At 37.7% G+C, this 128,827-nt stretch overlaps 18 protein-coding genes, 1 non-coding gene and 1 pseudogene across 35 annotated transcripts; 11 read left to right on the top strand and 9 right to left on the bottom strand.

Annotated features, from left to right (window-relative positions):
• Window positions 1-5,950: 5,950 nt before the first annotated feature.
• Window positions 5,951-7,431, bottom strand: FBS2 (F-box family protein). Its single transcript, XM_068469205.2, has 4 exons — window positions 7,293-7,431; window positions 6,844-7,150; window positions 6,662-6,736; window positions 5,951-6,563 (listed from the first exon to the last, which is right to left on the bottom strand). The coding sequence occupies exons 2-4, from the start codon at window positions 7,117-7,119 to the stop codon at window positions 6,294-6,296; spliced, it is 621 nt and encodes a 206-aa protein (XP_068325306.2). The 5' UTR covers window positions 7,120-7,150; window positions 7,293-7,431; the 3' UTR covers window positions 5,951-6,293.
• A 2,544-nt stretch (window positions 7,432-9,975) lies between these two features.
• On the bottom strand, window positions 9,976-12,854 carry LOC137727347 (putative FBD-associated F-box protein At1g61330). Of its 2 annotated transcripts, XR_015952645.1 has the most exons (4): window positions 11,411-12,854; window positions 10,824-10,988; window positions 10,239-10,718; window positions 9,976-10,167 (listed from the first exon to the last, which is right to left on the bottom strand). XR_015952645.1 is itself a non-coding variant. In XM_068466213.2 (3 exons), the coding sequence occupies exons 1-3, from the start codon at window positions 12,440-12,442 to the stop codon at window positions 10,344-10,346; spliced, it is 1,572 nt and encodes a 523-aa protein (XP_068322314.2). In that variant the 5' UTR covers window positions 12,443-12,854; the 3' UTR covers window positions 10,206-10,343. The 2 variants fall into 2 exon arrangements, 1 of the variants encoding a protein (XP_068322314.2); XM_068466213.2 differs by lacking the exon at window positions 9,976-10,167 and having other exon boundaries at window positions 10,206-10,718.
• Window positions 12,855-13,776: 922 nt separating this feature from the next.
• On the bottom strand, window positions 13,777-18,126 carry LOC137729290 (Transducin/WD40 repeat-like superfamily protein). Of its 2 annotated transcripts, none has more exons than XM_068468173.2 (14): window positions 17,776-18,126; window positions 17,621-17,683; window positions 17,372-17,424; window positions 17,085-17,165; window positions 16,853-16,926; window positions 16,133-16,215; window positions 15,931-16,037; window positions 15,698-15,840; window positions 15,575-15,622; window positions 15,306-15,358; window positions 15,117-15,201; window positions 14,931-14,997; window positions 14,720-14,830; window positions 13,777-14,095 (listed from the first exon to the last, which is right to left on the bottom strand). In XM_068468173.2, the coding sequence occupies exons 1-14, from the start codon at window positions 17,988-17,990 to the stop codon at window positions 13,983-13,985; spliced, it is 1,296 nt and encodes a 431-aa protein (XP_068324274.2). In that variant the 5' UTR covers window positions 17,991-18,126; the 3' UTR covers window positions 13,777-13,982. The 2 variants fall into 2 exon arrangements, with proteins under 2 accessions (XP_068324274.2, XP_068324273.2); XM_068468172.2 differs by having other exon boundaries at window positions 17,085-17,171; window positions 17,776-18,114.
• Window positions 18,127-18,425: 299 nt separating this feature from the next.
• On the top strand, window positions 18,426-24,311 carry APC4 (Transducin/WD40 repeat-like superfamily protein). Of its 2 annotated transcripts, none has more exons than XM_068469079.2 (19): window positions 18,426-18,828; window positions 18,940-19,051; window positions 19,128-19,219; window positions 19,444-19,527; window positions 19,849-20,088; window positions 20,208-20,288; window positions 20,434-20,585; window positions 20,883-21,043; window positions 21,137-21,237; window positions 21,348-21,422; window positions 21,731-21,910; window positions 21,997-22,082; window positions 22,159-22,257; window positions 22,556-22,660; window positions 22,925-23,063; window positions 23,175-23,399; window positions 23,480-23,632; window positions 23,769-23,850; window positions 24,018-24,311. In XM_068469079.2, the coding sequence occupies exons 1-19, from the start codon at window positions 18,760-18,762 to the stop codon at window positions 24,110-24,112; spliced, it is 2,331 nt and encodes a 776-aa protein (XP_068325180.2). In that variant the 5' UTR covers window positions 18,426-18,759; the 3' UTR covers window positions 24,113-24,311. The 2 variants fall into 2 exon arrangements, with proteins under 2 accessions (XP_068325180.2, XP_088534667.1); XM_088678541.1 differs by having other exon boundaries at window positions 18,468-18,828; window positions 18,953-19,051.
• TRNAD-GUC (transfer RNA aspartic acid (anticodon GUC)) lies at window positions 18,428-18,499 on the top strand. The gene has a single exon. It is a non-coding gene; the product is annotated as a tRNA-Asp (tRNA).
• Window positions 24,312-25,118: 807 nt separating the features above from the next.
• LOC137730017 (calmodulin-binding protein 60 B) lies at window positions 25,119-29,691 on the bottom strand. Of its 8 annotated transcripts, none has more exons than XM_068469084.2 (10): window positions 29,445-29,563; window positions 29,236-29,316; window positions 28,951-29,094; window positions 28,635-28,710; window positions 28,146-28,204; window positions 27,525-28,021; window positions 27,277-27,437; window positions 26,994-27,197; window positions 26,419-26,656; window positions 25,119-26,234 (listed from the first exon to the last, which is right to left on the bottom strand). In XM_068469084.2, exons 3-10 carry the CDS (start codon window positions 29,061-29,063, stop codon window positions 25,660-25,662), a joined length of 1,923 nt encoding a protein of 640 aa, XP_068325185.2. In that variant the 5' UTR covers window positions 29,064-29,094; window positions 29,236-29,316; window positions 29,445-29,563; the 3' UTR covers window positions 25,119-25,659. The 8 variants fall into 8 exon arrangements, with proteins under 8 accessions (XP_068325185.2, XP_088534670.1, XP_088534671.1 ...); XM_088678544.1 differs by having other exon boundaries at window positions 27,525-28,018; XM_088678545.1 differs by lacking the exon at window positions 29,236-29,316 and having other exon boundaries at window positions 27,525-28,018; window positions 29,445-29,691.
• Window positions 29,692-30,335: 644 nt separating this feature from the next.
• On the bottom strand, window positions 30,336-32,945 carry LOC137730018 (ribosomal RNA-processing protein). The gene is made up of 4 exons (XM_068469086.2): window positions 32,760-32,945; window positions 32,518-32,623; window positions 31,334-31,466; window positions 30,336-31,002 (listed from the first exon to the last, which is right to left on the bottom strand). The coding sequence occupies exons 1-4, from the start codon at window positions 32,876-32,878 to the stop codon at window positions 30,749-30,751; spliced, it is 612 nt and encodes a 203-aa protein (XP_068325187.2). The 5' UTR covers window positions 32,879-32,945; the 3' UTR covers window positions 30,336-30,748.
• Window positions 32,946-33,850: 905 nt separating this feature from the next.
• Window positions 33,851-42,344, top strand: LOC137728574 (sphingosine kinase 1-like). Its single transcript, XM_088678547.1, has 11 exons — window positions 33,851-34,338; window positions 39,717-39,839; window positions 39,970-40,070; window positions 40,293-40,365; window positions 40,476-40,562; window positions 40,689-40,742; window positions 40,890-40,960; window positions 41,082-41,384; window positions 41,502-41,629; window positions 41,731-41,881; window positions 41,972-42,344. The coding sequence occupies exons 1-9, from the start codon at window positions 33,996-33,998 to the stop codon at window positions 41,523-41,525; spliced, it is 1,179 nt and encodes a 392-aa protein (XP_088534673.1). The 5' UTR covers window positions 33,851-33,995; the 3' UTR covers window positions 41,526-41,629; window positions 41,731-41,881; window positions 41,972-42,344.
• Window positions 42,345-48,471: 6,127 nt separating this feature from the next.
• Window positions 48,472-55,708, top strand: LOC137727736 (B3 domain-containing protein Os07g0563300). Of its 2 annotated transcripts, none has more exons than XM_068466551.2 (14): window positions 48,472-48,828; window positions 49,979-50,060; window positions 50,194-50,292; window positions 50,421-50,766; window positions 50,898-51,225; window positions 51,388-51,484; window positions 51,627-51,801; window positions 52,118-52,197; window positions 52,521-52,568; window positions 52,658-52,921; window positions 53,703-53,752; window positions 53,986-54,099; window positions 54,204-54,274; window positions 54,499-55,708. In XM_068466551.2, the coding sequence occupies exons 1-14, from the start codon at window positions 48,704-48,706 to the stop codon at window positions 55,281-55,283; spliced, it is 2,664 nt and encodes an 887-aa protein (XP_068322652.2). In that variant the 5' UTR covers window positions 48,472-48,703; the 3' UTR covers window positions 55,284-55,708. The 2 variants fall into 2 exon arrangements, with proteins under 2 accessions (XP_068322652.2, XP_088533581.1); XM_088677455.1 differs by having other exon boundaries at window positions 48,603-48,828; window positions 49,495-50,060.
• Window positions 55,709-56,308: 600 nt separating this feature from the next.
• LOC137727737 (syntaxin-124 pseudogene) lies at window positions 56,309-57,979 on the top strand (annotated as a pseudogene). Its single transcript, XR_015952106.1, has one exon. The product of XR_015952106.1 is annotated as a syntaxin-124 pseudogene (transcript).
• A 581-nt stretch (window positions 57,980-58,560) lies between these two features.
• On the bottom strand, window positions 58,561-60,606 carry LOC137729196 (vacuolar protein sorting-associated protein 28 homolog 2). Of its 3 annotated transcripts, none has more exons than XM_088678817.1 (2): window positions 60,264-60,606; window positions 58,561-59,526 (listed from the first exon to the last, which is right to left on the bottom strand). In XM_088678817.1, the coding sequence occupies exon 2, from the start codon at window positions 59,422-59,424 to the stop codon at window positions 58,795-58,797; it is 630 nt and encodes a 209-aa protein (XP_088534943.1). In that variant the 5' UTR covers window positions 59,425-59,526; window positions 60,264-60,606; the 3' UTR covers window positions 58,561-58,794. The 3 variants fall into 3 exon arrangements, with proteins under 3 accessions (XP_088534943.1, XP_068324154.2, XP_088534944.1); XM_068468053.2 differs by having other exon boundaries at window positions 60,055-60,451; XM_088678818.1 differs by having other exon boundaries at window positions 60,078-60,309.
• A 144-nt stretch (window positions 60,607-60,750) lies between these two features.
• LOC137727991 (uncharacterized) lies at window positions 60,751-65,990 on the top strand. Its single transcript, XM_068466858.2, has 5 exons — window positions 60,751-62,838; window positions 63,472-63,656; window positions 63,734-63,904; window positions 64,599-65,051; window positions 65,204-65,990. The coding sequence occupies exons 1-5, from the start codon at window positions 61,335-61,337 to the stop codon at window positions 65,651-65,653; spliced, it is 2,763 nt and encodes a 920-aa protein (XP_068322959.2). The 5' UTR covers window positions 60,751-61,334; the 3' UTR covers window positions 65,654-65,990.
• A 1,652-nt stretch (window positions 65,991-67,642) lies between these two features.
• LOC137727364 (uncharacterized) lies at window positions 67,643-69,609 on the bottom strand. Its single transcript, XM_068466237.2, has 2 exons — window positions 68,819-69,609; window positions 67,643-68,437 (listed from the first exon to the last, which is right to left on the bottom strand). Exons 1-2 carry the CDS (start codon window positions 69,429-69,431, stop codon window positions 68,034-68,036), a joined length of 1,017 nt encoding a protein of 338 aa, XP_068322338.2. The 5' UTR covers window positions 69,432-69,609; the 3' UTR covers window positions 67,643-68,033.
• Window positions 69,610-79,038: 9,429 nt separating this feature from the next.
• On the bottom strand, window positions 79,039-81,578 carry LOC137728972 (uncharacterized). Its single transcript, XM_068467789.2, has 5 exons — window positions 81,295-81,578; window positions 80,520-80,817; window positions 80,305-80,427; window positions 79,896-80,186; window positions 79,039-79,410 (listed from the first exon to the last, which is right to left on the bottom strand). Exons 2-5 carry the CDS (start codon window positions 80,781-80,783, stop codon window positions 79,204-79,206), a joined length of 885 nt encoding a protein of 294 aa, XP_068323890.2. The 5' UTR covers window positions 80,784-80,817; window positions 81,295-81,578; the 3' UTR covers window positions 79,039-79,203.
• Window positions 81,579-83,003: 1,425 nt separating this feature from the next.
• On the top strand, window positions 83,004-88,627 carry LOC137727717 (beta-galactosidase 8). Of its 2 annotated transcripts, XM_088677815.1 has the most exons (19): window positions 83,004-83,244; window positions 83,532-83,604; window positions 83,732-83,827; window positions 83,952-84,064; window positions 84,178-84,244; window positions 84,434-84,526; window positions 84,769-84,912; window positions 85,144-85,232; window positions 85,341-85,446; window positions 85,578-85,665; window positions 85,740-85,858; window positions 86,005-86,169; window positions 86,312-86,511; window positions 86,648-86,754; window positions 86,872-86,981; window positions 87,110-87,328; window positions 87,408-87,625; window positions 87,745-88,072; window positions 88,314-88,627. In XM_088677815.1, the coding sequence occupies exons 6-19, from the start codon at window positions 84,440-84,442 to the stop codon at window positions 88,422-88,424; spliced, it is 2,091 nt and encodes a 696-aa protein (XP_088533941.1). In that variant the 5' UTR covers window positions 83,004-83,244; window positions 83,532-83,604; window positions 83,732-83,827; window positions 83,952-84,064; window positions 84,178-84,244; window positions 84,434-84,439; the 3' UTR covers window positions 88,425-88,627. The 2 variants fall into 2 exon arrangements, with proteins under 2 accessions (XP_088533941.1, XP_068322637.2); XM_068466536.2 differs by lacking the exon at window positions 83,004-83,244 and having other exon boundaries at window positions 83,247-83,604.
• Window positions 88,628-93,662: 5,035 nt separating this feature from the next.
• LOC137730264 (endonuclease 1) lies at window positions 93,663-95,998 on the top strand. The gene is made up of 9 exons (XM_068469321.2): window positions 93,663-93,820; window positions 94,185-94,365; window positions 94,456-94,563; window positions 94,689-94,744; window positions 94,873-94,956; window positions 95,059-95,154; window positions 95,281-95,345; window positions 95,488-95,561; window positions 95,667-95,998. The coding sequence occupies exons 1-9, from the start codon at window positions 93,686-93,688 to the stop codon at window positions 95,807-95,809; spliced, it is 942 nt and encodes a 313-aa protein (XP_068325422.2). The 5' UTR covers window positions 93,663-93,685; the 3' UTR covers window positions 95,810-95,998.
• Window positions 95,999-98,094: 2,096 nt separating this feature from the next.
• On the top strand, window positions 98,095-102,283 carry LOC137729225 (internal alternative NAD(P)H-ubiquinone oxidoreductase A1, mitochondrial). Its single transcript, XM_068468087.2, has 9 exons — window positions 98,095-98,656; window positions 99,395-100,077; window positions 100,236-100,449; window positions 100,581-100,741; window positions 100,843-100,908; window positions 100,994-101,157; window positions 101,262-101,376; window positions 101,683-101,862; window positions 101,951-102,283. The coding sequence occupies exons 2-9, from the start codon at window positions 99,481-99,483 to the stop codon at window positions 102,104-102,106; spliced, it is 1,653 nt and encodes a 550-aa protein (XP_068324188.2). The 5' UTR covers window positions 98,095-98,656; window positions 99,395-99,480; the 3' UTR covers window positions 102,107-102,283.
• A 13,787-nt stretch (window positions 102,284-116,070) lies between these two features.
• On the top strand, window positions 116,071-119,683 carry LOC137729677 (3',5'-bisphosphate nucleotidase AHL). The gene is made up of 3 exons (XM_068468681.2): window positions 116,071-116,496; window positions 118,261-118,948; window positions 119,040-119,683. Exons 1-3 carry the CDS (start codon window positions 116,163-116,165, stop codon window positions 119,341-119,343), a joined length of 1,326 nt encoding a protein of 441 aa, XP_068324782.2. The 5' UTR covers window positions 116,071-116,162; the 3' UTR covers window positions 119,344-119,683.
• Window positions 119,684-122,560: 2,877 nt separating this feature from the next.
• Window positions 122,561-123,283, top strand: LOC137727662 (uncharacterized). The gene has a single exon (XM_068466483.2). It carries the CDS (start codon window positions 122,669-122,671, stop codon window positions 123,131-123,133), a length of 465 nt encoding a protein of 154 aa, XP_068322584.2. The 5' UTR covers window positions 122,561-122,668; the 3' UTR covers window positions 123,134-123,283.
• Window positions 123,284-124,217: 934 nt separating this feature from the next.
• LOC137727661 (secretory carrier-associated membrane protein 3) lies at window positions 124,218-128,369 on the bottom strand. 2 transcript variants are annotated; one of them, XM_068466481.2, is made up of 12 exons: window positions 128,028-128,369; window positions 127,037-127,156; window positions 126,883-126,945; window positions 126,704-126,737; window positions 126,435-126,557; window positions 125,867-125,929; window positions 125,667-125,760; window positions 125,315-125,360; window positions 125,148-125,215; window positions 124,948-124,996; window positions 124,693-124,758; window positions 124,218-124,581 (listed from the first exon to the last, which is right to left on the bottom strand). In XM_068466481.2, the coding sequence occupies exons 1-12, from the start codon at window positions 128,085-128,087 to the stop codon at window positions 124,495-124,497; spliced, it is 873 nt and encodes a 290-aa protein (XP_068322582.1). In that variant the 5' UTR covers window positions 128,088-128,369; the 3' UTR covers window positions 124,218-124,494. The 2 variants fall into 2 exon arrangements, with proteins under 2 accessions (XP_068322582.1, XP_068322583.1); XM_068466482.2 differs by having other exon boundaries at window positions 127,037-127,153; window positions 128,028-128,367.
• Between the last annotated feature and the right edge of the window lie 458 nt (window positions 128,370-128,827).

Below are 128,827 nucleotides of genomic sequence, written 5' to 3'. Positions count from 1 at the left end.
ACTATAAGATGTCAAAGAGTTCATAGAGAATCTCACTTTAAGAAAATCTCATTAGCATTTCCCTACAAAGTATCACAGGTGGGAGATTGAAGTTTTGCATTAGGTTGTCTTAATTTATCGGAATGTTTGGATTAAAATGTGACAGAGTACGTAGTAAGAAGTTAACAATGATTACAAACGTAACTTCTGAAGAACAAAGGTTTCTGAAATCCACTGGAGATTGGGATAAAACCGAAAGGTTGTTTGATTATTTCAATTGATGATTACATTGGGAGCCAAATGGCTTAAATCAAATTAAACACTGCCTTGAAAAGGCTCAAGGATCTTTGGAAATATAAACGACATATCGAACATAAATTGAAAAGCTTGAAATTTACTACAAACTTTAAAATGCTCTTTTGGGAGTCTAAACAACCTGGGATGACTTTGAACGCAACAAGCTCATGGTATAACCATGAACATTATTCTGCTCGCGACCATCTTCAACAAAAGACATATTAGACATCCAATTCTGACACTAGAATATTTTTTGTTGCCGTTTCTATGCCTTATCAATTGAATCCAATATCTGCAAACTTTATTTCTTCTTCTTCAGAATTTCAAACAATTTATTTTCTTTATCTTTCTTCGTTGAATTGAGCCATATCTTATCCTACATCTAAATGTTAGATTGAAGTAAGTATAACGTGATTACATTAAAAAAAGCTAAAACATAATTTCAATCTAAGGTGGAGCTCACACCAATAAAAATTTACATTTGCGTTTTATATCCAACCATCTCCAATGCACATTCTCAATTTTTCAAAACATATCTAATGTGTATGCTCAACATTACCATCATTTTTGGATCCAAATGGGAGAATATGAATTTTGCATTAGAGATTAGAGGCTTACCAATATTTAGAGTTTTATATTATTATTAGTTAATTTTAGTGTTCAAATGTTTACATTCTAACATGTTATCGGAACAAATTATCTATGTGCAAAGCTTAACATTCCTACATTCTAACACATTAGCCAATTAATATTTTTCATATGTTAGGCAAGAGATTAAAATTTGTAACGAAGAAGATGACCCGTTATAATACTCTTATACCACAAAGAAGAGGATATGAAGTGCTAGTTGTGATATGCATTTACCTAGGTGATCTTTGTCACATAAAATATAGAGTTAGAGATCAACCTTAAAAGGTGTATATAATTATGTGCATTCATGAATATAATCTGCCACATTCACTTAATGAGCTCAGAAGGTCACCACCAATCATCCGATGCATCAAACTAGTCCTCATTCCACGTTCTTTTCCATTTTGAATTGAGATCTTGATGTCTATGTTCGGAGTCGATGCATTTGAAATTCAGACCACTCAATTTAAATCATACTATCCTTATTTGCCAATTTCACACAAAACAAAGCCCTTGAACAGCCCAGATCTCTCTCTTGAACTTTTCAGATTTTTGAGTTTGTTGACTTCGGACACAAAGATCCAGTGAGTATCTCAACTCTTCCCTTTTAACTATAATTGCTATTGTTATGTACTTTATAGTGTTGTCGTATCACTCTTACATTACAAAATGGTACTATAAATCTATTTATGTTCTAACAAGTATAACTACTTATTGAACACAATATTCAACGTCCATAAAATATCAATCATCTCGTCTAAATATTCATAACCAAGTAATGGGAGATGTGCCTTAAATCGAAGGACAGTGCGCTCAAAGATAGGAAACGATTTCAATGCCATCTTCAAGTTATGGCCAAATGACACTGCATGTCGCTGTCTTGGCCTTGAAGTTAAACCAAAGGCAGAAGCAACTTATGTTGCATTGCTTACCATCCAAATTATATGGAAATAGAAGTAAGAGAAATAAAAATCCCTAAGGAAATTATCACTGGTTCCTTAAATAAAAAATGCAGATAACTTTTCTGAAATGATCGGGAGTTACTTATCAGCCTACCGCTCTACCAAAGAGCGAAAGAGGAAAATATGGACCTAAAACTGCCGACTCTAATTCACAGAAATATGTGAGGGTTATCACATAGCCAAGTGGTGGACCGAAAGGCATCAAAGTGGTATGGCAATGGGATTCCACTTTGGTTGGCATGCATGTGCGAGTGCTGGTAAAGTTACGGTGTAAAAGCTAAATGGAAAAACAGAAAAGAGAAGGGAGACTTCTTTTTTTGCTTTCTATAACATCCAGGTTTTGATTTGATGTTTTCAACTGAAACTCAAAGGGAACTATCTTTTTCTTGCTCTCTATAATCTATCTATCTATATATATATATATATATATATATATATATATATAAACAGTCAATTATAAGTATATAATGGCTAGGTGGCTAGGGCTCTCTGGATTTCTGTGGTGGGTCAACCGTCTACCACTAAATTCTAACTTGACTTTGAAGAAAATAATGCGGGAGTTATGATATGATTGGATGTGAAACAACATTAAATATCAAGGGTGCTCTGCTCTGAGCTTTTATACATGTATGGGGGATTAATGCAGATACATGATATAAATAAAACAGCGATCTCAAGTTAATAAGGTTCCTCGCTTTGTGAAAGTCGGGAAGAATGTATGTCGTACATAATCTTACTCTTACTTTGCAAAGATGTTGTTTCCATGATATAAATGAATGAAACAATATAGAGAGAGATGTTTCCATAGTTCACACTTGAAAACTCAAAAGTATTACTATTTTGTCATTTTCTTATGAAAAACGGTATTTTACACTAATTTACATGAAAAGAAAGATGAAGGGTTTAAACCGAGAGGCAATCCACAATTTGCCAATGTATTGCTATGTTCTTAATTTCTTTAACTCAAAGCAATAATTTTGTATATTAGTCGTTTCATGTACTTCAAGCTTGGAAACCTGGTGTATTTCGAAATTTTGGAACTTCTAAATATCAATATAGATACCAATTTTCTTATATTTTTTTGAATTTTGGGATTCACAAATTCAGGTGTTCTAAATTTGAAAATTTTCGAATCAAAACAAGTTGAAATCAAAATTTCCAATCCAATTTGTACACCTATCTAAATTCTAAACTCTAAACCGGACTTTTATATGCTTGAGTTTTCTTTGCAATATCGATTTCCATTTAATTCCAATTTTCAATGAAGAGGAGTTTTAGACAGGAAGCCATTTGGCTATAAAGGCTAAATTGATGGGCGTTGTTAGTTGTGGCAGACAACGAATATAACCCACCAATTCATATGTTCAAGGCCATATGAAATGGGTCACATACCAACTTTCCCATGCCCTCATCACATGGATTGGGACCCTTCAATTTCAAGACCAAGATTTGGTGATTCTCATTAACCACATAACTCAAAACACTTTTAGTTGTCAAAAAACGCTTTTAACACTTCTGCCGGCAATGCGGAAATTTTATTTAACCATCACTAACACTGTAACACGATTTTACTTTAATTGTCGATAAAAGAACCAAAATGCAGTCAATCATAGACAACCCAGAGTTGAAAATATACAACTGGTTCAAGAACCTATCTCCCTCCCTCCCTTGCTTCTATTATCCTATGCAGCAAATGGAAGACGTCATGCTTTACAAGAAGCATGATATGTCTTCTACTTCTTCCCGTTTCATCCGTCTGGGGGAGTAGCCTACGGCGTCAAAATGATGACCGTCGAATCTGTATAGCAGTCAGTAGTAGTACCCCGCCCAGGACGTTAATAGGCTCCATGATATTGAGTGTTAACGGGAAGAAGATGTCAATACTGAGGACCAGGAGCTGGAGTTCGATATGGTAAGCCTGAATCATAGCCAATTACACAACGAGCATAGCATAAATCGTACAAGATACACGTAACGATAATTTACAATGAAGCTACCTCCATGTGCAGGTGGGGACGGATTGGGAAGAAATGTGGGTGCTATTGGAGCTCGGGAAGCAGCACCTCTGGGATCTCCAGCACTGCCAAGATGTCTGTGAGCATTGCCTATGAATGAAGTCACCGCACTACCTACCGGATAAGCTCCACTCACAGTACTACCGTAGGGGTTAGTGGGAGCACCGGGTCGTCCATAACTCTGGCAATGATCTGTACCTCCCCTAGGAACAGCACTGTAACTGCCCGAGTAACCAGAATAAGTTGCGGAAGGCATAACAACCCTAGGTACAGGCGACGGAATAGGATATGGCTGCACCAGAGATATCCTAGGTGCAGGACAGAGCTTCCAACAGAATACGTATTGCGAATGACCGCTTCATCGCATCCAAATATCTCTGTGACTCTTCTCTGTTGAGTTCTACAAACATAACCTTATGGAACTACCTGCTTGGCTTAGGCTTCATCACCACGCACTCAATCACTTTAATGTCCTACTTACTCGCTACGCAACGCTACTAGGCTTGGCATAGCGTGTGACTAATTCGTTAGCATATCGTGTGATAGACCAAGTCAGTGTGTGAATCTTACTTCTGAGACTTCAGGCAGTTGTGATCACTCTAAACTCTTATCCATGAAGAGTTAGCTTAGGTTACAACTCTTTCAAATGTTTGTTGTTTCTGGGATATATATCTTTTCTACAGTTTGTTGTAATTTTTGAATTTTGAAAAGCCTTGTAAATAGGGATTGCTTTCCCTGATGTAATCCGAAATGCAATATAAATACATGCAGCCTCTCTTTAAAAAGGTATGCAATCAAAGTGAACTCTTGAGCATTCTTAAGTTTTACAATCGTGTACATGTTGAAGCTTCCATTCTTCTTTTTCCCGTACAAGGATGGTTAACTTATGAACTGTAAAAGGGAATTGTAGGTCATATTAAGACAGGATATTTAACGGAAAGCGTTATGAAATTAAGCATGTGAACCAGCATGGCCTTACTTTCATTTGAAGAAGGATTTAATTTGAACAGCTAAAATTTAGGCAATGTCGACGACTTCCACCAAGTGCCGCCGATACAGTAAATTCTTGTGAATATTGAAATCTTACTTAGCTTGCAACTAAGAAAACATAAACCCACGAATTGCGCTACATAAGATCCACCACTGATTCTGTCCTACTGATCAGACTGTCATAAAAAGTTTTAAGTAATTTGTCCCTCAAGTCATAACTTTTATTTATTTATTTTGAATACATACGATATTATCTATACTAAGGATTGGTAGAGTGAGTTAAGTCTTACAATGAACTATCTACATAATTTGGTTCGAATTCGTCTTTAGCAAATAATAAGATGTATTTTGAAATCAGAGTGTAGTAAAACATGTGTTGGCCTTAATTTATTATGAAGGTCTTAGCGGGAAGAGAAAATAAGACTACAAAGGTTTTAGAATGCATTACGAACATTGTTGGAACTAATTTTCGCACCACTGTGAATGAAGTAGCTATGCGAAAATGCCACCTACAAGCAAGAACAAACAACCATGAGTAACCTAGGGTAATGGTGTTGTAATGGCCAAACGCTCTCTGACAATCAAGTCAGTATAAATCTTAGAACTTAAGAAAGGGAAAGAGAGCAAAGTATGCGTATGAAAATATTTTCATTGACGAGTCCTAGGTAAGGTATGTATACTAGTCGGGAAAAAGTCATTTTAAGATGAATTCGTATTAAACTGAGAGGGTTCTAGAGGATATCTAGCATAAAATATTGTTTCCTTTTAAGATTATGATACTACGGCATACGTCATTCATAGATTATAAGAATCTTCAAGAATATAAGAAACCAATATAATCCCCAATCATATTAGGTTTCCGTCTCTTAGAGAAGCAAATATGGTCAATATCAAAGTGGCCTACGAACCTCGCCTAACATTCCAAAGCCCAACAGGGTATGGTGACATTGTTGGTCAATCTCAGTAAGGTCTGCGATCCTCGCCTATATTGCTAATTACATTTAAGAAGCCAATCCAATCAAAAATCCAAGAAAAAACTAAAATCCACAAAAAAAGAAAAGAAACAAAGAAAAAACGAAGAACAATTACATGGAAATTTCATTGAAACACAACTTCTATATACATTCTTCATTTTATTATCAAAGGGGAAGGGCACAAGATTAGCCCTTAACAAACAACTTGTGAATAGTGGAATCTCTCTCTCTCCTCTTCAAAACATGTACAAAAAAGAGATGAACAAGCAAGTTTATGATCTTCAATGATGGCTTTGAAGAAACTGCTTGCAACCATATATTTCTCTGTTATGCACACTCCGCAGCACCGTCTTTTGCTCTTTCGATCTTTACCCGAATCGACGAAAACTATGAAATTCACAAGTATGAGTTTGTATTTACACTAGCGACATTGCATATATGCAGACTCATTCATCTTCCTCCATGAACAGCCCTTTTCGAGTCCCCTGATCCTCCTCCGCTTCGTCGTCCCATGAGGCAAACAAGTTCACAGACAACTCAGCAAGCTTCTTCTGGTTAGGCAACTTCCTGTGCATCTGCCTCCACTGTTTTGGAGCATTCGGGGCTTCAATCTCGTCCAGAGAGCTATTCGAATCTGATAAATCAATGGCGGTTCGGAAAGCAGGGGTTTTCGAAGGTGTGCTGTAAGCAAAATGCCACTGCTTCGCAACCAGAGTCTGCAATTAAACAATATGAAACCCATCAAAATCAATGCCAATTGATAAAAACAAATTAAAAATTAATTATTGAAGTTAATTGAACAAATTAAACTTACCGCTTCTCTAATCGCCTTCGATACACGGAAAAGCCGCTTCAAATCATCGTGATCGACTCCACACACAACCTTAATCTGCAATGCACAGAAATAGAAATGTGATTAGATACGAATTAAATCGAAATCAATTTTATATTTGATTTTTCATCCGAAAAAAAAAAATTGAGAATTTTGGGGCTAACCAGAATCTCCTGAGGCAGAGCTTCTATGGCGGAGGAGGCGGCAGTTTCCGATTCCCAAATCATGTTCCCACTCCGCTGCTTCTTCAATGGAGTCTTGGGATACAAATCAGCCGGCGAAGCCTCCCCGCCATTGTTAGAAATCCCAATCCTCTTCCTCCCCAAAGCTCGCGTGTACTTCACAAACCCTAACTCCACTATCCCCTCCGCCTCCGCCGCAACAGTGCCACCGCCACGCTTCGTTTTCAAGCAACTCTTGCACTTCCTTCCCAACGCCATCTTCTCCAATCAATAAACAATCTCAAAATCGCTAAACCCAAAAACAAAAATCGAATCAGATTACAAGCAACAGTGAAAAAACACAATCTACCGAACCCAGATTCTGAAAACAGTTTCTGAAAATTTCTAAAATCTAGAGAACCGAGAATCCAAAAGCAAAGAGAGTAAGAAACCTTGTGTTAGATTAAACCCTAGATTCCTGCCTTGTTCAGAGTATCTCTCTTTCTCTCACTAAACTTTCTCTCTCCTCTGTGTGTTTTTGGCTGTAGAAATGGAAGAAGAGAAACAGTTTATATACGGAGCGAAAAGATTAGATTTTTATATTATTTATTTAATTATTTTTTGAAAAAAGCGAAAAATGGTGAAAAGTTAAATAAAGGAGGGTTAGCAAACTAGCCGTTGGAGTGAAAACGTGCCGGAGGGAGATGGCCGGTAGGAAGCTGCACGTGTGCTGCTGTGGGCGATGACGTGGCGATATGGACGGTCCGAGTCGGCGGCTATGTCGTCAGCTTTCCTGGCACGTTGCGTTACGTGTTAGAGAGTCCCGGCGACGTTGGCTTCGGGTTAGACTACAGTGACGGTCATCTAGTGGTGTAGCTTTATTGACTCGTTGTGTTCATGACACGTGTACGGATGATATGGATGGACTGTGAGTATTTTATGATTTTCTGCTTTATGACTGGTGATGGGCGTCGTTTGACAGAAGATTCAAGATTGGTTGGCTGACGGCTGTTACATTAGCAGACGTCAATGTCAACATACGTCAAAACCAAAAGCATTTTTGTGTAGTGAACAATTTTTATTTTTTTATTAAGTATTTCAATTAAGTGACTTAATTTTTCTTATTAGTTGCAACTTGCAAGCAGAAGAAGTAAAGAGGTGTGCGGGAATATCGTGCTAACTAATATATTAAATATCATAATATAAGTAGTTAGATGTTTAAAAGAAAAAAATTTGAACAACTAATATTATGACATTTTTTTGTAACGACCGCATTCAGCTGAAGAATTTCTCTTGAATGGCTAGGTTGTCTCGTTAACAATTTTCATCTTCCTTTACAAAATTAATTAAGTCCTTATTGGTTTGTATAATTTAATTTCTTTTTTCCTTTTCCTTATAGTTACTCATATTTGGTAAAATTTGTATTTGAAAAATCAATCCAATTTATCCAAAATAATAAAATCAAACCTTCAATCATCAATTTGTTTATTTATTTATTTTTAATATGGATATTTTATTGATTGGTCCGATGACGATTGATGAACACTTTTAGATAGAGAATGCATACGAATTTAAAAATCTTGGATTTTAAATCGCAATCATTGTGCAATGAGGAGTGTTTGAGTTAGAAGTAACTAGCAAGATTTGAGGATGCCAAAAAGGTCGTCGGGAGCTAGCAATACATTTCATTTTCCGTCGAAGAAAAAAAAAAGGAAAAAAAAAAAAAAAAAACTAATGAAAAATGTTTGAAAATTTTGAGTTTTAACCATAAGGACAAAATAAAAGGTAAAGTGAATAGTACCATGATTGATTTTTTAGTGTAAAAATGTGGTTTTTTGTTAAAGTAAACAATACCACGGACTTTTCGTTAAGACTCTCAAAAAAAAAAAAAAAAAGGAGAATAACAATTAATTTGGTCACATTTGGTGAATTTAAGAAATCAAAAACTAGATTAGGCCCTGATGTTTCATTGAGTTGTCACATATACATAAGAATGGACCAGTTGGTGGTTTTGTTAAAGCTGTCCACCTTTTTGCAGGATGAGAAGGCTCAAGAGGCATTCCCAACATTGTGTGATTCACTAATACTAGGAATTGAACTTAAAACATGTATGTGGAATACATGCCTGAAATTTATTCCAAACCATTGAGCCACCCGTAATGGTTATTGAGTTGTCACATAATTGAATTGTATCAAATTTAAGCCATGCTAAGAAGGTTGATGTCCCCCCCCCCCCCCCCCCCACAAAACATCTAAGGCACCAATGCTAGCCTATTGTGAGACTTAGCATGCTCCCTCCCTATAGGTAATATCGTTTGTTAAAAAAAAGACACCAAACGAGCACGAATGGGTTGCGGATCGTGACAAACCTAGATTTTAGCCATTTCTTCATGAATTTAAACTCATGTCAATCCAACCTTAATTTACTTCATACCAATTAGACAGCAAAGAGTCAGCTACTGCTACTGCCCTGGGTTGTCTTTTACAAATGGGCATTTGGGTATTCTGATCTTCCACGGTTGCACCAGCCCTTAGCCTTCTTGTATTTCATATAAAGCACCCTAAATTGATGCTTGTAATTGGTGAAAAACACCACATATGGATTTAATCAACGTTATGAATTTATTAATTGTTGTAACATTTTATATCTCCTAAGTGAACTAGGATACGTTTTGGAAACCAACCTAAAATCAAGAAAACCAACCTAAAATCAAGAATCCAGCATCAAGACACGTGTGATATGCGTATCTGATCTTGCTCTAGAACGATTAGTTAATAACCGAATCTCGTGAGAATCATAAACAATTAGCTATTTGCATACAAGTTTGAAGTCGTGATTAACACGCGCTGATGCATTAACTAAACTTAGAAAGTTTCAAAAATAAAACCGCCATGTAAATGAGCGGCGAACCTCTATATTACAACGCCGTACGTACGTGCATGTGATATACGTTCTTTCTCTATATATGTAGCATGCAGAAGTGACGACTGTTGAATACCTATAATGTTATAAAGATTTTTTCTTCAATAAGTACAATGTTATGAGTTATAGCAAACTATAAATATATAGGATGCTTATAGATGAACTTGTTCAACTTGAAATTAGCAACAGGAAATGATAGAGCAAGATCAAAATTCAAAACAAAAGTTCAACGGAATTCCAGAGACATTAATCCAGTTGCAATGCAAATTGCTACAGAAATCACAGTAACATACATAAAATTGATACTAAATGTTTTTTTTCTCAGAAATGACTCAGCCATATCTGAAAAAAACCAAACGGTTAAGGATGATGGTGCTGCAATATCTATGAAACTAACCACCAATCTAAACAGCAATTGTTTATAATAAGACTTAATATTAGAACCTAGTGGTTCTCCCCTCTGTGGATGCTTAACTAAAAATGCTTTAAATTATGGTGCAAACTAAACAACCAATCGGTTCGAAAACTGGCAATCTGGAGCTTCCAAATCTCTCAGAAAAACAGTTCATCTTGATCGCCATCAGCGTCCTTTCCAAATCCTTGAATGCTGTGGATGAACACCGCTCCTGTCATTCGCAGAAAAGTATACAGATAGTCTTGCTTTGCTAGATATTCTCCAAGCGAAAAAACATTCCTGCAAATGGTTATAATTCTGCCAATAACCAGGAGAGGTTTTGCTGTAATTTCTTACAAAAATCAGAATCAGGGATTCCAAACATATAGCCCTCTGCACAATAAAATTCACCAACAACATGTGATGAGGTTCGAAGGCGAAACCATGGATTTTGATGATAGTAAGAAACTTAAACCAGCCAACATTGCTGGTCTCCAATAGCGGCTGAAGATGTAACTCCCAGAAAGGCCCATGGTTAAACTCAAACCTACAGGCACGCATCTGCAAGATAATTGTGTTTATATGTATAAATATGTTAACCAATTACTAATGTTAAGTAGCCTCTATATAAAACCGTAGATAATTACTGAATTGGTTTGTACTCACGTCAATGAACAGTCTTTCCAAGGATGGAGTTTTCTTTAGAAAACAAGCAATGTCTGCGACATTGCAGAAACAATGTTTCTGCAGGATGAGGTGCAGTTCTTTAAGATTCCAAAGGCTGAAATCCTTCTCCTTGAGACGCCCATTAACACATCTCGGGGACAAGCCCTAATTCACAAAAGAAAATATAGATTAATTAACAAAGAACATTAAATAAATAAATTGATTAATCAAAGAAATAAGAACAAATAATTTATGAATTAATCGATGATATCAATAGGCAAAAGGCCTCAATTGTAATTAGAACTAAAACATTTCATTATTCATTATATTTTATTTCATCGATTTTTAAATAATGTGAGACTTTATTTTGTCAAAAAATGTGAGACATTTTACACTGTTCATAAGTGCAGATGTCTGCATTTCATTGCAAAAATAACACAAAATCGTGAATGTGATAATATGTAAATTATTTTTTTAATGATTTTAATGTGTAGAAATGAAGTCTTCTTTTGCAAAATTAGCTACATATTTAAGTAATCACTATAGTACTTTACAGATAGTTTGAAAGAAAGAAAATAGGGATTAACCTCAAGGAATGTGCCGGTAATTGTGAGGACCCCAACCATGCAGACTGCAGAAACAAGGTTTTCGATTTGCCAATAGCTTGTGAAAACTGTGATCGGGTTAAACTTTATCATGGCCTGCTTCAAGTGCACCATAGGCTGCGAAATAATTTGGAAACCAGGAAACTGTCCAGTGTAGAAAAAATATTGAAGACTTGGGGCATATACCGTCACAGTTTCAACGCTTGAGCCGCTGTTGGCAATCTTCAACACCCGGAATCTCTTTAGGTAGGGTGTGCACACCACCAGATCTCGAAACCCTTCACACCATGTCATTTCCAGGGTTTCGAGGAGGAGGCAGTGACTGAATATAGTTTGGAGGTATTGTTCAATGATGTTAACTCTGGTGAGAATAAGAGTTGTGAGGAGGGACAGACCTTTGCCAAGAGGTGGGAGTGTGAAGACGCAGAAAGTGAGCTTCAACACTTTGAGGGTCTCCACATCCAATACCCTCGAAGGGACGAAGTAATCAGGAAAACGTTCGATTGCGAAAACCTCCAAATCGAGCTCTTCGACGCCTTTCTCTTTGCACTTGGAAAGCCATTTCTTCAAGGCGATCCGCGCGACATAGTCATGGTCGGGATCGATGTAGATGTGGAAGCTCTTGATTTCGGGTCCCCTGTGGAACCTAAAAACACGGTCCACTGTGTCGGCGAACTCCATTGGTTCAAGTCTAAACTCCTTGACGAACTCCCTCCCGAAGTGGAGTCTCCGAGCAAAGCGCCACGAGTCTTTGAATCTCGTCGCCAAGCCGCGGGCCTTGATACACTTATCGACGGGGAGGAGAGTAAGAATGTGATGAACAACGTCGTGGTTCAGTTCAACCGAACCAACGCGCGCGACGGCGTTTTTGTTGCTGCTGGAGCCAGAGCCAGAGCTGGCTCCGGCCACAGGATTCGAATCGGAGTTGTTGCTTCTCCTAAGTCTTTTGAGAGGTGGGAGAGGGGGGCCATAGACAACTTTTTGCCTTTTGATGATGTTTGCTTGGTTGGACATTTTTTTTGGAACGCGATGAGTGAGAGAGCAATTAGCAGCTTCAGGAAGGAAGGTGAAATCAAAATCCAATGACTGTGAAAATATATAGGGAGAGAGAGAGTGAGGAGAGAGAGAGAGAGAGGTTCACTGTGTTTGGGCAGGTAATGTTAGGGTGGCGAGTGAAGATTCAGCTTTCGCTGGTTTTCCTTTCCTGCCATTTCTCTCCTCACTTGGACCGTAACGGAAGAAAATACCGGCAGAAAAAGTAAAGTGGTAATTTGCTGACGTGGTCAAACGTGCAGGGTTTGGAGACCAGGTTGTTTTGTGGACCCCACATTTTTTAGATGTTTTGTGTTCCCCGTAGCCGGTGAGGCTGTGTCTCTGTGTACTGAACCAGAAACACCCCAGTTAAGGTTGGCCTGGCAATGGAAGGTAAAAAGTCCAATTTGCCCTTGGATTTAAACACTGTGCTTTTAATGACTCTTATCCGAACTAATCTGGGTGCTTAATGAACATGTGACAAGTGGAAATCATGCCTTATTTTCGTATTTGTCCGTATTTTCCGGTGGGCCCCATTGTTATTACTTTGAAATTTCTCCAAAAATGGTTTCTAATTAACTCGATGTGGATATTATTTTCGAAAATTTAATCCCTAATTAAAAATTAACTCCCCTTTGAAAACATAACTGGCCCTTCCATACTGGCATTTCAATTGAAAATAATTTTCTAGTCACGTGCTTGTTTATGAGACAATGTGCATCGAATACAAGTTGTCATACGTCGAATCATGTCCTAGAAGTTGTTAGTAAGAAAGTGATGTTCGATATGCATTGGACCGGTAAGTCATTAATCACATTACCAACTAGGTCATTTAGATATGTATTACAGGTCATTAGTAACAAGGTCTCTCTTTTGTGAGGTACATAAGTTTTCAACGGCTAGTAAATATCGAGTTGAAAATTAGCATAAAAAAATCAGCACGCAACATTTGAATATCGGCTATTTGTTATTGTGTTCTTAAAAGAATAATTTAAAAGAATGGTGTTTTTCATTTTTGTAGAAAGTTAAGACTCCCTATTAAGGGTTCAATTGAAGTGTTTTGAAAATGACTAAAATGTTTTTTTAAGAAAATGTTTTTAAATTCTAAAAGCACCTGAAATGTTTTCTACAAGACTTGTATGTATTAAGAATTAGTTTTAAAAATATTTTTACCAAAAACGCTTTAAAGCACTTTCAGATAAGCCCAAAGTGGCACTTAATGTCTAACAAATTCTCATTGAATTGAATTGCATCTTAAAAGCTTGTTTGGCTCTTGTGAAACTACTCTACCACCACTGCAAAGAAAGAAAAAGAGCTTTTGTAACCGACTCGTCGTTTCCCATATAGCCATCAAAACTGTGCTCAAATATTTGGGTTTTACATGTCATTAGGCATGAAGACATTTGCTATTAGAGTGATACTGTTTATGACCTTGTAGTTCAATTAATGTACAACAATTAGACAAATGATGTGCGTCTCAATCCATCTTTAGATGTAACGGAAGCTCGCAGGGTTGTTTTGACTAGGGATGCTGGTCGAGGTTGTGGCTGTTATAATCATCGGTGTCCATTGCAGCATCATTCTCCACCATTGAAGCAACAGAGAAACTCCACACAGAAGCGCAGTTTTCGTCACCTGCATATCCCAGGACAATTAACCTTCAATTAGTACAATGAGTCAATGACATGTTCTCATGTTATCCAGTGAAATTATGCAGGTAGCTCGGATTAGAACGCAGATAAACCGGCTTAGTTGCTATCATGTAGCTTCCCGTCATCTAAAGGGACTGAGACGACTGGGGCATTCTCTAACACCTGGGTGAGTACAACGGAAAAAGGACAAGTAGCAATTCAGATATCGCAGCACCCCACATTCATCTAAAAGTCTGTGTTACTAAAACCAGCAGGCCTGTAAATAATGAAGAACCCGACTTGTCCAATACGAAAACAAAGGTGCCCATTTACCCAGCCGTAATGGAGATAATGACATCAGTTCATATTTAAGCTTTAAGAAATGACCTAGGTGGCACTTTTTACCTTTTGAATCAGAATAACACCAAACTAACTCCTAAGTGATGATTAATCACTCGGTCGTTTTCACAATGCAGATTGGGAAAAAAAAGAGTGGAGAAAATGACAAACGAACAGAACAAACATGATTAGCATAGGAGACTAAAATTGAAAGGATATACAATGAAATTTGTCAAAAGTGTCTCTAAAAAAGGAAATTTGTTTTCAGCATTAGGGTTATAGGAGGTACCACTCAGATGCAATTCCTCATTGCCATCATCAGGACCAACAAATCTTCGATGCCCTGAAGAAGTGGTAGCCAATGGCAGAAAGGGATGAAAGGAGAATCCGTTAACGGTATCTGCGTGGTGTACGGAACAGAATAATGAGTCAGCAAAAGAAGAGATTAAGTTATATTGCAGTAGCACTTTAAAATCTTTATAGGATATGAAATGAATTACCCAATGCCGCTTGGAAGCCTGTTACCCATTGTCCAGTTTGCAGATCATAGATATGCACAACACCATCCTGAAACGGATATGCATTATTAAACAAGTGATTTATCAGATCCAGCATGGGGTTTGGAATTTTGAGTTGGTTTGTGGCATCATCTTTGGACATTTAAACATAATTTAAAGCTATGCTACCTGACCGCCTGTACAAAGATGGCGTCCAAGTGGCTCAATATCAAACAAAATCCGTTGGTTGGTATCTTCCGATGACCTATATAACCTGATTCCACGTTGCAAGTAAAACAACGTGAGCAAAACAGGCATCCAACGTACAAAAGACTAGATAGCTTTCTAAATTAGAAAGGGAAAGAAAAAATATCTTACTTATACACAACATCAACCGCTTTGCGTATATCCCAGCATAATATATAAGGATCCTTCAAGCAATTATGTAAGCTAAAGTCAATCACAATAATATATTAATACATATGTTAATAAATTTCCAAGTAAAAGATAAAGCATGTAAGTCACATTATAAACTGACAGTTGTTACATAGAACTGGTTTACTGTATATCCAACAAAATAACCGCACTCCCGAAAAATTAAAAGTAAAAGACAAACTAAAAACGATGGAGCATGTAAAGCATTTTACCTTTCGGCCTCCAGTATATAAATAATTTCCATCTTTCGAAAACTGGACCTGAAAGCAAAAGCTCTGGTTCATCTTTTGAAGTTATGATCAAAGTGAAATGAACAATAAGAAACGATGACTTACATGTGTAATCCCACCTTCATGACCATGCAATACATACAAGGGTTCCATATTATCTTCTCTATATATTGCAGCAGTCTTGCTATAAGAACCTATAGCTAGCATTCCACTATGGGTTGGACAAAATGCCATTGCAGACATTATACCTGTCCACAACACAAATGCTGAGAAATGTGCACTTGCACAGATTCTTAATTTATCATCAGAATTTAGAGATAAAAACTGATAACATGTACCAGTTTGGCCTTCTTTGTTTCCTTGAAGTGTAGAATATTGATCAAAATCCCTACCAGGGCGATGTAAATCAAACACCCGAACAGATTTGTTGTATCCGGCAAAAATCCTGCGAAACAATTGAAGAGTACATAACAATGACGTAGAAAACATGCAACTGAATTGTATAACCTTTGAAAAGGAAAGGAAAAAAATATTGCTTACTTTGTTCCAGTAGGATTAAAGGCAATTGAAAAAGCAGCTGTGATTTCATCCACGGCATCATAAGCACGATAAGTGCAACGTAGCTGCAATTTCAGCCCAAAATAATGGTGGTAATGCGATATACAAACATTAACCCAAAAAATACACATCAGAACTGTGTATACATGGGAAAAGAGTGAACTAAACACGGAATGCCAAATTGGGTATGTTACAATGCCATATTAAGCAGTTAGCTATACAAAAAGATTTTTCTTTTTACACACCAGACACCTTTACATTAATATGGAAAATATTGTACAAGAATTTATTATTACAGTTTCCTTATTGCGTTTTGAGATTATTTGATGATTTATGGACTTAGAACTTTGGTATATGGATTAGAGTAGAGTTATTGATGGTTTTGATTTCAAAGAGGCTGGTCTTTGGTGGAGGCTACGCTTTGGCAGAGAAAAAGATGACGGAAGTTTCCACGCTGCCAGTTGTGGGAAGATGGTGGAGCGGTGGTGGGTGTGGGTGTGGGTGTGGGTGTGGTAATATCTGTTTAGTGGCAATGTGGGAAGATAGGTGGGGTGTCCTTAGAAACTGTGAGGTTTTTAATTTAAAGTGTGGTGCAGATAGAAGTGCGGTGGACATAGATAACATGTGGCGTTTAAATAGAAAAACTCGTACAAAAATACTAATTTCATTAGCATAATGAAGATTGCAATAATGAGCCAGCACCTGTCCAGAAGAAGCATCCCAAAGATGAATTGGATGGTCACGAGATGTAGTTGCAAAAACACAGGTAACCGGGTCTGCAACGTCATAAAAAATTCCAAATCAAGCTTTTACTTACAGTATCATATCAGCCACTCTAAAGTAAATATCTTGGATATCAAGTTGAGATTCTCATCGTCACAATAACGAATAACCTTAACAAATTGGCCCCCCATTAGAAGAGTTACAGAAGTACCTGAAGCAGACATGTACGGGTACCAACAGAAGTCGTATACAGACTCTCCCTCATTCACAACAAGGTTTGCAGCATACGAATCTGCAGCTCAAGAGTACAAAAACAAAAGGACTAAAAAGATGACTACACTTCCATGCAAATACAAAACCAATCAAACATAGCTCGCCCGAAAATTTTCGTTCTCAAACAATACCAAACAAAAAATTTCAGGTACAAATCTTCTTTTGGCAAATTAACATACAATAAATAAACTCCAAAGCAAATACATTTCCGGGCGAAGAACTTACCTTCATCAGCAGCTACAGAACACCCATTAGCATTCTCACTCCCATAATCTGGCCTGATAAAACCCAAACAAGAGTAGAGTTAGCAAACACCACGGGTATCGATTTCTGAAAAGGTTGGTTGTTGAAATGCATTTTGAGTACTGAAGGCAAGTAACAAATCCCCAAATTGTAACCCAAATTAAATGGCAATGCTTTACTCAAAATCCACACCAACAAGAATAAAAAGGCCATCAAATAATCGAAACTTACAATGCAAAAACCCGAAGCGTGTTGTCCTCGGAACTGGTAAGAAAGCACGACCCATCCGGCGACCTACGCCAAAAAAATCAAACCCCATATATAAAAAGCCACAATTTTTATGAAAAAAATGATGGGATAGTAAGGCGGAAGCAAAAGGAAAGTACCATTTGACGCCCTTGAGAAAGTTGTTGGGGATTGGGGAAGTTCGGAACTGGCGGCGGAAGTGGAAGGCCCTCTGCGGATGGACATCGAACCGAATCGCCGGCCAAGAGTATTCTTGCTGTTGCTGGGTTGGGTTTTCTGTAATTTCTGCGTCTGGGGAAGGCGAATTGGGTTGGTGCTGCTGCTGCTGCTGCTGGGGCTCTTCTTCTTCTCCCATTGAGGCTTGCTGATCAGCTATGAGTTATCTCAGAGCGTGCTGGGTATTACCGCCAAAAATAGGGCATGCTGCTTCAGTTTTAAGGAACGGCTACAGTTAGCGTATTCCTCTTGATTGTAAGGTTGATTTGATTCTCGTTAAAAATAAATTTAAGCTATATTATTACTTATTTATTTTGATGTTGAACTCACTTTTATCTTCTTAATATAGATAATATTATTTATTTTGAAAAGAAAAAAAAGAAAAAAGAAAAAAAAAGAAGACTTTACCTTGAATTCTTTCTGAAATTTTATGGGCCAAAGTGTAAATATGTATCTTTCGCGGGTATATTACAAGGACCGAAATGATAAATGCGGCATAGGATTTGGGCATCAACAAGATATAGAAAGTATTAAGTAACAAAAATAATTAATACTTCATCAATGATAAACAACTGAGTCGTTGTAGTATAGTGGTAAGTATTCCCGCCTGTCACGCGGGTGACCCGGGTTCGATCCCCGGCAACGGCGTCTCTTTTTGCTTGCACTCATATTTTTGCTTTTGATCACTGTCAGCCAGTCATCTGCCGCCGTCAGTCACTGCACTTTGAAAGCCGAAAACAAAAAAGCCCGCCTCTCTCTCTCTCTCTCATCGCTGCTTCAGTTCAGTCACCATCTCCCGCTTTCATACGCCCCCGTTTTTGCTCCCAGTCATTCCGGTACCGGCAGCAGGCGGTAGCAGGGTTTTAACTTTTAGGGTTTTGCAAAGCTCTGCGCTTGCAGATTTCGCCATGGAAACGGACGAAGCCCAGCGAGTTCTTCCCTTTCAGCTCCAGTTCGACAAGCCACTCGCGTCTCAGGTTTCTTCTCACATCACAGTTTCCGCAATGAAATCCCAAAACATTAACTTTTTTTTATTAATTAAAAAAAAAAAAAGATCTTTGAAACTTTGAATTCTCAACACTTTGCAGATTAAAATTGCAGAATGGAACCCTGAGAAGGATTTGCTGGCGATGGTCACCGAAGACTCCAAGATTTTGCTGCACCGTTTCAATTGGCAGAGGCTCTGGACAATCTCTCCCGGTATATCTTTCGTTCTCTCTCTCTTGGTGGTTTAGTGTGTTGTTGTGAGTAAAAGTTTTGAATTTTTTTGGTTTAGGAAGGAGCATAACGTCGTTGTGTTGGCGTCCCGATGGAAAAGCAATCGCTGTTGGGCTTGAAGATGGAACAGTTTCATTGCATGATGTTGAAGTGAGTAAAGTGTTGATTTTTCAGTTAAAAACGTACTGTTGGTACTAATTAGTCAGTAAAGTTGCAAACTTGTCATTGTGAAGTGATGACTTGCGTAAATTTGTGATATTGTTATGCAAACGACATATACGAATACAAGGTTAAAGCTTATCATATGAATGTGGACTTATGGTTTTCTACATTTATGCTTTCTAAATCTTTTTTATTTCTTTGATGCGAGGCAGAATGGAAAGTTGTTGAGAAGCTTAAAATCACATTCTGTTGCTGTTGTTTCACTTAACTGGGAGGAGGATGGACACACGACTAGAGTATGTTTTCATCGATCCAATTGTAGGCCATGCACCAATTTGATTCTAATGGTTGAAATCAGTTGGTTTATCTTTACTTGAGCTTTTTCTGGGGTTAAATCTCTGCCAGATATATATATCTGCTTCTTACAAAACTTTTGCTTGATGTTTTAGTACGTTCCTATTCATGTGCCAGTTGTTTTGAACTTCTGAAATTTCATTATGCTTTGGTACATTGAGTTTTGAGTTCAATTACAAACAAGAAAACCTTATTTATGTATTAGAGATAACATGGCTAAGCTATTATGTTACTAATTTCCCTTTTTCAAATATTGATTATAGGATGAGCACGGCAGTATATCAACATATGAAGACCGTACTTCTCGTTTCTTCCCACCTCCTCCAAGAGTTCCGCGGATGCCTGGACTGGTATCTGGAGATACTGGTTTCATAGATGATAGTGAAGATTCATTTCAAGAGCTGTCAAATTCTTCACAGCAACGTTTTAACATCCTGTGTAGTGGAGACAAAGATGGAGTCATTTGCTTTAGTATATTTGGGATTTTTCCAATAGGGAAAATTGTAAGTAGTAACTTCTGAACCATTGTCATAAAGTGTTGGGGTTGATGATGCTTAGTTATGTGAAACTTACTTCAATTTATGTTTGATGTGTCATGTGACTGCCTCTGGATATGTGCCAGAACATACACAATTTTTGTGTTCCTACTCCACTTACGGATTCAAAAGCTGAGTGCAGACTTCTTAATGCTTCTGTTTGCAAGGTAAATTCATCTTTAGTATGGACGATCTCAAAGTTATAGGATTATATTCGACAATATTATTTTCATGATTACTGGATTTTCCATTTATTTACAGCTTATATTAAATTTATTAGATCAAGCTGATATTCTTACATGTTGTTATTAGGTTGCTTTGTCGAAAGATCTTTGTCATTTGATAGTCACATGTTCAGGAGAATTGATTGATGATAGGGAAGAATCAGAAAGCAGACGAGTGACTCAACATGGTATTCATGGCTTACACTGCATGGTGCTTGATACATCTATATTCTGGAAGAGGTGACTTTCCTTGTAGAACCCAGTATACGACAGGTTGTTTAATATGTATTGGAAATTGTGCTGCCATATTGGTTATAGTATATTAGTCTTCACCATCTTTTTCTCTTGATTTCTTGTTCAATGTTTCAATCTTATCGATATGCTCTAGATGTAAAATTTTGGGCTCTGACATCAGTTTAGATGTGGTTGATACGGTCACGTTATGTACTGCTTCCTTGTTTAAATATCTTTTCTACTCGTATATTGATATCCCCTTGTCAATTTAAAATATGCTTATGACTGTAATTCTCATTGTAGGAAAAATGAGCTTCACCAAGTGGCTCAACAAGCATCTAACATTGAGGAATTGGTGGAGGTTATTCGGGCGTCACTTTCAGTTATGCACAAGCAGTGGTCTGATGCTATGCACACTTTCCATGAAAAGTTTGATTCTCTATCTAATCTGATTGTTGACCATGGTAATTTCTGGATACTGCGATGTCCCACTTTCTTGATGTAATTCTTGGTTATATGATTCTTCCATTCATACAGTTTGTACCATTTGTATACAGGACTTGACTCTTGTCCCCAGGAGGAGTTTTTGAGTCTTTTAGGTGGTGCAAGGACTAGTCCACCAGTTCATCAATTTCTTGTTAACTCTTTTGGTGAAGTGGTATGCTTAGTGCTATGTAACATCCTATTTTAACATTGAGATTTAGTATCACACTGAGCAATGTGTATATGATGACATTGTGAATTCAACAAAGCTTTTTTTACTCATAGGGCGTGAAGCGCGTGTCAAAGGCTGTTTGTGGTGCCGGAAAAGAACTCCAGCTTGTTGTCCTAAATCATCTCCAGGTGCTAGTTAGCCCTTGCAGTGGATGCAATATTTTCTTGTTAGGAGCAACTGTTTTTTGTTGTACTTTCTCTGGGTATCATTTTTTACAAAAAGTTACATGATCTGTGGTCGGGAACTATATCAGAATACAATGTTTCTAGTATATGGATATGGAACTGACAGGCAGATAAAGGAAGTTGATTACCATTGTGATTTCTCAATTATATTTTTGTTGGTTACAAACGCCAAATATGTATGATCCTATTTTCTAATGTTCATTCCATCAGAGGACTTGGGCAGAAACTAAACATAGTTTATGCTTTTTCAGCCTGCAGCAGAAATTATTGCATTCAGGATGGGAGAATTAAGAGGCCTTTCAAGATGGCAAGCACGATATCAGGGAATTGGTTTGGATGAGACACTCATCAATAATGCGACAGAAAAAGCTGGGATGATACTTTTACAAGTTGAACGATTTATCAGGGTGCTGTCAACTGTTGTGCAGCAGGTTTGCTTGAGGTTTATACTGTAATAAAAATGAAAGGGAGGACAGTTTCTTTCTTCATTACTAAATTATAATGTATCTTCTTTCAGTTTTCAAATTTCTTCAACTGGCTCTTGAAATGTATAAAGTTACTTATGTCAGAACCAAGCGATCATCATCTTCTACTGTACAATAGGTATGTGTCACACTTTCCTCTGTGTTTTGTTTGCTACCAGCATATATCCTTTTACTCATACGTTAGGTTTTGGCAGTGAACTTGTCATTATATTCTTGAAGTTTTTATACGACCAAGATCCTGTCAAGCAGTTGCTGGAAGCATCAGAAGCCGATCACCATATTGATATTGGTTTGTAAGTTATTTCTAAATCTTGTCTGCAGTGCAAACATTTTCGCAACTATTCTAATCTATCATGTATATCTTTTATGCATAATGGCTTCTCTGTAGCCGTCTATGTTTTATAGCTGCAGATGGCTTGATATCTAATATTCTTATTGCCTGCGGACCACATCCAAATTAATAACACCATATGTTATGTACATGTCTTATGCATATAAGTGCATGTGAAAACAACAGACGTGTGCTACTTATACAAGTATTTCGAGTCTCATTTTGTATCTCTAAACAAGATGAAGTTGTATTGTTTTCAGGGAAACAATGCAAAGAGTTAAAGAGTTGGTTCAGTTTGGGGGATTTTCAGATTTTGGATATCTGCAAAGGACATTAGCAAAGGAATCCCAGCAGATGGAGTCTAGGTATGTAGATTTCCATGGCCCTCATCTATGAACATTGGAGCAAATATAGTATATCCTCGTAAATGCCAACACTTGGGTTCCTCAAAATGCTAATTTATGATGACAGAAATAATAAGAAGGAAAGTGAAATCCTGCTTGTTTAACTTAGCATTGAGTCACTAACAAAAACAGGCAAGGGTGCACTGCACACACACGGTTATGAGCATGCATACATATGGTACTGCCCTTTCAATTTCAACTTACAGGTGCCCCTTGGTCTTTTAGTTTCAAGGAGGCTTTTCTGATGCCCTTTACAACAATATCAAGAAAGATACTGTGCAAGGATTTATTGCCGCTTTGCCCTCTTCCACCTTTGTCATCATCTTTGTCAACCACCATTCCTGTTTCAGTATCGTATTACGAGGTACTTATTGGTTTTGCAGTTCGGGATGTTTTTAACTTGAATCTTGTGATTCAGTAAAATCAATTTGAATTCATTATCGATAACACCGGTTCTTTTATTCCTATTCTATAGGATGCCTCCCAATCGGTCTCTTCTTGTCAGAGTGAACACTTGTTTCTCTATTACATATCTTTCCAAATACCAGATGAGTCTCTCTCCGGAATTGCAAATTGTATAGGAATAGTGAGAGGGTTTATGCATGACTCAAGCAGTGTAAACAAGGGCTATACTTCATTAGAAGCTGTATTGTTGGGGGTCCCTGCTGGTTATTACTGTGTGGATCTTTCCTTATATAAGGTAGAGACCTAAACTGATCATATCCGTCATTTTATTTTCCTTTTCTGGAATGTTTCATAAACTGCTTTTACTTATAACAGGAAAGTCAGATTGTTTTGTTATTAAATGAAACAACCGCCGCTTCTGAAAGTTCTGGGGACGCCTCTATGATGATTGTGCAAACAGATGACCTTCCATTTGTATCGATCTCAAGATCCACAGGTCTAAACTATTGGAGGTTGCATCAACTAAAGGTAATTCTGATCTTTGCTCCCTTGTGCATTCGTTGTGTTATATTACTTAAAACGAAAAGATGCCATAACTCTAGATTTCTGTTCCCACGTTGCTCTGCAGCATATATGATATGACTGCTCAAATGTGTATATTCAGGACTCTGTTGTTCACCTGGAAATGGAGAATGAGAAGGTGCGCAGAATACCTCACTCCGTCGTTGCACCCCTCGCAGTCAGCTGTAAGTTCTAAAAGCTGTTTCTCACTTCAAATCAAACAAGTTCTGTCGCCCGTGTCTCAAATTATTCTCACTTCATCCTTGTAGTTTCAAATTGAACATGAGAGTTCTGCGTTTTTTTTTTTTTTTTTTTTTTTTTCTGAAATTTCGGATGAATTCTACTGTAACAGCATCAAGAGGCGTGGCCTGTGTTTTCGCTGCGAGAAAACGCGCCTTGGTCTACATTCTGGATGAAGACGAAGATGAAGTCTCAGATGCAGAGTGACTGCATTTAATTTTACTCCTGGAACAAATATGTTTTGCATACTCCGCCTCGGCGTGTATCATACTTATGTTTAGCCAAAAATATGTTCTGCATTTCGTTTCTCAGCATGTATCGTAATTTTGATCCTCTGTTGCAAAGTTGGACATTTTGTAAGTATGAGAGAGAGAAGTGAAAAAGGACTATCGTGCGTATTCTAAAATTAACAAAGTGTCGTAAAAGACTTGTAACTCAATCGGTTATGATTGTTCATGCCTGTAACTGAGGTCCCGTATTTGTCGCTCCAACCTAAACCATAAAAATAAGATGATGTGCGCAACAAAAAAATAATATTAACAAAGTGCATTCGCCTCTTTTTTTTCTCACCGAAAATATGAAAAACCTAGTTCCCTCTGCTGCCGACTTCTATTTTTAGGTGGGAATCGGTGGCAACCCCACTTCCAATCTTCCTTGCCAACCCCAACTTCTCCCTCTCTATTGTCCTTTTAGCTTATGTGTTTTCTCACTTTGGCCTTGGATTTTTATTTCCTTGAGTTTTGTCTCAATTTTCCGGTTCTTGTCTCAGATTTGGACTTTCATGCCGCACTCTTGCTTAAATGTTGGTTTCCGTTGCAAATCTTCAACCACCATCCTTTGCTACTCGGCCTAGGTGCCTCTCCTTGGCGGCGCGCTTTTGTGTAGGATAGTTGTTAAAGTGTTATTAGCACTATCTGGTAGAACTATGGGAGCGCTTTTTGCGCGGGTGGCTTGCTCACCCTCATTTTCGTTCATTCAGTCATTTCATAAGTTCTTGGTGGTGATGACGGCCTTTTTATGGAAGCGCAGCTGTTTGGCGGAGGCAAACAGTACTCCAGATCTAGGGTTTTCCTTGTTGTAAGCCGGCTACTTTTGGGCCTTTTCATCGTGTTTTCTTTGTTGTGCTTTACCTGTACTTGGTTACTTTGGACTGCCTTTCGCATCTTGTTGTAGCCTTTTTATTAGTGGAGTTTATTTAGTTTGACAACAAAAATACGTCGGAAGCTCTGATGGTACATTGAATATAAATCAACATAAAACTTCTTGATGCTGGTGTCGGAAGTTGACGCCACAATTTTAACTAACATAACCGCCATAACTACGTGGAAATGTAAACATGAAAAAACCCTTGGCTCTCTCTAGCCGCAGGAACAATTCCCAGCCAAAATCTCGCTAGTCTCGTAGGAGCAAAGGCCTTCAGTTGAAACAGCTCAACCTGTGTTGGTTTCGGAACTTGCAAGCAAGAATGTTGTTAAACACCCCTTGCAGTAAAACACAACGGTAAAGCAAGGTGTCGATGGAAGACATAAGCTGACTGCACATGAACTGTACACGCACGGAGATGTCCCAAGATCGGTGGCTTATATTCAAGAAACATCACGAGAGCTCGAGCTTGAGGTTGTACCCGCCAATTAATGTCCACAACCGTAGTACTCTCAGTCAGAAACTGCAGCGTGACAGGAATAAGGCAGGCAGGGAGAAATGAAGCATAGAGACACCAACGTCGGATCAACTTTGCCTCGTCCATGTGATATTTACAAATCATCCAACTCAACAAGCTGAGCCCGTCTCTCAGCAGCCTTCTTTCTGACGAATATGCCCCATCTAAGGGCTGCCTTGAGCTTGAGCCAGCCAACAACAGCTTTCCCAGATGAACGGCTCCGATCATCATCGATACTGTAGTCCGCTTGTGGAGTGGGGATGTATGGTGACGAATAAGGATAATTGTCTTCAGTGACATTCATGGAGGAATGACCATAACTGTGGCCTTGACCCTGACCGTCCATGTTAAAGACACGAAGAAGATGCTGCATATCTTCATTTTCGAGAATCTCATGGCTCCTCATACGAATTTCTTCCTCTGGGAAGAGGTCCTCGACTCCCCTATAAGAAGATAGATTGGATGTGCCGATATTCTGGAACCCTGATGTGGACGACTGTAGTGGACCAAGGGAAAGCATGTTTTCATTTCTTTGAAAATGCGTATGGTGTGAAATGCTAGGCAGCTGATTCTGTAGAGGAAATGACAAGTCATCGAGCTGAACTGGAGCATTCAGATTTCCATTCTGTGACTGTATTGGGAATCTGGCAGCCATGCCAGCATCATAACCTAGTGAGAGGAGAGAATTCACACACATCAGAAACGGAAGTTAATCCAAAACACACAAGCAACGAAAATTCTTATATGTGTATAATGACCCCCGGGCTTCGGTCTGAAAGGCTCAGGATTAAATTTTAGTAATTTGGATATAATTATTTTGTGGCAATAAAATAAAGAAGATGTAGGTATATACCTCCCACGTTTAGGCCGGAATCCATAGGAGGCGGTTGTGAAGAAACTGAAGCTAGCAGGCTAGGTAGGGTGAACTGCTGATCACATGAGTTTGGATAATCTTGCGAGGCCATTGGGACCTCAGGTAGAGAAACATCTGGACTTTTCTGCTGCTTAACGCTTAGAAGAGATTTTCCATCATACTCCATAACATGCATCCAGTTGTCGTATGCCTTTTTTACCAAACCGTCCACATAGACCTGTAAGAAACACAACACTTCACAATTCAACCACTTTGAGGGGTCATGGCTCATCTCTACTTTGTATCATTTTAGATACATTAACCAGGAAGGTCAACCTGCTCGGGAGAAAAGAGTGTTGTTTACGAATAAAGAGTAAATGCATATGGACTGAATTTCTTCAGTGTGAAAAAATAGCCTCTATGGAGAAAATGGATTCTGTCTCATTAAGTTTACATGCTTTGCGACATTTAACTAGTAGCGCCACTGCACCATAAGATGGAACAGGATACCAAATCAAGGCACTATAAAAGAGAAATAAAAAATGGAAAGACAGAGAAACCAGACGGTCACATACCTTCTGAGTTTCCGAGAGAGAATCGGCAGAGTAAAATTGTTCATCGGTAATTAGGCCACTCAACTCGTAGATATTGTTAAAAACAACACCAACATTCCTTGCATCCTCAGGATAATAGACATAGAGTTTCCCACCAAGAAGACAAGTTTTTGCATGCTGTATGAGTCCATCCCACATCTTATTTGACATGCCACTTCCAAGAATCTATGACAAATGGGCATAAAAATAATTAGGAATTGCATTTTCAAAATATGAACTTGACAAACAAATTCCAAAATCTTACATTCCGCAGTCTCTGCGAGTCTCTAACCACAAGTCGTAGGAAGTCTTCAACTGTAACAATTCCAGCTTTATTCAGCCTCTTGTGGAATGATCCATCTTTTCCAATTTTCTCTAATCTCCAGACCTCATCATGTAACGCAGGCGGGTAGTGTTTCTTGTACACTGTAAAGAAACCAAAAGAAAACTTAGCATGTTGATTTTTATTCGACTAAAAAAGGAAATGTTAAATAACACTAATTATTAACTCACATTCCCCACGGTGATCCTTAACAGTGATGGCTTCTGTTTTTGCTTCCCGTATACGAATGTTGTCGCAATTGCCTGAAGCAACTTTCAGTCCTAGCCTAAACTTCCTGCTCCTAATCCAGCTAGAGTTATCGGTAAATGTCAATTCCCCTAGTGTTCCTACACCTTCGTTCAGTGTAATTTGCAGATCCCCAGTAAGAAGTGGCCTCTTTCCTTCACGCTCTTTCACCACATGGCTCTCAAATTCTTCTTGCGTCCAGTTCTCATCATCCTCGTTGTTAAAATCACCTTCAAGCACAACAATGTCTAATTTCACCGCAGACTCCGGACCTGATGTCACGATGTGTTTTGTATTTGCATCAATCAAGACAATAGGGATTGCAGAACCCCACTCCCCTTCTACTTTTCCACCAGTAAAAAGAGGAAGGGACAACCTGGACCTAAAATGCAGCTGCAAGTTTCTTCCATCGGGCCCTTCAATTTGCTTAGGAGAAGACCTGCTATTTTTAAACCCATTATAAGAACAAACTATTGACATGGAGGCATCAGCACTGATTAAATGAAAAAAGGAAACAACCACAGATCATAACCCGTTAACACATAAGCAGTGAAAAGGGTTGATACCTTCCAGTAAGTTTGGCAGGGCCTAATTTTGCTAAAGCACGCTCCACCTCTTCGCTAACCTGTTCACCAAAATGAGTAAGAAACATCAACCAATGCTTCAAACACCGTATGGCGTATGCACATATCAAAGGATCAAATCATGTTCATTAGGCATGCATTAAACTTTTTCAAGTAGTCATGAAGTCATACACACCAATACATTATCAAGAGTCCTTATGACTTATAGTACGCATTCAGCTTGCCTTTAGCACATACACTTGTTGACAGTCGACGCAAAAAAAATGCCTCTTTTATCTGTCCTATGTTTAGGTCAGATAAATTTCCTACTAAACATCGTTTCACCATTTTTGTACATGTGTGTGACGTAACGAAAAAAATATATACAGCGGCCAAATAGAAAACAATTTAAAGTCATTTAAACCTCTTCTATCTACCATCTAGTGACAGATTAGAAAACAAAAGGTCCACAAGAAAATTAGAAAGTCTTACAACTCTACGTAGAATCGGCTCCAAAGACGAGCAAAGCTTTTGCAGACTATCCACCTTGAGAGCTTCAACAATTACACTGCATTAAGGTGAGCCTTCTCAATAATCGACATTTTCACCACATTCATCATTCATAAGACATTCAATTCATAACGGGATTATAAATTCGTGGGTTCAAGTCTTCAAGCTACAGCGTTTCGCAAATTTAACACAATATCTTGAACAATTTCATATCCAGATATACGTTTCAGCTGAATTTACAAATCAGTTATAATTACGTCAAAAGTTAAGTTTTCTTTTAACAGAAAGAAAAAGTCACCTAGCGAGAGCAGGACGTTTCCTATCCGGCTGGCCTTCTTCAGCTGAAGAAGAATCCAAACTTCGCTTCTCCCTCGCCATACTATTGGATCTCTCCATGTACCTCGTCTGCATCTTCTTTCACCGTTCTCGAAAACTCAACCTCCTGTTTGGTTGTTGAGAAAGTGAAAGGAAAAAAAAAACAATCACACAAAAACTTCCAAATCACTCAGAGCTAACTTTCGCTTTAATGTGAAGATTCAGAATTCAAAATTTAAAATTCCATTTCCCATACGCAGACACACACCAACAAACAAACAAACAAACGTCAAAAATACGACTCGGATTCCAGTTGTCTTCCGTTTTCCGAGCAGCCAAACAGCAAAATCTGATCCAAAAACAAAAGTGGCCCTCCGCTTTATTCCATGCGCGGTACGTGTGGAATCGAATTTCGGATAAGGAAAAAAGGAAAAGTAGGAAAAAGCGAGCGGGAAAAAGTGAGAATAAAAAATGTACCTGAGAAATCTTTGAGAGAGGAATCCGAGAAGTTTCCGCGAAGCGTCGGCGAACTTTCTCGCTCGGTAGCGTCTCTGAAACAACTAAAGAGTGAAAGAGAGGGTTTTTTGTCGCAGTGCTGCGGATACAGCCACTTGCTCGCGATTTTGTATTTTCTTTCTCTTTCTTTTTTAATTTTCTCGCATTTTCTCTCGATCCAAACAGTGGCGAATCTCTTGCTGCCGCTGGTCGGTGGCTGAGATCTTCTGAGGGAGCCGATAGGAGGATCGGGACCGTTGGAACAGTTGAACTTTGGGAATCTTTTGATTTTTTTATGGATTTGACCACGTGACCGGAGGATCTGTATGTTTCACAAACACACTGGTTAATGTCAGTTACTCACACACTGGTTACAAATATTTAATCACATATACAATTCGACGACGCTAAATCCACACTAAACTACTTATAAATTATGACTTAGCGTCTTATATAGTTTAAATGACATAATTTACCGAAATCAAGTCTAAGACATTTTACTTATGATTAAAAAAAATTCCCCTAAACCATGGTAATAATAATTAAATCTTGTTTAAAAATATTTTTAAAATAACTGAAATGTGAAATTAATTTTTCTAAAGCATTTTAAATGTTTTTTTTTTTTAAAAACAGCATATATATGCTTTTTACAAAAAACACTTAAAACACTTTTTCCTAGATCAACTTGAATTTTTACCAAAGATTGGTTTCAAGGACATTTTCACTAAAAACAGTTTCAGTCATTTTAAAAAAAATTCCAAACAAACCCTAAGCATCTTCGTATTTAGATGTGTCATGTCTTATGTGTAATGATTTTCTTCAATCATTAGATTAATTATGACTTTAAACAAATCGCCTTGATAAGGCTAATAATGATGAGAAAAATAAGAGATTCTGCAGATGCGGTTGATGTAAAACATCCCACTCAATCAAAGGTTTACAAAAACACGGGCAGTATACAACTAAAAGTGTGATTCTGACAACCAAAGGGTCACTCCAAATGGGAAAGGGTTCCTCTCCGGATCCCTTCCACCAAATCCTATCAATCAACCAATTCGGGCTCTTGAAATTTGATCAACGGCTAAAAACAAGAGGCTCCTTAAAAGTTATAATAACTTTAGCCGTTGGATCAAATTTCAAGAGTCCGAATTTGTTGATTGACAGGATTTGGTAAAAGAGATCCGAAGAGGATCCCTTTCCCTCCAAATGTACCGAAATGGAACTTCTGGTCAGCTTATCTCAAGTACTTCATGATCCTACAGCCTCGCAATATGGAAGACCGATGGCTAGCGCTTGTTCTTGGTCGGTTTTATTCCCTTCCTTTTATCTCTTTTCCGTTGTAGCTTGGGCCGGGATTTACGCTTTGCAGCTTTTTTCAGAGGTTTGGTCTTTTTCACTGGTATCTTGTGTTTTTTAGAAGCTCCGACTGATTCCGGTACTGCTGCCTCTGGCTTTTCATCTGGATCACTTTCCTCCTCTCGAGAAATCTCACTTGTTGTCACAACGACTTTCATTTCGCCGTTGTCATAAGTCGTTGTACCTTGAGCAATAACAAAGGGGTCAAACTCAAATTGTGATTGACCATAAACTGAACCATGACAGTATAATGAACAAAGATTTCCGAAATCTAATAGTGCATTGATGCCAACTTTGTAGTTGTGATTTAGTGTTGAGATATCGTATAAAATTTGCAAACCAACAGTCTCACTGAACCAAAACAACCAATGAAAACTTAACACTGCAAGGGGATGGCAGCACAAGTACCCAGTATAGTTAGACATGAATGCTTAATGTACTAGGTACTGAGTGACACATGACAGTAGCGTAAATTTATATTTGTATCTAGTTCGGAACAAAGTTTTTGAAAATACCAGAAATTGGTACAGATGGCTCACTATCTTCATCATCCTCGTGGTCCTCATCACCCTCATCAACCTCATCAGCTGCTGTATCAGTGGCTGGGGTAATCCCACCATTAAGAACCAGTTCCTTTTCTAGTCTCCTCTGCAACAAAAGTAACCAACTTAGATTTGTTTTTTTTTTTTTTTTTTTTTTTTAAAGAATGTTAAAAAGGATGAACATATATATAAAAGAAATGGACCAGTTTTCTCCCTCTTCCCCATCCCCCACACCGCCATAAATACAAATCCTTGTGCCTACAACATTCAAGAATTATTGAGTGAAAATGATTTAAGAAACCAATGGAACCTAAGGTCAAAGCACTTGCATAAGGTGACCAATATGCCTTAGCTGCCTGAGAGAACATGCTTAGAAGCATTACCTCTATCATGTATGTTCATATGGCATTCTCTTCTGATTTCTATACTGAAATATGTTTGCAGCACGAGAATAAGTTTTTTACGTTGGTTACAAATTCCAGTTTTTTGGCATAAAAAATCGATTTTACATAGCTTTTTCCAGCATAAAACCTCTGGTAAACCTCTAGCAGAAGGAACCCTAAACAGTAACTACCATCCTACTAGGAGGTCATTCTTCTGCACTTTAGTAAGTTTCTTTTATAGAACAAAACAGTACTTGACCTACATCTTAACAACTAAATCTTATGCTCCAGAACGACATAAATAGCGGTCAATCAATGAAATTTATCCTGGTATCAGAGTAGGACATCTTGAGTTGAATCTTCAATCTTGTACATGTCACCCCCATATGGATATCAAACTTCGGCTCCCTAACTGTCGGGGGAGGCAGAAACACGAGGAGAAGTGCTAGAATATTAACCAACAGCTACCCAACATCTTAAACCTAAAACTTGTAGTGTTACTAACACTTGTATTGTAAATCACTTAAGGTCAATAAGAAAAGTTCTCATTTTGATTTAATCCCGAATGAAGTTCTTTCGGGTTAAAATCCCATCCCGAAAATTTTTTCTTTTTGCTTTTTCAATGTAATCCCCCTTGCAAAGACACCAACTTTTCGCAACAATGAGATTGAAAACCAAATCAATCAACTATCAAAATCCAATGAGCAGTAAACAAAGCTACACATTACGCAAAAGAGGCAATCAAACGGTCAAAAAAAAGCCAAAAATTCCAACCTTTTTGCGCAGCTCGAGACGCTTCCGCCGCAGCGCCTCCCCTTGCTTCTGCTCAGCTTCCTTTCTCCTCTTCTTCTTCCTCTTGTGAAACCCAGACACGAAATCGCTTCACAAACCCAAAACAAGCAAGCATAAAAACCCAAAAATTCAAAAAACCCAATTCAGAAAACGCGAAAAGAAACAAAATTTCAGGGGCTTAGATTTCATCATTGAACAAATTTTGTGATGGCGGTTTTTACTACCTGAGGTCTTTCTCATTGAACGTGACGGCGAGAGCTTTGTTTTTGAGAGCCCTCTTCTTTATGTGAGAACCTCGGGGATTTACGGCCGGAATCGCTTCCTCTACAGCCTTGCCCGCCATTGCAGAATCGGCGCTGCTTTCACTGCGCTGAAGTGTTTAGGCTTGTGGTTCAAGAGGCCTTACTTTGGTAAATGGAATTAGGTTCAGTAGATTGGTCTCGACCAAAATTATAATTGGATTTGAATATCCAGCCCAAAATGCATGGCTATGTTTTCTATGGACCCTAAGCCCAAACGATTTTCCTTTTTTCCATGGTTTTTTATTTTATTTTACAAACATAGCGTTATTAGTTTAAATTGTTAGTTGTTAGAAAGAAGGAAGATAGAACCGTCACCATAATACATATACATAATTAATTTCTGTCGCCACCTAGTATCATGGTCTATTAGTATTTTTCTTCACTTGTAAATAAGATGACTTAGGTTCGATTCTCGCTAAAGGCGAATTTAAATCACATTATTACTAGCATGTTTAGAGGCTTAGCCAATTCTCCTACTTAATGTAGATAATATCATTTGTTTAAAAAAATTACCCTTAATTAGATAAATTATTTGTTAAAAAAATTTTAAAATAGTAAATTAGATAAATTAATTTCTGCCACTACGATAAAACATCATTTGCATTTTGTTTTCTGCTACTAAGGGCTCATTTAGATGTATTTTTAAAATGACTGAAAATGTTTTTAGAGAAAATGTTTTTAGATTTCAAAATCACTTGAAGTGCTTTCTACAAGTAGCACAAATTATGTGCTTCTTCCAAGAAGCACTGTACGTGTTTTTCCAATATTTACTTTTACTAAGAATTAGTTTCAAAATCATTTTCACCAAAAACACTTTTAATTATTTTAAAAACACATCTAAACAAGCCCTAAGTTACAAGTCATCCTACAACGCGATTATAAAATGCCCTTGGGTCCAACGCCTCTTTGCTTTATCTTTTGTGGTACCCACAAAAGCTCAATGATACAGTACAACGAACAAATTTCAGTTTTCCTGGTTTTTTTTGTAATTTTATTTAATTTGCAAACCAATTTCAGTTCACATCAGACCCGATTCGCTTCATCCAACCGAACCCGTTTCTTCGCCAACCAGCACATAAAATTCCACGTCACACATTTTCAGGCTCACCCAAAACAAGAACCCCTCAACGACTCGAAGACTTGGACTGCAAGCCAAACATGGACCGACCCGGACGCGTACCCGAGTCCGCTCCACGAGAAACTCTTATCTCCGACCGGGTTCTCATAAACGGCGTCGTTACACCGGCGACTCTATTCTCCGACGGAGTGCTCCGGTGGTCGCAGAGAGATGAACGGAGCTTGATAGTCGAGAAGGATGTCCTCGGGTTCGCGGCAGAAGGCCCGAACATTAGGATCAGAGCTTTAGTGGAAGGCGGAGCCGGTATCTGCTGCGCCGCGAGCAGAGGAGCTGTGGCGCGGAAGGACTTGGTGTTCGAGCCTCTCTTTGAGGAATCGCACCGGCTCTGGTGCCAGAAGCTCCGCGATTACATCGATTCTCTCGGTAACTTTCGTATGCTTGTAATCGGCTTATGTCCTGTTTGGTTGATAGGAAAATGCAGGAAAATCAAATGAATGTTTGGAAAAGTTGACTTATGACTTCTTGTTGTTTGACCGTTGAGATTTTTGAATTTCTGTTGTTTTCGTTCCAATTTGTTAGCTTGAGCTAAAGCAAGCTCTTTTTACTCTAAATTTTACTGAATTACGATTAATTCTTGAAAAAATAACATGAATTTATGGTTTATTGTTACTTTCTTGCATATATATGTTAGACAAATAAGGAATATGGTTGGAGTCCTTGTGTAATTTTATATAATATTATTATTGGAAGAATAAGCCGTCCTACAGCCGTCCTACCTTGTCCTACCTACACACTAGGACGGCTACCTTGTCCTCTACAGCCGTCCTACCTTGTCCTACCTACACACTAGGACGGCTACCTTGTCCTACCTACACACTTGTATCATGTATATATATCCTTGTAATATTGTAGAGAAAAATAATGAGAAAAAAAAACATTCTCTTCCATTTTTCCACATTCACGTATCAATAACAAATATATTTTTTAGCCTACATACCTTTTTCTACATGGTATACAGAGCAGGTTTATAACCCTAGCCCTAATTTTTTTTTCAACAGCTTTCTCTGCCGTTCCCATGGCTTACTCTTCTTCTTCCGATGGTGTTTTTTCCCTTCATCATTCCGACCACCCGAATCTTGTCCTTGTATCCAAGAAGTTGAATGGTGATAACTACACATCCTGGGCCCATGGCATGCAGCTTTCCTTGTGTGCCAAGAATAAACTTGGTTTCATCACTGGCGATATCCAAGAACCTTTTTCCTCCGACGACCCTGATGCTCACGCGGCTTGGCGTCGTTGCAATGACATGATTCTCTCTTGGCTTCTGCATTCCTTGGAACCTGACCTTCAAGAATCTGTGATTTTTTCCACCTCTGTCCAAGTTGTATGGGATGATCTTCGCGAACGCTTCTCTCAGAGTAATGCTCCACGCATCTTCCAACTCAACCGGGAACTTGCTACAATTTCTCAAGGTTCTTCTTTTATCTCCGCCTATTTTACTCGCCTGAAAGCTCTCTGGGATGAGATTGCTTCTTATAATGATGGTTGCACGTGCTCTTGCACCGCCAAGCATGACCGTCAACAACTCATGCAATTTTTAATGGGCCTCAACGAATCCTTTGCTGCTGTTCGTGACCAGATTCTTTTAATGAATCCCCTTCCCACTGTTCGTCAGGCCTGTTCCTAGGTGTCTCAAGCTGAAAAACAATGTTCCCTGGGCGTCCTTCGCTCTGTCGATCAACCTGCTGCCATGGCTGTTCGTGGCCCGCCCCGTCCCTCCTCTGCTCGTCCTCCCCTCCACTGCACCTATTGCAATTTTGATTATCATACCCGAGACACCTGCCATAAACTTCATGGCTATCCCGTTGGCCATCCCCTCCATGGCCAACCGTGGCGACCACCGCGCCGTGCCACTGCTTCCAGTTCTTCCCGCAGCCATGCACCTTCCAGTCCTCCCTGGCAGCCACGGTTTTCTGCTTCCCGGCCCCATAATTTCACCCAGGCCCATCACGTGCAAGGCACCCAGGCCCCCGCCTCCTCTTCTACTCCAGCGACCCACCAAGTGCACGGGGCCCAGCCCACTTTGCATGACTTGCAGCTTGCCATGCCTGACCTCTCTGCTGAGCAGCACTCCCGTGTTCTAGTTGCTCTACGTGACACCACCACCCCTCCTCAGGCCAATGCCATGCTCACTACTGATTTTGCCCAAGGTTTGTTACCTGTCACCTCTCGTCATGGTCAATGGATTCTTGACAGTGGTGCTACGAATCATATTACTTCTTCTGCTTCATGTTTGGTTAATCGTTCTCCTTCACATTTGCCGCCTGTTTCTTTGCCTAGTGGTGCTTCCGCTCCCATTACTTTTACCGGCACTCTTCCTTTAAATTCATCAGTTACTTTGAAGGATGTTTTATGTGTCCCTAATTTCCGAGTGGACCTTTTATCGGTTGGTAAACTTACAGATGAATTATCGTGTTCCATAACCTTCTTTCCTTCTTGGTGTGTTTTGCAGGACTTGGTTTCGAAGGCGATGATTGGTGTGGGTAAGCGACGTGGCGATCTGTATTACCTTGTGGCCCTTACCTCTTTTCTCCCCACCCGTCAACCTCTCTGCAACATCATTACCATCCCCTCCTCCCTCTGGCATAGGCGTCTTGGTCACCCCTCCTCCACTCGTTTGCAAGCTTTAGCATCTAGCTCTCTTAATTGTACTTTTGATTCTAGTCATATTTGTGATGTTTGTCCGTTGGCAAAACAAACTCGTCAACCTTTTCTTTTGAGTTCAATTTCATCAACTTTCCCTTTTATTTTAATTCATTGTGATATTTGGGGTCCGAATCGTCAATCTTCTCTTTCTGGTGCTCATTATTTCTTAACCATTGTGGATGATTTTTCTCGCTTTACGTGGGTCTTCCTCATGAAACATAAATTCGACACTCAACAATTAATTAAGGATTTTTTTGCTTATGTCACTACCCAATTCCGCACTACCATCCAATGCATTCGTACTGACAATGGTGGTGAATTTTTATCTCTTCGTAGTTTTTTCTCTGATCATGGGGTGCTTTTACAAACTTCTTGTGTTTATACCCCCCAACAAAATGGCGTTGTTGAAAGAAAACATCATCATCTTCTTGAAACCGCTCGCGCCCTTCGTTTTCAATCCTATCTTCCTATCAAGTTTTGGGGGGAATGTGTTCTTACCGCTACTTATCTCATCAATCGTCTCCCTACCCGTCTTCTCCATCATAAATCCCCATTTGAGGTTCTCTTTTCGAAAACCCCATCTTATGACCACTTCCGCGTCTTTGGTTGTTTGGCATATGCCACCTCTGTCACTCTCACCACCAAATTTTCCCCTCGGGCTCATCGTTGCATTTTTCTCGGTTATCCTCATAGACAAAAGGCCTATACCCTTTACGATCTCGACAATCACCGCATTTTCACTAGTCGAGATGTCATCTTTCACGAAACTACTTTCCCTTATGCCGTTTCTCACCCTCATATCCCATCCTCTTCGCCTACCCTACCCATCCCACCCTCTCTGGACTTTACATATAACTCACCCCTTCCTGCCCCGACGCCTCACCCTCCTCCACCTTTCACCCTTTTACCCACGGACATCCCTACCCCCCCCCCCACTACCTGCCAATCCTCCCCTTCCCCGCATCTCTTCCCGTGCCCATAAACCTCCATCCTATTTAAAAGACTACGTTTGCTCACAGGTGATTCTGCCATCCCACCCATCTTCGACTTCGCAACCCGGTTCTACACAAGGTACGCGATATTCACTTTGTAATTTTCTCTCTTATCACTGTTACTCTCCCAGACATTTTTCTTACATTAACTCTGTCAGTCGGACTGTGGAGCCTTCATTCTTTGCCGAGGCTGCCACTGACCCCAATTGGCAACGTGCTATGACTGAGGAGCTTCAAGCTTTACATGCTAATGGTACTTGGACTTTAACTTCCTTGCCCCCTGACAAAATTCCCATTGGTTGTAAGTGGGTGTACAAACTCAAGCACAATTCCGACGGCTCTATTGACCGCTACAAAGCTCGTTTGGTTGCTAAAGGCTTTACTTAGGCTGAAGGTATTGATTATCATGACACTTTTTCTCCTACTGCTAAGATGATTACGGTGCGTTGTCTTCTTACTCTTGCTGCTAGTCAGTCTTGGTCTCTTCATCAGCTTGATGTTAATAATGCTTTCTTACATGGTGACTTACATGAAGAAATCTATATGTCTCCTCCTCCTGGTCTTCGGCGACAGGGGGAGAATCTTGTGTGTCGCCTTCACAAGTCACTTTATGGTCTTAAGCAGGCTTCTCGCCAATGGTTTGCCAAATTCACTAGTGCCATCATTTCTGCCGGTTTTCAACAATCCAAAGCTGACTATTCAACTAAAAAGTCTGGTATTTCTTTCACAGCTTTGCTCATTTATGTGGATGATATTGTGATTACAGGCAATGATGCTAGTGCCATTAATTCTCTGAAGTCTTTTCTCCGTGATCATTTTCGGATAAAAGACCTTGGTGATTTAAAATATTTTTTGGGTATTGAGGTTTCTCGTTCCAAACAAGGAATTTATATTTCTCAACGCAAGTATGCATTAGAGATTCTCAAGGACTATGGTTTTTTGGGAGCACGACCCATTGCTTTTCCTATGGATGACACAAAATTATCTGATAAAGGAGAACTTCTCAAGGATCCTGAAAAGTATCGACGATTAGTAGGTCGGTTAATATATCTCACTATCACTCGGCCGGATATCACCTATTCTGTGCATGTTCTAAGCCGTTTTATGCACGAGCCAAGGATATCTCATATGGATGCTGCGCTTCGTATTGTTCGTTATTTGAAGGCTACTCCAGGTCAAGGTTTATTATTTCGTTCTGACAACCAGACCAAGTTAACTGCGTTTTGTGATTCTGATTGGGCAGGTTGCCCTATCACTCGCCGTTCGACTACTGGGTATTGTATTCTTGGGCGGTTCTTTGATTTCTTGGCGGACGAAACGACAGAAAACCGTTTCGCTCTCTTCAACAGAGGCGGAATATAGGGCCATGGCAGGTGCTTGTTGTGAGATAGTTTGGCTTCGTTTTTTGTTGAAGGATTTGAACATTCCTTTGGATGGTCCTTCCATTTTATTTTGTGATAATCAAGCAGCGTTACATATAGCTGCCAATCCTGTTTTTCATGAACGAACTCGTCACATTGAGATGGATTGTCACTTTATACGAGATAAGATTGTAGATGGCACAATAGAGACCAAGCATGTGGGTACGGCACAACAGTTGGCAGACTTGTTTACCAAACCTCTTGGGAAAGAAAAGTTTTCGGGTATGTTACGCAAGTTGGGAGTTCTTGACATCCACTCTCCAACTTGAGGGGGAGTGTTAGACAAATAAGGAATATGGTTGGAGTCCTTGTGTAATTGTATATAATATTATTATTGGAAGAATAAGCCGTCCTACAGCCGTCCTACCTTGTCCTACCTACACACTAGCCGTCCTACAGCCGTCCTACTTTGTCCTACCTACACACTAGGACGGCTACCTTGTCCTCTACAGCCGTCCTACCTTGTCCTACCTACACACTAGGACGGCTACCTTGTCCTACCTACACACTTGTATCATGTATATATATCCTTGTAATCTTGTAGAGAAAAATAATGAGAAAAAAAGCATTCTCTTCCATTTTTCCACATTCACGTATCAATAACAAATATATTTTTTAGCCTACATACCTTTTTCTACAATATAGTGATAATATTGGTGGAAATTTATCCTCTTTTGCACAGGACGGCCAAAGAGGCTGTTTGTTTTTGTGAATCCGTTTGGTGGGAGCAAATCTGCTTCAAAGATTAATCTTGATCACGTAAAACCTCTTTTCGAGGATGCCGGCATCCAATTTAAGCTGCAAGGTTAGGAATTTCCGTCAATGTTTTGCTGATTAGTTGTTAGTTGATGTGTGATACTGAATTTTGGATCTGTGAATTGCGGGTTGAGTTAATGTTTCCCTTTTCGTAATTGTTTCTTGATCGAATTTTTCAGAAACTCGATATCAACTGCATGAGAAGGCAGTTGCTAAAACACTAGATCTTTCAAAGTATGATGGCGTTGTTTGTGTTAGCGGGGATGGAATCTTGGTTGAGGTTAGTTTCCAGTTATCGGTGGCAGCTATAATAAAAACGAGCAATGCCATGTTGTGATCGGGCAGATGGCGCTGTTGATGAATCAAATTACTAACGCTGACAAACTTTGTTTTTTCTCTTTTCCGTCAAATTGAGTTAGATTTTGATTGCAGGGAGAGCTGCGGTAATTTGGTAAACATAGTTTTACTATTTTCTTCTTACAAGCGTTGCATTTTTTAGTAGGTAGTAAATGGACTCCTTGAGAGAGAGGATTGGGATTCTGCAATAAAGGTTCCTCTTGGAGTAGTTCCTGCAGGTTTCGTACTCTTTAATTCTCAATTTTCTTTATAGAAGGTGAGGGCAAAGCGGTGAATTGTGTCTGTTATTGCTTTCAAGATTAATTTCTGACGAGATTCTCTCCATTAGGTACCGGAAATGGAATGGCAAAATCTCTTTTGGATTCTGTTGGTGAACCTTGTACACCGTCTAATGCTGTTCTCGCCATTATTCGAGGTTACATATTATACTGTGCTCAAAATATTACGATTCCTCCCTTTCAATTACTCTGTCGGTAATAGTTTTGATTAATGAATTTTTCTTTGTGGTTTATTTACGGTCATAAGCGTTCACTGGATGTAGCTACCATATGCCAGGGGAAGACCAAATTCTTTAGTGTATTGATGCTTGCATGGGGTAAGTGAAAAGTATCACCACTGGATAGTGGAATTAATACCTAAATGAATGTAGAATTTCTAATTGTACATTAGAATCTCTGGTTCTCACTGCAACCAAAAAATGCAGTGATTGTATAGGTGCCTAATAAAGCTTTATCTGCTTCAGGTTTAGTGGCAGATGTTGACATTGAGTCTGAGAAGTATAGGTGGATGGGAAGTGCTCGACTAGATTTCTATGTAAGTTTAAATCTCTCGTTTGTTATGTTACTGGATTACTCCATTGCTAATGCAGATATTCGTGTGCTTGTGTATGAATTTGAATGGCAAGAAATTAATAATAATTGTTTATGTATTTTAGGCTGTTCAACGGATTGTGCATTTGAGGCAATATAATGGATATATTTCCTTTGTGCCTGCACCGGGCTTTGAAACTTACGGAGAGCCTACTAGTTACAGTAATGACGGTGAACCTGCTAACCAACACAATGCATGTGCTCCGAATCACGAGGAGCCGATTAACATTCGACAGCATGGCTATGAGGGGCCTGATATTAACTTGCATAGCATGGACTGGAGAACCATTAGGGGGCCCTTCGTTTCAGTCTGGCTTCACAATGTGCCTTGGGGTGGTGAAGGCACAAAGGCAGCGCCTGATGCCAAGGTTGGACTGTAAAATTGCGTAGCATATACATCAGATACTTCTCCGCTAATACTTTCTAGGGATGTAAATGTTTATTTAAAACTCGAATAATTCACATGTATTCGTGCTCCTTTGCAGTTCTCGGATGGTTATATTATATAGACGTGATAGTGATGAGGGCCTGTCCAAAACTATCATTGCTCTCGTTGATGGCTGGGTTGAGCACAGGAAGCCATATCAAATCACCATATGTCTTGTACTTCAAGGTCAGCAAAATCAAACTCTCGAGCATTTACTATTGCTCAAGATTTTGTCCACCTTTAGGCAAATAAGAAGCTTTAATAACGTTTCTTGTGACGTACTGCAGGTGAAAGCATTTATTTTGCGACCTGGGTCCTCGGTGCGAGGACCCAGTTAAGGGAGGGATAATCGACTCAGATGGCGAGGCCGAGGAGCATACAGATGTGACCAAAAGACACTGATGGCCTACGACGAACTTCAAATAACCGTGGATCAAGGTTTAGCCACTCTGTTTTCCCCAGTACAGAACAAACTCTTCTTTTTTTTTTTTTTTTTTTTTTTTATCACGGATTCGATTTTTGTTACAGGAAGAAATTCCAATCAGGCAGCTTTCATCCACCCCGTACGTGTATAGCCGCAAGGAGGATACAAGGGATTTGGATGGAAGAGGCATTTTCTCAGCAACTTGCTTGCTGATAAGTTATTTTGTCATGGCCTCCGGTAACTGTCGATGTACTGTGCAGTTTGTCTTTCACTCTTCTTGCTTTGACTTTTCAATTTCTTTAGTTTCGGAAAAGATTGTTGTACGGAAATGTATACGCTGCTGCGGTAGATACAGAGACCATTTTGATACGTAAAAGACCATTTTGATCACGGATCTCTGTACGAAAAAGATTATTTTTCGCCACGTAAACCTGAGAACTATTTTCTAGTTACGTTAATAAAATTGATTGATGCACATTATGTCAGTACGAAAGTTATATTAAAGTCAAGTGTATGGCGGGAACCTAGAACCCTTAGATTTGATGTAGTTCTCCGAAACATACTAGAAAATCTCCAAGATAATATATCGAATTGACATTGATCAATACGATATGTGTGTTGCATAAGCTAAAATGCTTTGAGTCTTGACTCTTGATCCCCTTGGCCCAACCGTTGTATAATATTACCAAATTATACAAGTCAATATGCCTGGTTTGATACTGAGGTGATTCTGAAAAAAACTGGTATAAAAAAAAGCTGGGAGCTATTTTTGTGTTTGGTAAACATTCAGCTTCAGCTTTTTTTCACAGTTTTGGGGTGAAAAAAAGCCAAAAACAAGAAGCTGCAAAACCCAGCTTTAAAAAACCGATTTTTTTTCATATCTGTTTTACATAAAAGTTTACCAAATACTATAATACTGTTTTTTTTTTTCAAAAGCACTTTTACAAAAAAGTTTACCAAACACTCTACTGCTTTATTTCACAGCTGCTTATTCTCACAGCACATCAGAAGTAGTTTTTTTTCAAAGCACAACAATACCAAACCAGCCCTTAATCCCTTTAGCCCAACCGTTGTATAATATTACCAAATTATACAAGTCAATATGCCAGGTAATTATTATTTTTTTAAATTGCTGTTTAACCTTCTGAACTATCAATCCAGTTAAAATTGACTTCCTAAACTATTTTTCTGGTAAAATAATCTATGAACTATTTGAAATTAGCCAATTAACCCCTCACCGTCATATTCGATGAAATTCATCCACTTTTCTATTAGATACTGTCACGTGACCAGAACGTGATTCACTCTTGAGAATAAAGTCGTGCCATCATTTAACAGCAAATTGATTAAAATTTCATCGAATATGACGATGAGGGATTAATTGATTAATTTTAAATAGTTTAGATATTAATTTACCAAATAAATAAATCAAGAAGTCAATTTCAAATTTCTACTTGAATAATTATCTAGTGAATCAAACAACAATTTATCCTTTTTTTTTTTTTTTTTTTTTGGTGAATTATCACGCACAAGTCATGTTCAAAACATAAATAAGAATATGTGAATTTAAGAAAGAGAATGTTGAACGATAATTATTAGGTTTAATTAGAGGCAAAGATGTGGCAATGATTGCAGGAAATGCGTCGTTGTGTCATACATGATTATATGTCATAGGTTGTTTACTTATGTATGATTCATGCACATGACGTGCGGTGGCAGCATCAACACGCCGGTCGGATGTCTTCACCCAATCAGAATCATGTGGTCCAAATCATTCCTGCTTCATAATATTGTTGTCAAATGCTGAGCGCAAAAGGGGATGCTATCGACCTTATCCGTTTTTTGTTTTCATTTTCATTTTGTAATGTTATACGATTATTGAATTTGTTTGTTTTTCCTGTTTATGCATTAAAGATCAACTCATTAAAGGAAAAGGATCCTCGTCGGATTCTTTTCCTCATAATCTAGGAGATTTTATGATCATGACCGTTTATCGTACATCGTGCGGTCAGTTTTTATTAAGTACTATTTATACTTAATTTTAAATTTTAAATGATTTCTAACCGTACAATGTATCGAAAATGATCTATGAATGTTGAATTAAAATATAAATAATTTGGATCTTTTAAAATTTTACAAAATAAGAGCTATAAAAACCTGTGTCAAAATGCGTATCTTCATACTAATCCGAATCTATAGCTTACAAAACAAGTTGCTTTCATACATTGCAATATATCTCCATCATCATCTTGCTTTTCGGTTTGTAGTTTTCTTACAAAACATGTACAATCCTAGACCTGCACACATGGTCCTGCACTCTAACTTTAGACACCACCAAGCAATCGAACTCTTTTATTCAGCCTACCCTCTCTTTATTTTTTTCTTCCATTTTTACGTATCGATGGTGTTTCACAAATGAACCAGCTACGCCAAAAGTGTATGTGTGTGTGTGCGCGCTATATATATATATATATCTGTGTATTTGGTATTATCTGTTGCATGTTTCACATCTATATCCGTTTTCATGTAGTGGATTATCACATGCAAACATATCGAAAAGAAACCATCTATTTGAATCATATTGTATAGATTATCTGATGTGACGGTTGATAGTTAAATTTTTGTTTTAATCCATTAAAAAAAATTTCAACGGTCAACTATCACATCATATAGGCAACAAATATAATTAATAAACACGATCGCCCAACATTTTCCTAATCGAAAATATGTTCAGTGTGTAGAGATGTACATGTGGCTACCCGTCAGTACCCGATCACTAAATTGTAAAACTTAATTGTTAGGCTTACTCTTATTCCTAGGAACAAAAAAACAAGAAAACACAGAATATTGTGTTGATTGTTAGATGTGGCCGAAGACTATTTGCTAAGCTCTAATATTGACTCACATAACTAAGCTTAATAATACTGATCATGATGCATGTTATTAATCATACGTCCACGCTAACTATAGATAACTTAATTATCGATACGTTGTGGTAAGACATGAAAAATCATAGCATGTTATTATAACGCATGGTTGAGTTTAGTTAAGTTAGCTACCGAAATATGTTTTATCTTCTGTACCTAATTCAAGTTCTTCCTCCCCCGTAAAAATGAATTTAGTATAACGGTTAAGGTCTACATCATAAATTATTTTAATTATCCAACCATTTTTTTTTTAAAGTTTTTCAAGATCATATGTATCAAAAATCATCCAAATCCAAAATCAAATGTCCATTGATCTAAACAATAGTATTTTTTTTTTTTTAACGAACGGTACTCAAAATGAATGTTTTAATGGTTTTGAATTTGTCTAATTTTTTTAATGATGATCTATGAGTGATATACTAAAACATAAACGTTTTGGATCGTTAAACAAAAAATTATTGAATGAATCTCACAAATATGTGTCTAGATATGTGTAAAAAAATGAGTATCCAGGTCGTAAACCCCAGCATAATTCTCTTTTCCATCTTTTGTCAAAAGAAAACCATACTACTAACACACGATCGATAATTATTTAGATAAATTTGTCTATTGTCTATAATTATTTAGATAAATTTGTCTATTGCGCAGGCAATAGACAAATCAAATATCGTAACCCGATAAATGCTTGGATCATTTTGTATACATTGTCTCTGTCGTCTCTGTCGTCCCTAGCTAGATACATAGCCTATAAATTATTAAACTAATTTATTTATTTATTCTCATTTTTGCATATTGCTCCACACGAGTCTTCCAAACTTTGCATGAAAAAATGGGATAAGGTTTCTCTCCGGATGCTCTTTGTTCTTATATTTTAGTCGTTTATCGTATATATTGTGGTCAGTTTTTGCTAGGTCCTATTATGTTTAATTTTAAATAAAAATTTTAAATGATTTCTAGAGGCACGATGTACGATGAACGGCTAGGATGAAGGATTCCTAAGATCTCTACAATTTGGATCTAGATGAAATACAAATTTGTAAAAATGTAGCAAGAAAACACGTCGTATGTCATCGATCGCCTCTCGTTGTAGAGATTTTTTAGTGTGCTTGAACTTACGAGCACATTAATCAATATGTAATTATACAAATGGAGGAACACTTGAAAAAAAAAAAATTGTTCTTCACTTGTATAATAACATATGACGTACCGTTTTGTTTTTCGAATGCATTGAAAAATCTCTCATTTCAGTAACGATTAAAAGGATACACATTGGACGAAGTCATAGCCGACTAATTCCATTAAAGCAATTTTTTTTTTCAAAATGAAATGAACCTGAGTTGATGGCTTTGCTTAGGAGAAATGTGCCATTAATTGATTTATTTAATTTAAAGTTCGACTACAACTCTACGTACAATTCAACCATATAAATTCAAGGAGATTTAACCGTGACAAAATTTATCAAATTTTTATATACAAAATTAGCTATTGATTTTCTAAACCACAACAGTAGTACGTACGTAAATGTAAGAAAATTGTTTATTTTGTTTTATATAAAAAAAAATTTTACATACCAAAAAAATTTCAATATAATTTCGTGTGGAAAAATGTCACTATCACTTTTGAAAGTTGGGGTCGTGTTCTTGCCATGTTAATCAGAGACTTTACATATAACAATAAAGTGAAGAATCAATGACTTTGAGGCATTAATCACTTTTACACTTTTTCCCTTAATTAGGATTTAGGAGTGACGACCGACCAGAAGAAACAGTTATTCATGCAATCACGAATGACACCTTAACCATAATAATTATTTCCTGAACATTGTTTGACTTATTACGCGTAGATGCAACTCAACATAAATAATGTAGCTCGTTAAGATTTTATTATTATTATTATAAAAAAGATAGATTTTATTAGATTCTAATTCAGACGTTTATATTTTCAATTAAGATAAAAAGAAATTCCGAACCAATACAATTCCAACTAAAAAAGCATCTACTTTTTGAACATATGCTATCACAAAATGTGTCGCGCGAATTCCCTCCCTAAGTGTAAATTTGAACTCCTCAGACCTAACACAACGAGCGAGGGACCAGATGTCATGAAAAACTAAAGAAGCCTCAACGTCAATTTCATTTTTTACGATTCATGTCACTGCTTTGGCATCAAACTCAATGATTAGATGCATTCTAAAGTAGCTCGTTAAGATCATGTAAACAAAAGTTTATGTACATATGTCAAGCATTGTATTGAAAATACACCCCCTTCATATATTGATTCTTTCATGAACATGCTCAACTTATTATGTGTAATTCACAATACGTTACAAAGCAGCTCGTTAAGATCAAACAAAAAATAAAGTTTACGCTCACAAGTAAAAATTTAAAAGGAACAACATTGACTCCTTACGTATAATAATTAGTTCGAGAACACTTTTGGTTCGTTGTGTGTAAATTACAAACTTGCACGTTCGCATAGTATAATAAAAAAAACTAACAATAATCTTTCATTTGTACGTATATTGTACGTATATTTAATTATGCAAGAAAAAATGACTTCTTACATGTATTCCCCCCCCCCCCCAAACAAAAAAAAAAAAAAAGGAAGGGAAAAAGTTGCTGTGAAAGTGGGAAATAGAAGACGATGTCAAACCAATAAGCCTACATAATCTCTTTTCACCTGATCCATTTAGTTTGGGATTCATGTTGTTAAAATTTAATCCAACGGTTATAATTATTATCAATATTAAAGGGTCCCTATGTTTGTAGTAATTGGATCAAATTTTAACAATCCAAATTCCAAATTAAATGAATTAAGTGGAAAGAGTTCTGAAGAGGATTCATTTTCCACAGAAGTAGGCGTTACGTGATTGCATGCCCCTTTGCGGGCCATGCACAAATTATTCCTTCTAACCGATCAAACTTCTCTACACCCGCGAGTACATAAACCTCCCAGCTCGCTCTTCACATTTTCCTCTCCCACTAGTCCAACCAAGTCAATATTGTATGAAATTACGGACTTGCCCCTGCCTCGTTAGATCAGGTGGGCATACACGTCAATGGCTTTTCAGATAAAATGGAAAATTTGACTCAATGCCGCCACGAAAATGACATCCGAGAAACGACGACGCCAGACCCAAGGCTAACATGACCGGACTTGATTTTAAATCCGCTCTTAATCTTAAGTGTTTATTACAAGGACAGATTAGGTCAGTCGATCAGGATAATGTATGCATATTTATTTGCATCTGAATTTAACTTCTGTTTTTTTAAAGTTTTTCGTAATTTATGGATAGTGTCTCCTTCTTTGCATTTGACTTCGATCTCGTCTTTTGTCAGATAGCTTGAATTATGTATACATTCTTTTGCACGTGGATTGAATTTTCATACGAAAAAGATTTTCGTTGCAAATATGAATTAGGATAGTTGAATATATCAATATGTCCATCGCATTTGCACTTATGTCGGAGTTATTTATTTCATGCTTAAGATACTATATTTGCTCTCTTAAACGTGAATTCAATATATACTGAGCTTGTTGACTAAAACAAATGTGTAATTATCATCGTAATTTACTTGAGTAATTTAGAATATCGAGGTATTTAAAAAAGAGTTATTTTCAACGGAAGGAGAAAATCTTAACCCTTAAATGTAGATTTTCACGCATTTATTTACTTTCTCTCGCTTCCAAGAATAAAAGATTTACACTTTCTTTTTCTCCCCTCTCTCTCTGAAACCCTCTCCAACTCGTTCTGTCTCTGTCCCTGTTTCTCGCTCTATATGATTACGTACAGATCAAAGCGGAAACCACTGTATTTTCATTTCTTTGCAGCCTCCTCCTCCTCTCTCCCAACAGCTCCTCCGCTCTTTAATTTCTAGGTTTTAGCTTCTTATATGCTGCGCTTCTCCGATGTCGTCGTCGTCGGCTTCGAAGGTGTGCTACAATCCTGAGTGCAAGGAGGTGAAATCGGAGTTTCCGAGAAAGGGCTGGCGGCTCCGGACTGGCGAGTACTCCGAGCTGTGCGATCGGTGCTAGTAAGTCAAGCATTTTCCATTCCATTTTATGTCTTGATTTTTGAATTTCCATTTTTGAACTGGTTCAGTGGCCTTTCTTTGTTTCAATTTACTGCTTCGTGCGACGTAGTTTGGGGTTCCGTTGATTGGTTTGAAATCGAGCTTAGGGTTTTAAGAGCGGGGTTTTGGGGGGAATTTGCTAAATTTGGAGCATGTCGTGGCGTTATGCACAGCAAGATTGGGTTTTTTTTTTTGGAGGGTAGTTTGGGAACACCAGCATCTGCTCCGTTTTCTTCCGTTAGTCTTTCGAATTCGATTGAGGGGAATGAATAGCTTGGTTTCTATTTAGTAAACTGCGTCGGAGCTCTCGTTTGTACCAGTGCCGAGCTACTTTGTGGAGTACGAGTGAAGAGCAACACTGTATTTAATTTAATTTAGGGAAAAAAAAATGAAATGATGTTTGAATTAACTGTTTCGTTGAATTCAGCGGATGATTTAATGTGGTGTTCAAGAAACTACAAGTGTGTGGCCTCAGTTGGTTTCGGGATTTTGTTTTTTGTCTGTATTGTTATGTTCAAATATAACTTTGCTAAGCCTTAACCCTCTGGTAATTATTTTCGGTGAAAGCAAACCCGCAATGAAAACCATAAAGAAGTGAAACTACAAGATGGTTTTTAATTCTTTCAGGTTTTGGTTAATTGGACAAATATGGAAGATTCATGTGAGAGTTTGACCATTTGAGGCACGCAAATTTATCAAACTTCTGCAAAATATGTGGTAATGGGAAGCTTTTGATTTTGAAGATTCATGCGGAAAAGGAATTTATAATTGACCGAAAATTATGAAGAAAAACTAAAGTTTAAACTGCTTGTTCCAATACTAGGCATATGGAAGGTCTTCCCATTGTGTAAATTTGCAGTCTTACTCAGGCGATGAATTTGTGTAGCTAGGTTTGCCCAAATTTTCAAGCTTCATTACCAGTTACTGAGTTAGTTCGATACAACTTTAATCAGGGAAGCAGGGATGCATGGCTGTTGATTAATTTTAGAACACCTTAGAATTTCAACAGGCTATGTCAAGGATCAAAATTGGACCACTAAGTGATTCATCAATGTACTGAAAGATATCTCCCTCTTTTTTTTTTTTTTTTTTTTTACTTCTGTGATCCAAGTGTTGCTTATGAGGAAGGAAGATTCTGTGAGACCTTTCATACAAATGCTGCTGGTTGGAGGTGCTGTGAGTCTTGTGGGAAGGTAAGTGGATAGTTTTTCCATATTAATTTATATCCTGTATAGTGTAAACATTTTAATGTTAAAAAGAATGTCGTACTGATTTTAGCTTTGAATTTCTTGTATAAATGTTGATATCTTTAGTCTTCCTTTGCAGCGGGTTCATTGTGGATGCATCGTTTCAAGTCATGCATTTACATTGTTGGATCCCGGAGGAATTGAGTGCATGACATGTGCAAGGAAAAATTATGTTATGGTAAGGAGGTTTTCATCAAATAACTAAAATCGTATGTTTCAATCGTCAATTTCTGCTACATCAACCTTTGTTTATTTTAGTATTTTCTTGAATGTACCAAAAACCATGCTATTCTGTTGTTAATCTAGAGATCAAACCCGGCATGGCCAACATCTATGTTCTTCCATTCTCCTTTATCTGAGAGACTTAAGGACCTGTCTACCAAAAATTGGACTCAGTTGGCTGGATCTGGTCCTGTACCATGGAGGCAAGCGCCCAGTTTATTCAATTCTTCTATTCCTTCATCTGAGTTGCATACAAGGGTGCCACTTGAAGTTGATGGTTCAACTGGAATTAACAAACTTAATGCCAGTGAGAGAATATTTGTCTCCACCTTGGAAAAGAAGAAAGTTGAGGAATTTTCTGAAAGACTAATGAAAGTAAACCTCAGTATTGGCACACAACAAAGTCTTGAAAATGGGATTGGGAACCCAGGTAACGATTTTTTCATGACATTTAGCATAGTGAGGAATATAATAGATATGCCAACTTTCCTTGCTTCTGCTCCATGCTGTAGAATGAAATGGGTAGTTGGTTGTTAAATTGTTGTGAACATTTTGCTGTAGGAAATAACATGGAGGAGAAAAGTGGTTCTTGTTTAAATATATCCCAGCAGTCTACCTCTTTGAAGGAAGAACCGTCTACTCCACAGTTTGTACCTTATGGATCTGCAAGTGAAACAAACCCACAACTGGGGGTTACTGGAACTAATTTGCGGCCAATCGCTCATTTGGCAAAGAATTATAATGGTAATTCACATAATGTAGTTGAATCATCTGGTGATACTCAGATCCGCAATGCAAGGCCTCGAGCAGATGCCCGGGGAAGAAATCAGTTACTTCCTCGGTACTGGCCTAGATTCACTGATCAAGAGCTGCAGCATATATCTGGAGAGTATCCTTTAAGTCAATATAATTTTTCCCTTTTCTCTAACATTACAGTGTTGTATATGCTTTATATTATATTTCTTAAGGCTGATTGTATAACGGTCCTGCCTCTTCTTAAAATTTGTTGAGTCTTTATTCTTTTATACTGTACACCTTAACCATATCCAAGTAAAAATACTGTAATCACTCCACTATTCGAGAAAATGTTGAGTGCTAGTGATGCTGGACGGATCGGGCGTTTGGTGTTGCCAAAAAAATGTGCAGAGGTGCGTCTTGATGCCTTCTAAGCCTAACCTGGTATTTTGAGGCATAATGGAAAGAATCTTCTTTTCGAATTTGCCACAAAAGTTATAGGTTGACATAGTTTTTTATTTCATATCCAATTAACATTCTGCCCCTATGTGACAGGCCTACTTTCCTCCAATTTCTCAGCCCGAAGGGTTACCTCTTAAAGTTCAGGATTCAAAGGGCAAGGAATGGATTTTTCAGTTTCGCTTCTGGCCCAACAATAATAGCAGAATGTATGTTTTGGAGGGGGTTACCCCTTGCATACAATCCATGCAATTGCTGGCCGGTGACATAGGTAATGGTATTACATCACTGGAGAAATTTCTGATGAATGTTCTGGTTCTTGCTTAAACTCGGCAAGGACTCTAACAATACTCTCATAAGAAGATTTTTTTTATTACATTATATAGGTATACATTTTTTAATTTGGTTCAGTGTTGCTAGTTTTTTGGATTCTTGCATTATAAAGTTATTTTGGCTTTTGGATTTGATGCTCTCAATGTAATTCTTGTTTTCATGCATCTCTCTCTTTCTCTCACTACGTACTACAATTAATTCATTCTGACTTTGTTCCCTCACTTTGGCACTGAAGAGTTTATCTGTTTTCTCAGTGACATTTAGTCGATTGGAACCAGAAGGGAAATTGGTTATGGGGTTCAGAAAGGCTTCAACTTCCCTACAATCTGATCAGGTTTTGCCCTGTTCAACATCCAGTTCCTGGTGAATTTAATTTGTTTTATTGGCAATATACAGGTGATTTAAGCGGCATGTATCCAGGATGCCGTTTTTGTTTTTGGGTTGTAAATATCAGATAAATAGACACTGATATCAGACTATTTATGCACTTCAATTAAGTTGCATGATCGGCTAATGGCATTTTTTTCTCCGAGTCTGCACTTGATTCACTCGACAAACTCTGTTGCATGCATTTATCTTATTTATATAGAGCTTTGTATTTGGTTTTCTGTAAGGTTCATTACTTAGGTTTCATTTTCTTTTACACTACAATGGTAGGAAAATGAGGCAAACAAGACAACCAACGGAGTTTCAGCCCATGCAGAAGTTACTATAACAGAAACTTTATCTGGTGAAGTTTTTCAAATTTTTTTGTAAAGAGTTCAGAATCACCTAGCTTTTTATCAATGAACCAGGTTGAAGTGGCAGATCCTAGCTCATGGTCTAATGTTGATAAGTCAGGTTACATAGCAAAAGAAGCACTGGCAGATAAATATTATCTGCCTAAAAAAAGAAAGAACAGTAACTTGGGTTCTAAGAGTAAGCGTCTGAGAATTGAAAATGAAGACCTGATAGAACTGAAGGTTACATGGGAAGAAGCTCAAGGCCTGCTTCGCCCTCCTGCTAACCATGTTCCCACTGTTGTGGTGATTGAAGGCTTTGAGTTTGAGGAATATGAGGTACACGGTTCACTACTATTCCTTTTTCAAAAGGGTTCACGTTGCCCTTTGTTGCTCATGTTTTTTGCTTGTTCCTTTGCTCTGATGTGTCTGTTCATTCCCTTTGACCACAACTATGGCTTAAATTTGTTTCCTAACAGATTGCAACTACTATTGTGCCCCAAAAAAATAATGTGAGGTACAATAACATTTATATCTTGTCATGATGGAACTATACAGATAATACTTTATTTGGATGTCATTCTTTTGTACTGAGTTCCAAAACTCAGAAAGAAAATGATATTGAGTTATGGATTAACAAAACTCAAAAAGAAAACAAATGCTAGATGAATCTCCGCAAGCTTCTTTTATGTGATCAATTCCAGAGTGATGCGTGGCAATGTTACACGATATAATAATTTGATCTTGAACTTGTAGAGATTTCTAGTCTGCCATTGATTCCTCTCTCTTCCTTCTGGATGGTTGGGTCTTTACCAAACTTATTTCAAGTTGTGATTACTTATATTCATTTTTGAGCTGAACGTCAGGAGTGGGCTATTTAATGGGGGCTGCCCTCACCCATTTCCCAACTGTCCCCAGCCCCAAACCCCATGTCAACTGTTGAATCAAAACATCCTCTCTTAGCGGGAATATAGATTTGGCACTTAATAGGGAGTGTTACATCTTTCATTGCATCTTTGTAGTCTTTGATGTGTTACGTTCTCTAACTATGGTATCTTGTTCAATATTGGGTAAGGACCCCTCCATTATCTATACTGACATCTACTATTTCAAATTACAGGATGCTCCACTTCTTGGGAAGCCAACAATTTATGCGACCGGTAGAGCAGGGTAAGGCAATTTAGTGCTAAGATCTGTTTGTGAAGACTTCTATTTAGTTACCTAAGTGGGCTCGTTGATAAGTTTGTTGGTTAACATTTATTTGGCTAACAAAATTGTGCCTCGGTGTGCTGCTGGGTGAAAATTTTCTGTTTTCTTTCCCATTTCTGGAATATTTTGAAGAGACTGAAAGGCACGTAATAAAATATCTACCAGCTTCAAATGTTTTGTTCCGTTCTTGCCAGTGAAAGGATTCAGTGGGCTCAATGCGAAGATTGTTTCAAATTTCGCAAACTGCCTATCAATGCTCTTCTACCATCAAAGTGGACTTGTTCTGAGAATTCATGGGACCCTGAAAGGTAAATGAACAGTTTCCCTAATGTGTCACCTGAGATTGATATCAGCTCCAAGGCTGTGCATGTTGATAAACTGAATTTTTAATGTTTTGAAAAATATCCGCCAGATCTTTGTGTTCAGCAGCTCAAGAATTGACAACGGAACAGCTTCAAGATTTGCTACCCCGCTGTAATACAGGTATGAATTACTGGAAACAATTATCATAATCCAGAGCTCATTGAGTCACGTGTCTTAAGAGAACAACTTGGTTGTGGGCACTACATTTTCTTCTTTTTGGCCTACCCATTTCTAAATGGTTATTTTTCTTTTCCTACGTGCAAGTTTTTCTCTAACATTTACACGCGCACATCCTTCCAATTTATCAAATTTGCAACTGTTTGTTTTTTATTCTGATTGAGCAGTTGCTTCTAAGAAAATGAAGGCTGCTAAACAGGACCCCGATAACATTGAAGTACTGGAGGGGCTTGACACACTTGCGAACCTAGCCATCTTGGGAGAGGGTGAGTCACTACCATCATCAGGTCAGGCCACCACAAAACACCCACGACATAGGCCCGGATGTTCATGTATTGTCTGCATCCAGCCCCCTAGTGGGAAGGGTCCTAAACACAAGCAAACATGCACCTGCAATGTGTGCTCAACAGTGAAGCGTCGCTTCCGTACATTAATGCTACGGCGTGAGAAGAAACAGTCAGATAAAGAAGCAGAAACTACACGCAAAAAGCAGCACAAGGGGCCATTACTGGTGGTTGATAAACCGGAGGATGACACCCTTTTATATTGTAACGCAGGAAGCACTAGTCCAAACCCGAAAATAGAGATCCTTGAACTTTCCGATGATGACCTTAACCTGACGAAATCCTCAACTTCACCTTTTAAAGGCCAAATTGACCTGAATATCCAGCCGGAGCGGGAGGATGAGCTGTCGCCTGGATCCGATTCGGGCGGCATGATGAAGTTGCTTCACGATGCCACAGCAAGGTATCTCAGGCAGCAGAGATTGTCAAGCTCTGGTGGTGGTGAAAAGTCATCAGGCAACGGGTCACCACGAGCTGCAAGTGAAGCAGGAGCGGGAGAACCCCTCAGCAACGGTGTAAACCTCGAAAGTAGCAATCATGATAGTGGCAACGACTGTCCTGCAACATTACCCATCACAGCATCAGCATCAATGACTGCTACGGGATAACATTAATACATCATTCCGTGCAACGATATGTAGGTCATCAGCAATGCGGGGCTGCTGTTCTGAACCGGAGATAGTTTTGTTGTACATTCATCAACACGGGTATCGCGCATCTCCACGTTTGTACATAAAGAGGTGGAAGAAGGTAACTTCGTTGCGAAACTATAATTTGGTATGATGTTGTCCTCTCTAAATCATATAAACGGACACGAGAGCCGGTTTTTTAATAGGGAAAGCGATGAATGCAACTGAATCGTGTGGCAGGTCGAGGCAACGCAGTTTCGTTTTAGAAGCTCACCTCAATACCTTGCAGTGAGACTTTGAGGGATGTAATGTAAATGAACTCTCTTTTCCCGGCACCTATTGTTTATTTTGCGTTTATTGCTGGTAATTTTGTGCGATATCTTAATAATATGTATTTTTTGCTAGCCGCAGCTAATTAGATACCTCGTCTCCGATCTCCCGTACCTTTGTTTGACTCTCCTTCCCCTAGATTATAGATTATAGTAGTATAAAATATCGCTTTGTCAGTCTCTTTTTTGGACGTTACAACTGAGAGGGGTAACTTTAGCCCTTTTTATTTTATTTTATCCGATTCCTAGTTTGGATCTCCTTTTTGTATATTATAGATTGTACTAGTTTAAAATATCGCTTTGTGAGTTTGTTTTTGTACGTTACAACTGATGGGGGTAACTTTAGTTTTTTTTATCGGGTTAGATTTCCGTAATTAGGTTGTTATCTTTGTGAGCTTGTTAGGGTTTACTTGTATTAGATGTGTTCCGTTTTGCAAATACAAATGGTTAATTACATCTACTTGTTGCTAATCCATTTATAATTAGGGCAGGTTAATTATCCACAATTATCTTAAATCAAACTAGTGGTAGGGAGGAGAGAAACGTACGACCAAGTCAACCATCAGATTAAGAGAATAGGATAATGCCACGTGTCAACTCAGGAGCTACTGTACGGCCATCGTTAAAACGGTATTATAGGTTAATTTGGCTGGTCCTAATTATGCAATTAATCCAAAACCTCTAATGCTAATCCCACCCCACCACCCCCTCCTCACCAAAAATAAGGAAACTTCTTCTTTCGTCCATATCTTGGTGACAGCTTCTGCTTTTGTCACCTCCTCCTCCTTACGCACAATGTGGATGCAGAGGAGGTTGCAGAAGCCCGAAACCCCCATCCAAAAGCACTTTTAAGAAAAGCACACTTCGATTTAATTTAGCTTACCTGTTATACGCATATGGTTTCAACTTTACGTGCTTTTCTGTATTTACACCAACATTAGAGAGAGAGAAATCCCCATAGAAAAGCAGTTTTTAAGAAAAGCGCCTTTGATTATACATAAGATCGAGGCAAGATGAACGACTTATTTTCGAGCTCGTTTAAGAAGTACACGGACCTGAACCAGCAGGCCTACCTCGACGACATGGAGGCCGGCAAGGAAAGTGTTAACCTCGACAAGTTCTTCGAAGACGTGGAGAATGTGAAGGAGGACATGAGGCAGGTCGAGAGGCTGTACAAGCAGCTGCAGGACGCCAATGAGGAGAGCAAGACCGTGCACAATGCGAAAACCATGAAGGAGCTCCGGACTCGAATGGACTTGGAAGTCGAGCAGGTCCTCAAAAGGGTCAAAATCATCAAGGGAAAGCTCGAAGGTTTAGAGCGTTCGAACGCAGCGCACAGGAACCTTCCCGGGTGCGGCCCTGGATCCTCTGCTGATCGAACGAGAACCTCGGTGGTTAGTGGCTTGGGGAAGAAGTTAAAGGACATGATGGATGACTTTCAAGGGTTGAGAGCCAGGATGACAGCCGAGTACAAGGAAACAATAGAACGCAGGTATTTCACAATCACCGGAGAGAAAGCGAGCGAGGATACCATCGAAACTTTGATTTCGAGCGGAGAGAGTGAGAGTTTTCTGCAGAAGGCAATTCAGGAGCAGGGGAGAGGTCAGATTATGGACACCATATCCGAAATGCAAGAGAGACACGATGCTGTGAAGGAGATCGAGAAGAATTTGATCGAGCTGCATCAGATATTCTTGGACATGGCGGCCCTGGTCGAAGCTCAGGGCCATCAGCTCAACGACATTGAGAGCCACGTCATGCACGCGAGTTCTTTCGTGAGACGCGGCACTGAAAACCTTCAGGTAGCCAAAGAACAGCAGAAGAAATCAAGGAAGTGGACATGCATTGCAATAATTCTTGGAATAGTCCTCATCATTCTCATCCTAATTCCAATTATCTTACAAGTTTTGCCCCATATGAAATAGAAAGAGGGAAATGGGGGAGACTTTGTTCATAGTTAGATCTTACGGCGAGTTCAGAAGGAAAGAAAAAAGACTAGCGATTTTGACGCTCCTCTTTTGGTCTCCTGCACATTCATTTTAAAGTGCATACGGCTAAAAGTAGAGCGCCACAATCCCTACGCAAGAAAATAGAACCGTTTGTTCTTGAGGGGTGCGGTTTCATGTCTTTCACACACACAATTGTGACACAAAAGTAGCAAAACTTAGAAATGGAAGTTCAAGGTTCATTCACATTTGGGCATCCTCTAAACTTTTAAATCTCTCGGGGCAACGGGACCGAAATGGCAGATGGTAAATGCATGGAATTCTCATGAAGTAACGAATTAGACATTTATTTGTAACCAATTTTATTCTCGTTTTATGAATGACATTGCATTTTTAACTACTTTTTCATTGCCCCCATTCCCGCGTTCTTACCATTTCTCCACGACTTAGGGCTCGTTTGAAAGTGTTTTTAAAATGACTGAAAACACTTTAGAGAAAATGTTTTTGGGTTCCAAAAGCACTTAAAGTGCTTCCAGCAAGAAGCACCATTTATGTGTTTCTCGTAGAAAGCACTTCAAGTGTTTTTTCATGATTCATTTGCATATTTACTAAGCATTGGTTCCAAAAATATTTTCACCAAAAAGTACTTTTAATCATTTTAAAAACACTTCTAAATCAGCCCTCGCATTTTAAAGTCAAAACATTTTTTGAGTTTGATGAGCTATCGATTTCGATTTGGTAATGCTTTCTCCTAAGAGCTTCTATTAGAAGCATGTTAAAATCCAAGTGCCTTATGAAGGAAGCTCCCAAGTGCTTTATAAAAGAAGCACAAAGCGAAAGAACTTTTCGTTATCTAATTCTAAAGACACTAATTTAATAGAATTAGGCCACGGTTGGTGCACCAAAACCAAAAGTAGTAGAGAAACTAATCATTTATACATCAAACAATTCCTTTCACAAAATGGCCATCAAACAATACACTACTCACAAAATAGCCCGAAGATTGAGCATTTCATTTCAATCAAACCACCGAGATCATTTACCATTAAAAATCAAGAAACTGAATTCAAGTGTAATTCCTACAATACAGTTTGGAAATCATATCTGGAATGATTGACATAAAATATCGACACTAAGCACGAAGTTCGGAACAGGCATTCCCCAAAATATACACATACACGCTGCAGAAAAGTAGTAATCCGTTAAGTGGGGGTGTCAAGTACCATAATTCGGCAAAGCTGACATAAACGAGTTGTAAGATGACTCGAGATCAAAGTGAAGCTGCCTTGACTGCTGCTCCGTCAACTCATCGGCTGCTCCCATCTTCGACAGCCTTGCAATCCATTCCTTCAACTTCACCTTTCCCAAAAAGTCCGGTGGCAGAAAGGTTAACTTCCCGAGGGACGTTGAGAGGTCCGAGAGCAGCGGGTGCACCTGATCAACTGCCACCATGTTCAGCTTCAAGGAGTCCATTGCAGTAATGAAATTCTGTGTGCATTCTGCCACAGCAGCAGCTGAGGAAGTCATGGAGGAAGCTGCAGCAGCCCGGTGCTCCACTGTGGCAGGCACCCCTGAGGTCACAAGGCGGTTTATAGCTGCTGGGCAGTCCATCTTGTATGTATCTGCAAACCGCTCGATGCTTGGGATGGTGTCCTTTAGCGTGGATGCCAATGTCTTAAAGTGGGCAATAAGTTTTTGGCATTCAGCCTCGTACGCAGAAGAAGTGATCACATCCCGAACATACACCTTTTCAAGCTTCTCAGTGGTCTTGATAATGGCGTATAGTTCGGCAAAACTATCATACATTTCTCTTTCACGCTTGTCATTGGCCAGCTTGACCTCCATTTTACTGATGTATGTGAAAGAAGTGTATCAGGTGTGCGTGTGCCGGTGGAGGATTGGAGAAGAGAATGGGACACGCGCAAAGGAGAGAAAGAACCTTATGCACTGCAGAAAGAATTGCATACAGAGAAAACAGAAGTATGAGAACTTATCCCCTCAATTGACAACCAGAAAAAGAAACGAAAGATCTCAGCATCCACAAAAATCAACACACTTAAAGGCTTGGGAAGAAAAAAATTCAATCCCTCATATCAATGATATCTGCTACAACATTCAGCTTTACTAAGAACAATCATAATTTCTTTTCGTATCTTTTCGGCCCGGGAACAAAGATGATTCTCATAACCTAGCATTCTATAACTTTGATCCAGATTTTGGGAAAACAATATACAGGAAAATACATTATCTTCATAAGTAAGAAGCAGATTGGAACAAAGGAACTAGCAAAAAGCAAAAAAGCTCCAGCTCAAAACCCAAATTTTTTTCTAAATCTCAACCTAGATATGAACACTTCAGCTGAAACCTAAACCCTAGACAGGCACAAATGTTCAATTCTTCATAGATAATTTCCAGAAATTTAAAGAACGACAAACCCAGCAAAACATATCCAAAATTAGCAAGAGAAACACAAACCCAAAAGCAAATCAGCCTCTCACACTAAGCAAACACGGCAGCAGCCATGGACGCCCATGGCCCTTTCATCTCAGGAGGCCATGACCGACGACGGAATAACCAAAAATACCAAAGAAAGCGCAGATTCCAAGCAAACCCAAATCGAAATGAACCCCAGAAATTGAAATTCCGAATTGAAAATTCAAATTGGGGGAGCTCTGAGATTTTACCTAAATAGCAGCTCGGATGGGGAAAAGTTGAGAACTTTGTTCTGCTGCAGCTGGGTTCGAGTGGGTGAGATTTAGAAATAAAAAATTGAAAAAAATATCAAAGGGAAAATCGAGGGAGGGGCCGCGCCAGGGAGTATTTGTATACGTGTCTCTCCGAGAAGAAGAGGAGAGAGAAAGTCTGATGTTACGGCACACAGAGGAGAGAGAGAGAGAGAGAGAAGAGAAGACAAGAGGAGAGAGAGAGGGGTTGCGTGCGCGTAGCGTGTATGATTGCTGCTGCTTACGGTGTAGCAGTTGGAAAGCGACAAGGCCTTCCTTCTCTTCTTTTTCTCCGTTCTCCGAGACCGCGTTATTTTACGTCACTCGCGCTAAAATATTATCATCATGGGCTTTTTAGGCCCACTTATAGATTTATGGGCCTGGGTTTCATGGCCCGCCAACACTTGGGCTCTTTATTATAGGCACAAGGGCTTCTTTTGAAACTTCTATGTCGGAAAAAAAAGTGCTTTCTATTAACGAATAGCGTTTTCGACTCACATAAGCACTTTTTAAAAAAGCAATTGTCAGATACCCCTTCATAAAACACTTCCAGATTTTTTCATGAAAAACTTAAATTTTTAACAAATTCTTCGACGAAGTCTATTGATTATAAATACCGATAAATTTTACATAAGAAAACTTGTTTGGATATGTTTTTGAAGAGTTAAAAGCACTTCCACTTTCATTTTGAAACCCTAACGCTTTTAATTTAGACCCGGTTGCAAGTTAAACCAAAGATTTTATCTCGTCCGTCCATTTTAAGCAAACTGTTCTTGTTAAAATGTGTATTTAGTGACGTGAATTAGATAAAAAATTTCCGATACCTGGTTACAAAAAGATTCCGATCTGTTCGCGGTTTTCAACCCTCACACAATTTGATACATTTAGGGTTTTATCCAACCCCAAAATCCCAGTCCATGCAACATTGAAACTTCAAAATCCCCAAAAATTCGAACTTCCCGGCATTGTTTCGGTAGGGTTTAGGGGTTTTCCAGGCATTACCAACTCCTACCTCTGCCAATTCACTCCCCCATGGCGATTTCTCAGGAGTTGTACCCATCGCAAGACGACCTCCTATACGAAGAGGAGCTTCTCCGCAACCCCTTCAGCCTGAAGCTATGGTGGCGCTACCTGATCGCTCGAGCCGAATCTCCGTTCAAAAAGCGCTTCATAATCTACGAGCGAGCCCTCAAGGCTCTACCCGGAAGCTACAAGCTCTGGTACGCTTACCTCCGCGAACGGCTCGAGCTCGTTCGGAACTTGCCCATCACTCACTCGCAGTACGAAACCCTAATTAACACGTTTGAACGAGCTCTGGTGACGATGCACAAGATGCCCAGGATTTGGATTATGTACTTGCAGACTCTGACGGAGCAGAAATTGGTCACCAAGACCCGCCGGACCTTCGACAGAGCGCTGTGTGCACTTCCTGTGACGCAGCACGACCGCATTTGGGAGCCCTACCTGATGTTTGTGAGCCAAAAGGGCATCCCAATCGAGACCTCGCTTCGGGTTTATCGCAGGTATTTGAAATATGACCCTACCCATATTGAAGATTTCATCGAGTTCTTGATTAATTCTAGTCTTTGGCAAGAGGCTGCCGAGAGGCTTGCTTCGGTGTTGAATGATGATAAGTTTTACTCAATAAAGGGGAAAACGAAACATAGGCTGTGGTTGGAATTGTGTGATTTGCTTACTAAGCATGCCACTGAGGTTTCAGGCCTCAATGTAGACGCTATAATTAGAGGTGGGATTAGGAAGTTTACGGACGAGGTGGGGCGGTTGTGGACCTCTCTTGCGGACTATTACATTAGGAGGAATTTGCACGAGAAGGCGAGGGATATATTTGAGGAAGGTATGACTACTGTGGTAACGGTGAGAGATTTTAGTGTGATTTTTGATTCGTATGCTCATTTTGAAGAGATTGTGCTTGCTCATAAGATGGAAACTGCTGATTTGAGTGATGATGAGGAGGACAAAGAAAATGTGGTGGCAGAGGATAGAAATGAGGAGGAAGAAGATCTTCGATTGGACATTAACTTGTCTGTGGCTGAGCTTGAGAAGAAAATGCTTGATGGGTTTTGGCTACATGATGATAAGGATGTAGATTTGAGATTAGCTCGATTGGACCATCTCATGGATAGAAGACCTATACTGGCAAATAGTGTTCTTTTACGACAAAATCCTCATAATGTAGAGCAGTGGCACCGGAGAGTGAAGCTATACGAGGGCAATCCCACGAAGCAGATACTTACATACACTGAAGCTGTGAGGACAATTGATCCAATGAAAGCAGTTGGGAAGCCTCACACATTGTGGGTTGCTTTTGCTAAGTTGTACGAGAACCACAATGATATTGTCAATGCCAGAGTGATTTTTGATAAAGCAGTGCAGGTGAATTACAAGACCGTGGATAATTTGGCTAGTCTTTGGTGTGAGTGGGCAGAAATGGAACTGAGGCATAAGAATTTCAAGGGAGCACTGGAACTGATGAGGCGGGCTACTGCAGAGCCATCTGTTGAGGTGAAACGAAGAGGTAATGTTCATCCTTCTTTGGTTTGTTGGATAATTTTCTATGTGTTGGAAGTTCATAAAAAAACTTTAGAGAGCTTTTTATTCACTTATTATTCTGTTTCAATAAATCTCAAACATAGATACAATTCCTGAAATATCCTACACCTGGTATCTTGCCTGTACCTCTTATGCTGCTTAATTTTGTATCTATTTTGTAACCAGAATTTTGTTTCCAATTTGAAGATTGCCTTGATTCGATTTGATTTATTTGGCATTGTCTCTATTATTATTATTATTGTTATTCCAAATACCGTTTTCAAGAACTATAATTCTGCCGGACTTCCTAGCGCCTTCGCAAATGTAATTATATTAAAAGAAATATGCCTCTATGCCCTATTCAGTTTCCATGTTCTTGTCTTTTTTCTTTTCCATTCTTATTTTGCGCTTTTTTTTTTTTTTTGGGTGTTTGGTTTGATCCTGTGTGTGCACTAGTCTTTTGGTTTGTAACAGCCCCCATCCATCGAGTTGTGACCTTTCTATTATTATTTTTTATTTTAATTGTTGAAAAGAAAAGGAAGTTAAATAGTTAGGTTAGTCATATGGGTTATGTGGGAGCCATAACTAAACTTTGGACTCTTGGCTTGTGCTCTTGCAGTGGCTGCTGATGGGAATGCGCCGGTTCAGATGAAGCTGCATAAATGCTTGAGAATTTGGGCATTTTATGTAGACTTGGAGGAGAGCCTGGGTAAATTAGAGTCCACTCGAGCTGTTTACGAGAGGATATTGGATTTGAAAATAGCTACACCGCAGATCATAATCAATTATGCATCGCTTCTTGAGGTATGGCATTACACCTGTTGCTCTTTTCTTGGCAAATTCACTTTTAAGTATCTTATGTTTATAATTTGACTGCACAGGAGCATAAATACTTTGAAGATGCATTCAAGGTTTATCAAAAAGGTACTAAGATATTCAAGTATCCACATGTCAAAGACATATGGATTACATATCTTTCCAAATTTGTAAAGAGATATGGGAAGAAAGAACTGGAACGCGCAAGAGAGCTATTTGAGGAGGCTGTTCAAGCGGTACAGGCCTTCTATCCCTTTAGACTTTAGTCTGGAATACTCTGGATATATAAGTTACTGTGGTAATTTTAAAGCACTAAATTTTTTTATGTCGCATTCCTTTTCAACATTTTTTACTTTGGTAATGATTGTGTTCATATCTGATTAGCAATCATATGGTTCATTTTTATAGATTCTGTCTTATCATATCGTTCTTGTGTCATACTATCCATTTTTTAAAGTGAAACTCGACAAGCCATTGAGTTATAATTAAGGTTAATTTATTTTGATGTATTATATTCTTTTTTTTTATTTTTTATGTCTGCATGTGGTTTACTTTTCATTGACTATCAATGGGGGCCTGCATCTTGGTGTCTTCTTACTTACTGTGATTATATATGTGCACTCTGTCATCTAGTGAATGGAATATAACATGAATATTATTACCCAAGTTGCTTTTGAAGTGCGTAAGGACCTCCTCTTGGTCCAGCTGTCAAAGTTTCTCACAATTGATTGCACGGAGCCTTTATGTTTTTCGTTTCAAGAGTTCTCCCACTGGTTTACAGGTGGTCTGTATGTCACCACTCTGTTTGTGTGTATAAATTTGTGTGGGTTTCGTATTTTTTGAAATCATTTCAGGTTTGAGTTCAATATGCTAGAATGTTGCCATTTTGGTTGTTATTTATCTTATACTAAGCTTAACATGGTCTATCAGGCTCCTGCCGATTCGAAGAAACCTTTGTATCTTCAATATGCAAAGCTGGAGGAGGATTATGGTCTATCAAAGCGGGCAATGAAGGTCTATGATGAAGCAACTAAGGCTGTTCCAAACCATGAGAAACTGGGCATGTATGAAATCTACATTGCTCGTGCTACAGAGATATTTGGCGTCCCGAAGACGAGGGAAATATACCAGCAGGCCATAGACTCTGGTCTTCCAGACAAAGATGTAAAGACAATGTGTTTAAAGTTTGCTGAGCTTGAGAAGAGTTTGGGAGAAATCGATCGTGCTCGGGCAGTGTATACATATGCTTCACAGTTTTCAGATCCACGATCTGATGTGGACTTCTGGAACAAATGGCATGAGTTTGAGGTGCAACATGGAAATGAAGATACCTTTCGAGAGATGCTTCGAATTAAACGAAGTGTTTCTGCAAGCTATAGCCAGGTAAGCTCATTAGTTCTATATCTGTTTTTGTCTAAAACGTTTAGTACCTTCATTTTTTTTTCTCCAGCAAATTAGGTAGGTGTTTTATTAGGGTCTCAGTGAAATAGTTCCTGAATTGCTCATTTAAATTCCCATTTTTTTTCTTTCTTCAGACCCACTTTATTCTACCTGAGTATATGATGCAAAAGGATCAGAAGCTGTACATAGACGAGGCAAAAGACCAGCTGAAACAGGCTGGAGTCCCCGAAGATGAAATGGCTGCCCTAGAGAGGCAGTTGGCACCTGTGGCCAACGATACTACCACTAAAGATAGCAGTAGAATAGGCTTTGTGAGTGCAGGAGCAATTCAACAGACTGACGGAGGGATCAAAGTTGCTACAAATCCTGAAGACATTGAGCTACCAGAAGAAAACGATTCAGAAGATGATGAAAGGGTTGAAATTCAAATTGCACAGAAGGAGGTCCCGGATGCTGTTTTTGGAGAGTTGGCTAACAAGAGAAAGGAGGCCGAAAAAGATGAGGGCGGAGATGCTGATACCAAGGACAACGACAGCCGCCTTGGTGCCCTTGAGAGAATAAAAAGGCTAAAACGAGGTGCCTGATTTACTAGCAGTTTTGACGCGTATGTTCACCAACACCGTATTCAGGTTTCTTTTTCTCCCCTTTGCCATTGCATCTGGACCTGTATATTTTAAGAAAATAGCTGCATCTCTCGGTTCGCTTGCTCAGTGTTCCTGAGTGATCGAATCCGAAATAGACGACTTGAGAACCCAAAAACAAAAAAAAAGGAAAGAGACGACTTGTTTGCATCTCTCGAAAGAGGTTTGCTTGAAAGAAGTATTTAGCATAACCTTACACTCTCTTGATCTTTTGATGTACCTGAGTACAAATTGAAAAGGCTGGCTGCTTTATCAATTTAAAAACTCTCCTGTTCTATTCTTTCTTGGGCCATCTCCAACCGAAATGGCTAAATATAGCCCCGTTCAAAATTATAGACCTGTAAAAATTATTTTTAAATGAACAATATTAGGCTATAGTCATATAAAATTTCCAACTGAAAATGTTAAGTATAGCTCCTTCAATAATTTATTAGTTTTAAGGATATAATTTAAATTTGTTAGTTAATTTAATAGAATTACTTTTTTTGGATGTTTTCAAATATTGTTAAATTTGAATCAATTGTTGCAACTAAGGGGCTGAGCTCCAAAAAATGGGCTAAGAGGTGGGTTGCATATGGCCATCCTGATGCCCATTTGGCCAAATAATAGTTGAGAAAATTTGAACTATGTCCAATTTTATAAGCTACCTTTTTAATAGGTCTAATTTTTAGTTAATTTGGACCCATATCAAAAGACCCCATAATAGTTTGGTGGGTTTTATAGAATTATAGTCCAATCTTCGGTTGGATATGAGTTTTTGAACAAATCAAATCATTTTATGACCTTTGGACCTTTAGCCTTCTTCATTTGAGATGACCCTGATGTAACATTCTTATTACTTCTGTCTACGTGATTTTACATCACAAGAAATTCTAAGATGAGACACCCGGACCACATCAGGCTAACCCCAATCCTGTCCCAGCCGGGTGAGTCTGATACTGTACGCGGATGTCAGCAACTAAGAATTCCCCCTCCCACGGTGAGGTGTTGAATCTTGAATACTTTTTGGTGCATCATTTCTATCTCAAAGATTCAAGTGGGTTTCCATCGGTGTCGTGGCCAGGCATGTCAAGTCAGCCCCGACAGCCGGCAGCTGTCTTTTTATGAATGGATTTGGACTTTGGAAAACTATGGGGTTAGGGCCTAAATAATTTAGACTTGGGACAGATGTAAAGCCATGAGTTACTCGCTAATCGTAGTTACGGACTAGTTCTTTAGGTGACCTAAAATAAGAGATAATGATACGGTGATACTGGTATGATTCACCTACATGGGTAGGGTTTTTTACAAGTGTCGGGATACCGAAAGCTCTGGATACACCAGTTGACTAAGATATTACGTGTTGTTTGTCTAGAGCATAAATTCTATGATGCTTACTTTTATTTGTTAGATTTTACTTTTTATGCTTTTAATCAAAGATTTAACTATTTCTAAAACTTGGAGTATGATATTCTAGAGTACCATAAGAAATCGTTAAAGAATCTTGTAGCTTAGTTAGTTAAGAATAGGGGCGTATCTACTTTTGAGCAAGGTGGGTCAGTTGACTCCTCAAGCTAAGAAATTCTCCAGAGAGGAGATGGGTGTAGCCCTCTGAAAATCTGAGATGCCCTTGAAAGCTGCCCTCCAACGACTCAACGAATTGCCTCTATGGGCACTGGGTACAATAGTTGAGTAGCTGCTAGCCTTATGCATTTGTATGCGTTGTTAGTGGTATTTGTCGATATACTCACTCAACATATGTTAGCATCTGTTGACATGTTCGCTAAAAAACTATTAACATCAATCGACATGTTTGCTCAGACGCTATTCTTATTGACCCCCTAATAATATTTCCTAAATCCGCAATTGGTGAAGAGCATTTACCAACTCTTGAGTTGGATTACCCCTATCATTTGTTTATGAAAAGTAAATATCGCCTTGTCCTAAGAAAAACTTCAAATTCAATCATTCAGTGAAGTCCAAATCATGATATAACAAAAAGCTTACAATGAACCAAATCATGATATAACAAAAAGCTTACAATGAAGTACACTCTTTTAAAATTTCTAACTTTCCTTTACAGTCAAAAAGAACGAAAAGGAAAGAACAATATAAAACGGTTTCTTGCTTTACAGACCCACATGTCTTACCCTTTCCCTTTCCCATGACGAAAAACAAAAACAATCCTAATTAAACCCTAATTGTAATTTTGTTCATCTTTTTTTTTTTTTTTTTTTTCCTTTTCTTGGTTAAAATTAATTCCAATCAAATACTTTTTTTTTTTTATTTAAAAAACCTATTAAATTATAGGGGGAAAAGAAAAAAGTTTGAGCAAATATGTGTATCAATGGCTTCCAGGGTTGACCATCTTCATGTACTGATTCAAAGACTTTTGTCTCTGCAGCCTCATTTCCTCATTGAACTTGTTTATGAACTCTTCCGCTCGGCGGTTCAACTCGTCCTGACTCAGCGACGGCTCTTTCCTCAGCCTCCCTCCACTTCCATCCACGGCGGCTGCACCTCTCAGTTTCTGGTTGCTTCGGTCCTTAAACGTCTCTTCCTTCGCCATCACTGGCGTGTCCACCGCCGACGTCAAGTCAACGTTTAACTGACAGCCGCGGTTATGGAACGTCTCGGACTTCTCCATTCGCCTGCTCAACGTATTTGACCGACCTTCCGTTATCGCCTTCCACGTGCTCTCCAGCGTGTCGTACTGTTTTGGCTGCGCCACTCTCAAAGGCCTCCCACCTGTGAAATTTGGCGGTAAGAAGTTAAATGTCTACTTTACCCCTTTGTGCTAGAGCACCTTTTACTTTTCAACGTATCATATATAAAAGGACTTATTAGACATTATCCAAACTTTTATGCCGTTTCTTGTTTACCTGATAACAAATGTTCGAAAATGTTTTTCAGATAGTCACAAACATTTTCGTTTTTAAATAACTAAAAGCGTTAAGAAGTATTACAAATATTTTAAAATTCTAAAAGGACTTATCAGTTTCTTCGAAAATGACAAGGACTTGAATTTTCAATAAAAGTTTTGTTATGCTAGCAAAAGTGCTTCTTATTAAAACAATCTTAAACTGTTTAAACATAAAACTAGGGTTATGAAATTGAAAATGAAAATACCTTCAGGACTGGATCTAGCCGGTTTCCGGTGACTGTATCTCGCCGAAACTAGAGGTCTCTTCACGGGCAAAGCAATCTCATCGGACTCCGCCATACTCTTCGGCGGCCAGATCACAAGCTTATCTTCGTATTTGCGATCATCTTTATTCTGAGCCACCTCAGGCTTTGCTTCTTCTACGTAGCCATTGCTCACAAACGCGGACGTCGACTCATGAACAACCTCAGGCTCTCGATACCTCGGTTCGTAAACCGCCTCCGACCCCGGTTTGATCACAACCGCAGACGTCAGCTTATGAACCTTCGGCTCTCGATACATCGGCGCGTAAACCGGCGCTGGCTCCGAAACGCTCACCTCCGACTCCGGTTGAAGCTTCGGCTGAGGCGACCTGCCGTAGCCGTCGAATCTGGAGGAAGCGGCGATGGTGATGATGATGCCGTTGACGAGGAAGTAGAGGTACGGAGGGCGGAGCAAGAATCGGAATGAGGAGCACATGACCGAAAAGTTGGAGGCTACGAACTCCGCCGCCATCGGAAAGGAGATCTTCATGGCCAGAGCCCACGCCACAAAGCCGCTCGAAATCAGGACGATCTTCAGAGAAGCTAACCAAGACATTTTTGATTAAGTAAGATCTTAATCAAGTTTAATTTTGATTAGTTGGTGACTGTTTGGGAACGAGTGAGAGTGAGTGAGAACTGGAGATGTGAGCACTGAGAGGTGGTCGTTTGAGAGAAACTGAATTACTGCATGGGGAATATATAGAGAAGGAGAGGGAGGGGCGCGTATTTTGTGATGGAACTTGAGCCGTCGGATTTAGACGAGGAGTGATCGATGGGTTGTGATGAATTAATGCATGGGGAATATATAGTGAAGCAGAAGGAAGGACGCGTATTTTGTGATGGGACTTGAGCCGTCGGATTTAGACAAGGAGCGATCGATGGATAGTGACTGAATTAATGCATTGGGGACTATATAGAGAAGGAGAAGGAAGGACGCGTATTTTGTGATGGGACTTGAGCCGTCGGATTTAGACAAGGAGCGATCGACGGTGGATTGTTGACTTGGTGCGCAAGGATGACCCACTCTTGTTGCCTTGTTGGAGGAAAAATTTTTGGTTGTGACGGGAGCACAAGTGGTATACTATGGTGGGAAATCTTATTTTTTTTAAGTTATTAATTTTTTAGCACACATAACTCACTATTTGTTTAAAAAATTTTAGTTGTGACTGGAACACAAATGATACACTTCCACATAATGGCCCACGTTTCAAATTAAGTAATCATGATCTAGAGATAAAGTGATTAGCTGTAAATATTTATGGGTCTAAGTTTAAACATGTGTGGACCACTTCTTAATTAAGCGTAGTAATCATGATTTAGAGATAAAGTGATAAGCTGTAAATATTTATAGGTTGTAAGTTTAAACATGTGTACATGGGGGCACCGCCACTTCCGAATTAAGCGTGCCAGCGTGGGCATTACATGGTGGTAATTTGGCAAGTTGAGTTTCCATTTCACACGAAACTCAACCACTTCTTTTCTCTCTAATTTTCTTTTCAAGAGCTTAGGGGTGTAGTTAAATAAGAATTTAGATAGATTTTAAAGGATTTTAAAAGATTTTAGAATCCAAGTGTAGTTAATTAGGATTTTACAAGAATTTAAGAGAGTTCATTCAAATACAGGTGGATTTTAAAGGATTTTAGAATCCTGATGTAGTCAACTAGGATTTTAAAGGATTTTTATTGAGTCTGTGCAAATCTATATCTATTAAAATTTTTATAGATTTTGAAGGATTTCATTAAATGAGTGACTCTGTAGGATTTGAGAAGAAATGGTAAGCTTAAAAAAGACTAAAGAATCTTACATCTACCCCTAGGATTTCTTTCTAACCCCCTTCGATTTCTCTCTCTCTCTCTCTCTCTCTCTCCACTCTACAACCGAGCTTTCTTTCTTACTCTCTTCCCATTTCATTGAAAATATTTGATCGTACCTGCTAATTATCCACTCTGCAACCGAGATTCTTTCTCTCTTTTTCAATAAATGGACAAAGGAAAATCAAATAATTTCAATGGAATAGGGTAATAATTTCCACTATGCAATCGAGCTTTCTTTCTTTCTCCACTTTGCAACTGAGATTCTCTCTCTTTTTGGAGGTGTATAACACGTAAAGGCAAATCAAGCTAATTATCCATTGCATCCCTCCTTGATGAGGTAATCTACTTATTCATTGCTAATGCTGAGATTGTTTTCCTATTTACATAGGAGTGAACCTATTTATAGTGAGAACTAGGTAAAGTTCTTAAATTTTTTTTTTCAAGTTTTTTTATTTATTTTTAATCTTTATTTTCTATTTTAAAAATAATTCTTTAAATAACAAGAAATCTCTCAAAATCCATTCAAATCTTTAATCAAAATCCATAAGAATGCTTGAAAATCTATTTGAAAGTTGTAAGGATTCTACAATCCTTTGAAATCTATCACTTAACAAAATCTTTTAAAATCCTGTGAAATCCAAATTGACTACACCCTCCTTAGTTTCTAGTCAGTTTGTTTCGTCGTTGTGCATGATGTTCTATCTTTCTTATATACAGGTTACATTGAGGATATCTAACCAATTATAAGTTCTCATTGACCACGGCCTACAACAACCAGGCTATCTACCAACTTTAAGTTTTTAACCCTTTGCATAGGTTCATGCATAGATTTGCGTTCAATAATCTCAACGACTTTCACTTCAACCTTGTGTTTAGTTGCCACTGTTGAATTTGGAACCCTAAGCAAACTGCCGGTGATAAGCTGCATGAAGGTGAGGATGACGTCAAGTCATCATGTCCCTTATACCCAGAATTACCATTTAACTTAATGTTTAAGTTTTTAATCTCAAATTAGTTAATCATTTAAAAGGTAAGTTTTCCCGTTTAAGTATAACATTTGTACATTAGAAAATAGCGGGAAGGGATCCTCTACCAAATCCACACAATCAATGAATCTAAGCCCTTAAAATTTGATCAAACGGCTAAAATTATTATAAATTTTAAAGGGGCCCCCTGTTTTTAGCCATTGAATCAAATTTCAAGGATCCAGATTCATTGATTGATGAAATTGGGGTTCCACCATAAAACCAATTGGCAATATGGGGAGTAGCCCAAAACCATATAAGCCCATAGCAAACTTTGTCCCTCACCGATGTGGGACAACTTGTCTTTCAAATTTCAACTTTCAACACACCCCGGCACGTGTGACCGATTTTCAAGCCTACACGTGGACAACAATTGGGTGATGCGTGAGCACATGTGGCCTTTGGGCTTTCACATGAGGGACAACCTGCTCTGATATCTTGATAAAATTGAGGTTCCACCATAAAACCAATTGGCTATATGGGGAGTAACCCAAAACCATATAAGCCCATAGCAAACTTTGTCCCTCACCGATGTGGGACAACTTGTCACTCAAATTTCAACTTTCAACATTGATTGAGTGGATTTGATGAAAGGGATCCGGATCGCATCAGACAATCAATTACTTTATTAACTTGTTGGCGAATATGGGTAACAGAACCATCAATTGCCTTTTTTCAACAACTCTTCACCGTTCATCAACTCCATCTCAGATGTGTTCAGACCTGAACGAACAATCGCCGAAGTTACGAAGAAAATGACCTTTTTAACTCTTTTGTTAGTTTAGATCCCAATTTATGTGTGAAAGGGGTCACAATCTTCTTTTTTCGGATTAAGGTAAAGAGGACTGGCTTTAGGTGACAGGAAAGTTTAGTAGTATTTATCAAAAGTAGAAGGCATTATTTTAGATTCTTGGAAGGCATAATTTTGAAATCTTTAGAGCATTATTTGACCGTTACTTATGGATTAAGATCATGAGAGCATTATTTTGAATTTGTTTTTTGACAAACGGTAGCGTTAGTAGATTAAATTGTTAGTTATTAAGGAAGGTAAATCAATGAGGATCGAACTCATACCAAAGTACATAAACGTCATTACTTTTCACCACTACAGTAAAGCGCATACGCGCATTACTTTGAATTCTTGAGAGCATTATTTGACGTAGTAAGATCATGAAGGCTGGTCCAATGGGGGCGGAGACGCTCCTCCATAGTAGCTGGCCAGTGGCGGCCAGCACTTGTTTTGTAGCTTTCACAAAGTGTACCTCTAAACCAATCACGTAACCTTGACCTTTTGGCACCGGATCCTACGGCTGAAAGATAATAAGACCATTTATTTGGTCAACTTGATTAGAATAATGTTGACGAATCTTAACCATTTGATCCTTGGAGATGAACTTAATCTGCTCCATATGGCATATATGTGAAGTGGAAAAGGTATACAATATTAGAGCATCTTTAAAGGAAATGTAAAAATGTCAAAATTAACAATAACGGTAAAAAAAACAGCATCAATGTTTTCCAACCGAGAAGCCAAATTTGACATCACCTTCAAATTTGACATCAGCTTCAAATTTTTTTTAATTAACTATTAAACACTTTTTATTAATTTTTTTTATTGGTTTAAGGCATTGGCTTTTAATTTAATTTCATGCATTGTTTACATATTTTTTTTTATACCTTCTAATTCATTTCCTTTCATTACCAATGCAAAGAAAATAAATATAAATTTTTAATTATGTTTAAAATTTAACATATCGGGTGGAGAGCAAAATTTTAAAAAATATCAAAGTACCACATAAGCTGTCAAATTTAAATTTTATGTTTAAAATTTCACATCTTCTTTGGAGATGGTCTTAGCAGTTTATCATTAGTTTAGGAGAAGAAAGTGATGAGAGAGACTTTCCTATACCTTCGGAGTGCCAACCGTCATGTTTATGATATTGTGCCATATGTTTTATATATCTTTTCTACATAGCATTATATCATTGATAGGCGTCATGGTGAGATCTGAGAGTGTAAGTCTTTTCTGAAAATGATAACTAATTAATAATTTAACATAGAAGCAAAGAGGTACTGAGGTGGTTGGTGCTTGACATCTCAACTAAATATATGGTTATTTTGTGTAGACATCTGAGGACTGACCCGATATGTATGAAGATATGGGTAGTTTGTGTAGACATTTGACGACTGACAAATATTTGAAGTGTTGAAGAAGATCAATATTACTCAAATATAAATAATAATATCCACATTTAGCGTTCAATTTGGCCCATATATAGCATTTGTAATGATACTACCATAATTCCCAACCGACCATCAGTGAAAAAAGGATAACCGAAATTAGATTACTGCAGATAAATTAACAGATAAACAAATGGGCAAGCAAAAGATTAGTCAATTGTTCGCTGAGACGTAATTAGCATTTTCGACGTCAAATGACAGGTATTTACATGGTAATTAAATATGCAAGTTGGAAGTTAGCTTGTCAGTTAAGCGATCCATATATATATATATATATATATATATATATATATATATATATATATATATATGTATAGAGAGAGAGAGAGAGAGAGAGAGAGAGAGAGAGAGAGAGAGAGAAACAGAAGGTCAGTCAATTGGTGGTCGGTGTGCTTTAGTTTCAGGTGGAACTTCTAGTATTAATCGTGACACTACTTTTTTGTGGACCTCAAATCACCCAAATTGCACAGAAAAAATCTTCATGCATGCGATTTCACCAAATGGCCAACTACAGTCTTTGACAAGTAAAAAGCCTAAAAAAATACTCCCAAAAAAATGTAGACTGTAGACGTCACATTCATGCAATCCATTAAACCGTCCATATGCATCGAGGTTGTGTATTAGTACAGACATATATCGTGTATAATGCGTGCACTCCAATAAAAGGAATCGACATGAGATAATTTTTCAGTGCAACTGTTGACGATTACATAATATTATCAAACCATTAAATTCTAGGATATATGTTATAGTATATCAACATTTTTATGCACTCATGTGAATTTTATGCACACATGTGAATTAGTACGTAACACCACATATCGATGTGAACATTGCTAAACTTATAAATCTCTCAATTAACACAGTTTCTCCATGTAATCTCCAAATTTATCTCCACCGGCCAAGTGAAATGTGAACTAAGAGTAGACTAATTGCATCTTTATTAACTAGTGTTCTTTTGCGTAGAAAAAGTCCAAATTAAATAAATGGAGGATAAGGCACTTAATTGATGCCTGCTTCTAGAGCTACCAGACTATCCAGGAAACTCCTCCGAAGACCCATGAAATAAGTCGTTCTTTTATCAGCAAATTTTTTATGTATCCGGGGGTGACGTGATATTATTCTATTAAATATTGATGTGTGGATTTGTATTTCATTATTGACCATGTCTTTCATTTCTATTATAATATGTGAAATTATACGTTACATAATTTATAGTTCTGATACTCATAAAAATATTCCCTTGTTTCATAATAGGTGTGGCAATATGTCATGCAAGTTGTCAATACTCAATAGCTTCCCTTTTTATGGATAACTAGCTGTAACCCAAAGTCGGAATATTTTTCTGTGTAGGTCCTTTCAGAGTACTGTGAATAATTTAGCTGCTTCAAAGACTACATTAATCTTATGGTTAAAAACTTCTATGTAAAAATATAGTGTGTATACGTATTGTACCAAAATGAGGATCCCAAATTGCATGACTATAAGTCTTACATGTAAAGGATCATGCACCAATAGATACAAAAAAATTATTGCCAATTGCTCGAAATGAGAAGGAAAGATATTCTGATAAAGACGTTCATCAGTAATATCATCATGACTTTTAAAGTCATGTGCGGTAGCAATACCAAACCAAATACGACGAGTACTGAGTTCCTAAGCTAAGCCTTGGTTAAACCTTGGAAATCTTAAGGCATTATAAGATGTATACATATGCATGATCGGTCCATTAGATTAGGTAAGAAAAATTGGCAGTTAATATACAATTACCAGCGAAACAAAGAGGGACAGAGAGATGGTGCATGCGTGTGAGCTCAGATAGCACTGATCAGTAGTTTTATTTGTCTGGTCCCAGATGATGAAAGTGATCGAGACTCGAGTACTGACTTTGAATGGAGGGAAAATACTTAACCTAATGGGATAGAAACTGCGTATTATGATATATGCTTGTGAAGTTGTTGTCGACGAGCAAGACTTGAGATAACATTTTGCATGGTTTGGTGGGTTGCTTTCTACTTTATACAGCCAAACCGACCATCCATGGAAAAACGGATAACAGAAACAAATGGGACAAACCTTGACCCAAATGGCAGTTTATTGTTCGTTGAGACTTGAGAGGTAGTTAATATATACGTCACACAAATATAGTTGATAAATAAATATACGACAGTTAACTTGTCAATTAAGCTGCATATATGGATAGACAGAGGATAAGTCAATTGGTCTGTGGTCCTTTGATTTCAGGTAAATCTGTTGGTCTTAATCTTTGCGGACCTGAAATAATTGACAGCATTTTTTTCGCAATGCACCTTTTTTTGTGGTCCTGAAATAATTGTCCGGATTGCAAAATCTTTGCATGCATACGATTTCACCGAATGGCCAACTTCTATGTGTGAAGCGTAAACTTAACTACGCGCGTTCATCTTTTTTCCACCTAAACTTTATCCAACTGCCCCCAACTGCATGCATATAATATGTATATACATATATATATATATATTATATTTCTCAATGGAAGAAAAAATGGTGTAGACTGTAGACGTCATACATATGCACCATAATTAATTACATGCATACGATATGGAAAAAGTGTGGACCCCAGTTTAAGGGGATAATTTTTTTGGTAAATTTGGGGATACTTAACAGTTGTTAAATGTTAATACATGGTATCACTTAACGATCAATTTAACAAATTTTGTAACGATTTTATGATATTGTTACAAAATTGTGAGTCGTTGTATAAAATTAAAAAAGTTAAAAGACTTATGAATTTAAAATTAAACAAACATATAAGAGTGCAAAATTTAGTTTATCCTTGATTATTTATAATCTCCGAACGAACGGTGGACTCGAGTCACACTTTGCCTAGAAAGTGCAGAGGGGCCATTGCCAGATTATGGGATTGTGCTAGTCATTGTTAGATTAAATTAGTTAAATAAATAAATTAAGGATAATGAAGGTAGTTAATTAAATTAATAATAAAGATGCATGGTTGGCTACTGCCTCCTTCCAAAGCTACCAGTCCATCCAAGAAACTACTCCCGATCGCCGATTGAGAATTGCATGCGATCGAAACAGGTCATTGTCTCATGCGTGTGTGTCTACTAGTAAGAAATCTTCGATACCTTACCTCGTTAATCAAGTAACAAATTAGTTTATTTATTTATTATTATTATTATTATTATTATTTAAATACAACAATATTATAACTATATAGTGTACCACGTACAATATTTAAATTTAGGTGCAAATGAACAATATATACCTGCTTTAACCCACACTATACTTAATAAAAATTCAAGAGTATTAGCATTCATTTGAAAATGTTTTTAAAATAACTGAAACAGTTTTTAGAAAAAATGTTTTTGGGTTCCAAAACACTTGAAGTATTATCATAAAAAACACCAATTATGTGCTTCTTCTAGAAAATATTTTAAGTGATTTTTTGATTTATTTGCACTTTTACTAGACTTGTTTCCAAAAACATCTTTAACAAAAATGCTTTTAGTCCTTTTAAAAACATTTTCAAACAAACGATTACATAATTTGGAGGTGATATTTTGGCTAAAACTTTGTTCCCTTGGTACGCCACTGTATTTTCATCCTCCACTAAAAATATTGGATAGGGTATCGTGGGCGGTGGTCAGAGACTCAAGAGGGTGGGAGTGTGCCGCTGATTGGGCAACTGCAAGAGATGGAAGGAGATTTGGTAACGTACGAGGATTCCGAGTCAAAGTCTTTGGTCCAAAGTCGTTACTGATGAACAGTTTACCGTTTACACCGTCCATTTCTTGAGTGTCAGCCATTTGTAAATTTCCTCCATCACAGTTTACAGAATCTTCATGGTTGCATCGGTATATTCTCTATATCCGGAATTGGATAACTCCACCCTATAGCTCGGGCCAAACTCATGCGAGAAGAGAAATAGAATGCATTCATGGATCATATTAGCCGTTCTTTAATGTACGGCCTATGAGGCTCATTAGTCATTAGTCATATGATCAAATTTTCAAAAAAAGTCTGGCACCCAATTATCCAAACTCTCTCTCCTCTCTCTCTCTCTCTCTCTCTCTCTCTCTCTCTCTCTCTAAAAAAGGTTGGGTCTTTGTTTGTGATTCTGGAAATGAGAAGATGGGTTATCTGCGCTTTGCTTTGCTTCGTTGAAGATGTTGTGTGTGTTGGTGTTGGACTTTGGAAGGTGGCAATGCCTTTTGGCATTTTCTTATCCCGCCACGCGTGTTGTTGCCTTGTTGGCCTTCGACGGGGCCGTCCTCTGTCCTTTCGTTCGTTTGGCTTTATCTCTGTCTACCGTCTGGCTTACCGAGCAAACAACCAAACAAGTATTTAGTCCCTCTTCATTTAGTCCCAACCCTGTCTCTTCCGCCTCAGTCGATCAAGAAAACAAAAACCAAATAATCTGCCGCACCGAGTCCGAGTGCAAACTCTGCCTTGTAATTACCCCAACTTTTTTTTGTAATCATTGAGGAAATAAAACCAACAATATTCATATTTTCTCGATCTAACGTGTTATGTTACCGACAATGTAAATTAGATATTTAATCTATTATCCACGTACTTATTGTTCGACTACATAACATCCTACACATCTTGACACAACTCATAAACAAGGTATTCCCTTAAATTACTTGGATTAAATAAAAATCCAAAGCAATGGGCAAGGTAATACCAAGTTTCCATAAGCAAGAAAGGGATGACTTGCAATTAATTACTTTATTAGGGAAAATTATGCACTGACAATGAATATGTGCGCTGGTGAGAATGACTTTCATGGTACGAGTGGTCTCCTCGCTGGCTTGGAAATATTTATCATGTGTGCCGAGAACACGGTCCGGTTCACCGAGTGTAATAATACTATTGGTTGGAAACTTTTAAACAAATATTTCAACCGATTGTATTATTACACTTGGTGTACAAGACCGTGTTCCGGCCTCCTGAAAATTCTCTCGCTGGCTTGCTAGCTAAAAGGCGCGTCATCGATGGCTGCAATATTAATTTGGTCCTATGGTTTGGTTGTACCAACACCAACAAAATATTTTAAATCATTCAATTATGAAAACCAATAAACACATAAAATATAATTATATTATCTTTGAGAAAAATATTGTAAGAAATACATGACATGAACTAGTTGAACACCTCATCTTCAAAGAAGGAGAGAGTGAGAGGTAAAACTATTGATACATGAAAAAGGAAAATCGCATTCACGTACATGAGGGAAGGCTTCGAATCACTCCCTCTTCTTGTTTAACATCTTCTTTTCTACGTCTCCGCTGTAAGGCGCAACGTGGTACGCATACTGCTGGAGGACAGAAAACACAACCATCTCCAGACATATCAAGACATTCTGAATAGCTTCCTCGACGTGCTCCACATCTAACCAGAAATGGTGAGATCGAATGACGCCCACAGCAGCTAATATGTCAATGACCACTCCCTGCAATTGGATCAAAGCCTCGTTTGTTAACGAATGGCACAATAAAGAGTTTATAGATTAAGTCATTAATTGGTCTTAAACGAATTTTCAGGTGGCGTTTAACCAAAATCTGGTTCCAAATAGAACGAGCTGATAAGTGAATGGTGGTTCAGTTACAAGAAGTTTCCAGTTTCTTACATATTTTTGCTTCCAAGTATAGAACCAGAAAATGTCAGATCCAAGTTGTAATTTGCAAATAATCACTCGTACATAGTAATTCTATCAAATAAGGCGAGCAGTTCGGAACAAGTAAAATAATTTTCATGTTCAAAAGACCAAAACCAACCACAATAGATAATACTAATAGCTAGGATATTCTATAGACGGGTTTCAAATCCTTTTACTCGGTATCTTTGTTGATTTGTATGTGTTCTATATCCTTGGCTGCATTTTCTCTAAGGCTAACATATAAGAATTGGGCATGCAAAAGAACAGACGAGCTGTACCTGCCAAAAGACGAAGAAGACAATTCCCTTGATGCACAGGAACTTTGCAAGGGGTGAATGCGGTGCCAATTCCTTTGCAAACACATGGTAAAACACCACTAGAGAGTACAATGCTAGAGAAACCGAAAGGTTAAGAATTAAAGTGAAGGTCCAGCTCAACCAACTGGGGTACAGCCCCAGTGCTTGTAGAGTTATCATCAAAACAGAACAAACTGGGCGTATGATGACAAACTGCCACGTCCAATATTTGAGTAGCTTCAGGGTCTGGTGGTTTAGCCGAACGGTGCGAGGCTGCAGTTTGTAGAGCCACATTGTATCTGTTATTATATGATAGATTCAACATATACAATGAATTATGCTTACACATCCATTGCAATGGAAACTGAAACAGCATAAAACTACCTCGTACCTGAAAAAGAGTCATGGGAAACGAGTGGTGAATTTCTCTTCCTTTGATTTCATCTGGCACAATATTTTTGCTTATGGATATCTTCAGGTAACTATACATAAGAGCCAAGAACTTAGCAATCACCTGGAAATAGGAACACGAGAAGTTAGCAATTGTGCAAGCCATATGAGACAGTTGACAATAACGAAAACCATAACAAAGTTGAAGGCACTCACCAGAGCCTCGTAACATTCCTTAATAGAGTCCAAAAACATGAAAAACGTTTTGCTTCCCTTAATATCCAATAAACCCACAAACGAGTCAGCAGCGTATAAAGGAGCCATAAGAATGATAATTATTATCGCCTTCTGCTCCTTCGGGTTCTTCCAGTAAAAGAGATGTTGCGACAATAACTGTAATGTGAAATGCACCGTAAGCATCACACAGCCTGCGGATCCTAGCAGGGTCAACTGACCGCGATCCATTGTTCTAAAATCCATTATTCAGCAGTCGGATGGAACCCAAGGTTGAAATCTGCCCAAAAGAAATTAAATGATCCTCAGATTCTACAATTGGTTCAACTATTCATGATTAATTCAAGTAAACCAGACAAATTCATGATTACTGAGATACCTTTTTCTAAATTTTCAATTCATCGTAAGATTTTAGTTCAAATTGCAATTTTGCTACCACTATACCTCTAAAGCTCGAAAATTCCAACAAAACATAAATCTTGATTTCACAAGACAATCAAGCATTTCATCTGAATCTTCTAAAACCACTGACAATTCACATACAACACAAAAAACCCATGATTGATCGAAACTAACATCCTGAAAAATACGATCATTAGCTCACGATTTTGAATGTTTGGTGAAAGAATGAAAAGCAAGAGCATGGTTTTCTGTAACAGTTCAACTAGTTCGGGAAATCGTATTAAAGCTAAGGTCTTTAAGTAAAGATTGTATACAAGTTGCAAGAATCGAAGGAGCAGAAGAAGAAGAAACTCACCCGAATCCGAAACCGAGCAATCGAGCGGATCCAATCCAAGAAATCTGAGAGACCCTTTAGTGTTTGTGCTGAAAATTGAGTCAACAAATCGGATTTTAACCAACCCACTAGAGCTTGTTACTTGAATTGGATCAGTGAGTGTCCACGCCGATTGATATCTTGTTATCGGAAGCTGAATGCTTTCCTCATGTATCACATTAGCGTCCAACGACCCTCTCAATTATCTTATGGCATTCAATTTTGCACACGAAAAAACAGAGACCTCTGTTAGCTGCTACCATTCTATCGAGTCGTCGGTTTTTTTTCTTCCAATTATTGCATCACACGTTGATTCATTGACAGTGAATGGACCCACAAATTATATTTATAATAAGGGTTAAATTTGAATAATTACTCAAATTAAGAAGGTGATTTTAAAATTGTTCTGATTTTTTAAAACATTCTAAATAACTACTTAACGTTTTGAAAAATGGACATCTATTTGGTTCACTAACGTTAAGTGATTATGATGAGGACAATTACCAAAGCGGATTTTTATTCTCAAGTCATCTATAGAGTTTTGAATATCCAAATTGACGCAGTTTAACTTAACAAATTTATGATTTAATTTGGCTAAAAATAGTTCATTTGATCAATTATAGCTCTATGGACAATGATTAGTATACATCAACTTTAATATTTGCTCACCCCATCATTTAATATTAGAAACATTGTCTGTTAGTGTTGGTAAAGTCATTACTTAATGTCTGTGACCTAACGAATGTTTAATTTTTAAAACATTACGTAATTTTTTATAATGTTTTAAAATGTTGAAATTAATTTGAAATTACTTTAAAAAGTTAAGTAGTTACCCGTACATGACGATTTGTCACCATAAAAGTTTGCCAGGCCTCGAGTTTGGCTCATGTGTCTGTACCATACGCACAGGTGCAAATCCCCAGTCTATACAAACCAATAATGTATTTGGTTGGATGAAATATTTATCGATGTGCTTTCTATCACTGTGACATACGACCATCATGCTTGAAGCACTCCGACTTCGGAGGTGAGTTTTAAAATCTGTTTGTTTACGTCATTATAATGCGATCGATAAAGAAAATCTTAACCACCAAAACAAGCTCAAAGTTTTAAGACAACAAATATCATACTTCTCTTCAAATGAAAAAAGGGTAATTGTTGGACAAGATTACAAACCTTGTTTGAAATAAGAAAATCTACAAAACGACAAACACGAACTTTAGCATGGACAATGTCTCGAATGTTTTTATATGTACCACAAAGTTAATGGGGTAAATATACACAGGCAGTTGAGATACTTCACATGTTATTTTCATTGTTGATTTTGTTGCTTGTGTTAATGTTACCTTTACAACAAAAGAGATTTGTAATCATCCTCTAATGGTCAATTCCTCTTTACAATATAAAGACCAAAATAGTCATTAACATTGCGGTCTAAGAGCTTTTTCAAAGAAGATGTCAAAATGTCTACATAAGTTATAATAATAAATAAATAAAAGCCACACTAATGTTCTCCAACTATGTGGCGATGACATGAATTGGCAGCAAGAAAGTTGCTATCAAGTTTGACATAAAATAATAATTTAATTTGACATATTGGATGAACAATAAAACTTTAAAATATGTCAAAATATCACATAAATTGTGAAACTTTAAATTTTATATTCAAAATTTGACATCTCCTGTACTCTAATGAAATTCATCTTCCCATGCAATGTTTCAAGACTCTCAAGTCTCAACTCCAACTGATTTGAACGACAAGTTACTTTTGAAGCTGCCCAAATTAACGGTCGAAAATGAAGCAAACCATCTCTGTTTTATCACTTGACAGCAACGCCTTTGTTTTCTTCTTCCAACCAAAACAGAAAAAGCCATCAGCTTCCCTCCAAAAACCAAGCTTGGTAAATGTCATCGGTCTGGATAATCATCAAGGTACGATCTTTTGCATTTTTCAGTGCCAACAAACAAAATAATCGAATACCCAGTTCAGCGCACATGTTAAATTCGCGAATTTATGATTATATCACTCTCATGCTCTTCTAATCTTTGAGGGGTTTTTGAAGTTTTTGGGATTTTTTCGAATTCTGGGTTTTGTGAATTTTGTTGAATTGAATGATGGGAAGCAAGAATTGGGTAGCATTAGTTCTGTTTATCCTTTTAGTTTTTGAAGGTTATTTCACTGAAACTGTGGTTTCGGCCACCGTGACATATGACCACAGAGCACTGGTTATTGATGGGAAGCGGCGGATTTTGCAGTCGGGCTCTTTTCATTACCCTCGAACCACTCCGGAGGTGAGTTCTAAACATCTGTTTGTTTATGTGATTGCAATGTGCTTATTGAGAACCTTTGGAAAAGGGTATTAGAGGGTGAATTATAATGACAAGGTGGGATTGTTCTTGTTGGGGGGGGGCAATGCAGGTGTGGCCGGAAATTATTGAGAAAGCGAAGGAAGGGGGAATAGACGTGATTGAGACTTACGTTTTTTGGAACTACCATGAGCCAGTAAAAGGCCAGGTATATATAAGTAACCCTAGCAATTGCAGCCTCTTAGTTAGCTAGTTAAGTCCTTTTGGTCTATTGACAACTATTTTCTCACTAGATTTGTCTTTAATTTGACGGGTTTTTTCGTTTTACGTAGTACTACTTTGAAGGCAGATTTGATTTGGTGAAATTTGTGAAGACAGTCCAAGAAGCAGGTCTTCTAGTTCATTTGAGGATTGGCCCGTATGCTTGTGCTGAATGGAACTACGGGTTTGTTTTGTTTCTTGTGATGTTCATTGCACCGGCATCAGTTTCTTAGTTTTGTATGTTTCACTCTGTTTTGGCATTGAACTGATTCTTTAGATATTGCTATCATATGACAGGGGATTTCCAATTTGGTTACACTTTATTCCCGGAATTCAGTTTCGCACAACAAATGCACCTTTTAAGGTACTTGATATGTTTATACTTGGCAGTGGAAATGGTTTCTTCATGAGTAAAACCTGACCTCTTACTTTTCCATCTTTATTTGCATTGCTTATGCTTTTAAAGGAAAATTGTTCAAATTAATGCCCAAATTTCAAGTGGTTTCCTTTTGAGTCTTATGGATGGGTAAGTTTTATACTTGTCAAAATGCAGAAGGAAATGAAGATATTTCTTGCAAAAATTGTTGAAATGATGAAAATGGAGAATCTCTTCGCATCACAAGGAGGCCCAATCATTCTTGCTCAGGTGCTTCCCTTTGACGGTTAGCCAATTTACCAACTGCATCTGTTCTGAGTCAATTGCGTATCGAGACATATACTGATAAGATGGTTATGCAGATTATGTATCCAAAACTTAGCTAGGGCACTCATGGTGTTTTCTCGTGCAATTTGATGTAGTAATCAGGCTAACAAAACAAAACCGACATTTATAATTTGCATTACTCAATTTTTATTTCTTCAAACGCATTCTTACATGTGCTCTCACAGGTTGAAAATGAATTTGGAAATGTTGAAGGGTCGTATGGAGTTGGTGGAGAATTATATGTCAAATGGGCTGCAGAAACTGCTGTTAGTCTCAATACATCTGTACCTTGGGTGATGTGTGTGCAAGATGACGCCCCGGATCCAGTTGTGAGTGTTTGAACTTGATTTTTCATGAAAAGGTGTAGCCTATATATCAAGAACACTGCTTTTCTTCAAGAAGTAAAAGTACCTTTTAACTTATGAGGCATCTAGATATATCTTCTCAGAGTTTCTCCCACCTTTTCATTGTTCTTTACGTGATTCCAGTTTAAGGGTTGAAGGGGTTTTGTCCGAGAGCAAACTCCCGAGATATTCATTAGTTTAATAAATTACCTGCAGATAAACACATGCAATGGATTTTATTGCGATGAGTTTACCCCGAATTCCCCATCCAAACCGAAGATGTGGACAGAGAATTACAGTGGATGGTAACGATCTTTGCTTATTTAGCCTATTAAATTGTGTATAGGATGCAGGAGTCCTCTTTGGAGTTCACTTGGAAGTACAGGTTGTTGAATTTCATATGTAACGTATAGGTTCCTTGGATTTGGCAATCCAATCCCCTTTCGACCTGTTGAGGACCTTGCTTTTGCTGTTGCACGATTTTTCGAAACAGGTGGCACTTTTCAAAACTATTACATGGTAAGCTACACCGATTCTCTTTCTCTACTATCTCTAGTTCTAGCCTTGATTGGTATATGTTAGCATTTTCATCACCATATGATTCCATAAACATCATCATAATGTCTTCATTCTCCGAAATTTCCTTGCAGTATTTTGGCGGTACCAACTTTGGGCGAACTGCTGGAGGCCCTTTGGTTGCAACGAGCTATGATTATGATGCTCCTATAGATGAATATGGTAACTTTATCCAACACTTAGTTTGATATGCACATCTCCCTTTGTTGTTTCATCTTCTGAAGCATCTTATGCAGGTTTTCGTAGACAGCCAAAATGGGGACACCTGCGAGACTTGCACCTGGCCATAAAACAGTGTGAAGAATATATGATCAGCTCTGATCCGACACAAATGAAACTTGGTACTAATTTAGAGGTGTGCGACATATTTCAAGATTTTTAAATATATATTTTCTGGACTTAAAATCAATTTGTTTTCGAAAACTCAGTTTTCACCATTGTTTTCTCTTGTTCATATCTCTCACTCCATCCTGACTTCGGGTTTCCCTTTTCTTTCATCAGGCACATATCTACCATAAAACATCCAATGAGTGTGCGGCATTTCTTGCTAATTCTGACAGTAGTTCAGATGCAAATGTCACTTTTAATGGAAATATCTATTTCCTTCCAGCTTGGTCTGTGAGCATCCTTCCGGATTGTAAGAATGTTATATTTAACACCGCTAAGGTATGGATTCTGTTGCAATTTAGTATTTCATGGGCCAATCGGGACTCGCAACTTCTTTTAGCACAAAACAGAGTGTCCCAGATCTCTTGAACCAAACATTTGCCTGATTATTTTTCCTCCCATTAATGTGTCACAATTGAAGGTTGTCTCACAAAGGAATATTGGACTTTCTCCTTTTGCCCTCACACCCGGTGTACATGATTTTATACTGGAACCAGCTTCATGGAGTTGGTATAAAGAGAGAGTTGGTACTTGGAGTAACAATTCGTATACTGACTCGGGCTTACTGGAGCAGATAAGTACTACGAAAGATGTTAGTGATTATTTATGGTATACAATAAGGTAAAGAATCCAGTTTTGTTCATCTTCTGCGCTCATAAGAACAGCATTTCAAATCCTTGGCATACTTGCATTCTAGTTATTTGTATTCTTATCAAAATTTTGATATGTTCTTGAATATTCTTCACCATACTGGCAGCATTAATGTGGACGCAAACATAATACCCCGTCAAGAAAATGAACTTTTTTTACACATCGAGAGTCTGGGACATGCAGCCCTAGTTTTCTTAAATAAAAGATTTGTGGGTAAGTAGTCTATTGAATTGCAGAGAAGCGCAAAACTGACCATCTAATTATTCGGAAGCTTTGAATCTTATGTCCCTTTGTGCATCTAAATGAACGTTTTATATCGCTATCTTGAAGGATTTGGATATGGTAACCATGAAGATGCAAGTTTCATTGTTGACGAGAAGATTACTCTAAACCATGGAAACAATACCATAGATTTGTTGAGTATGATGATTGGTGTACAGGTACGTAAAAAACTGTTTGTTAACAGCCATCTTTACACCGTTTCCTCTGCTTATACAAACACAGTGTGTGCAACTATTCAGAAATTTTATGCAGTAGTTACTGTTATTAAATCTCTGTTATTTTCCAGAATTATGGGCCGTGGTTCGATGTTGCAGGAGCAGGAATCTTTTCTGTTGTTCTTAGAGACTTGAAGAACAGAACAAATGATCTTTCTTTTGAAGAATGGACCTACCAGGTGGGACTTGAGGGGGAATACCTTGGATTGGATAACATAAGCCTTGCGAACAGTTCACTGTGGACTACAGGGTCTGCTCCACCACTTAATCAGAGTTTGATATGGTACAAGGTAAGAAGTTGGCATGCTTGATTCGATGTTTTTCTGTTTCCTTTTCCCCCGCTTCAATTGATGTTCTTCTCATCCTCAGGTTTCATTCCTTGCTCCTGAAGGCAAGGGTCCTTTGGCGTTAAATCTTGCTAGCATGGGAAAGGGACAAGCGTGGGTTAACGGGCAGAGTGTAGGGAGATATTGGCAAGCCTACCTCTCGCCCTCAACTGGTTGCATAAACGGAAGTGATTGTGACTACAGAGGAGCCTATAACGCATCTAAATGTCTAAGGAACTGTGGTCAACCGGCTCAAACTCTGTAAGAGTGAACATTGCTGGTTTTATTCATTTTGTAGTCCTGTATATATTTTGCACGATACAGTATTATGCATCTCTTGCACGTAGATTTACTAACAAATGCGAAGACATAATGTTTAGGTATCATATTCCCCGTACATGGGTACATACCGGAGATAACCTTCTAGTTCTCCACGAAGAGCTTGGTGGTGACCCTTCAAAGATTTCTTTGAGGACAAAAACCGGCCAAGAAATATGCGCACATGTATCTGAGACTGATCCTCCGCCTGCCAGTTCTTGGAAACCAGACTCGGAATTCATGTCTCAAAACCCTGAAGTTCAACTGACCTGCGAACAAGGATGGCGTATCACTTCAATCAATTTTGCTAGCTTTGGAACTCCTATTGGAAATTGTGGCACATTCGCTTCGGGAGCTTGCAGTGCTGACATCGTATCAATCGTTCAGCAGGTAAGGGAAACCTCAGCTTATTCATATCATAATGTTGAACCAGTAACTCATATATATTCGTAGGGGAATGCTATTCACACTCCCCTCCAATGAGCTTCTTGCACTCCTCTTTTAGGAGTCGAAAACTATGAAATATCAACTTCTGGGTGTAAGAGGGTGAAACGGGATTGCAAATGGTAGTTTCTAATTAGAGAGGGCTTAAACATGCTTAACACCTTTGCTTGTTTCAATGGACTTGCAGGCTTGCCTTGGCCAAGAAGGATGTTCAATCCCTATCTCCGCGGCAACCTTGGGCGATCCTTGTCCCGGAGTGCTTAAGAGTTTAGCTGTCGAAGCTATTTGCAGTGAATAAAAGTTCCACTTCGTACCCTAAATGGCGATTGAAGACGACACTATTATAGATTAATAAGATGGATCAGTTTTGCATGAATGTCGAGAAGGGCATTCAGCGTTATTATGGACCCGACATCACGAGGTCTGGACCATTTTGTTCACTTGATTACTTAATTACAATAACAATTATATAATCACACAGGCAGCAGTATCTTTCCGATATGCGGATTGCTTTCCAAGAGCCGGTGAGCTTCTGATGCCTAAGATCAATGTTATAAAAGACGCAAGGCGCTAGTCGGGCGGAGGGCTGGAGCCTAGCATTTAGTTTATATTGAAAATATATATAATTTCATCATAAACTACAAAATAGAATGACATATATATTATGAGCTATTGGAACACAATGAAAACATGGGAAACAAGCATATAATGTGTGTTCATTTAAGTATTCAACAAGTCCCTTACAATCTATTGAAAAAAAAATAAAATGCAAAATGAAAGTTATCTATTTTCCATCTAATTGAGTCGCAATTTGGGCGGGTGCTTAGGCGGGTCTTGACGGGCTAGGCTAGTGCCTAGGTGGTCTAGGCGTTCTTTCTTAATTCTCAAACCCCTAGGTGGCGTTAGGCGGAGATTTTGAGAACAATGCCTAAGATGATGGAAAAGACATGTAGATCACAGTTTGCTAGCAACAATTGCAGGCCACACATTGTTCTCCACCTCCCTAACAATTACCGCTTTGTTTCTCTTGACTTCTGTACCGCAAGCCGGCAGCTGCATATGCAGTGTAGAGATGCATTCGCGAATTGTTCGGCAAGAACCCACGGAACCATCCCCACGATTTTGATAGCTGTACCCACCAACACCTATCGCACGTTCGGCGATTTACAACCGAACAGAAAGATTTTCTTTAGTTTCCAATTTTCACAATGATTTATTTACATTCAGTTTTGTACTCGGATTCATTTTCTACTGGGATTCGTATTTCCTTGCATAATCAAGATTACATACAAGCAAACACTATATATATTTATATATATATGTGTGTGTGTGCCCATATATATAGAGTACGTGGTGTGCATGTGCGTGTCCATGATTCCATATTGGTTGAAATTCTTCCTCGTCTTCCCTGGAAATCCGCATTTCAGTGCATGTGCGTGTCCAAGCGTTGGTGCACTCTCGTTGCTGATAATCCTTGTTTTGATGACCGCTTTTTGCGCGTCCAAATTGATAAGCAGAGGCCCGTTACGCGTAGTCTGATCTTCACGAATCCAAGAGACCCAAGGGATTTCTTTAGCACGTCTGAGCAGCCTTGGGCGCCCAAAAGAGTACTCTGCGGCAACCGGTTGTGGCACAACTTCTCTTTGAGTTTCCTCCCTTGTTTTCAAGGGCCTGTCAAGACAATAGCCGAAGGGGGGGAGCCCATTGTGGTGGCAGCTCACAACGACTTTGTTTTATGCTCCGGGACAAGGTGGTTTCAACAGGATTACTACATATGTTATCCATACACCTAGCAGTGGGATGCCCTTCCTCCCCCTCCTCAACGCACAGCCCAAGTAATCGTTGGATTCATGTGCAATCCCTACAACGACCTTGGTGATCGTCGTGTTTGTGACGACCAGTACAGGTACAGGGTTGTGCGAACAATTATTCCTGATGATAGAGATGAAGGGGGTAATTCATCCTCGGCCAATTAAAAGCGGAGATATTGCTTCAGAGACTAGTAAATGGACAGAAAGAGTTGTATTATACCCAAAAAATACAGGATTTTTTGTTGGTAATTTGGTTCAAATGCATGTGGCAGTTGCTTTCAATGTAATGTTGTACTTCTTGAGCAGCGATGGCTTTGTTATTGGTTTGGATCCCTACTACAACGATAACACCTATATCACTCCTCCCGCGAGTACGACAACTACTGGTGGATCCGACGATGATGGTAAGAATTATATTAATTGTCATTTCATTGATAAGCCTGAAGGTGAAGATGTAGTAAAATCTGACTTACTAGGTGTGTGTAGATGGTCATCAGGACCTTGTATGCGAATGTACCAGATCACTCAAGGTAGTCCAGGTTTCGCTCGTGATCTGTGTGTTTGGGATTACGTGAAAGATAATCAGGCTGCAGCAGGGAATTACTATTGGACCTTAACTGGCAGAGTGAACCTGGAAACAATGGTTATGCTTAATCCGCTCTCCATCGAATGGAATTTAGACCGCCGCTTTCATAACGTCGTACGTTTGCTTGTTTTGAACCCAAATCATGGGGATATCTTGTATCTAGAATTGTGTCAACACATCGTCATGCTCAACGGTGTTGCAGGAACGCTAACCGCAGCTTGGAAAACTAAGGTTTCTTATGATACGTGGGTTGAAGGAGGTACTGTCTTCCCATTCATGCTACCAGGGTGGCCGACACCAAATCCTGGACACAACCAACGGGAGCAAGCTAGCTCAAATAATTCAAGACTGCCACATTAGCCGCCCACCCACCCGCCATCATGACTATACTTGGTCTGAATCTCATGATCCATGTCTCTACGTACGTGTAGTATCGATTATTATGTATATGCATGTAACGTTGCTATTCCTAGCTAGCTACTTTTTGTTATGTACTTATTAATTGACACTTGTAGAATTTGTCCTCGCATAATATTGTGTGCAAAATTTTCAGTCTGGATTAATTCAAACTTTAAATTTCCATACCAAATTACCAAAGCTGGCATCTTTTCCTATTTCACAATCTAGATTCTTGAAACATCAAAGTACGAAACAGAAGTAACTGAATCTTTATCAATCACAGCAAAAAAATCAGCTCCTGAATTTATAAATTTTTATTGAACAAAAAAATAATCAAATAATAGCAAAAAATTTACCGCGCAGTAAACTGACCTCTGCAATCTTGCAAATTTTGTATTGGCCTTCTTTGCTTGAAACCACCCTCAATGATTCTACTCAGTTTCTTCAAGGACTACTTGGAGGACAACGTTGGTGTCCTTTCTGGCCTAATCAACAAGGTCACACCCCCATGGGTGGTCGTGGTCCTATCTATCAATAAGTGTAGTGCAGTCCTATACATTGTTAATTTGGACGATGCTCAACATCTTCATGCAGCTTCCTGCCTTTGTTTTATCCCTGGATTTCTGAGTGAAGAATGAAGATGCTCTAGCTGCAGTGAAACAATCGCTACGGGCATCTACTGAAGGTGATCTTGCGGAAGTTTTCTCCAGGCCTGATGACGAGATTCGACACAGCTACCATTGGCGATGGAGTAGTCCTTTACACTACGTTGACACACCGGATTTTAAGTGTAACTACAAATACTGGAGTAGTTATATGAATGTTAATGTCGTATGGCTTACATGTTATGAATGTTTCTCTAATTATATGCTCATGGGATTCTCGCGTATGGAACATATATTGGTTTAGTAGCATGCGGGTGGTGGAGTATATGGTGCATGTGTGATCACTGATCAGCGATTACACAGTTTAAGTTCAATCGGAAAGTAAAGGATAATGTTATTATGCCCTTGTTGGATAGGAGACTGCCGTGATTCTGCTGGACATAATAGGTATATGCTTCTGAAAGCATTAGTTTGGCATGCAAATATGCTTACAGGAATACCACACCCGGAAGCACATTGACCGGCATATATATGTTCCCTTTTCTGCTGAAAGAATTGCTTTTTTTCACAACAGGACCTTATAGAAGTTTTCTTTTACTATTCTGGAAAGGGGAAAGTAGATAAACACATGTGCAATCATAGGAGAGAAAATGGAGAAAAACCTACACATCGAAGCCACAATTTCAAGCCTATCATGCTTTACCGTTTTTTAATTCTCACACACATGATAATGCATGATTGACTTAGAATATTGTCTGTCACCGTATCATCTCAGTTGCATGGAAGACTATTTTTGCAAAACGTAAAATAATAGACTTCTAGCTGACTACTGCAGCGATGACAAACCTATACCTACATAATTTCCTGTCCTAGAAATATTTCTTACATCCACTTTTTCTCCGCATCGTATGGAAATGGATCATTTTCTCATCTAATTTTGTTGTTATCATGTGATTATTAGATGATTACTGCCTCTCCCGGTTACCTGTTGTGGAGAAGAGGCTAGCTCAAGGTGGGGTCCGTGTGGCTGCTACCCCTCAGCCGTGTTTTCCCTTCTCAAGCAATAAAATTGCTCTTCCCCAACCAAAAAAAAAAAAAAAAAAGGCAAAAAAGCAAAAAAATTTGCTGATGCATGAAGATAAAAGGACAGGGAAACCCCTTCAAGATTTAGATCTCATCCGGATCCAAATTGTAGGAATTCTAGAAACCTTACATTTTAGTAATTCATCGTGTATTTTGAGATCAGAAATTATTTTTTTATTATTTAAAATAAAACATAAATAATATCTGACGAAAACTGATCGCATAATTTACAATAAACGGCTAAAATATGAGAATTCTTAGGATCCCACAAAGTGGATCGGAGACGATCCTCTTCCCTTCAGAGGAAGACGCAAAGTGGGGCCCACCATTATTGCTCACAGATGAAAGTGGAAGCTCCCCATAGGAAAGAGACCTCCCACGTGTACCAAACTCGTCAAGTCATAGGCTAAATATATGAATAATGGTAGAGAGATTAAATTCAAAGATTAAATTTACAAATTAAATGATGTGTCACAAATAGGAATGAGCACATTTATCAACGCTCAAGTAATAAACTAATTATCAACTTTCATATCCTTTAGTTTTCAAAATTTTCTCTACAAATTTAGTCTTACTAGTTTTACCCTAAATATATAGCACTTATAATCCCTGTAGTTTGTCTGGATTTTCACCTTCTTGTAGTTTCATTCGGTTGGGACCGTTAGGTCAATCCGTTCTTCTAAAATGGGGTTTTCAAACAAGAAGATGTGCAACAAAAATGGATGGAGAAATCAACTTAGTTGACGGATTGGATTGTTGCGAAAACATAATGAAACTACAATGACGAAATACAGCAAAAAACTCTACACCAATGAAAGCAAGAATCTGAGTAAATTGCAATGACTATTAGTGCAATTTAACCTATTTGTCAGTAAATCCCTAATATGTTGTGATCCACCTCATCCCCACCTTGCTTGGGCTAAAGAATGACTTTTGGTGTACTTAAATTAGTTGGAAGCCGAAACTTGTACTCATTGAATACCTTTGATGACTTGTAAGTTAACATAAGATTCCTTCTGCTGGGCCTACAAATAATCTGTATATATGTACACTAGTGTCAACAGAGAGAATTAAGATGGAGAAGAAGTACAGATACTTTGGGAGATTTTCCTTCCATTGGTTTGTTTTGTTGGCTTTTGTTTGCAGTTTAGTTCCAAGAGCTCAAGGATGGAGCAAAGAGGGTCATATTATGACGTGCCGGATTGCGCAGGTAAATGACCACACAAGCCCACACTTGATGTGCACCATTAGAGTCTGCATGAGATAATTTTCGTTAAATGAGTTGCCCTAGAGTCCAAGTTGTCCAAAAAGAACATAACAGCTATCCCTCCTCGTAATTTACACGTCTGAACATCTTTTTTATGTCATATCTTTAATCTATCAAGATTTCGAACAACTTCAATAGAATTTCTTTTTTAACCTTTGTTAGATTAATTGATCATCCAGATTGCACAATTTGCATGCCCTCAAGAAAAGGAAAACAAAAAGCAAGGCTGACCAGTTCTAGATTTTGAGTTTTCAAAGAAGCTCAAATCCTTCAAATATCCTGATTAATTAGTGATGATAAACTGCAGGCACTTCTAAAGCCCGAGGCCGCAGAAGCTGTTCGAAATTTACTACCTCACAACGTCGATGGTGATTTATCAGCTCTCTGCGTATGGCCGGATCAGGTCAGGCATTGGTACAGATACAGATGGACTAGCCCGCTTCACTTCATCGATACACCGGATAATGCTTGCACCTTTGACTACTCAAGTAAAGCTTCCCCCTGCCTAATTAATATTTAGTACTGCTTGATTAGCAATAAAGCAACATTAAGGTAAAGTTTGATTTTGAAAAAAATAGGGGATTGTCATGATCAACATGGCGTGAAGAACATGTGTGTTGCTGGTGCCGTCCAAAACTTTACCTCTCAGCTTTCACACTACACAGAAGGAACATCTGACCGTCGATGTAAGGAACCCCGATTTTCTTACATATAGATTGATGATATTGCCTTAGGGTTTGTCAATGTCTAATTTCTTGTATTGCACGGACAATAATATCAAAGTTTGTTTGGTGTTTAAATATCTTTGCAGATAATATGACTGAGGCCTTGCTTTTCTTGTCACACTTTATGGGAGATATCCATCAGGTAATATACATACCTGTGGGCAATTCCAGCAAATATGAATGTTATTTTTTAGTTCTCTTGGGATATAATTTATATGAATTTCAGCCAAGTTTTTTAGTTTCTGATCATCTTCGTGCATCCTTTGGCAGCCAATGCATGTCGGGTTCACGACAGATGAGGGAGGAAACACGATAGACTTGCGTTGGTACAAGCACAAATCCAATCTTCACCATGTAAGCCCTTGAAGTTGTAGCTGGTGGAACAACCAAATAGTAGTCCGGCTATGGAATGAACATCCATTCTTTATTAAAAATCGAAATTTCTTGTTTGTGCAGGTATGGGATAGGGAGATTATACAACAAGCTATGAAGGACTACTATGACAAAGACATGGAACTTCTCCTACAAGACATACAGGGGAACATCACAGATGTAAGCACCAATGTTTATTAATTATTAACTTGCAAGGGATCGATCGATACATGGAATTATATGATTGAGTTAAGGGATCGATCGATACATGGAATTATATGATTGAATTATTAACTATGTTAACAGGGAATCTGGTCTGATGATGTTACATCGTGGAAACATTGCGATGATCAACGTTCATGTATAAACAAGTAAGCTTTGATCAACGTTCATGGTCTCATGCGTACACACAAGTGTGCACAAGCACACACATGTACGTACAGACATACATAGCTTTGATATTTTGGTGGTCGATATTAGTGTTGAAATATACCTTGTTACGTGTGTACTTAGGTATGCTACGGAGAGTGTAAACATAGCTTGCAAGTGGGGTTACAAGGACGTTGGGGTGGGTGATACTCTTACAGGTATATATACACACAAGCACATTTTTACCAGTGTACATACATTACACATACACACTCCCAAATTTCAATTGTTAACTAATCAATGATGTGATTGAACATTTTTAGAGGATTACTTCCTTCCTCGGCTACCTGTGGTGGAGAAGAGAATTGCTCAAGGCGGGGTTCGCTTGGCGGCCATTCTCAATCGGGTCTTCTCTTCCGATCAAGAGACAGAAGTTGCTGACGAAGCATCACACTCACCCACCTAATCTAATCAACTAACCAGGAGTTGCTGATCAAACTCAAGCATGAAGATTGAACCCTAGTAAAAGACATGACATTCTAATTAGTACTTGCGTATTTGAAATCTTGTTATTCCACTTCATTGCTAAATTGCTAATGTATATATGTGCTAAAGTCATTAAATGAAAAAAGAGGACGACTTCCTTATGTCCAAATCGAAGGTTGAAGATGGTGTAATTATTTGCTAAGTACACAAAAGATCTTGCGAAAAATTAGGAATCACATTTTTCACATTATGGTTGATGGAATTCCATTTCGACTACGATCTACTTTACACTAGTATTTTCTTGGATGAGAGGAGCTTAAAATATATATATATATACACACACACACATATATATATATATATATGAGAGGAGCTTGGCTCGTTAAGATTGAGGAGGAGTTTCTCCTTAATTTATTTCGTTGTTGATTCACAGAACTTCGTTTATCTAATTAGAACCATTTATATTATAAAACACTATGTAAATATCATCTTTACAACAAATCAATTAAAATTAGGGTCGTGTTGTCAATCAACTGTACCAAATAAATAGACGTTCATAATGCTTTTACCGAATCCGTCCATCTATCTTTATCTAGTTTGAACAAGAGCTGTTAGATCCTGTTAGGTTAAATTATCTAAAAGTTCTTACTGAAAATATAACTTTAGCCCCTAAAACTTAATTTTCTCCACATAAAACCCGACATAAGTTTTTTACTCCAATAAAAGTCATTGACTAGATTCCATATCAGCAAATCATTAATTATATTTGACTTTACACATTTAAAAATTTTTGATGCCTAAAATACCCCTATTTGAACGTTTGATGTAAACAATTAATTCTATACAAATTGTAAGTAAGATTTAATGATTTTACAAAAATAAAAAAATAATAAATTTATTGCCTAATATATAATAACAATAAAACATGCCTAATATATGTAATAATACATGCTTAGTTTAGTCAATCAAATTATATTTTACATATAAGTGTAGGTAAACTATTTCACACACACACACACACACACACACATATATATATATATATAACAAAAAAAAACATGCTTGATATCGTAAAAATTCATGCAAAATAATTTAGCCACAAAAAAATGTTATTTGATTTAGTGCACCTACTATTCAAATTTTAAAATGTTAGATGCTTAAAAAAAGCAAAATAATTTACCCAATAAATGTAAAGTGTATGCAAAATAATTTATCTACATAATAAAGTAAACCCAATAGATGCAAAAATACATGCAAAATAATGTACCTACATAAAAAATAATATTTTTTTATTCAATACTAATTTACCTATTATTTGTACATATAATAATAAAATGTGCCAATATATGATACATGCAAAATAAAATACCTACATAATGAAGAATGTTATTTGATTCAAAATTAATTTACTTACAAAATAAAGCAATTTTATTTGATTCAAAATTAATCTACCTATTATTTGTACATATATCTTATAATAATAAAATGTGCCAAATATATGTAATAATACATGGAAAATATATTACCTACTACATAAAAGAATGTTATTTGATTGAACATTAATTTACCTTCAAAATATATGTTAGTTGCTCATCATAAATTTACATATAGGTAGATTAATTAGTATAATATGTTTGAACATATATGTAGTACTGTGCATATATATATATATATGTATGTGTGTGTGTGTGTGTGTATTTATGTGTGTGAACATATATATATATACACACACACATGTTAGGGGTAAAAATATGTGTAATAACTATTTGTTCATTGTAATTAAGGTGAGTAATTACATATATGTAGTACTGTGCATATGTGTGTGTATTTGAACATATATATATATATATATATATATATATTGAGCTTATGGTAGTACTATATACATTTGAACATGTATATATATATGTTAGAGGGTAATAATATGTGTAATAACTATTTGTTCATTGTAATTAAGAGTTGCAATGATCTAGTGAGCCTTTGGTTTCCCATGAATGAAAGCTATCGAATCTTTTCGAAGAAAAAAAAAAAAAAAAAGCCAAGTTCTTATTCAGATATGTAACTTAAATGTGCATTTTGATGTGTGCTAGAGGATGCCTCTTTCCGCCACACAACAACACTCAAAAGACTTGGATTTGGGCCTCCTGGTCATAGGGCCGATTTGAGTATGGCTATTGGGTACCAGTACAGTGAGCCTTTGGGGAAGGGCCATTTTCGACCCACAGAAATTAAGAAAAGGAAAGTTCAAAAGTACTCCCCGATATCGTGGGAGAAGACTATTGTATTCAACGCCGCCTACCTTGATCAAACCTTGACTTTGTCTCTTCCACCTCTCTCACTAAACAGCCAGGGTTTTAGGGTTTTACACACACGGGGCCAGCTAGCAGCTGGGGAAATGGTTCGTGGGAGTGGGACCCACTGAAGTCTCCATTACACCCCCAACGAAGCATCGTCGTATTTGCCACCACTCTCTCTCTCTCTCTCTCTGCAAATTTTCTTTCCAGTTTCCACATTTCGATTTTCCCACAGAGAAGGAGAAAACATGCCAACTACGGACTTTTTCCATTCTTTTACTGCCTAATATTTAATAAATTTACATATCGAATCCCAACAACCTTCCTTGCGTCGCAAGTCGGTCTCTTCAAACTCCCTCTTCATTTCCCAACTTTTTAATTCCCGAATCAGTTCTTAGATTTTGTGATCCCCCATCACCTTTATATAAACAGACACGAAGGCCCTTCTGATTTTTTGCCCTACGAAGATGCTCCAAGAATCTGGGATATTCCAAAGCAAGCAACTTTCATGATTTCATCGCTCCAAAATCTCTGTAAATATTCTTTAACTTCTGCTTCACGAAGATTATGTTTTTACTGTTTTGGATTTTTGGTTTCTTAGTTTTTGGATGTGATCTGCATATATGACGCTGGTGGGTTGCTGTTAGATTAGTGTTTGATTTTTGGGGTTGAAAGTTTTAGTCTTTTTCGCTTTCAGATCGATTTTTTCATGCCTTCGGTGTTCATCTTTGTTGTTCTGTTTGTGTGGCTTTGTTTCTCGATGCCGTCCATTTTTTAGCTAAATTTCTGAATTTTTGAAATTTTCATGGATCTGGATGTATGGACTCATCCGGTGGTTTTTCATTTTTTGATACAAGCGATATTGAGAGAGAGGGAGTCGAACACAGGACATCAAGCGAGGGGGCGTTTGTGCATGTGTGATCTTGATTTGACGCTGAATGTTAATTTCTATAAGCAATGCATAAGAATCAAACTACTGTTTTTTTATGATCTTCAACTCCTAAATTTACAAGAGCCTTTCTCTTTGTTCCTGCCATCAGCTGATGGCCCTGGTTTTTGTTTTCTAACCAAGTGGTATTTTCGATACAAATCGTTGTCATATGCTAATTCTTTGATTGGAGTGTTGCTATAATTGTCCTGCCTGTTGTCTTCACCTCTCCATCTGTTAGGAGTGACCAGTTCATCTCCCTATATATATTTCTGCCCTCAAATGTTGATCCGATAGTAGTAGCGGTTTTTGTAGCTCACTTCCCTTGGTTCAATTTCAACAGGTTGAACAAGCACCGATTTGCTTCTCTTCAGAAGGTTCAAAGGGTACTTGTTAATCTTCTTTCGGAGTGTAGTGCTTCATCTGAACATGGCATTAGAAAGGATTGCCAGGACTGCTCGAAATGGATTCAGAAGGTCGTCAACAGGAGCATCCACTCGCACAACTGATAAGGATATGTTGTGTGAGCGAGCATCCACACGCAATTATTGTTCCGTACCTTCACTCGAAAGTGAGACTAGAAGCAACAGTCTTTCGTACCTCTCCAGCATTTCGAAGGTGAATCACAATAGATTCTTGAGCAGGGGAATAAGCATAACTCCAAATTATCAGTTCCCTTTTGCAGAAAGGATTGTTGAGGAGTCTGATTCGGAGTGTAATGAGCCCAAGTATCCTGGACTAGAAGCAACCAGACCGGGTGAAAAGCCAAGAGTGGTGGTCCTTGGTACTGGCTGGGCCGCTTGTCGATTCCTCAAGGGACTAGACACCAAGGTTTATGATGTTGTTTGCATATCGCCGAGAAATCACATGGTCTTCACTCCTTTACTTGCTTCAACTTGCGTTGGTACCTTGGAATTTCGTTCGGTTGCTGAACCTGTTAGTCATATACAATCTGCAATGGCGACGAGTCCCAATTCATACTTTTACCTGGCTTCCTGCGTTGGCCTTGACACAGGCAAACATGAGGTAACGGAACTATAGTTATCAACTTGATTATTTTCAAATTTGGGAAACGTTTGCTTACATTGTTCAGTGATCTTAAGATTCATAACATATTGGACACTGACTAATTTAGATTTTTGAAGTCATACCTACAGAAAAGTTAATGTTCTTCTTTCGTATAGGTTTACTGCGAGACAGTTAGCGATGGCGGTTTATCTCATGAACCTTATAGGTTCAAAGTTGCATATGACAAGCTCGTCATAGCTGCAGGAGCTGAGCCTCTGACATTTGGTATCAAGGGTGTGAAGGAACATGCATTTTTCCTCCGTGACGTGAATCATGCCCAAGAGATTAGGAAGAAGCTTCTCTTGAACCTCATGCTCTCTGAACATCCAGGTGAGTGTTATATGTATCTCAGAGTATACAGTTATTTGAAGACTTGGTTTCGCTCTCTGAAGGATGAGTGAAAGACAATTGGTAAGAATCGGTGTTCTTCCCTCTAACATATTATACATTTTACTTTGCAGGCATATCGGAGGAAGAAAGGAAACGCATTCTGCATTGTGTTGTTATTGGAGGTGGCCCTACGGGGGTGGAGTTCAGTGGCGAGTTGAGTGATTTCATCATGAAAGATGTCCAAGAACGGTATACTCACGTTAAGGATTACATCAAAGTCACACTCATTGAGGTACAATCAGTTATTCTCGCCTATATTTATGCACTCTGCACTGGCTTCTTGTGGACAGATTATGAAACAAATGATTGTTTTCTCGGTAATTTTTTTAACAGGCGAATGAGATTTTGTCGTCGTTTGATGTTGGCTTAAGGCAATATGCAACAAATCACTTGACCAAGGTAAGTTGATTTGTTTTTCTAACATGCTGGAGGCTACTTTATGTTGGTTCTTGGGATTGATTTGAAATGTGAACTTTTGCATCAGGCTGGCGTTCGCCTTATGCGAGGAGTTGTGAAAGAAGTGCATCCGAAGAAGATAGTTCTCAACGATGGAACTGATGTTCCATATGGCCTTTTGGTCTGGTCTACCGGTGTTGGTCCCTCAGAGTTTGTGAAAAAACTTGATCTTCCAAAGTCCCCGGGTGGAAGGTATAACAACCAGCATCTCTTTACTTTCTCTCTTTTTCAAGGTCGGTTTCTTCCTTGGATTCAATTGATCAAGCATCTAAAATCAACTGTGTTGAGTGATACAGGATTGGTGTTGATGGCTGGATGCGGGTTCCTTCAGTGGAAGATGTGTTTGCACTAGGAGATTGCGCTGGTTTTCTTGAGCATACGGGGAGGCCAGTGCTTCCGGCTTTGGCTCAGGTTAGAATTATGTTTTCACTCTACAAACTAGACATTGCTGTCAAGCCTGTCATACTTCAGCATATTCCCTATGGCATCCAATATTTGAGTTTTGTTAAAATTGCTAATGCCAAGGGCTAAATATACAGATAAGAAGAGTTTAACATCAAAATTTATAAGGCATTCCAATTGAAATAGCAATCACATTGTTAGCATATTTCAACCGATTTCACATTTTCGGACTTACTGATAGATCGACGTAGAGAGAGCAAATGAGCAACTGTGAAGCCATCTTAGAACTAACCCAGTTCAATTTGTTTTGAATAGGTGGCAGAACGGGAGGGAAAGTTTCTGGTGGAGTTGTTTAACAGGATTGGAAAGCAGGATGCCGGGAAGGCCTTCAGCGCGAGAGACATCCCTCTCGGGGAGCAATTTGTTTACAAGCACCTTGGAAGCATGGCGACAGTTGGAGGTTATAAGGCTTTGGTTGATCTACGCCAGTCTAAGGTAAGGGCAATGCGCTTTTATGCCAAGCACTTTCAGTGTGCTTTTCCGCCAAGCATTTTCCTTTAACCTGTTGGGTAAAATTTTGCAGGATGCAAAGGGCATATCCCTTGCCGGATTTCTCAGCTGGTTTATTTGGCGCTCCGCTTATCTGACGCGTGTTGTCAGCTGGAGGAACAGGTTCTATGTTGCAGTGAACTGGGCTACTACTCTTGTCTTTGGCAGAGATAACTCAAGAATAGGTTGATGGTACAAGTCACCTCACACACCATTGCCATGTGTTATAGGCTAGTAATTTTAACACTCCTCGTTTCGCCTTCTTCCGAATATAAAGGCTACATATGTTAAAGGTTTAAGATCTTGATCTCTCAATTTGTTGAATTGGTGAAATTTTTGGTTCAATTTAAACTTGATCTCTTAATCATTTGTCGCGAAGTACTGTGTAGCGTAGATGGTAAAATGATTTTGCCCTTCTCACCAATCTATTGTCATTTAATTTTGAGTTCGATACTCTCGCACGCTAACAGACAGATTGAAAGAAGACACATAACTAAGAGTTAACAAACATATTCCAATGGTTATAAACTTTCAAACTACAAATTTTTTACAGCCTTTTGTTGCAAGAAATAAAGGTAAGAACTTAAACTTTTTACCCTTCCCTCTCACTCACTCATCGAAAATGTAAAAATCTTTCACCAAAAAAAACTGGACTGATTGATTGATCAACATGATCTCATCAGCTAAGAGAAGTGATGAGCATCGCTAGATTCACAAACGCCGCGGCGGCTGCTGGCAGAGAAAATGGAGGAGAGAGTGAAGCAGAACCCCAACAATAGCCACCTTCACCTGACCCCTCTTGGGAATCAGACGGCCAGAATTGAACCTCTGAGAGAAACTCCCACTGTTGATCATAGCACTCCTTGCACCCTCCATCTCTTCTTTTGCTTCTGATTATCTTAATAAGGGATCAAAAAGTATATATCAAGCAGAGAACGCTCTGTATTTTACACCTCGAAAGCTCTTCTCAATGCGGATATCCGTCTTCGATTAAGCAAGAGAAAAGAAGTGAGTGCTTGAATCTTGAAAGCCTGAAACTTTTGAGCTGTGAGGTTGTTTTGTGATTTGGGCTTTCTAGCTTGTGTTTATATAGTGCCAACTGCCAAGGACATCAACTTTTTTTTTTTTTTAACTTTATTTAATTTTGGGGAAATTAATATATTTGATTAGATTGTGTTGCTCGTCGAATTTGACCGTTTGACGGAGACAATCTTGACTTTCCTTCTTAGTGGTGGAGAAATTTTTAATTGTAACGGAGTAGTCCCGTGAGCCAGCCAATAGAGTAAGGAATAAGAAAAAGGACTTGGCGTAATGCTTTCATTCAAGTAGGGGGTAGGGCCAGGCCAGTAAAGTAGGCAGCAAATGGTCCAGGGATAAGTCTGTCAATATATCATCCCTCTTACTGATACGGGTCAACTCCTTTAGAGGAATTGGAAGTATGAAACTAGACTCACTCTCCACAATTGGATGAATACGAGTGGTACATCACGTATTTTTATGTAAGTAATGAAAAATTTTATTTTGTCGGTTCTCCATTTTATAAGTTTTTTCTTCTTCTGAATTTACGTCATCTCTTGATTTTTGTGTCCGAAATAGGTAGATTCATAAATTTAGATTACTCAATTAAAATCTTACGGCCTAATTTGTTTATGAAAAACTAATGAAAATGTTTTGAAAATTTTGAGTTTTAATGATAAGAACAAAATAAAGAATAAAGTGAATAGTACCATGATTAACTTTTTAGTGTAAAAATGTAATTTTTGGTTAAAGCGAACAGTACCGTAGGTTTTTCATTAAAACTCTCATTGTTTATTTCACTTATCCAACTCATTTAAATTAAGAGTTCAAATCTTTCTCCTCTTTTAAATAGTCCAAATTTTTAGATTTCTAGATCCGAGCTTGGAGATTTGATGAGGATCTTGATTTTTTATTTTATTTTTTCTGTACTCCTTAAACTCATAAACTAATAGCTTCTCTCTTCACAATGACTTCGACCAGGAAAAGTCGTTCAACACTTCACACACAACAATCATAACTTGAAATTATACTCTCGGTTTTTCTTACATGTATAATAAGAATAAGAGTGGAGAAATGTCACATTTGGAGCTGCTTTCTACATGAATTTGAATTCTATATATAAGACTTGAATTTGAATTTAGTGGCAGTGTTTCATTTATTCATAAATATACAATATATAGAAGTACAAATATACAAATTAATTACAATGAATTTACTTTGAGTGCATCCTGATGAATCTGTCATACAATGAACCTAATATAAAAATTTCAATGAACCTAATTTAAAATATTACAAAGTGAGTGAGACAATTTCACTAATAGAAATAAACCCTGCCAACGACTCCATGAAAAGATGTGATTCACGGTAAATTTTCGACCAGGTTTCTTATTCGAGTTTTCCTGATCCGAACAATAACTTAAACCAAAATTTTTTTGTCATCCGTTCATTTTAATCTTTCGATTACTGTTTATACGTGTGTCTAGAGATTTGTCCTAGAGAAAAATTGTTTTGTCTTTAGCTATACTTATTCTGCAGAACCAAGCAAATCCTGAACCGGGTCCGCCCGGTCCCGTAAGGGCCTGAACTAGATTCAAAATGAAGTGCCCAACTCGGACCTTTTTTTTCCCCACTAATGATTAAAGCTCCAAAACATAATGTCTTTGTCTATACAAATCGGTGTGGATTTGATCATCATCGATCTCTCTTCTCCCTAATAATGTACCTGCCACTAATATAATTAATTAATTTTAAACTGCTAATTGTATGTGAATTAAAGTTGTATTAGATTATTCCAAAGTACAATTATAGAGTCAATACCATTCACTGAATCTGATAGTGGAAAAGGGCGCACCTTGATTCGTTGTATTTCATCTAAGTAAACCCACTAGACAGTGGACACAATACTTTAATATTTTATTTGTTGGCAACATTGACCCTGCCAGCTATTGAGTTTTCTGGCCACCAATTCATCAACATAAATACATCTTTTTAAATGGAAAACCATAAAAAAAATAAAAATATAAAAAAAACCCAGTAAATATGAACACGACAACTAGTAAGGTCAAAGAATTAATTTGAATATTAATATGACCTAAAGTAGTAAAGTTAAAGTTAATCATGGTGAAAGTAGCAAATTAACGTAGGACCAAATTAAACAAATGTATAAATTGTGTTGGTTCCTTCTTGTTGCTCCTGCTGCTATATTTGTAGCCCACAAGAATCACATGACCATTTTGCTCGCTTCCACTAAAAAAGTGAAGTCTTTGTTGGAGTTTGAGACCCTCTTGTCCCACATTAGTCAACAGTATTTTTTCACTAGCTTTTATATAGGCTTATTCTTTTTTCTTAGTAATTAGAACTTGGACCATTTGGAAATGGATTGAAGGTTTGGGCCTTATGGTTGTGTGAATTAGGCTTGAGGATTATACTATAATATTAATATTAATTAATCAAGACAATGGGCCCTTGGAGCCAAGGAATTAAAATTAATCTGATCAATTAGTTTTAATTTCAAATTAATTTTTTAATTAAATTAATTAAAAACGTTTTGATTAATAGACACAACTCTTTGGAAAGAGTTGTATCTAGCGTTTGCGCTAGCCTCTACCTTCAATTCATTCAAGTTAGTATCATATTAATTTTTTGTAATTATTATGTTATTGCATTCTGTATTGCAAGTATTTTTGAATAATAAAGTATAAGTATTTCGGTTCTGTATTTTTATTATTTTATTGTTTCTAAATTGTTCTCCAACAGTCTTATGATTCTCTTCCACTGGTAAAATAGGTTGGGTCTCGTAATACAGGACTTATCTACAATTATTTATTAATTCAAGGGTTAATAAACTCAAATAGCCTTTCACTACCAAAGATCTTGAGATCTCTCTTTTGAATTTAAAACATTATTTTCGATTACATGACAAGTGAGATCCAGATATAATGTTACGTACACTTAATAGTATGGATTTTTTGCAAGATTTAACTGTTGCAAGATTTATTAGATCATTTTACTGTTAATTTTCTGGATCACTCAGCTATATGCACCATGAAAGAAAATTATTGAAAAAGATGAAAGATGGATGCCAATTATTTTGAGAAGGACTTCTATGAATCTATGATACATGTAACAATCATGATGTTAAGTATATAATTATCATGATGTTGTAAGTGCATAAATGATATTTTATGTAATTTTCTGTTCACATGACCTTGTTTCACTGACCCGAAATCCCTCGGTAGTGGTGCACATTTGCCATGAGAGTTTGCTCTCCATTATTAAACCCTAAAAACATAGAAACGGTACGGCCAAACAAAATGATGGCCTTATCATAGTACGATGCATGCATTGAATCTTGTATTGAAAAGGAATTGGGCCAAAATCTGTAAGAAAATGTGTTTAATTGTGTCAGATTGTGTTAAAAGAGGCATAGATTCGATCTAGGCAGTGAGATTATTTTGATATTTGTAAGAGTTGGTTGATGGTTGTTTGGTTTTCTTTCATATCTTAACCCACCCATATCTTACTTATTATTTCATATCCTAGTGCATAATACATACACTGCATCCGGATTCTAATCTCTTTTTAGACATGAAATGTCGTAGTGCTAGTATTGTACATCGAATTTTGATAATATTATATTTCTGACTTTGATACAATCAATTGTTTATGTGTGGGTGAATGGTTATCATTAATTTGAGCTTTAAAATACATTAATCGATTGTAAATCACTAATTATTTACAATAAATCAACAATCATGATACAATACTTTAACGCATGATAGATTATAAAAGGTACTATCTCTATCATATCCATGATTCAAGACCAAATAAGTAGAAAATTTGTTTCTATATAAGTGATACTATAGGATGGCGAATTCGAACATAGAGCTCAAGTGCAAGGTTAAGCACTATTTACCATTTAAGGTACAAACTCCTTACAAATAGCAGTTTAATACACTAACAATGTACTAAATGCAATATGAATTCCTGCTCCTGGTGTTCCAGTTTAATTTTTGTTCTAGGTTTTGAGATTTCATTTCACGCACCAAAAGTGTTGTACCAAACAAAATAATTTGACCAAAGAAAGCAGATTCTCATTCAATATTTGAACCAAATTCTACAATGTACAAAGATTAAAATCCATTACATAAACAAATTAACGATCTCTTCAAATCCTCAGAACTTCTTGACCTAATTAGTCGATCTCGAAATTCGTCTAAGTTTAGTAACTACGAGTTGCTTAGGCTGCTGCCATGTGCATTTATGGACGATGAGGATTGAAGATTGAAGCCACGGAATTGGCTAATCCCACCACGATTCCCATCTTCACCGGACCCCTCTTGGGAATTAGCCGGCCGGAAAAGCTCCTCGACGTCGCTCCCCCGGCGGTAGAATTGGATGCGGAACCTTCCATCTCTGTAGCTCTTCTTCTTGCATAAAATCTTCTGAACTGTGTAGCTCTTCTTCTTGTAGCAAAATCCTCTTCAAACTACAAAAATTTTACAGCCTTATGTTGCAAGAAACAAAGACGAGCTCAAACTTTTTACCCTTCCCTTTCACTCACTCATCTAAAATGTAAAAATATTTCACCCAAAAAAAAAAAAAAAAAAAAAAAATCTGGACTGAAAGATTGATCAGAACATGATCTCATCAGCTAAGAGAAGTCATGAGCATCATTAGATTGACAACCGCAGCCGCCACGGCGGCTGCTGGCAGAGAAAACGGAGGAGAAAGAGTGAAGCAGAACCCCTACAATAGCCACCTTCACCTGTCCCCTTTTGGGAATCAGACGGCCAGAATTGAACCTCTGAGATAAACTCCCCCCGTTGATCATAGCACTCCTTGCACCCTCCATCTATTCTTTTGCTTCTGATTATTATCTTAATAAGGGATCAAAAAGTGTGTGTGTGTGTGTGTATTAAGCAGAGAACACTCTCAGTATCCTAACACTTCGAAAGCTCTTCTCGATGCAAAGATCAGTCTTTCTATTAAGCAAGAGAGAAGAAATGACTGTTTGAATCTTGAAAGTCTGAAACTTTTGAGCTGTGAGGTTGTTTTGTGATTTGGGTTGATTGTGTTTATATAATACTGAGGACATCAACCTTTTTGTTTTTGTTTGTTTGTTTTTTTTTTTTTTTTTTATGTTAAACTTTTTAAATTTTGGGGAAATTAATATATTTGAGTATACTGTGTTGCTCGTAGAATTTGACTGTATTTTCTTTGGTTTTATAAAGACAATCTTGACCTTCTTGGTTGGTCGTGTGCTCGTGTTCACACTTCACTTTTTATTGGCTCGTTTTGTCCGTTTCCTCTTTTATAAAGCTTTTTTTATCTCTACTCCTTTAAACTCATAAACTAAATTCTTCTCTTTTCACAACCAGTTGAACAGGAAAAGTCGTTCAACATTTCACAAGAGATGAAAATCTCATGTACAATTATTTAGAGTGACAGTTAAAGTAATATATTGTCAACTTTTTTATTATTATCCCTGAGAAAACCAAACTTTTACCTTAAGTAAAATTTAGTTACAAGAGAATAAAAAACAGAGAGTTTTTTCCTTTTTCTTCCGATTATTAATCTTAAGAACGTAGATTTTAAGAATGAATGATTGTCGTTCTCCAACCCTCATTGCTCCCCTGGACCAAGTGGAGCGTGCATGGAGTCGCATTATTTGGAGCTACCAAATGCATCCTATCCTTTCTCTTTTAAGCAATGAACAATTATTATAATTTAACAACTATAAAGAGAAAGGATAGGATGCATTTTTTCTCACCGCTTTCAAATGAGGATAATGCTTGCCACCCTACTTATTAGCATTGAATGAGTTTAAATTTTGAGATTTGTGTTTACCCCATATAGATCTTGAAATTTAAACTCATCCAATGATGATAAATAAGATGATAAACATCATCATCATTTGAGAGTTGTGAGCAAAAATATTCCCTTTTTCTTTAAGCCTAGTGATTAAAGGTTTCCAAATATAGTGTCCTTACTTATGCAATCTAGTCTGGGTTCGATCTCTCTTCTCTCTACCAACTACTAGTTTAACCTACTAATTCTTTCGTTTGTAAAACAAAAAACATAATGTCCCTGCCACTAATATAATTAATTAATTACAAACTGCTAAATTAAAGTTGTATCAGATTATTCCAAAGTACAATTATAGAGTCAAACCATTCACTGAATCTGATAGTGGAAAAGGGAGCATCTTGATTCATTGTACTTCATCTAAATATACCCACTAGACAGTGAACACAATATTTTAATTATGTTAGATTATGTTTAAAAGGGAATATATTTGGGTCTAATAATTTGGATTATGGACAAAATAACTGATAAGGCTGCCAATTATAAAGGGAACCCTTATTTTGCAGCTTATTCTGGGTGTTTTTGTTTTGTTATAAATAGAACAAGTACAGCTATGCTAGTTCTTTTTCTAAAGTACGAATGTTTTACTTGTAGATCAACCTTCGAAAACAATGCACCATGAAATACACTGGCCCCCGTACTTTTGTGAGAACTACTTTAAAGATAACATGGTCCTTTCAGCCATACAAAAATAAATCGTGTGTGCAATTGCCACATAAGACAAGTGTCTCAAAATAATAAATCAAGGTACTGTTGTTCACACACATCTTTTTACCTCTCAACAACCTTGCTAATTTTTGTGCATTGGGCTTCTTCAATTCGCTCTATCCAACCGCCGTAAATTCAGAGTAGTATGTGAAAAGTAAAAATAATTGTGTGGATACATAGCACCATCCTAAAACTAATGCGAGGCTGATGAGACCGAAATACATAAGACGTTCATACTTTTGAGATTAAAATGATCATCTATAAAGTCTGACGATCGTATAACTTAAGACTCTCACAGAAGAATTTCCCTTTCGTGTAACCTCTTTTTACTCAAACCAAGTCTCCAGTCAAAAACCAATTAGTTGTTTTCCAAATTACCTTCAACTTAAAGTACCAAGTTTAGGGACATATGCTGAACAATTATCAAAAATTAATCTCTTAAGGGCTCATTGACTTTCATTTGTTGCCAACATTGACCCCGCCGGCTGTTGAGTTCTCCGGCCACCAATTCATCAACATAAGACATCTTTTAAATGGAAAACCAACAAAAAAATCCAGTAAATATCAACACGACAATCCGTAAAGTAAAGAATTTGAATATTAATTGACCTAAAGTAGTAAAGTTAAGTTAATCATGGTGAAAGTAGCAAATTAAAGTAGGACCAATTAAACAAATGTATAAATTGTGCTGGTTCCCTGCTGCTGTATTAGAGTCCACAAGAATCACATGACCACTTTGCTGACTCCCCACTACAAATGTAGAGTCATGATTCTCTTCCACTCGTGAAGTTTGTTGGGTCTCGTAAGCAGGACTTATCTGCAATTATTTATTAGTTCAAGGGTAAGATCTTGCAATCTCATTTTAGAATCTAAAACCTTATTTTCGATTAATATAATATGCAAGATTTGGATACAATGTTACGTCACACTTAGTTGTATGGATTTTATGCAAGATTAACGAGTTGTAATTCTCTGGATCACTCAGAGGTATATATCGTGAAAGAAAAATTGTTGAAAGATATAAATGATAGATGACAATTATTTTGAGAAGAATTTTCATGATACAGGACAATCATAATATAAGTATATTATTACCATGATGTTATGAGTGCGCAAATGATATTTTACATAAATTTCTTTGCACATAACATTGTATCATTAACACAAAATCCTTTGGTAGCGGTGCACATCTGCCATGAGAGTTGCTCTCCATTATTTTATCAGAGTGAAGGATATGAGTTAATAATTAAACACTAAAAACATCGAAAATGTACGGCCATTTGTTATGGCCTTTATATAATACGATGCATGCACTTAATCTTGTACTGAAAAGGACTTCAGACCAAAATATGTAAGAACATGTGTTTAATTGTGTCAGATTGTGTTAAAAGAAAGAGGCATAGATTCGATCTAGGCAGTAAGATTATTACGATATTTGTAAGAGTTGGTTAATGGTTGTTTGGTTTTATTCATATCGTAATCCACCCATATCTTACATAACTACTGCATAAACACATGCACTGCATCCGGATCAATGTTATCAACTTATGATTGTATTGAGTTTAGTATTATTCAATCTAATCTATTTTTAGACATAGAAAATGTCGTAGTGCTATTATTGTACATTGGATTTTGATAATATTATATTTGAATTTTGATACAATCAATTGTTTGTGTGTGGGTAAATGATTATCATTAATTTGTGCTTTAAAATACATTAATCGATCATAAATCACTCATCGTCTACAATAAATTACTCTAACGCATGACAGACTATAAAGGTACTAGCTCTATCAAATCCATGTTCCAGGGCCAAACAAGTGGAATTTTTGTTTCTATAAAAGTGATACTATGGGATGGTGAATTGAACATAAAACTTAGGTGTAAGGCTAAACGCTTCACTATTTAAGCTACAAATTCTTTACAAATAGCGGATCTGATACACTAACAGTGTACACTACATGCAATATCTGTTAATTTTTAAGTAAAACTTGCTATGCAATATGAGTTCCTGCTCCTGGTTTTCCAGTTTAAGTTTTGTTCTAGGTTTTGAGATTTCATTTAACGCACCAGATTTATTGTACCAAACAAAATGATTTGACCAAGGAAGTGCAGATTCTCATTTCAGTAATTGAATCAAATTCTACAGTATGTACAAATATTAAAATCCATTACATGAACAAATTAACAATCTGCTCAAATCCTCAAAACTTCTTGACCTAATTACTCGATCTCAAAATTCGTCTAAGTTTAGTAACTACGAGTTACTTAGGCTGCTGCCAAGTGCATTTATGGACGATGAGGATTGAATACTGAAGCCACAGAATTGGCTAATCCCACCACGATTCTCTTCTTCACCTGACCCCTCTTGGGAATCGGCCTGCCGGAAAATCTCCTCGATAAATCTCTGCCGTTCATCATCGCTTTCCCGGCGGTAGAATTGGATGCGGAACCTTCCATCTCTCTAGTTCTTCTTCTTCTTCTTCTATAAAACCTTCTGAATTCTGTATGTGGTTTTCGGAAGTTTTGATGCAAAATACAAGTTGGTTTTGCTCAATGCTCTTTCCAGAACCCACTGCTTTCTTATATACCACTCAGCTGGTTTAGGATAATGACCATATTGGCCATGCAGCGGTTCGATATACAAAAGTTGTGCATGCGTGATCTAGTCATTTTATTGTTTATAGGACCAATAATGCTTGTGAATTAATCAAGTGCACGGGTCTACAATATAAGGTGGTGGGTGGCTGCTGCATATGGATCACGTGGGTAATTAGTTTTGTGTTGTTTGAAGGAGTCAGCATTCCACCGATCATGTCGAACTGTTTGGAATCTTGTCTTTGTTTAAAAATTATATAACCCACTATTTCTTGTTTATTGTTAATGATTAATGATAGGGTTAAGATAAGAATTAGGTGGTGATAATAGTTTACTTACTTTTTGGGAGCCAATCTCGTCAGTTCTCACACAAAGAAGAAACTACTTTTAACATGTGAAATGAGAAAGATACTAATATAAGATATACATCTGAGTTAGTATATCTACGAATGTCACGACAAAGAAATGGGTTCATAGTCTTGAAATTAACTTCTTGACTTATGGAAGAAATAAGGATGATAAAGTGAGTTGGTTGGAGAATCAAAAAGTTGGAGGGGCTATTTTGGCCGGAAATTTGGTCTAAGCTTGAATTATAATAGATAAATATAAGTAGGAAAAAGTTTAAAAACAAAAATTGGATTGAGCTAGAGCTTGTTCAGCCCTTTATTTTTATCTAGTAACTTGTGTGACATGTGACATTTTACGTGATAAGAGAGAGATTAATAAGTTACATGATGAAAGAGATATTAATAAGTGATATACTTTCAGTTATATCCAAGAATCTCCCCACACAAACGCATGAGCTCATGGTCATCGAGATTAACTTATACACCCAATTTAGAGGAGAAAACATGATGATAAAGTGAGATGGCTGGAGACTTAGAAATTTGGACTAAAGATTGTCTGAACTTTAATCATAATGGATGCATATAAGTAGGAAAAATTTTAAACTTGGGTTGGGCTAGAGCTCGTTTAGCCCTCTTCATCACGTAATGAGTGATACAAGAATATTAGAGTATAACAATATACCACGGACATATATAAGCATTTTGTCATGATGATGAAATTTGCACTTTGTTATATGAGATAAGTATGATCAGATAATTTAATTTGATCAATTGTGAGACTCACCCAAGCCGGGCCAAATGAAAATCATAACCTCCACTCCACTAATTGAGATACATTATTGTGAAGTGGACAAGTCCACTTTGATTTCAATTTCAAGTTCAAAGAAGTTGGGGGAGCTTTAGCTTTCACCTTTGTTCCAAGATAAGATTAGGGACCAGAACAAATTGAAAAAAAAATAGAAAGCAAATTCATTTTCTATTAGATGAAATGGATTGATTGCAACATCCATGCACAATCAAGCCCAAATTCAATTTTTTAAGTTTTGCGCTCAATCTAATAAAAATGCGAATGCCTCCACCACCCCCAATTAAACAAATGGCGGCAGCCCAAAAGTCATAATATATGTGAATAACAATGTGGGCGGGCTCCCTCGTGATTTTTGCAAAAACCTCATTCATTAATTAGGGGATCAATCAACAACATTCTTTTGAGACTTACACACTTTTTCCCACGAAGGTGATATCATTTTACCGTACAAATATTATAGTCGAAATTGTTTATTATATTTATCACCATCGAAAGATCATTTCTAGAAGATTTCATTTGATTTAGAAACCGTTTCGTCATTCATATGAATTAAAGCAGTTGATAGTTTTATGACGATGTCACTTGCTACCATAACTATCAATTTTCGACATACATAGATGGCTACATATCACCTAATCGAATGAGTTTATCTAAAAATGATCTTTAGATGTTAATAAAGAAATGAAACGTTCTAATATGATGTTTGTATTGTAAAATGATAACTCGTTGTGAGAAAATGAACTTTCCTAAACTGTGGATGAAAACAAGAAAATCGAACTACGTCATGCTGTTGAAACGCTGAAGTAATAAGTCCTGTGTTAACCTTGAACCTTGAAACTTGAACCCCAAGAATCTAAAACAATCTAAACACAACAGGCGAAGAAAAATTGACCATCAAGAATTCAACACCAATCAATCATGTTGCTGTGAGTGATTTGCGGCCACTAAATTCTTGCCCATTCGCCCACCTGTGGGAGGGATTTTTGGCATATAATGCCTTTCTGCTTTCAAAATTTCAAATCAAGTGGGCTGTATTGTTGTATTAAGCACTAAAGTGGCACACTTGTATGAGATAATTACGATTATTACTTGTTAGTTAGTGTCTAAACCAATCAAGTATGCATCCAGTATCCCGGGCTGATTCCAAGCTATCCAGTAGTTTTGTTTACTCAACGATTGTCATTCGTGTGATTTGAACTCACGACTGATCATAATTTTTTTTATTTAACTCGCAGCATCATTAAAAAGTAAATAAAACTGAAAATATGTACTCCAAATCGAAATTCGACTTATGTTGAAATGTTTTTATGAGTCTTCTCGATCCCCGAAATGATGGACCGCCGCAGTGAAATTACCAGTTGATTTCTTTTTAAAAGAAAAAAAAATGGGAACCCAATTTGTTCAATTTGATTAAGCAATCACAAGTCTCCAAAACTAAATAGTAAACACTACTAGAAAATCATTAAGTTGACGATTAAAATATGGGTCCATGCACTAATTAAGATAAACATTATCAAAAGAGTATGAACATGGATTCAACTTGCCTATCAACAACATCAAGTGTGAAGTGTTATTCTATCAATTATATGCTTATCTATCTTGTCATATACCACTCCTTCTGAAGCATATTTTGATCAAGTATGAACTTGCATTGCATACGTTTTGATGAGCTCACAATGATTCTAACTTTGGTTTAATTTTGTACCCTGTTTTTTGTTTTTTTTACAAAATTCGATACTTCATTGAAAAGTCCGGTTAAATTTCATGAAATCTCATTAACCACCATATGCATCGGCTAGATCACATGATCAATGCATCTAACATTCAAGATGTAATGGAACTTCGAGCATGTGAAAATTCGTTAATTACTAAGCAATCTTCAATTTGATTAACCATCTGCTGAGATAATGCTTAAATGGTCATTTAGGAAAGTAACATCTTTTATTGTGACATAAGTTAATCGACACTAGGGTAGACAAATGGAAGAGAAATTTTAGTAGAGCTGTATGATTCAGGTAGTTCTCACACTAAGTGAGATCAGCATAAAATCAAGTAGAACCAAAACATTAAAAATTTGTGAGAGTTTACAAGTCTCACAACAATACTGACGCAAAAGGATCGATCCTTCACTTGTCAATCGTTCGCGAGTTGAATTTGCTCTTTTGCCTCACCTTTTACTCATCTTACCAACATCGTGACCGGATTTCTCACACTAGTTTTTGTCAAACAAAGTACGTCTAAGGATTCTTTTTTCCTTTAAATGAAGAAAAATTAAGCTAGATTAGCTTTTTGATAATGATTGTATGCGAGAAACCTAAATATTGTTAAAGTAAATATAGCTTATTATCTCATATTTATGGCTTATTCTTAGACCTGGTTTGGTACTGAGGTGATTCTGAAAAAAACTAGTATAAAAAAAAGCTAGGAGATGTTTTTGTGTTTGGTAAACATTCAGCTTCAGCTTTTTTTCACAGTTTTGGGTGAAAAAAAGCAAAAAACAAGAAGCTGCAAAACCCAGCTTTGAAAAACCAGCTTTTTTCACATCTGTTTTACATAAAAGTTTACCAAACACTATAATACTGTTTTTTTTTTTCAAAAGCACTTTTACAAAAAAGTTTACCAAACACTCTGCTGCTTTATTTCACAGCTGCTTATTCTCACAGCACAGCAGAAGCAACTTTTTTTCAAAGCACAGCAATACCAAACCAGCCTTTAGCTCAATTCCTTTGTAGTTATTGAAGTCCAGCCGAAAAACAAGTCTCCACCAATCATTATCTATCACTTTCTATTCATTTTGCCTTTTGGTTACCACCCTTCCAACGTCACCAAAACCAACACCCTCCAAATCCACACAAAACACTCTCTCACTCTCACACACAAACCCAAAACATTCTTCAACTATGGCTATAAAATTCTCGCACAATTTGGGTCTTGAAAAATGGAATGACAAGAAGTTGACAAGCAGGTACAAAACCCACCTCAACTTTTCTGGGAAATTTGGCTGCTGCTTATCCAAGTTCAGGAAAACCCAATCCTTCTCAGTAATGGAGGGCCTGAAAAGTTCGCGTCTTTTGGCTCCGGAGCCAGTGAAAAATTACTCCCAGGAATTGGATGTGGCTGTTAGAGCTGTGCAATTGGCTTGCTCTCTCTGCCAGAGAGTTCAGAACAGTTTGATTTCGAAGAACAGCGATGGGGTCCAATCCAAAGATGATAACTCTCCTGTCACTGTGGCAGGTCAGTTAAATCTGCAATCTTTGTTGTTTCAGTGGTTCTTAAATTCTGTTTTCTGAACTGGGTTTTTTTCGCAAATTTGGAATTTTGGTGATTTGGATTTATTTAGATTTCACTAATTATGAGCCTTTGAGAAATTATTTGGGTTTGAAGAAATTGTTCTTAAAGTTTCTTCTTTTATGACTTTTTGAAGTCAAAACACGTTGAAGAATGTGAAGTCACGTATAGGAAAGGACCGAATTAAATCTGACTTAGAAATGTTAAAGAGGCTCTATCAAAAGCGAGAGTTTTTATAGACTCCGTCGCCTCTTGTTTTTTGGCACAATGTTTTATAATGTTGGCACGAAAATTGACGTTAAATTATGAGGTGACAGAAAATCCTTAGAGCATTCCAAGTCTCCTTAGCATTTCTCATCTAACTTATATTAAATGATTTCACTATTAATTGTATAGAGTCGATTAGTATAAAACTCCGCACATGATTGCACAATTAGTTTAAGTTAAGGATAATATTATTGCTAATTAGTACTGGGCTGCTGAAGCGATTTTGAAACTTTGGCAGTGTATTACTATTCGTTTTATCTTTTAAGTGCTATTAAAACTGTGTTTGAAAACATAATGCGGTTTCTAGTGGAAGTACTATAATATAGAAAAGGAAACACAAAAAGGTGTCTATAAGCCTAAAAATATCAACTTGTGGAGCTGTTTGGCGGTTTTGCGAGTGGCAACTGAAGGGCCATGCTAATAAAGTAGAATGATGCTGCTAGCCTGCTAGTCATAGTTTCCTCAGTTCATCGGCAGCAAGCTTTGTTTTCAGTCTTTTTATCATAATCCACCTTCAACCCTTAACAAACTTGCAGAATGTGTGATAAAATGTCGAACCGAATGCGCAAAATTCATATCAGAACCTGTAGAGGACATTGAATCTTAGTCCCATCTCCTATGTTATGTTATTCGTTGAATTTGCATGTATCATTTAGCCTAAAGTTGGTGCGGCCCTTGAGAGTACAGAATCTCTGTGCACAACTTGCATTCTGGACCAAGCATAGTGGGAGCATAAGTCCTTTTTTTGCAGTCTCTTCTAGCACTCAATCTTTTTATCTTCGAAAGCAATCATTATTTTTTCCTCCAAGATGTATTAAATCATAGCAGAACTGAACATTTTTTTTAGAACATGTGTCTTTTTGTTGTAGGACCGAGACATTTCATCTCTATTTCCTCACAAAATCTCCCTCACACACCTCTCTTGATCATCTTACTTATATGCCTCGTAATCGTTGTTTGTCTGCTCAAACTTAGATTCTTAATTGAGAAAAATCATGCCCAATTTGTTTTTTACGTTAGGATCTTTACAATTTGGAACAGTTTAGCTTTCAACACGAAAAGAAAGCTTCCGATAAAAAAGCTGGAATATTTGGCATCACTCTCTTAATAAGTTGTTGCTGGTATGCCAGTTTATGGTCCTGAACATCTCTCCAGGGAATAACTTACAATATAGTGTTTATGTTAGTATATTATGTTTTAAAGTTGTTATATTTCCGATATGAATTCCAATCTATGACGTAAGAAACATTTACACCAAGAAATAAGCGAGAGCTTAGTCCTATACCAGATGACCACATGTTATTCGAGTTTATTTCTTCAAGTTATCGTATCAATGGTTCATCATGGAAAAGGAATTTCAACATTTTGGGTGCAATTTTATGGTCAATGAAGCTATGAATTCTTTTTAATACATGTTCTCTCTTTAATGTACCGTGCAAACAGATTGGAGTGTCCAAGCAACTGTGAGCTGGATACTGTCCGAGTCTTTTGGGAGCAGCAACGTGTCCATTATTGCTGAAGAAGATATTCAAAATTTGTCCATGGCAAAGGCAGGTGGAGTACTAAAAGATGTAGTGAAAACTGTAAACGAATGTCTAGCTGAAGCACCTCGTTTTGGACTTAAAAGTCCGAAAATGGCCCTTGGGACTACAGAGGTTCTTGAAGCCATCAGTCGGTGCAACTCACTTGGAGGCACGGCTGGGAGATTTTGGACACTTGACCCCGTTGATGGCACATTGGGTTTTGTCCGCGGTGATCAATATGCAATAGCTCTGGCTTTAATAGAGGATGGAGAAGTTGTCCTTGGAGTTCTTGGCTGTCCCAATTACCCAATGAGAAAGGAATGGCTCAATTATCATCACCGGTATCATAGAATTATATCTAAATTGACACCACCAACGTCGGAATCTTGGGACAAAGGCTGTGTGATATATGCTAGAAGAGGCAGCGGTGAGGCTTGGATGCAACCGCTGCTCCATGTAAATAAGAACTTGGTGTGGCCAAACTCTGCAAAACCTGTCCGAGTATCCTCCATAGATAATCCAGCACTGGCAACATTTTGTGAACCTGTTGAGAAGGCAAATTCAAGTCATTCCTTCACAGCAGGGCTAGCTCATAGTGTCGGGCTTAGGTACCACAATTTAAACTTTCATCTCTCTTTGCTATATATGTTACATTCTAAAGGTGTATGATAAAATGAACAAATGATATTGTGACTGCAGGAAGCAGCCACTGCGAGTATACAGCATGGTGAAGTACGCAGCCATAGCTCGTGGAGATGCCGAGATTTTTATGAAGTTTGCAAGGGCTGGCTACAAGGAGAAGATTTGGGATCATGCAGCAGGCGTTGTTATCATACAAGAGGCTGGTGGGGTTGTTACAGATGCCGGAGGGCGTCCACTGGACTTTTCGAAGGGCATATACTTGGAAGGCCTTGATCGAGGTGTAGTTGCTACTGCTGGAGCCAATCTACATGACAAGATCATCAGGGCCGTTGATGCTAGCTGGGACTCCTCCAGTCTATAAAAGCCGTCTACCGCTGCTGCCTGACATCAATGAAAACACAACTCCTTAGCCCTTACATTACCGGAAATCGTACGAAGATTGTAAATTATTGTTTTCATTTTTGTGTTCTTTATTTATCTGATTTTTGCATTGGCAGAAATATAAATTCTCGAGGGGAAAATGCAGAAGTATATCTACAAAGTTCATGCTTGACCATCTTAGTCTGTGTTCCAATATGCTTTAAGGTAATTTAGAAGTCTGTCCTATCAGCCTGGCTGCAATTTAGAGAAACTAAGTGTGTACTGGGTCAAGCAATGTAAAATGTATTGAATTGGAATCCAATTGCAGAGACAGTGCTGAACTCTTTGGCCCAAAACAAACCCAACAAAGAGGAATCAAAATAAGAAGGAAAAGAAACTTCTGAAGAAACTCTGAGTGTATTTGTAACACGACGTGGTATGTTCATGTGTTACTAACTCACTTAAAATGTTACAAGTCAGATTTTGTCATTTTCTTCCAAATCAAACTTCTCTGCATATAGTCTTTGATGTCGGCAACCACATTGAATGTATAAAAATGACTCTTCTCACTTTGTAATTATCTGTACTAGCAAAACACAATATGTAGTAACTAATTCATCAATACTCTAACATGTAAATTGGTTATATCAGGCAAAGTTATTCCAGTACCATAACCTTTTGTGAAGGAGGGTATAACGCGCTTGGCATCCCAAGCAGTGATTGATACCTTGAGATAAAAGTGAGTGAGACGCTCACACTGAGAGTCTGAACAAGAAGAAGTTGAAATAAATCTGAACCGTGTTTTTGGATGCAACTAGTTTTACAAGTCATCAATCTTCTTAATGGCAATCGATATGAAATCTTGAAAGATTTTTGTGTGTCTGAAATACAGATGGTATATCACATATAATTATATAATTGGAGGATGAATACTTAAAAAAAGAGCTTTTTGAGAACATTTGGCTTATCGTTCCGTACTACACACTGAAAAATCTTTCCGAAATCTTTTAACTTGTGGAGATGCAATTAATTGAACTAAAGGAAGGACGGTGACCTCGGTATTACAAAGCATCAATGTTTATTGAATGGTCTAACTCCCAATCAATTGCTTAATGGTAGATGGAAGAAAAAAAGTGGTTGTCAGCACAACGGAGAGAGAGTGATATTTAATTGGGATCAGGATCCTCTCCTAAGTAAATGGTGAGCATCAAGTTCATCAGATCGTTCAAATTTTATCCAACGATTACAAATAAGAGGTCCTTCTAAAAGTTATAATAATTGTAATCGTTGGATAAAATTTGATCAGGATGATCCTCACCATTTGCTTAGGAGAGGATCCTGATCCATTTAATTGGACCCAACTTCTCTGCTTCCTAGTTCTCATACACTTTCATTCCTTCCTATTTTGTGTGGTCACAATTAAGTCACATCAACATTTTATATTAATTTTTTTATGGAGATAATAAGACAAAAAGCAATAGTGACATAAAATATTAACGTGGCTTAACTGTAACCGCAAAAATAGAAGGGGATGAGAATGTATGTGAAATTGGAAAATCAGAGAAGTCAGGTCTTAAACCTTGCTGCGTAGACTTATAACTAATCAATGCTACTTCTAATTAAAACTAACTTAAACACACCCTAAGTCTTCAAATTAGTAGGAAAACCCCCATTCTGAACAGATGGATGGCAAAATTCGCCTTCAAATATAAAAATATCTAACCTAGCTCTTGGGATTGGATGCAAAACAAGTTTTTTCTTCTTTTAGAAATGGATTATCTCCAGATCCCTTATTCCTAATCCATCAAGTTCGGGAATTCAGATCATTGAAATTTGATCTAATGGCTGAAGTTATTATAACTTTTAAAGTAAATCTCTATTTGTAGTTATTGAATCAAATTTTAATAGTCTGAATCCTCGAACTTGATAAATTAGAAGGGATGGATCCGGATCTTTCTTTCTTTTGGGAGTTGAGACTTGAGAGATCAGACACATACATCTGTATGGACTTAAAGTCATGAATGATCATAAAGGTGGTCGGCCCTCCAACTTTAATTGCTCAGCTCCTCCCTTGACAACTTGACATGTGATCTGGTTTTCCAAGACTAAAGATCTTACAATGATAGTCTTGAAAGACACTGTTCTCCTTAAGGGTGCAGAAATAAATTAGCATTATACTCATCATTTATAATATTTGAGCTTAAAATTATTTCACTTACTAATCAAGAAGAATATATGCATAAAGAAGTTGAAAATGATGCTTTACAATAGACTATACACATCTCACCTCAACTTTTGGCTATCAAGTGATGAATGTTACCATATTTGGTCCATCTGTCGTGCAAATTAGGATTTAGGGTTTAGGGGCGTGAACTATAAGACATAGCCCAGAACCTTCTGAGATTGTTGCATCCCCTTAAACCCAACCCTAGAACACCCAAATCTAACTATTATCCAATATTTATCACGTGTTTGAAAGCTAAAAGAAATTTGATTTCCATTGCAATTTAAACAATATTTGAATCAATCTCAGAGAAAACTTTTGGGAGAAAAATGTTGCCAAATGATAGGAAAGCTATAGTTTCAACCTTCAAATTAGGGCTAATTTCTTTTTCAGGTCATAAATTATTATCTATATTAAGAATCAACGTTAAAGAACTGCTTTTCACCATTTAATTGGAGAAACAAGACATCAAATTGGAGAGATTTGACAAGAAACCAACCATCAAGAGACGTATGATCAAAATCTAGCAATCAAAAAGCGCCAATAACATCAACATGTAGTCCTTAGGCCATGCTTATAATTCAACCGACTCAGTAGAAACGAAAAGGGTATAAATTGGTTGATACCGGATATTAATCTACAGTATTCTATTAGATGTTGCATTCATATCATGTTTTTTGTGTTCGTATCATTTTTATGACATATTCAATATCTTAACCGATCATGTCGTGTAACAATCAAATCCATCCAACCTCCAATAACTTTACGAGGGCCCCCATCAAGAACAAGATGTGGCATATATGTCAAATTGTCAGTTAATACATAGACCAAACTTCATGTGTCCAACTTATTACGTAACACTATAAGAGAGTAAAAGAAGGATAGTAATGGCACCCAACCTACTCCCCATTCAAGAGAGGACCTCTACGTCATCACTGTCCTCCAACACCCTCCCAATTAATGCCCTTCTTTTGGTAACCTTCCCCACAACGGCACCACCACAATCCCTCCACTTTTATATATTCCCCCTATCCCCTAATAATTCCTTCTCTTCTCTATCTCATCACTCTCTCCATAAGTGCTTTTCCAAAAAGCCAGCAAAATGATCCCAGCAACAAGTCTTTTCCTAGCCATTTTGCTCCTCACTGCTTCACTTGGCATCGCAGCCCGACCGGGATCCGATGGAGCCTTCTCAGCTGAGCTCAAGAACTCAAAGGACAAAGGTGGTGCTGCTAATGGTGGTGGCGGCGGGGGTGGCAACAGTGGTGGCATCGGGGGGTTTTTCCCGCCCGGGTTTGACATACCCGGGTTCGGAAAGGGTTTTGGAAGCGGTGTAGGTGGCGGGTATGGAGGCGGTTATGGGGGTCCGAATGGAGGGTACTCCAAGGGTGGAACTGTGAGGACTTCTCTTGTGTGTAAAGAAAAGGGTCCGTGCTACAAGAAGAAGCTGACGTGCCCTGCTAAGTGCTTCACATCCTACAGCCGGTCAGGGAAGGGTTATGGCGGCGGCGGCGGCGGCGGTGGGTGCACTATCGACTGCCAGAAGAAGTGTACTGCTTACTGCTAGAGGAATAGGCTGCTCCTTTTGTTATGGTACTGCAGCCGGTAGCCGGTAATAGTTACTATAATTAGTATGTTTATGCATGTGATGTGATGTGATGTGAGCCTTCTAAATAGACCATATATATATATATATATATATATATTTATATTTATATTTCTGAGTGCAATAATTTCTTTTATTTTTCTACTACTATTTTGAGTGGCTTAAGAGTGAGTTTGGTTTGTGAGCGACCATAAACCTAAAATATATGATATGTGATTTTGCTTTATCCAAGATTAATGTTCTCCAGCTTCACAAGCTGACATCTAAAACCGCTTTTAGATAACAAAAACGCTTATGACAATGATCGATAGAAGCACTTCATTCACAACGTGAACATCTCTGATAATGTTTAAAATGTTAAACTGCTTATGAGTTATAAAACACTTGAAAAGTCTTTTTCTGCATAAAAGTGTGTTTGTTTTCCAAGAAACACTTCGGAATTTTTTATTGAAAATTTTGGTGTGCCTCTAAATAGAAGCCCGTTGTGAACAAAAGTACTTTTGCAAAAGCCTTCTCAATCCAAATAGGGTTGATTGTTTAACAATCCTAACATTCTTGATTCTTCAAACAAGGTAAGATAACTTTTGTAACAAATTTCTTCCATTTAAAATAGTTGCTTTCTTAAATATATTAGTTCGTTTGAAAATACTTTTAAAATGACTGAAAACATTTTTAATGAGTGTGCCTTTGGAACTTATAACACTTTCACCAACAAAACTTTCAGTGATTTTAGAAACACGAGATGTATATAACTAGGGTTTATGTGTTCAATCCATGGAGGTACAACAAAGGGTACCTTGCAAAGTCATAGAAATTAATCACATCACACAAAAGCAGTCTCAAAACGGTAACAATTAACGTTTTGAGAAGTTAGGCAGCCTATCAGTACCTAATAAGAAGCTTGATTCCCAACGTAAATCGGAAAATTCCATCATACAACAACGGATTTCAGAGGAAACGAGTTCAAAAGTTAGAAATTTTTTAACACGGTTGAAAGAACGTAGTAAACGAAAAAAGAATGCAGTAATAAAAAAACCTAAGCAAAAAACGATGGAACTGAGAGTTTTCAGAAACAGAAAAATGAAGAAAACATAATGTTTCTAGCAAGCCAGTGGTGTCAAGCCTCCTAAACATTCTCCAGTATAGAAACACAGGTAGCACTTAAAAATCATCTATGAAACAGGCGTAATACGGAACAAATAAAAAATGAAGGCTCTAACAAAACCATCTGTACCTGCAAATCCTGTAACTAAAGGGGCATTTACAACCTATATCAAATACAGATTTCCACCATCTTTTCTTCTCCATACAAGATTTTAGCTTCAAAGTGCTGCCCTCACGACTCCTCTAGCTCCTTCACGCCTCATTTCAGCAGCTTTACCGCTTCCTCGGAAATACATGTATACTTGCTGCACATGTAGAGGGGGGAGGGGGGAATGTGTTATAAAAGACCAAAGAACAAATGCTAGCTTTTCTTTTTCGTGACAATTTGGCAACGATAATTGGGATTGGAATTAGACCTGAATGACCCAGATGCTCAGCACTGATTCAAGACAGAACATTCCAAATCCAATGAAGTAGAAGATCTGCAAGCAATGGAAAAATAATAAGTATCATCGAGGACCGTTTGGTTTCTCCCTTTAAGTATTTTGAAAACATTTGGAATATGCTTTTAACCCATATCCTCTCAAAGGTTCTGAATTTGCAACACTCGTGGCTGGGCAGCCATACAAAATATTAGAAGAAAAATATACTTATGGACCCAACACTCTTACCCCAACCAAAACATGGTCACCAAGAACATCAATTGCAGGCAGAATGCCACTGTTTCAAAAGCAAACAAATAAAATCATAAGCAGCATACACAGGAGAAAACATTCACTTTGTATATCCATCAGCACCCACCAAATAAATAATCCATTGATCAATCATAAATGTCTAAAAAGAGTAAGGGAAATTCAATTAAACTACATACGTGAGAGATTTTCCTTTGAAGAATATCGGAGGAGCAACCGCAGCAAAGATGCAGAAGCCAATGTGGACCTGTTGGTAGAAGAAATGTAACTAGTCAATTATGCTAAATGACAATGTGAACTGCATATCAACTACAACAAAAAAAAAAAAATTGGGACAGCTTTATACCAGATAAAACAGGAAAAACCATCCATACTTCAAAGCACTCTCGGACCTGCAAGAAGATAAAATTAGAGAATTCAAACTATAGCTAGCTACAAATTAAGCAGCTATATTCTGCATGGTTGAAACAATTACAGATGCATTAACCAGATGGATTCCTCATAACCATCATCGATAGTACTATCATATTACCCAAATCCAATAAGTTTCATTCCCTAATCTTCCATAACTTGTTCTTTGTTGCTTCATAATAGTCTCACATGGTGCCCAAGCTTTAAAGGATCTCCTTTTGGCTATAAACAATTGGCATACAGAACTAGGACTCTGACAGGATTCAATAAAAATGGGCAATATATACCTGAAAACACGGTACAGTGGACGGTACCACAAGACATAGGATCCAGGAGCCCCTGATATGAAGTAGATAACTGCAAGGAACCAAATTTTTACCCCTACACCAAAGATCAGGAAACGATCAATTTCACCCAACATAAGATAGATCCAAAATGAATACTTGATTACATGCAGGACAGTTGCCAAGTATGTTTTCACACGCACCTTCCCCCTTAATCCATGCTGCAGTAACAGCTATTACATTCCAGAAAAGGCAAAGAACAAGTCCTGCATAACACCACCGATCACAAAATTTAGGCAGCCTTCAATGAACTTTAGTTTAGAAGTTTAGGACATATAAACAATAACAGAAGCTATAAAACATCACACTACACAGATAGACTCACACAGCCTATCTCACACCCAAAGGGCAAGATGAAGTAATGCTAAAAAAACATATGACTAGAAACTACATCTGCTCAGCACAATAGGTTAGTTTTAGAAGCCAAGCTTATGTAATGATATATATATATATATATATAGAGAGAGAGAGAGAGAGAGACTACCACCAACTTCTATACTTATGATTGTTTGAAGTTTTGGCTTTCATCAAATTTTCAAGCCTCAACACCATAATCTAAGATCCACCATCAACAATCATAATTTCCAGTGAAGGGAACAAAAAGCCAGCGCATATATGAATATAATTTAGATTAAGTTTGTGCAATAAGAATTGTGATATAGAGTCGACGCATAATCATAAAATCCATAAATAAAACAATAACTGACATACCTAACCATGTTGTGAATGCCACATACTGCACCCTCTGTAAATGAACGGGTATTTCATTTGCAATATCATGATGGATAATTGGGAAGAAAGGTGGCCAATTTTTTTCCTCAATAACAATTCCAGCTGCAAAACAAAAGGGACAATGGAAAACATTCGTCGATAAAATTTCAAAGGATGTCAAACTTGTACGTGTTTCAAAAACCATTATTTTAACCTCCCCCAGAATGAGGAGAAAAAGTATCTCAGAAAAATAAGTCAAAGTAAAATACCACGTGCGGCAGCTTCTTCTTTCCGTCTTACAATCTGCATAATACCACAAAAGATGACAGTTAAAAACTTGGTTGGATGAATGAAAAACCACAACATGGAATTTACTGAAACATTTATTGCCATGCTCTTTGAATGATTATTCACTCTTTCAGAATTCAGAATATCTTTCAAGTCATACCTCCTCCCGCTTTCTCAATTCTGCTTCTTTAGCTTGGAGTTCCCTCTCCCTCTTTTTCAAATCCTTTATTAAAAAAAAAAAAAAAAAACTACACTTAGTAAACAAAAGAAGTCCACTTCAATTGCCTATGTAATAACCTGAAATTAAAACTTACTGCATTTCCATCGATAGGTATGTCAACGGGGTCGCCAAGGCCGTAGTTGAAACCAGCACGTTCAGGAGGAAGAGGTGAAAGTCTTGAGTTTTTGGCAGGAGCAACAATTCCAGGATTCTGCTAATTATGTTAGCACATCATAAGAGCTCAAACAATGCGTACAAAAAAGCAAATTATTTCTCAATTTTTACATATAAAGCCATGATTTATGTTTCATGCGCCTGATTGAATACCCTCAAAATCTTATGGGGAGAGGTAAGATTTGTGGATGCTTAAAATACACTACGAAATCTCTCCAATTCCCTCTAATTCCTCAACTTTTTCAAACTCTTTAAAGTCAATTTTTAATTGAATACACCTGGAATGTTATAAACTTAATTAAAATCCTAATTGAATACACCCGGATTTATAAGGATTTTACTAAATTATCTTAAAATCCTGATTGAATACACCAATATTAGAGAATTACTTAAAAACCTGATTGAATACCCTAGATTCATTAAAAAAATTAAAATCCCCCAAAATCCCAATTGAATACATCCCCCTTAATCTGAAACAAGATAGATATATACATAGCTTGGTATCTACATGTGCGCTCAAATATTTCCAACTCAAAATTCTGACTGGAATCCAATAACCCACAAAAACCCAACTCAAAATTGACCAAAAAAAAAGCGTAAATTGGATTTAGATAAGGTTACTTCTATACAAGGATTCAATCATAACTGCTCGAGCAAACAGATATAATTAAATTTTGAAATTTTGAAAACACAGACAGTAAACCCATGAAATTTTAGAAGTGGGATTCAGATATGTTGACTTGATTCACTTCAATTCGACAGCAAAACCCAGATCTTAAAATCTCTAAAACCCAAGTCCAAATCCAAGTCGACGACTTTATCAACCAGAATCACCAAATCATAAAACCCATTTCGAATTCAATTGATTTCAAAAGAAACAACAGCAAAAATCATCTAGATAGAAAACTCACCGAGAAAGGATTGACTTCTTCTTCTTCGGCAAATGGGTTACTGTCGTAGCGACCAGCCATGGCGGGGAGAGAGATTTGAGCGCCCAAAGGACCAGTCTCAGAGCTTGTCCGAGAGATCTGAAAGCTTATGAGAAGAGAATAAAAGAAAAGACTTGTGATGGAAGAAGGAAAATTGAAGAAAAATATAGTTTCAGGCACAAAAGTATGAAGGGAAACTGTGAGGAGATGAAATGGAATTTCTAGAGAGAGAAAGTGAGTAGACTGCAGACCGGCTGCTTTTGGTTTACTGAATTTTTTTTTTTTTTTTCTAGAGAGAGAAAGGGATGAATCGTCGGCTCTTTTGTCAGCTTTTGACAGCCAAAGGCGGCTTTTTTATTTGATTTTTCAGAATTTTAGGGGCATAATTGAAAATTCAATTTAATTTTGTGTTTTTTGTTTTGGTATGTTTTTTGTCGGATAATGACATTGCGATGTGAATGTGATGCTACATAAAGATATCTTCTCCCGTATCATTGTCTGATTAGGTGATTCGGATTATTAAAATTAAAGTTAACGTTTATTATTAACTTTGTTGGTCAACTCACACAAATTAGGAGCTCTGATCTCTTGCGTAAGATGATCATATTTTTTGTTCTTAACTTCTTATGCTTCAGACATTCGGACGGTAAATTCCAGAAAATATTCCAAATGCCTATATTTTAGCAACATTTTGAAGTGCTTCCAAATCTCTATTTGTTTGGAAGAGATACCATGTTTTAGGTACGAGATGAGCATGCGATGTATATTTTATGATGAGTTCG

The sequence above is a fragment of the Pyrus communis genome, chromosome 10 (genome assembly GCF_041283825.1).
Source record: "Pyrus communis isolate YQ-2024b chromosome 10, ASM4128382v1, whole genome shotgun sequence".
Lineage (NCBI taxonomy): Eukaryota > Viridiplantae > Streptophyta > Magnoliopsida > Rosales > Rosaceae > Pyrus > Pyrus communis.
The sequence above is the reverse complement of the archived record's forward strand: the minus strand, read 5'-3'. Positions and strand labels throughout refer to the sequence as shown.

What these genes read in the sequence shown, in the direction of transcription:
- LOC137727661 (XM_068466481.2), bottom strand. Translation starts at nt 128,087, where the DNA reads ATGGCTGGTCGCTACGACAGTAACCCATTTGCCGAAGAAGAAGAAGTC. An exon ending in AGAAGAAGCTGCCGCACGTG is followed by an intron (nt 126,558 to 126,703) that starts GTATTTTACTTT and finishes TTTGTTTTGCAG; the next exon opens with CTGGAATTGTTATTGAGGAA. An exon ending in GGCATTCACAACATGGTTAG is followed by an intron (nt 125,930 to 126,434) that starts GTATGTCAGTTA and finishes GGTGTTATGCAG; the next exon opens with GACTTGTTCTTTGCCTTTTC.
- LOC137727717 (XM_068466536.2), top strand. Translation starts at nt 83,425, where the DNA reads ATGATGGGAAGCAAGAATTGGGTAGCATTAGTTCTGTTTATCCTTTTA. An exon ending in TGCTCCTATAGATGAATATG is followed by an intron (nt 85,666 to 85,739) that starts GTAACTTTATCC and finishes CATCTTATGCAG; the next exon opens with GTTTTCGTAGACAGCCAAAA. An exon ending in GTATGATGATTGGTGTACAG is followed by an intron (nt 86,982 to 87,109) that starts GTACGTAAAAAA and finishes GTTATTTTCCAG; the next exon opens with AATTATGGGCCGTGGTTCGA.
- LOC137727364 (XM_068466237.2), bottom strand. Translation starts at nt 69,431, where the DNA reads ATGTCTTGGTTAGCTTCTCTGAAGATCGTCCTGATTTCGAGCGGCTTT. An exon ending in GGCTAGATCCAGTCCTGAAG is followed by an intron (nt 68,438 to 68,818) that starts GTATTTTCATTT and finishes CAAATTTCACAG; the next exon opens with GTGGGAGGCCTTTGAGAGTG.
- LOC137730018 (XM_068469086.2), bottom strand. Translation starts at nt 32,878, where the DNA reads ATGGCGGGCAAGGCTGTAGAGGAAGCGATTCCGGCCGTAAATCCCCGA. An exon ending in TTCAATGAGAAAGACCTCAG is followed by an intron (nt 32,624 to 32,759) that starts GTAGTAAAAACC and finishes GGGTTTGTGAAG; the next exon opens with CGATTTCGTGTCTGGGTTTC. An exon ending in GTCTCGAGCTGCGCAAAAAG is followed by an intron (nt 31,467 to 32,517) that starts GTTGGAATTTTT and finishes CTTTTGTTGCAG; the next exon opens with AGGAGACTAGAAAAGGAACT.
- LOC137728574 (XM_088678547.1), top strand. Translation starts at nt 33,996, where the DNA reads ATGGACCGACCCGGACGCGTACCCGAGTCCGCTCCACGAGAAACTCTT. An exon ending in CGATTACATCGATTCTCTCG is followed by an intron (nt 34,339 to 39,716) that starts GTAACTTTCGTA and finishes TCTTTTGCACAG; the next exon opens with GACGGCCAAAGAGGCTGTTT. An exon ending in AGGCAGCGCCTGATGCCAAG is followed by an intron (nt 41,385 to 41,501) that starts GTTGGACTGTAA and finishes GCTCCTTTGCAG; the next exon opens with TTCTCGGATGGTTATATTAT.
- LOC137727736 (XM_068466551.2), top strand. Translation starts at nt 48,704, where the DNA reads ATGTCGTCGTCGTCGGCTTCGAAGGTGTGCTACAATCCTGAGTGCAAG. An exon ending in TTGAGTTTGAGGAATATGAG is followed by an intron (nt 52,922 to 53,702) that starts GTACACGGTTCA and finishes TTCAAATTACAG; the next exon opens with GATGCTCCACTTCTTGGGAA. An exon ending in TATGCGACCGGTAGAGCAGG is followed by an intron (nt 53,753 to 53,985) that starts GTAAGGCAATTT and finishes CGTTCTTGCCAG; the next exon opens with TGAAAGGATTCAGTGGGCTC.
- LOC137729290 (XM_068468172.2), bottom strand. Translation starts at nt 17,990, where the DNA reads ATGGGAGAAGAAGAAGAGCCCCAGCAGCAGCAGCAGCAGCACCAACCC. An exon ending in AAACAAAGAAGGCCAAACTG is followed by an intron (nt 15,841 to 15,930) that starts GTACATGTTATC and finishes TGTTGTGGACAG; the next exon opens with GTATAATGTCTGCAATGGCA. An exon ending in TATATACTGGAGGCCGAAAG is followed by an intron (nt 15,359 to 15,574) that starts GTAAAATGCTTT and finishes AATTGCTTGAAG; the next exon opens with GATCCTTATATATTATGCTG.
- LOC137729677 (XM_068468681.2), top strand. Translation starts at nt 116,163, where the DNA reads ATGGCTATAAAATTCTCGCACAATTTGGGTCTTGAAAAATGGAATGAC. An exon ending in CTCTCCTGTCACTGTGGCAG is followed by an intron (nt 116,497 to 118,260) that starts GTCAGTTAAATC and finishes CCGTGCAAACAG; the next exon opens with ATTGGAGTGTCCAAGCAACT. An exon ending in GCTCATAGTGTCGGGCTTAG is followed by an intron (nt 118,949 to 119,039) that starts GTACCACAATTT and finishes TTGTGACTGCAG; the next exon opens with GAAGCAGCCACTGCGAGTAT.
- LOC137727662 (XM_068466483.2), top strand. Translation starts at nt 122,669, where the DNA reads ATGATCCCAGCAACAAGTCTTTTCCTAGCCATTTTGCTCCTCACTGCT.
- LOC137727991 (XM_068466858.2), top strand. Translation starts at nt 61,335, where the DNA reads ATGGCGATTTCTCAGGAGTTGTACCCATCGCAAGACGACCTCCTATAC. An exon ending in ATTATGCATCGCTTCTTGAG is followed by an intron (nt 63,657 to 63,733) that starts GTATGGCATTAC and finishes TTGACTGCACAG; the next exon opens with GAGCATAAATACTTTGAAGA. An exon ending in TTGAGGAGGCTGTTCAAGCG is followed by an intron (nt 63,905 to 64,598) that starts GTACAGGCCTTC and finishes ATGGTCTATCAG; the next exon opens with GCTCCTGCCGATTCGAAGAA.
- APC4 (XM_068469079.2), top strand. Translation starts at nt 18,760, where the DNA reads ATGGAAACGGACGAAGCCCAGCGAGTTCTTCCCTTTCAGCTCCAGTTC. An exon ending in ACAAGCCACTCGCGTCTCAG is followed by an intron (nt 18,829 to 18,939) that starts GTTTCTTCTCAC and finishes AACACTTTGCAG; the next exon opens with ATTAAAATTGCAGAATGGAA. An exon ending in ACATCTATATTCTGGAAGAG is followed by an intron (nt 20,586 to 20,882) that starts GTGACTTTCCTT and finishes TTCTCATTGTAG; the next exon opens with GAAAAATGAGCTTCACCAAG.
- LOC137730264 (XM_068469321.2), top strand. Translation starts at nt 93,686, where the DNA reads ATGGAGAAGAAGTACAGATACTTTGGGAGATTTTCCTTCCATTGGTTT. An exon ending in TGACGTGCCGGATTGCGCAG is followed by an intron (nt 93,821 to 94,184) that starts GTAAATGACCAC and finishes GATAAACTGCAG; the next exon opens with GCACTTCTAAAGCCCGAGGC. An exon ending in TTGCACCTTTGACTACTCAA is followed by an intron (nt 94,366 to 94,455) that starts GTAAAGCTTCCC and finishes TGAAAAAAATAG; the next exon opens with GGGATTGTCATGATCAACAT.
- LOC137730017 (XM_088678542.1), bottom strand. Translation starts at nt 29,063, where the DNA reads ATGCAGACGAGGTACATGGAGAGATCCAATAGTATGGCGAGGGAGAAG. An exon ending in CCTGCCAAACTTACTGGAAG is followed by an intron (nt 28,022 to 28,145) that starts GTATCAACCCTT and finishes GTTTAAAAATAG; the next exon opens with CAGGTCTTCTCCTAAGCAAA. An exon ending in CTCTCTCGGAAACTCAGAAG is followed by an intron (nt 26,657 to 26,993) that starts GTATGTGACCGT and finishes TGTTTCTTACAG; the next exon opens with GTCTATGTGGACGGTTTGGT.
- LOC137728972 (XM_068467789.2), bottom strand. Translation starts at nt 80,783, where the DNA reads ATGGATTTTAGAACAATGGATCGCGGTCAGTTGACCCTGCTAGGATCC. An exon ending in TTCCCATGACTCTTTTTCAG is followed by an intron (nt 80,187 to 80,304) that starts GTACGAGGTAGT and finishes TACAAACTGCAG; the next exon opens with CCTCGCACCGTTCGGCTAAA. An exon ending in TCTTCTTCGTCTTTTGGCAG is followed by an intron (nt 79,411 to 79,895) that starts GTACAGCTCGTC and finishes ATCCAATTGCAG; the next exon opens with GGAGTGGTCATTGACATATT.
- LOC137727347 (XM_068466213.2), bottom strand. Translation starts at nt 12,442, where the DNA reads ATGTCCAACCAAGCAAACATCATCAAAAGGCAAAAAGTTGTCTATGGC. An exon ending in TTACCGGCACATTCCTTGAG is followed by an intron (nt 10,989 to 11,410) that starts GTTAATCCCTAT and finishes TTTGTGAATTAG; the next exon opens with GGCTTGTCCCCGAGATGTGT. An exon ending in TGGAAAGACTGTTCATTGAC is followed by an intron (nt 10,719 to 10,823) that starts GTGAGTACAAAC and finishes ATTATCTTGCAG; the next exon opens with ATGCGTGCCTGTAGGTTTGA.
- LOC137729196 (XM_088678817.1), bottom strand. Translation starts at nt 59,424, where the DNA reads ATGGAGGTCAAGCTGGCCAATGACAAGCGTGAAAGAGAAATGTATGAT.
- FBS2 (XM_068469205.2), bottom strand. Translation starts at nt 7,119, where the DNA reads ATGGCGTTGGGAAGGAAGTGCAAGAGTTGCTTGAAAACGAAGCGTGGC. An exon ending in CTCTGCCTCAGGAGATTCTG is followed by an intron (nt 6,737 to 6,843) that starts GTTAGCCCCAAA and finishes TGTGCATTGCAG; the next exon opens with ATTAAGGTTGTGTGTGGAGT. An exon ending in CGAAGGCGATTAGAGAAGCG is followed by an intron (nt 6,564 to 6,661) that starts GTAAGTTTAATT and finishes GTTTAATTGCAG; the next exon opens with ACTCTGGTTGCGAAGCAGTG.
- LOC137729225 (XM_068468087.2), top strand. Translation starts at nt 99,481, where the DNA reads ATGGCATTAGAAAGGATTGCCAGGACTGCTCGAAATGGATTCAGAAGG. An exon ending in TGCTTCCGGCTTTGGCTCAG is followed by an intron (nt 101,377 to 101,682) that starts GTTAGAATTATG and finishes TGTTTTGAATAG; the next exon opens with GTGGCAGAACGGGAGGGAAA. An exon ending in TTGATCTACGCCAGTCTAAG is followed by an intron (nt 101,863 to 101,950) that starts GTAAGGGCAATG and finishes AAAATTTTGCAG; the next exon opens with GATGCAAAGGGCATATCCCT.